This window comes from Phyllopteryx taeniolatus, chromosome 9, assembly GCF_024500385.1.
Source record: "Phyllopteryx taeniolatus isolate TA_2022b chromosome 9, UOR_Ptae_1.2, whole genome shotgun sequence".
Lineage (NCBI taxonomy): Eukaryota > Metazoa > Chordata > Actinopteri > Syngnathiformes > Syngnathidae > Phyllopteryx > Phyllopteryx taeniolatus.
In genome coordinates, this window is record NC_084510.1 from 5,339,243 (window position 1) to 5,459,493 (window position 120,251).

A 120,251-nucleotide genomic window follows, 5' to 3' on the forward strand; every position below is an offset into this window, starting at 1 on the left:
GGACCATGTTCCGCGCCTCCATTGCTGAGGCGGTCGACCGGAGCTGTGGCCGTAAGCTGGTTGATGCCTGTCGTGGCGGCAATCCCCGAACCCGTTGGTGGACACCAATGGTGAGGGATGCCGTCAAGCTGAAGAAGGAGTCCTATCGGGCCTTTTTGGCCTGTGGGACTCCTGAGGCAGCTGATGGGTACCGGCTGGCCAAGCGGAATGCAGCTTTGGTGGTCAGTGAAGCAAAAACTCGGGCATGGGAGGAGTTCGGTGAGGCCATGGAGAAAGACTTCCGGACGGCTTCGAGGAAATTCTGGTCCACCATCCGGCGTCTCAGGAGGGGGAAGCAGTGCACCACCAACACTGTGTATAGTGGGGATGGGGCTCTGCTGACCTCGACTCGGGACGTTGTGAGCCGGTGGGGAGAATACATCGAAGACCTCCTCAATTCCACCGACACGCCTTCCCATGAGGGAGCAGAGTCTGGGTTCTCTGAGGCAGGCTCTCCTATCTCTGGGGTTGAGGTCACCGAGGTGGTTAAAAAGCTCCTCGGTGGCAAGGCCCCGGGGGTGGATGAGATTCGCCCGGAGTTCCTCAAGGCTCTGGATGTTGTAGGACTGTTCTGGTTGACACGCCTCTGCAACATCGCGTGGACATCGGGGACAGTGCCTCTGGATTGGCAGACTGGGGTGGTGGTCCCCCTTTTTAAGAAAGGGGACCGGAGGGTGTGTTCCAACTACAGGGGCATCACACTCCTCAGCCTCCCTGGTAAGGTCTATTCAGGGGTGCTGGAGAGGAGGGTCCGTCGGGAAGTCGAATCTCAGATTCAGGAGGAGCAGTGTGGTTTTCGTCCTGGCCGTGGAACAGTGGACCAGCTCTACACCCTTGGCAGGGTCCTCGAGGGTGCATGGGAGTTCGCCCAACCAGTCTACATGTGTTTTGTGGACTTGGAGAAGGCGTTCGACCATGTCCCTCGGGGGGTCCTGTGGGGGGTGCTTCAGAATCAGAATCAGAATCCTCTTTATTTGCTAAGTATGGTAGAAAATGGATGGATGGATGGATGGATGGGCCACATAAAATGATGACCCCAGACTTTGAGTTTGACACCTATTGCTTTATTCAATGGGATGAACTGAAATTCAAAAACTAAATATTAAATAACACATCACAAAGTTGAATAGTGGATCCGTTGTGTCTTTCTGGGTGTAGAGTTTGCATGTTCTCCCCTTGCTCAAATAGATTTTCTCTGGGTTTCCTTCCATATTCCAAAAACAGGCTTATTCGGTTAAATGGAAACGGGGGGCATGAACGTGAGCGTTGAATGGTTGTTTGGCTATATGTGCCCTTCCAATTTCATGGTTACTTTGTGTTTTGGGGAGATGTGTGGGAATGAGTTTGTGATACCCTGAGTGACCCCGTGTGGTTTATTGATAGTGCTTCTATATTAATACTACTAATACTAATAATAAGAATAATAATATAAAGTTAAAAAATGGATAGTAGATTTATTGAAGACTCTAAATTATCCTTAGGAGCATGTGAGTGGGAATGGTTGTAAACGGTGTATATGTGCCCTGCCATCGGCTGAGATAGGACCAGTGGCGAGGCCAGCCCTATTTTCCCTTATAAATTTGTCCTCAAATTAATTTGAAATAATTTTTGTATTTTTCTTTTTTTTTTAATAAATGTTTTCTGGTGATAACACATGCTTTTTAGTTGACAAAAAAAGTAAACCTTGTGAAAATCGGTTGAAAATGAGCAAGTTATGACTTAATTTCAATGTCCATGCATTGCCTTTGAAGGGAACATCGACCTTCCCATCATGGCTGCCACATAGGGACGTCGGTTAGCTGGGCTGCTACAGCCCGCTGGTCTATAATAGTCTTCATATCTATAGTCAGAACCACGACACACATTTTCAGCTGTGTTAACGCTAATGACCTGGTAATGCTTGATTTACAACACTGACACAATCTATGAAATGACAGTTGAGCGCACGGCGATGTTTCAACACCTCCTCTTGAATTGCTGTATGTCGGCAGCGGCTTGTAATGGTGCCTACGGCGTAGCTGTTAGCTAATAAGCTAATTAGGTACTTGGAGCTATCGCTAGCTAATTGACTAGCAAAGAGTTTTTGCCAGTGTATGTGATACGATATGAATTGTCTCTGTGAAGTATCTTATGCCAAGATAGGGTTTTTTCATACATGTTTTTTTTGGTTTTTTTTAAGAGTATGGGTCAGAAAAAGTGGACATACTCTGCAAAAACTCAAAATCTTACCAAGAATATTTTATTTCTAGTCAAAACTAATTAAAATTAGGCACATTTTAATGTATAGTTTATATTGAAAACCAATGTGTTATAGTAACGGTGTAAATACAAAACAGGATAAAATATAACATGGTCATTGTTTGAGCGAAAATGACCCAAGATATTTTTATATATCTCAAATTTGTCGTTACAGTTCACTTCCATTTAATTATTCCTTCTTCCAAACGGTCTTGTTTCTTTTCATCACTTTAGTGGCTCAGAAGTGCATTATTTAGCTCACACTGCTATCTATTGGGTGAGGCATGCAAAAGCAAAGTAGTAACACACAGGTCACACAGACCAAATCGTGAGTATATTCAGAATCAGAATCATCTTTATTCGCCAAGTATGTCAAAAACACAAGGCATTTGTCTCCAGTAGTTGGAGCCGCTCTAGTACGACAACAGACAGTCAATTGACAGAGAATACTTTTGAGGCATAAAGACATTGAGTAAAAAAAAAACAACAACAGTCACTGAGCAATAAAAGGTTACTAGTAATCTGGTAATGCCGGTACAATGTTTTATTTATTTATTTATTTTTGACAATTGTGCAAAATGATGCAGAGTCCTCTAGAGCAGTTTGAAATGACTAATAGAACAATAGCCCGGTGCAATGACCATTTTGCAAAGGCCGCCGAGACTGGCGAAACTACTACAGTGAGTGCACGAGTATGTATAATTGGCCCGACAGAAATGTGACAACAAACTCAAGACAAAAAATTAAGGGAAGGAGCTGGAAGAGCTGGTGACCAGGATGTGGAGGGTCCAAAAGGATTTTGCATGTTCTTGCCTGAGTTCAGGCAGCGTGCAAGTCCTCAAGTGTGGGTAGGGGGTTACCGACAATCTTTTCAGCAGTTTTGATTGTCCGTTGCAGTCGGAGTTTGTCCTTTTTTTGTAGCAGCACCAAACCAGACTGTGATGGAAGAACACAGAACTGATTCGATGACCGCTGTGTAGAACTGCCTCAACAGCTCCTGTGGCAGGCCGTGCTTCCTCAGAAGCCGCAGGAAGTACATCCTCTGCTGGGCCTTTTTGAGGATGGAGTTGATGTTGGTCTCCCACTTCAGGTCCTGAGAGACAGTAATTCCCAGGAACTTGAAGGTCTCGACACAGGGCAGCTGGACAGCGTCAGGGGCAGCTGTGGCGAAGGATGCCTCCTGAAGTCCACGATCACCTCTACAGTCTTGTTGTTGTGTCGGCCGCACCAAAGCTCCAGCCGCTCCACTTCCTGTCAATACGCCGACTCGTCACCATTTTTGATGAGGCCGATGACTGTGGTGTTGTCTGCAAACTTATTTATTCTTTAAGAGAGATAGAGACGAGCCAAATGTTTTTATGTTTCTTTCCTCTGAGATGAAATACTCATGTTTTATTCATACTGTATCAAAAGGTGTGAGTTTTTCTGACAATAAATTAGATTTGTATAATGTATTGAATAAATAGATATAATAATAATAATTCTTATTATTAGTAGTAGTAGTATGTAATTATGATTATTATTATATAATAATTAGTATTATTATTATTGCACGGTGGACGACTGCTTAGCACATCTGCCTCACGGTTCTGAGGACCCGGGTTCAAGTCCGTCCTCGTCTGTGTGGAGTTTGCATTTCTCTGCGTGGGTTTCTCTCTGTTTCCTCCCACATCCGAAAAACATGCATGGTAGGTTAATTGAAGACTCTAAATTGCCCGTAGGTGGGAATGGGAATGGGAATGCGAATGTTTGTTTGTCCATGTGTGCCCTGCGATTGGCTGGCGACCAGTTCCGGGTTTCCCCCAGCGCTCGCCCAGATTGATTGATGGATGCAAAGTGGCCTTGCTAGGATTCAGGACGAGCCTATTCGAACGCAGCCAATGTTGTCCTGGAGCTGCGCAACACAAGCGGAAGTTGCGTCCGGTAACATGGCGGAAGAAAAAGTTGATCGTCCTTCTGCCACTGATTCTCCAGCAACATCCAATTCAAAGCAGTCATCAGAAGATAAAAACTCCAAGTCCGAGAGTCCTGCACTTGAATACAACCCAGACCTTCGAAGCGTCCTTGTTACCAGCGTTTTAAACGTGGAGAAGCTCGATGAAGACCTGTACAGGTAGCTTGGCTGTGGGCTAGTAATACGTCATATGTCAAAGTAATTTTTTATGAAAGTGTAAATACAAGCATGTTAATGTGTCGTTGGCTCCAGTTTAAGTAATCTCGTTTTAATAGGTGCGCGGATTTAGATTTATTTAAAATATCACAAATGGTCAAATACATAGTGTTGTAATTATGGCAAGGCTGATATTAACAGCAGACTCGATATGGAGGTATGTGACTAAAAATTTCAAACCACCATTGTAATAGAGGATATTATTGGACACAGCTTTGAAATGAATAAAATGAGCCATAGTTTGTAAGAATCAGATAAGGATTAAGCATTTTACAACCCCAATTCCAATGAAGTTGGGACGTTGTGTTAAACATAAATAAAAACAGAATACAATGATTTGCAAATCATGTTCAACCTATCTTTAATTGAATACACTACAAAGATATTTCATGTTCAAACTGGTAAACTTTATTGTTTTTAGCAAATAATCATGAACTTAGAATGTTATGGCTGCAACACGTTCCAAAAAAGCTGGGACAGGTGGCAAAAAAGACTGAGAAAGTTGAGGAATGCTCATCAAACACCTGTTTGGAACATCCCACAGGTGAACAGGCAAATTGGGAACAGGTGGGTGCCATGATAGGGTATAAAAGGAGCTTCCCTGAATTGCTCAGTCATTCACAAGAAAAGATGGGGTGAGGTTCACCTCTTTGTGAACAAATGCGTGAGAAAATAGTCGAGCAGTTTAGGGACAATGTTCCTCAACGTACAATTGCAAGGAATTTAGGGATTTCATCATCTACGGTCCATAATGTCATCAAAAGGTTCAGAGAATCTGGAGAAATCACTCCATGTAAGCGGCAAGGCTATTGAATGCCCGTGACCTTCGATCCCTCAGGCGGCACTGCATCAAAAACCGAGATCAATGTGTGAAGGATATCACCAGATGGGCTCAGGAACACTGCAGAAAACCACTGTCAGTAAACACAGTTCAGCGCTACATCTGTAAGTGCAATTTGAAACTCTACTACGCAAAGCACAAGCCATTTATCAACAGCACCTAGAAACGCCGGCGCTTTCTCTGGGCCCGAGCTCATCTAAGATGGATTGATGCAAAGTGGAAAAGTGTTCTGTGGTTCCACAAGTCCACATTTCAAATTGTTTTTGGAAATTGTGGACCTCGTGTCCTCCGGGCCAAAGAGGAAAAGAAACCATCTGGACTGTTATGGACGCAAAGTTCAAAAGCCAGCATCTGTGATGGTATGGGGCTGTGTTAGTGCCAATGGCATGGGTAACTTACACATCTGTGAAGGCACCATTAATGCTGAAAGGTACATACAGATTTTGGAGAAACATATGCTGCCATCCAAGCAACGTCTTTTTTGTGGACGCCCCTGCTTATTTCAGCAAGACAATGCCAAACCACATTCTGCACGTGTTACAACAGCGTGGCTTCGTAGCAAAAGAGTGCGGGGTACAAGACTGGCATGCCTGCAGTCCAGACCTGTCTCCCATTCAAAATGTGTGGCGCATTATGAAGCGTAAAATACGACAACGAAGACCCCGGACTGTTGAACAGCTGAAGCTGTACATCAAGCAGGAATGGGAAAGAATTCCACCTACAAAGCTTCAACAATTAGTGTCCTCAGTCCCCAAACGTTTATTGAATGTTGTTAAAAGAAAAGGTGATGTAACACAGTGGGAAACATGACCCTGTCCCAGCTTTTTTGGAACGTGTTGCAGCCATAAAATTCTAAGTTCATGATTATTTGCTAAAAACAATCAAGTTTATCAGTTTGCACATTAAATATCTTGTCTTTGTAGTGTATCCAATTAAATATAGGTTGAACATGATTTGCAAATCATTGTATTCTGTTTTTATTTATGTTTAACACAACGTCCCAACTTCATTGGAATAGGGGTTGTACAATATTTTTGTGTTATCCAATGCTCTTGCAGTCGCTCAATATGATATAATACTGTATGTGTTTAGGCGATCGATATATATTCCCCCCCAATGACAAACGCTAGTGTGGTTGATGTTTTTTATGCCACTGATATTATGATATTAAAGCATAATAATACAAGTACATCCTTTTTAAGGACAATTCACTTTTAATTATAAGAATAATGAACATTGACATTGTAATGTAGAACTATAAATAAAATATCTTTGATTAAAAAAAACAAATAAATAAAGCAGACTCAGACTCTGTTCACAAAAATTGCGCTTAAACCAATATTAAACATTTGGCACAGAGAGATAAGCAGTCATTAATGCGTTAAAGGGCAATATACAGAAAATCAAGTTTCCAGTTGGTTAGGAAAAAATACCAGGTAGCAGCATAAATAACAACATAATTATATCAAAGCAACCTGTTTTGATTCAAGATTTGTACTACTTTTCAAAAGTCTGCAGCCTTTGTCAACATGTTCAATGGCTACATCTCTTACAGTAGTAAGTAAAATAGTAAAAATTGGCTAATAATGATGATGCGTTCAATGAACTGCTTTCTACATTGATTCATAGGGTTCGATGTCTTGTGTTCACATATTTAAGTGGGTGTCATCACATCATCTCGAATCAAAGCGGGTTCTTTCATTTCTTTTAAAAGCGGCACAAATGGTCTTGCATATGGTGACATCGTATAAGCGGAAGAGGTCTCCGCGAAACTAGATCATTGAACATTAATTAAGTACAGAATGAGCTGGTGAAAAATCACTGGATACATAAATGTGTCCGCTGATCAATATTGATGAAGATGTTCATAAAAATGCATTCAATTAATTGATAACACAATGGTTAAGAGGTTTGGATGCCCACTGTTGGAATAAATCTGTCATCCACCACACATGTCCGAGGACCTTGCGTGTCTGTTTGTCTGCATGTACACCGCCAAGCGCATCTCCAAGGGTACATCCTCGCTGCGCTGACGTACTGCCGAGCTTGGCACAGACGGGTCTGCCAACGTGCAGCAAGTCTTGTGCTTGCATGAAAATTAAGATGCATTACTAAAAATAGAGCCCTCAGTCACCAAAACGTTATATGCTGTGGATGGAAGCCAAAGGACACACCCTCGCTGCGACGACAGCACCCATCTTAGCGCTGACCGGTCTGCCAAAAAGGCAAACACGCACATCGAGCCTTGTCCTAGCATGAATATCAAGATTTGCACCATCATGTGCTGCGGTGCACTTTGAGGACTCTACGAATATTCGCACCATCATGTGCTGCGGTGCACATTGAGGAGTCTATGAATATAGAGCCCTATGTATTTACGTGCCGACTGGAAGTTAACATGCTGCTTTACGCTGAATGCGGAAGTGCTGCATGCATAGGATGTGTTCAAAAATTCAATCTGACGCTCTCACTGCACCCTGAGAGTGCAATCTTTAGAGAGGCAGAGCGCGCTCCATTTTCTATGAATTAAAGTGTGTTGGGCTTTAGCAGGGATACATCAGTGCGTGCGCCATATTGAATGTGTCAGTTCTGCCTGTAAACATCTCTTCCTGCCTGACAGCGGTGGCAGTGCGCTTCGGCACTCCCACAGTTTTGCAGTCTGAATAATCGAACGGCACACTCCAACAATGCTCTGAGTTCCCGAACGTTCTGGAGTGTATAGAGCCTGCTTGGACTGAATTTCTGAATGTACCCATAGATTCCATTCAGTGCACTTTTAGGATGTTGAATAAATGCTCAAACAACTTCCCATACAGCATGTGAAATGGCTTTACAGTATTTAATTCATGATCCATTTTTCTCCTCAGGGGGACACATCACTGGGTACCCCGCACTCAGCGCTTATTTGGGGGACAAATCATTGGTCAAGCTCTTGTTGCTGCTGCCAAATCAGTCAGTGATGATCTTTATGCTCACTCTCTACACTGCTACTTTGTAAGAGCAGGTAAGATGTAGCCTGATATTAATGTGCAAAAGTATATTGTAACTGACGTTTTGGTTCTCCGACAAAAGCATGTGAATGACAAGACATAAAAGCAAATCATAGTAGCTCCCATTTACCCCGTAGATATGGTTCTAAGTAGTGATAGATCCGGCAACAACAACGAGTCGACTGATGTAACGAGCTCTTAGGATGAAACCCCTTAAGAAAGTCACGTGACCAATACAGCCGCTCGTGTCTGCCACCAGAGGTGGGAAGAGTAGCCAAATATTGTACTGAAGAAAGAGTACTTTTACTTTAGAATGCTCTATTAGATGTGACGGACAGGATGAAGGCCCTTGTCAATGTTGGAATCCAACACACACCACGTCAAGATCTTCCTCCTATCCCCCCTCGCCTGAAACCAATGTGCACTAAGATGCGAAGAGCCCCTCCTCCACCCATGTAGAATCTTATTTCCAGATCTGACTGATATGTGCGGGGTTGCAGCTGCAAATCAGATACAAACAACACTCTTCTTCAGAATAAGTCAGACCCCTATGGATGGAGATCAGGCGTCTTTCATCCCCGTAATTACAAGTGACAGAAAGTTGGTCAAAGAAATATGGCACAAAGAAAGTAGAGCTACAAGCTTAGTGAGGATACAATGTGAACCTATCAAACCATTGTCTCCAGTTATCTCTGCGAGACTCGCTCTATTCAATATTAGATGACTGTTTAATAAATCAGTGCTGATTAATATCATTACAACCTATGATCTCGACTTTTTACTACTAAATGAAACAAAGTTAACAGAAACTAGCTGTAATACCATTTTAAAAGAGGCGACACCAGCAAATTTTAATTTTATGAACAAGTGTCGTATTGGGAAAAAAAGGGCGCTGTTTACACCAATCTAGCGCTAGTGACGTTTAAGTCTAGTTCACCAATCAAATGACAAAAGAAAGTCACATGACCTCTTACAAACGACAAAAGAAAGTCACATGACCTCTTATTGGGCTTCCCGGGCATAGCTATTAACACTAGATAAACCAGCCCGGCTGATCGTCGTGCCTAAATGGCCACCATTTTGGGAAGGTCGTCGTTACCATGAAGTCAACGGCGCGCTACTCATTTTTAAATTTAGACGAACAAAAGCAACAGCTTTCATGTATTGTAGTAGAGTAATTATTTCACTGTGTACGTTTACCTCATACTCAAGTATTTTTTTGGAGGACTACTTTTTACTTGAGTCACACTATTGTGGAGTAACAGTACTCTTACTTGAGTACAATATTTGGCTACTCTACCCACCTCTGGAGCGGACATCCTCTATTACTACTCTTACGTTTAAGCAACATTTTTTGCTCGTCAGATCATCCAGTGTTGTATTTGTTGCACTGGTCTTTTGTATTTTCGCGTTGAGGCGCTGCGGGTCTTGGCCCTGGTTGTGGTCCCAGCGGAACCCCCAAGCACACATAACATTGGCGACAAGAGCTGATCCGCTAGTACATCTTGTATTCATTAGGAAACGCACCTACAATTATCTAAGTAGTTTACGGATGTTAATGTGAAATGTATTAAGCGACGGAGCGATGTTAGGGATTATGTCACAACACAGAATGAACTAACTTCAAATTCAGAAATGGCCAATAAAAACAGAAAAATATTGTACTTAATATTTTCCTGGAGGATGCATTTGAGATTAGCCTTTGAAGTTGGTAATAGTGAAAAAGGAAGTGAAACAGACAATGATTTTAGTCAATTCTTTTCCAGAATGAGAGTGCTTAAAGAGGAGGATGCTATTCATGTGGCACAGTTTGAAGCAGGCATCAGGTGCAGGTGGAGATGGGCCTGGCTCAAGTTGGGGGCCAAAACAAAAAAAGCAAAGAAATGAGGCAAATTTAAATTTGTACATCACTGTACTTGTACTTGAGCGGTGAAAAGAAAATAATTGTTTTGGATTTTGCCTTATTATACTCTTCAGAGTCTTCTAGATTGCTTAATTTATGTTAAAATCAAAAACATTATCTGCGGAGTCCTGGGGGATCTCCCCAGACCCCCCTACAATGTTTTTTTTTTGGCACCTTTTTCATGCCTTTGGTGTTTGCATGTCTGATTTCAGTGTAAATCAACTATACTGGCTGGATTTAGCTCTTTTGAATATATCTGTTTTTTTAGTAAAAGGTGATCCAAAGGTTATGTGTATAGTTTTAATGATTTGTTTTATTTCTGAAGGTTTGTTGCATTTGTGCAACTGACCGTCAAAAGTAAATTCAAGCACATCCCCGCACAATGCAATCGAGGCATGGAAAAGAAGTCACAAATACAATTAGAATAAACACAAGTGTCTAGAGATTTTACATCTTCCTTGTGGCCACTTTATTAATGATAAATATTTTTCAAAATTAGGCTATTTTTTATTTTAACCTCAAGTTTCCAGGAAACCTGCGTTGGACCAAGTAGAGCTCAATCGCATTATGAGCCATCATGTTTTGGAAGGTTTGTGTAAAAAATTTTTAGTTTATAAATTGAATTAATATTTTATGTAAATATATATAGAAACCTCTTTTGGCAGTCTCTCCAGTTTTTAGGCACACAAGCCCCATCAGTGCTTCGTGTGGGAGAGTTCTCCAAAGCTCAAGAATTTACTTAAAAAAAAAAAAAAGGAATCACCTGAATGCCAAAACACTAGAATTTCTTTTTAATAAACATACAGTATGTGAAAAAAGATTTGCCGCCCAATATCAATACAATACAGTTTGCCCAATGTGCCGTAACACTTCACGAGGCCTCATCTACCCATCACTAGTTATAACGGTCAAATGAGGATGATAGGGATGACATCATACTTAATAAGTGCTATGACTTTGCGGCAATGCCATGGCATCGATGCCTATCCGTATTAGTTTGACTTTGATCTTCTTTTGGCTCAATATTTCCATCCATCCATCCATTCTCTACCGCTTATCCGGGTCGGGTCGCGGGGGCAGTAGCTTCAGCAGGGACGCCCAGACTTCCCTCTCCCCAGCCACTTCATCCAGCTCTTCCGGGGGGATCCCGAGGCGTTCCCAGGCCAGCCGAAGGATGTAGTCTCTCCAGCGTGTCCTGGGTCGTCCCCGGGGTCTCCTCCCGGTGGGACATGCCCGGAACACCTCACCAGGGAGGCGTCCGGGAGGCATCCGAATCAGATGCCCCAGCCACCTCATCTGGCTCCTCTCAATGCGGAGGAGCAGCGGCTCTACTCTGAGATCCTCCCGGATGACCGAGCTTCTCACCCTATCTCTAAGGGAGAGCCCGGACACCCTGCGGAGGAAACTCATTTCGGCCGCTTGTATCCGGGATCTTGTTCTTTCAGTCACGACCCACAGCTCATGACCATAGGTGAGGGTAGGAACGAAGATCGACCGGTAAATTGAGAGCTTCGCCTTTCGGCTTAGCTCTTTCTTTACCACAACGGACCGATACAAAGTCCGCATCACTGCAGACGCTGCACCGATCCGCCTGTCGATCTCCCGTTCCATTCTTCCCTCACTCGTGAACAAGACCCCAAGATACTTGAATTCCTCCACTTGGGGCAGGATCTCATCCCCGACCTGGAAATGGCATTCCACCCTTTTCCGACTGAGGACCATGGTCTCAGATTTGGAGGTGCTGATTCTCATCCCAGCCGCTTCACACTCGGCTGCGAACTGCTCCAATGAGAGTTGGAGGTCACGGCTTGATGAAGCCAACAGAACCACATCAGCTGCAAAAAGCAGAGATGCAATACTGAGGCCACCAAAGCGGACCCCCTCTACGCCTCGGCTGCGCCTAGAAATTCTGTCCATAAAAGTTATGAACAGAATCGGCGACAAAGGGCAGCCTTGGCGGAGTCCAACCCTCACCGGGAACGAGTCCGACTTACTGCCGGATATGCGGACAGAACTCTGACTCCGGTCGTACAGGGACCGAACAGCCCGTATCAGGGGGTTCGGTACCCCATACTCCCGAAGTACTCTCCACAGGACTCCCCGAGGGACACGGTCGAACGCCTTCTCCAAGTCCACAAAACACATGTAGACTGGTTGGGCGAACTCCCACGCACCCTCGAGGACCCTGCCGAGGGTGTAGAGCTGTTCCACGGCCAGGACGAAAACCACACTGCTCCTCCTGAATCTGAGATTCGACTTCCCGACGGACCATCCTCTCCAGCACCCCTGAATAGACCTTACCAGGGAGGCTGAGCAGTGTGATCCCCCTGTAGTTGGAACACACCCTCCGGTCCCCCTTCTTAAAAAGGGGGACCACCACCCCAGTCTGCCAATCCAGAGGCACTGTCTCCGATGTCCACGCGATGTTGCAGAGGCGTCTCAACCAGGACAGCCCCACAACATCCAGAGCCTTTAGGAACTCCGGGCGAATCTCATCCACCCCCGGGGCCCTGCCACCGAGGAGCTTTTTAACTACCTCGGTGACCTCAAACCCAGAGATAGGAGAGCCCGCCTCAGAGAACCCACACTCTGCTTCCCCATGGGAAGGCGTGTCGGTGGAATTGAGGAGGTCTTCGAAGTATTCTCCCCACCGACTCACAACGTCCCGAGTCGAGGTCAGCAGCGCCCCATCCCCACTATACACAGTGTTGGTGGTGCACTGCTTTCCTCTCCTGAGACGTCGGATGGTGGACCAGAATTTCCTCGAAGCCGTCCGGAAGTCTTTCTCCATGGCCTCACCGAACTCCTCCCATGCCCGGGTTTTTGCTTCAGCGACCACCAGAGCTGCATTCCGCTTGGCCAGCCGGTACCCATCAGCTGCCTCAGGAGTCCCACAGGCCAAAAAGGCCCGATAGGACTCCTTCTTCAGCTTGACGGCATCCCTCAGCGTTGGTGTCCACCAACGGGTTCGGGGATTGCCGCCACGACAGGCACCGACCATCTTACGGCCACAGCTCCGGTCGGCCGCCTCAGCAATGGAGGCGCGGAACATGGTCCACTCGGACTCGATGTCCCCCGCCTCCCCCGGAACATGAGCAAAGTTCTGTCGGAGTTGGGAGTTGAAACTCCTTCTGACAGGGGATTCTGCCAGACGTTCCCAGCAGACCCTCACAATACGTTTGGCCTGCCACGTCGGACCGGCATCTTCCCCCACCACCGGAGCCAACTCACCACCAGGTGGTGATCAGTTGACAGCTCCGCCCCTCTCTTCACCCGAGTGTCCAAGACATGCGGCCGCAAGTCCGATGACACGACCACAAAGTCAATATTTCAGAATTGACTAATGTTTGAGTTAACAAAAATAATGGCAAACAAGCTGTATATTTAGTTCTTTGAGTTTAATTGCAAATTGGTCACGCCATTAAAAGGTTGGACATTAAGCCTTTCCTGTTTAGCATAACATTTGGTAAGCTGTGGATGAAACCATGACTGTATTTTTGGGCTGTATTCAATTCAGTCACTTAGTTTGTTCCCAGTTGACATGATCCTGTGTTTTATTTAAGGAGATCCTAAGGTTCCAGTGTTGTACCAGGTAGACCGCACAAGAGATGGTCGCAGTTTTACAGTGCGCTCCGTGAAAGCCCTCCAGCACGGACAGCCTATACTGATCTGCCAAGCGTCCTTCCAAATGTTACAGCCAAGCAGGTTGCAACACCAGTTCACCATGCCAGTGGTCCCTAAGCCTGAAGAGCTCCTTACTGCAGAGGCACTTATCCACCTTTATCTCAGGTAGAAAATGTAATTATTAAATTCTACATTTAAAAAAGGGATTTCATGAAGGTCTTGTGCAAAATATGTCCAAAACATATGTGGCGAATAAAAAGCTACAAGGCAAGTACAATGGAAAAGGTGGAGGTGACTGTTATTGTACTTTTACAAACTCTTTTGCAAGCATCAGTTTCCATTAAACAACATTTCTTTTTGGAAATATGTATACTGTACACTCAAAATAGACATGAATGTTAAGGCAATATTTTAAGTAGAATGATTGAAGTACATGTATACATGAAAACAGGTTTGGTTTATTGTTTGATTTGGCCAATTTACTTTTGCAGTAAACCTGGCCTGGCTGAAACTTTAAAACAAGCTCTTAACAAACTGCTGGCAATTGAAGTCCCAATTGAGATCAAGCCAGTCAACCCTCCACAGTTTCACAGGCTTGCTGGAGCAGAGCCAAAGAAACTGTTTTGGGTGCGAGCTAAAGGATACATTGGTAAAGTTGTCTAATCCGTTTGATGATGATCGAAGGAGTTTCAGTGTTCAGTGAATTTAAAGGGAACACTTTATTTGCGTTTTTGTTTGTACACAGGTGAAGGCAACATGAAGTTGCATTGCTGCGTGGCTGCCTATGTATCAGATTTTGCCTTTCTGGCTACTGCAATGCTGCCCTACCCCACCTACAGGGTCAAGTTCTCAGCCTCCCTGGACCACGCCATGTGGTTCCACAACACTTTCCGCAGTGATGAATGGATGTTGTACGAGTGTGAGAGCCCATGGGCAGGTCAGCATTTTCATCGCTTACCATTATTTGTGACTCTGGTGGGAACACTAAATGTATGCATGCATTAATAATAATTCTGGTGAACAATGAGACTTTGTGTTACTGCTTTCCAATTAACGAATCACCACACGTACAGGAGATTCCACAACTGCATCCTATTTTAGTCATAAATGTTGCCACAAATGCTATCTCAAATGCTTTATGTAATGGAGTTGTGATTTTCCTCTTTAGTTTCAAGGACACGATACCAATGTTTTGGACTTTTGGTCTCACAGGGGGCAGTAGGGGACTGGTTCAAGGCAGACTGTGGAGAAGAGATGGTGTGCTGGCTGCCTCGTGTGCACAGGAAGGGGTCCTGAGAGTCAAAGTAGTTCCTGAGCCCAGCAAACTATAGGCACCTTTCTCACATGGTTTTAGGTATTTGTTGATTTACATCAAAGCAGTTTGATTGTTTTTCCCCATTTGTTTCCAACATTTTGTGCACCTACTTTAATTCCAGACAAATATTTTTGCAAAGTATTTATTTTGTCACGTTTAGTATAACATAAAAGCATTAGCTTGGGAAGTTTTCAGTTATAGAAACAAGTTTTAGACAAACACTGTAACTGCTGTAAAATATTTCATCAATGGCTCCCAGATTCTAAGATTTGTCAATGGTAATGGCATTGCATTTATCTTTATACCACCTTTGAACAGACTTGTGAATACTGTGAATACCATTTTTCTTGTCAACCACAATTTAACACTACACAATGCAAACAACAGGATTTGTAATGCAATACTCCTGATTAAGGGGATGTTTGGCTCTTGTAAGGTAACTATAAATTCAGAATGGCAGAAATGAAATGGTGTAGATCAAATAAGTAGGTTCAAAGGTTCCTGGGCAAGTGTAGGTATTTGGTTGATTAAAAGACAATCATGCATGGTGAGTTTTCCTTCTAATAGGTTGTGCTAGGAAATTTAAAAAAATAAAATAAAAAGAGAAACATTTAAAATGACAGTCATTTTAATGGTTCTGCACAAAAGGTCCTGATGATGCCATTGTGTTAATGTAGTGAAATTCTGAATGTTACTGAGCAAAAAAAAAAATACAAAAACAAAAGTACACAAAACACGTTTACGTTCAAACTTGCAGAGCTAAACTGAGGCCTCATCTATGATTTTGTTTCCTTAATGTATAAAGTTAATATCTTCATCCATAGTTCAAAATCAGTAATCTGATTTAAGAGAACTGTCACAGATAACCATTTATATTACCCGCAGAGTGATCACTTATTAAATCTATAAAATAAAGAGATGACATGCAATATCTTATAAGAATTCATGCTTAAAATTAAGATTTTGAAGTACCAATTATTTTGACCCTATCACAGTCCCACCTGTTTTGGATTATACCATGTACAGGTAATGTCAACTTCTTGTTTTATGAGAAGTTTTGACACTTAAAATCTTTTGAAAATCCATAGTGCTGAACACGAATATGCACTTACCAATCAGTTCAGATTTGCTGAGTGACGAAAACAGACACTACCATGACTACACAAATGTGAGGCGGCAGTGTTAGGACCTCAAAAAGGGCCAGTGTGTCATATTTTAAGACGTTTCACAGTTTAAGTTGAGCAAATAGATTTATTACCACTTGTTTAAAAACATTTCCCCCCCCCCCCAATTGTAAGTATATATATATGAAGAGTTGATCGGGTCAGGGAGAAACTTCAGACCTCGAATGTGGCCCAGATTGCAGTTTTGGGCTCCACAGCTCTAGGGTGCTCAACTCCATGAAGGGTTTTGGGCTGTTGCCGTCCGGTTTAATCACAGACACATCCAAAGACATTCGAGAGACTGCGAGGTCACTGTATGACTGTTCCAAATGAGCTTTCTTTTGCATGGGGATGTAGGGAGTGGACGAGTTGACCTGTAATGGCAATAATGGGTGACAATTTTCAGTCTCTTGGGTGTTCAAGTCATTGACCTGAGACAAAGATCTTGGAGCAGTTGACATGCTGAGAGAAGGCTGGATCAATGGTTTGACATCAGATCCGTCAACGAAACAATCAGACGAAACTCTTGATCTTGACAGTTGGTCCAGCGACAAAGTAGATGGAAAACTCTGCTCCCCAAAGAACTTCCTATCAAGTTCCGATGGTGACAAACAGTCAAAACTGCTCATATCTAAAAGAAAATTTAAAAAAGTTACATATCTAATTAGACTACTGAGCTCCACTATTGAACAAAGATTCTAACCTTACCTTTAAGAAGAACCACTTTTTCCATGTTGGTAAGCAGTGAGTGAGTGCGACATAGGCTCCAGATGGCTCTTAAACTGTTAAGGATACTCGCTAATTGACCCAGCTGGATGCAGAGCAAGTCATCAAGAGGGGGCGGAGAAGAGAACCCTACCCTTAACCAATACTGTACATGGGTCATTCCAGAATTGAAGGGCAATATAGGCACTGACATTTTTGGGGGAAAAAAAAGAGACAATTAATTTTATTTTATTTTTTGTTGTTGTAAAAAAACGGGTAATAGACCATCAAATGATTTAGTTTGCCCAGTTCAACAATCAACCATAAACATGTTATGAGATTTTTTAAATGTGTTATATCACATTTTTGCTGTTACATCTGAAATATATAAATATTTTCTGATTGAACAAACTTACATTTTATTTCAATGCTCCAATACTTAATTTTAGTATTACTTTAATTAACGTAATAGGCCTGCAAGTAACAGGGTTGCAAATCAATGCTGAAGTTTGCTCCACAGACATGAAGTGACGACTAGACACGCCAGCACGCTATAGCGGCCTGACTAAATGACGTGCCTACATGGCGGCCATGTTGGCAGAGGCGACGTTCCAATCAAAGGCAATGCAGGGACATTGAAGTTAAGTCGTAACTTGCTCTTTTCGTAACCGATTTTCACGAGGTTTACTATTTTTTTGTCAATGGCAAACCGTGAGCTATCAATACAGAACATTTAAAATTATTTTTTAACTGTGAAAGATTATTATGTCTTGACAATAGGGTCACGTTTTCCATGCTAGAACTAAATATGTTAATTACAAGATGTATCAACAAAAGCCGAATTAAATCTTATTTTATAAAGTTGGTCATCAAGAGGAAGGGTTAAAAGAAAAATAGCAATTTCGGTAGTGCTTGCAATATAATATCTAGGAATCACTTTTACTTGAGCGACAGTTAATTTTTTTCTCAGACCAACAAGCGCATGTTTCTGTATTTTCTGCATTAATTATTTGGAACTTAATGGGGGTTAGAGTACAAAAAAAACAAATGTCCTCCAATTCTGGAACCTATGTATGACATCGATGGCAGACAGTGAATTTGTTCTTTGTGGACTTAAAAGTAGCTCAAATACTTGAAAAAAATGGCTTCGACGGTTTTACAGACGTTTGTGCATGATATGTATTTAATAGTGTAACACTGCTCACGTTTCATGCCAGTATTGTACTTTTTTAATGGTTGCTATGACGCCATCATCGTGCAGCTCATCGACGTCCACTTGGCGATATTAAGAGTTGTAGTTGTGGGAGACGGTTGTGTGTCTGGCTATTCTTGTTCTTCTCATGTAATAGTTTTACGACGACTTTAATATGATTTTCTAGAGAGATTGTGATTATCGCCATTTTTAATAATTATTATTATTTTGTTTTATTATTGCGTTAGTGGGTTTTACGTTTTATTTCTAGTGGAAACTTGAACGGATGTGGATTGTGGAAACCCGGGGGAGGAGACGAAGAAGAAGCGGTAGCGTACATGGTAACCGATTTCTCCAACAGTTAACTAGAAACAGTGAACTCCTTTGGATACATATATACTTACCGATGAAAGCGTGTTAGCGTAAATGAAACTGTATAGTCGCCGTGTTGATGATTTAGGTAGAATTAAGCAGATACGTCGGTGAGGAGCATAGGAAGCGAACGCATGGTAACATATTACCTACACAGCTAATCATGATTTACACTTGGATTTAGCACGGCTCCTTTTTTTTTTTTTTTTTGCTAAACTGTAGCTTTTGCTCCTCGTGGAATGTTCACAAAAACAATCGAAAGAAAGCTAACATTTAACCAACCCTTCGCTGGCGGACAAACGTGCTAACTTGATACAGGCTAGCGTTGTATAATAATAATAAGCAGTTAAGGTAGAGTCGGGCTTGTCGAGACTCAATTGTGGGTAAATAGATTCGTACAAGAGCGAATGTTTAGTGGTCGAACCTTGTTATTATCATGGAGAAGGAACAGCACAATACGGTTGTCTTCAACGCGTCAAAAAGAGAGTGCTTTACCACAAACAGTGGATACAAATCCATGCAGAAGCACATTAGGACTCAATGGAAAATTCAAAGGTAAGGGGGTCAGACTTTTTGTGTTGTGTGTAGAACTACTGGCTTGAGTTAATCTGTTTTCTGTGGGAAATGTTTCTTCCAGTATGAAGGAAGAGCTGTCATCAGACAAACTAAAAGGTGTCAAGTTGTGGATAACTGCAGGGCCAAGGGAGAAGTTTACAGCATCAGAGGTGAGATGTCAAAAGAAAACTGGTAATTGATTACACAGTAAACATTGTTTTGCTGTGGGGGGATAGTGGAAATGGTAGGGTAGCCCGCACCAAATTATACTTGCTGCTTGACCTGCATAGGCAGGATGTCACAACTGCTGTCTCATTTTCTTTTAGCTGGAAGTTCTGAAACACTACTTGGATGATGGAGGAACTGTCCTGGTCATGCTTGGGGAAGGAGGAGAAAAGAAATTTGACACAAACATCAACTTTCTCCTGGAAGAGTTTGGAATTATGGTTAACAATGGTGCAAATGAATACAATATTCCTCATTACTGTTGGAATTGTCAGTTGATGTTATTGTTAAATACCGGTATGTGTGTGTTTTTGTTTATTTGCCATATGACAGATGCTGTTTTTCGGACCAGGTACTACAAGTACTATCATCCTAAGGAAGCTCTTGTGTCTGATGGCGTGTTGAACAGGTTAGTTGCTGTTTGATCATACAAATGTATATTGTCTATATCATCCCTATTTATTTGAATGTTATAGTGATAGATGACTTCTCTTGTGATACACAATGATCTGCATTGTTCTTGTTTAGGGAGATCAGCCGGGCTTCTGGCAAATCAATGTCAGGAACAAGTGAAGATGACAATGTTGGAAATAATACACAGTAAATTGTTTATTTTCATATGATTCTTCTCAGTTGAATGCTACATTTTACTCTTTATTATTATTATTTTTTATATATAACCCTGAGCCTTTCTGTATTCATGCAGGGCTCTCTCATTTGTGTACCCATATGGTGCCACCCTGAATGTGATAAAGCCAGCTGTGGCTGTTCTTTCAACTGGCTCTATCTGCTTCCCCCTCCACCGGCCCGTCGTGGCCTTCTATCAAGGAAAAGTCAGCATTCTAAATAGCTATTTCGTACTCAATTCAGTAAATACTCATGTTTTACTTGAGGGGTGACATTAAAACAATGTCTCATGTCTTATTTAGGAGACGGGCAAATTGGTTGTAGTTGGTTCCTGCCACATGTTCAGTGATCAGTTCATCGACAAAGAGGAGAATAGTAAAATCCTGGTGAGTACGGCTGTCTATATACTTTACCATGTATCCTCAAAGAGTGGCCTCTACTCTTGGTAGCACCTCACCTTCAGGTCGAGGAAAAAGGTTACAGGCAGTACCACAAGGTTGCTGTAATTACTTTAACTACGGCATCTTATACGTTACACCCGCAAGTCATTGAAGCATACACTCCCTGCACAGCACGCGTCATCTGTACAGCTGAAGTTTACAGTGGAATTTAGGCAGCACAGCGATTTCCAGAGGAAACCTGCCAAGCATTCTAACATTGGGCCTCATTCACTAATAAATGCGTAGAAATGTTGTCACTCTGCGCACAAGTTGAACATATACGCAAAGTCACCATCAAATTCAGGACACTTGTGTAGCGGTCCGTTGTCTTTGCACCGCCGTGCATGTTGGTAAATCAGAATTAATTCTAAAGACAAGGTTGTTTCTGCAATCTGCGTAAACCGCTTCTCTCCCTATAAAAGGACACATCTAAGCCAATGTATGGAGGTTTATAGGGACAAGAGATATGAGGCCCCAGAACTTTAAGAACTTACCTAACCTTTATCCTATTTAAAAAAGATTGGTATCATTGGAAAGCTTGCGCTAAAAACAGAAACCGACAATATATAATAATCATTTTTAATTCATTCCAAAGTAAAATTAGAGCGTGTGGCACAAAACATACATATACAAAACATACATATACATAAAACAATTAAATTTTTTAAAATATATATATATATATATATATATAAACCTCTACATTGTCACTGCAGGGTGTTGTGCTCCAGTGGCTCATGACTGATACTATTCAGCTGAATCAGATTGATGCAGAAGACCCAGAGGTGAGGCTGTGCAATTCAGTGGAAAAGGGCACTGACAAGCAAGTAGTGCCTTTAAAACAGCTGTTCTTTATACTATCTAGATCACAGATTACACCATGTTGCCACACATTGGGTGTTTGTCAGAACAACTCACGCAGTACTTCCAAGAGGGTGACGAAAACCCCAGGGACTTCACTTCTCTTCTGGATGTTTCTTTTTTCAGTCTGTCAACAGACACTTTACCCCAAGTCCTCAGGTAAAATGGTAATTCATTGGGGAGCATTACAGTGTTAACAGTGTTACAGACTTCCTTTTGTCTTTGTTTTCCTTAAGGATGTCCTGTTTTCCACAGTGTGTATAAGCATCTTAATGTCAAAGATGAGCCACTTCAGCTGATCGCACCACAGTTTGAGACCCCCCTGCCTCAGTTGCAACCTGCTGTAAGTATCTGTTCTACCTTCCTCTATATTATTTCACAATAAATAAAAACAAATAAAAAGCCATGGCTTAATCTCACATAAGTTTTATTTCATGAATAATGATTCAATGTACTGTACACTTGAAAAATAGACAGCATAGCCCTATTTTCAGGTATTGGGAAAATCCTACCTCCCAGTATGCTTTTGCAGTGGTTCTCAAACTTGTTACACCAAGTAACACTCCAAAAAAATGATTGGCTCTCCAAGCACCACTATAATGACCAACATTAAAATATAGGAGCATAGTTGGCCCAAAATATTTATCAAAAAGGTTTTATTCCTAAAGTTTTAATATTAGAAGATAAAAAAAAATTCCAAGAATAAAGTCCAAATTTAATGTGGAAAAACCTAAAATTACGCATAGTCCTAACATTATGAGAAAAAAACAAAGTATGACAAAAATGTGATATTATGGGGGAAAACAACACCACAAGGTTTATAGAAATAAAGTGAAATTATTGTGAAAAAAATAAAAAACAAATATGAAGATGGGATACTATAAGAAATATATATTTTTTAAATTACAATAGAAAAAAATTAAACAACAAGAAAGTCATATTACATGAAAACCATTTGTAATTTATGAGCAATGACCTGTGTTTACAGACGTGTGCATGTATATAGCTACTCTTAGGGCACAGCACCATATCAAATTAGCACATGGGGAACATCAACAACAGTCTAACGACGTGTTTGTGTCCCTATGTACTGTCTGCCTTCCTCCCACACACACAGATGTGAAATAAGTAAGTAAATTTGCTGGTTAAACCTTATCACCCCTAGGTGATACAAGGACAATTACTTCAGACAGAAACTACAACTTGCGCGCTTTGAATTTGATTAACTATGATCCTGAACCTCACTAACTGCTCAGTTTATCTGGCATTTCCCTGGGATTATTTATAAAGTGTGTGTCTGTCTATCAATCGGTTGGTCGGTGGGAATAAAGTATTGCGGTAGCGCTACCTCTCTAATCTGGTGTTTTGTTGGTTCTCCCCTTGGCCTCCAACTATGCAACTGAACACCAAAGAAATATCAGGCTGCAATGGTGCTGATCATGTTCAAGTGTAACCACAAGCCACTTTTTAGGAAGACTTTTCATGAATTAAAATTGATTTTATGTAGTTTCCTATGTTTGCTATTTTTTTACACTGTTGTATTATGCACTTTAATCATGTCATCGTTCATTAAGTGCCCGACTCAATAGTAGTGAAGAATCTTTCTTATTCTATATAACTAATAATTGAAAGTTTTTTTTTTTTAATTGAATTGTGTCATAAAATTTTGATCAAGTCAACAGTTTTAAACTACAGTTTTACTTTCCAGGTCTTTCCTCCAATCTTGAGTGATTTGTCCCCACCAATGCTGGACCTGTTTGATTTAGATGAAGCTTTCTCTTCAGAGAAAGTGCGCCTAGCACAGCTCACCAATAAATGTAAGTTCAGTCTTTGAAATAAAAGGAGTGGACGGTTTATGTTTAAAGGGATAATCTTGACATTTTTGCCTGGCTGTTCTTACAGGTACAGATGATGACCTTGAGTTTTACATCAGGAAATGTGGTGAAATTCTGGGCGTGACTCCCAAGTTGGACAAAGATCAGAGGGATGCAAAACACATATTGGAACACGTTTTCTTCCAACTTGCAGAGTTCAAGAAACTGAATCAAGTGAGAACTCTTAAAAATATAGATTTACTCTACATTAATGTATTCAACTAAATCTAAATTATTTTCTTCCAGGAGCATGATGTCAACACTGAGGCACGGTTCATCCCATCTTGACTTGCATTAAATATTACTTTTAATATTCCAGACTTTTTGATAAACACTACCATTACTGTCCTGATGTTGGCATATTTGTTGTCAACTGCAACAAGCACGATAATAATGTTTTTGGATGAGCTCAATATTTTATATATATTAAAATGCTCACAATGTTGTAAATATATTAAGGCATTGGTACATTCCATAAATCCTGAAGAACATTTTGTGTTGAACTCCTTTCTCATATTTAGCTTTTGATGTCAAACACAAATGTTTAGTCTACAGCAGAAATAATGGAATAGTCACTGTTCCAATTGTTTTGAAGAAAAATGGGTACTGTAATAACACTGATTGTGGTCAAGTCTGTGTTTACACTTGGTACCAGATAGTCTGCATTAAGAACACAGGCACAGCACTCACAATTCTATGGAAAACCATTTGAGCATTTATTCAATATCTGAAGCTACCATGTACTTGTATGCTCTTTGTCCTAAAAAAAAAATAAAAGCACAACACTAAAAAAACGACGATGGCGCTCTAGATATTAGAATGTCTTCCTTACTAGTAATATTTTATCCAATACTACTGCCACTTTTGGCCTACTAGCATGGAACTAAACCTTTTTAGTAGACTACTGTGCTGTACTAGTAATATTACTAGGCCCATCTAACGCCTCGTGCGCTAATAGCCTCCTTATCGAGGTTATTGAATTATAAAAAAAGTAATAAAAAATATATTGCGCATTTATTATGAGATGGCCTTGATATTATGGACTAGTATGCTCTTTGTCCTCACTAGTTGGAAAACTTTGGCATATTAGTAGGACACCTGTTACTAGTGAGGCAAAACTGCACTAGTTGACAAATGTGTGCTACCAGTACTACGAGTGCCATTACGAAATTCTGATAGGAAACATCTTGCTGTTCTTTTCTTTTTGGCTTGTCCCATTCGGGGTCTCCACAGCGCGTCATCCTTTTCCCAAGCCTATCTCCGGCATCATTCTCTCTAACACCAACTGCCCTCATTTCTTCCCACACTACATCTATCAACCGTCTCTTTGGTCTTCCTCTAGCTCTCTTGCCTGGCAGCTACATCCTTATTATCCTTCTACCAATATACTCACTATCTTTCTTCTAGATGTGTCCAGACCATCAAGGTCTGCTCTCTCAAACTTCGTCTCCAAAACATCTTACCTTGGCTGTTCCACTGATGAGCTCGGTTCAAAAGGGTTTGGAGGAAGACTGGTGAAGAACAGAACCCAAGCTGCTTTGAGCTCCAGTGTGAGCTATCCACAGTCAGTCATGATTTGGGGTGCAATGTCCAGTGCAGGTGTTGGTAAACTCTGCTTTCTTAAATCCAACGTCACCGCAACAGTCTACCAGAATGGTTTAGAGGACTTCATGATTCCTTCTGCTGAGGATCTATATGGAGATGCAGATTTCATCCTCCAGCAGCAAAATCTGGTTTGATGCCCATGCCATCACAGTGCTTGACTGGCCAGCCAACTCACTGGATCCAAACTCCAGTGAGAATCTATGGGGTATTATCAAGAGGAAAATGAGGGGCACCAGACCCACAAACAAAGAAGAACTGACAGCAAGCATCAAGGAAATCTGGGCTTCCATAACTCCCAGGCAATGCCACAAGTTGATTCCCTCAATGCCACGGCACATCGAGGCAGTGATTAAAGCAAATGGATTCCCAACCAAGTATTGAAGATCAACATATTGTTTTGAAAGTACCATATTTTGATTGATTTAATGTGACCCTAATTTATTTTTTTTTTCTCCAAAAACTGAAGTAAATGGTGATTTCTTCACAGTATTAAAATTTTTTAAATTCCTGATTTTGTGGGTTTTATGAGCTGGAAGCCCAAATTATGTAAAAATAAACAGATTTTGAGGGCCCTGAGTCTATAGTATAATCTATGAAAGTTTCACTTTTTGAATGGAACTATGGCAATAAACAAACTTTTCCATGATATTAAATTTTTTTGGGAAAGGTTCTGTATATTCTGTCTGGCTATTCTTTATTCCTCTCCTTTCCAGTGCATGCCTCCACCTTTCTAACTGTTCCTCCACCTGCTCCCTGCTATCTCTGCAGATCACAATGTCATCTGCAAACATCATGGTCCATGAGGATTCCAGTCCCACCTCATCTCTCAGCCTATCCACAACTGCAAACAGGAAGGGGCTCAGGGCTAATCCCTGTGGGAGTCCCATCTCCACCTTCAACTCCTCTGTCACACCTACAACTGTTGTGCTGCCCTCTGTCAAAGGCTTTCGCTAGCTCAACAAAGACACAATGTAGCTCCTTCTGGCCTTCTCTCTTCTTCTCCATTAACACCCTCAAGGCAAATCATGCATCTGTGGTACTCTTTCTAGGCATGAAACCATACTGTTGCTTGCAAATACTTCTGTCCTAAGTCTAGCCTCCACTTCTCTTTCCTATTTTCTATTGGCTTTAATTGCTTGTGCTGGGACCACTAATAATAACATAGGTTATATTAAGATATCAACTCACAGGTTCTTACAGGTGTTTAGACACTATAAAAGCATCCCACTGCCCCACTCATGAGTAGCACTGCCTTTCTCATTTCCCACATCCTGTCCTCTACTCCTTTTTTCTGTCTTTTCCCATCTTGTTCTATTGGTTAGTTGTTGCATCCCCCCCTCACCACCATCCACAAATATGAACACGATTTGACTGTTGACCACGTTACTTGTGGTCAAATATCTAGACTGTCTAACTATTGTTCTGCTGTGGTTCGTACCCCTATTGCCCTTGGCCATTCTATCCCTCTCTCTGTCCCTTAAAACCTTTTTCTGTCCACCTGCATTTTCAATAAACAGAATAATTAAAAATTAAAAAAATAAGCAGAGGGAGTATTTCAAAATCTCCTGCTGCACAGCATAAATGTTCCAGCACAAAACCATACAGAGCCACCATTCTGCATGGCAGTGCAGCTGAACAGGACAGGTTAAAAAAAAAAAAATATATATATATATATATATATATATTAGCTATCGGATATGAATAAACGCTCAGATGACTTTATAGAAAGCCGTTTGAGCATTCATTAAGGAGGCTACTTGTGTGTTAGTGCTAGTTGGGCAAGTGCTGCTTTACTTGTCATGTTTAATTGTGCACTGTCTGTAGCACTACCACAGTACTAGCATTCCAAAAGTAGCACTAGTAATAGGAAAAACATTTTACTATTAGTAGATAGTAGTAGTAGGAGATAGACCTTCAACTGGGTACACTGATACGGAATAAATGCTCAAACTGCAATTCTTTCAATTCTGCTGTTTGCCCAATATGTAAAGCGCTCAGTATTCAGTCCCCTCGCACCTCGATGCTCACACCTCGCTAGCTCGAAGCTAGATTAGCTATCTCTAACCCTAACTTCAATATTTCTACAGTTATTTCGCTGTTCGATAGTAAGATATAGTGGGCCAGATGTACTTTTATTTTGAAAACAATGATGGCATCCGGTAGCAGCCTCGCGCTTCCGGTATGACTATCGCGGTGAGCGGTACGGCGAGGGAACGCCATGGTGTCGACGCGCATATGTACTGCGCAAAGACGTCACTTCGCGAACGACGACGAGGGAAAGGCGCGAGATAGAAATCCAGGAGCGCGGACAGAGACAGGCGGGCGGAGGTACAGCTGGCTCGTTGCTAAAGGCATTAGCAAAACAGCACCAACCCTAAATCACAACAACATCCGACCGCTTCATCAAGGCAGTGCATTCCAAAACAACCGGGACATTTACGCACATGACGTGCAAGGGCAGCACAACAAGCCATCTGGTCCTAAACAACAGAAAAACGGGGAGCAATGTCCTGGTGGCCGCGCGGGTAAGATGCTGCTCGTTGTTATTTACATTAACCGCAGAAACGACATTATTTGACCTCACCTAATTGTGTCGACGTTACAAGATTTACGACATCTGACTGACTAACGTAAAGTTTTGGTTTCTGTTGGAGAATATTGGACTTCATTGACTGTTGTGTATGCCGCCTTTTCCGGCCGGACCAGCAAGTATAACAGGCTCTCGTGTTGTACATTTCCGCGGTGATTCTTCTGTGGGTTCAGAGAATTGTAAACCTTTGAACCTGTTTCTTCTTTGAAGGTGTTTGATTCAGTTGATCCCCCCCCCCCCTTTAATGTTTTTAGAAAAAGTAGTTAGCCAGATCAAGCAGCAGATTCTCCTTTTGACTCTGTCCCTCCTCTCATTTTTTATTTTTTAAAGGAGATTTTCCCTAGTACAGTGGAATCGGTTTTGGCTATTGAAGCAGTCTGTCATCTGGTGTTGTTCCCCAAAGTTTTTAACGTGCTATGGTGCAACCCCTGCTCAAGAAACCTGGCCTTGATTGTAGCGTGCTATCAAATTTTACACGCATCTCAAAGTTACCTCTCATGTCAAAAATCCTGGAAAAAGTCGCACACACTCACTTGAAGACATTACTGGATGAACTTTATGTCCTGAAGGTCTTCCAGTATGGGTGGTTTTAAAATGCTTCATACCACAGAGTCAGCTTTATTCAGAGTTTTCAATGACATTGTCCTTCCAAATAACTGAGGCCTATGTGTGTCTTAGTATCAGAATTTTTTGGGTGAAAACACTGTACGATCACACTGTGATAATATAGAATTTGTTTTTTTGCGATATTAGAATAGATAATTTATTTTGTTAATATAGTCAGCCAGAGCTGCGAGGAATGCAAAGTTATCAATGTCGTTTCACCGTCATTCCCGTCATATTGTGTTGCCTGTTTTTGTTTTCATTTCTCATTTAAAAAAAAAACAAAAACACTATTCAAACAAGTTTTTCCTCATGTTTTTCAGATTGTAAGGTGAAAGCTGCAGCTGGCTACTAGTGTGGACTGAATGGGTGGCAACATATTGGGGGGGGGGAAATGACGTTTTTGGACCGGTGAACTTAGTATGAATTGAACTAGTTCATTTTTGGAACAATGAACTGAAATTTGAACTATTTTGTGTACATGAACATGAACTTTTCCAACACTGATCCTGTATTATTTCACATCGCAATATATATCGAAGGTTTAAAAAATACTCTTTCCAATATCGTACAGCCCGAATCCATATGCGCCTGTCGTGTGCCTCTGACCAGCTGCTCAAGGAGGATCCAAAGTCTAAGCGAAAGATTAGAAGGGATAGAGCCTTTTCCATTGCTGGTCATAAACTGTCATAAACTGTGGAATGACCTCCCAGTGCACATCAGAGAAGCGCCCGCACTGCCCATTTTTTTTACTGTTCCTAAATTATTTGATGATGAATTGTCTCATGTTCGATTTATATTTATGTACAACACTTTATTTCAGCTACATTTGGTCATAAAGTGATGTGTGAATAAAATTTTGTTGAGTTGAGGTCTGTCTGGTCCTTTTGTTTTTTCAGTGAGGAGGGGGAAGACAATCAGCATCCTGACACTGATTCGGATGTTGCAGAGCAGAAGGATGGTGGGAAAGTGAAAGTGAGGTGGACACAAGAGGAGGTGATTTGACACACCGTTTTCATTCTCTGAATGCATTCACATCTGACTACAGAATTTAGGACTCTTTTGTGAGACTAAACATTCTTGATTCCCTACAGGATGACAAGTTGAGGACACTGGTTCAAAAACTGGGACAGAATGATTGGAGAAATGTTGCCATCCATATACCAGTGTGTTTGTCAAACATGTCTATTTAATACTTTTTTTTCTTTTTTTTTTAACACCATAGCCATTGGCCGATATTATTTAACGTGTGTAAGGTTTAGCTTGACATTTGGATCACTTTTGTCATTTCTTGTTTAGAATCGAACTGAACACCAATGTCAGCATCGTTGGCTGAAGGTTTTGGATCCAGAATTAATTAAAGGTCCTTGGACAAAAGAAGAAGATGAAAAGGTAGGTTGGTATTTGGTACACAGTTTGATGTCAGAAATAGGGATGCCTCGATCACCTTTTTTGCACCCAAGTCAGACTCTTTGATTTTAAATATCTGCCGATAGTCCCAACCCGATACATATAACTACCAAAACTCAAGTTTTAATATTAAAAAGAACAACCAAAAAATTAACTAGTAACAAGTAAAATAATATTTAAAAATAGAAAAAAACAATATATATTTAACAAATATAAAATTTGGTAATAATTTTTTACCTAAAACAGGAAATTTCTGTCTGATTTCATGTCAGTCTTTCAAAGGGTAAAAATATGCTGTTTCTGCTGTGCGCGCCTTGGTCGCTAAGGTGCAGTGTGGTGCGATGCAAGCATGGGGCTTCACGTTTGTAGTAAAAAAGACTAGAAGAAGAATGTCGCAATAAAACAGTTTAACTTGTTTTATACAGATTAGGAAGAATATATGCCTGTAAGTATTGTTATATTACCGGTCTGTATGTGTTACTACGGAGTTTGTGTATAAATATTCGTTATTTGAAGGTAAATTCCACAAGTGATCTCATGCTAATCCTAGCTAGCACGTCAATGGGGGTTTGCTTTGACTATTAGCATTAAGCTGGCGATTTCTAAAACAATGTCTGTCTTGTCTGGGGTGTCGTTAAACAGTTTAAAGCACGCTCTGGGAGGGCATAGACTGTGTTTGTGTCATGCACACATGCACCCACAGAGTCTGAATGTCACTTTCAGTCACTTATACGGTGGCCCTGAAGTGTAAAACACAACAGCAAATAACTAAACACAACAGCAAATAAAAAAAACAACAACAAATAACTAAGCGCAACAGCAAATCAAATAACCAATCACAACAACAAGTAACTTAACACAACAGCAAATGAAAAAACAAAAGGTGGTCGGGGGTAAGACTCATCGCTAATTGGACGAATCTACAGGAAGAGGTAGGTACTGCTGAGGGAGATACCTGTAAGACTTAACACTGGTTAGACAGAAGAGAGAGCTGTCTGTGCAGTGCAAATACTTATTTGAATGTCGTGATTTAGTCCTGAGCATATCTAGCCACTATCACTTCACATGTATGTGTAACGGGAGCAACCGAGGCGGTGCGGATGTACAACCCCAATTCCAATGAAGTTGGGACGTTGTGTTAAACATAAATAACAACATAATACAATGATTTGCAAATCATGTTCAACCTATATCTAATTGAATACACTACAAAGACAAGATATTTAATGTTCAAATTGATAAACTTTATTGTTTTTAGCAAATAATCATTAACTTAGAATTTCATGGCTGCAACATGTTCCAAAAAAGCTGGGACAGGTGGCAAAAAAGAGAAAGTTGAGGAATGCTCATCAAACACTTGTTTGGAACATCCAAAGATTGAATAGGCTAATTGGGAACAGGTGGGTGCCATGATTGGGTATAAAAAGAGCTTCCCTGAATTGCTCAGTCATTCACAAACAAAGAAGGGGGGCGAGTTTCACCTTTTTGTGAACAAGTGCGTGAGAAAATAGTCGAACAGTTTAAGGACAATGTTCCTCAACGTACAATTGCAAAGAATTTAGGGATTTCATCTACGGTCCATAGTATCATCAAAAGGTTCAGAGAATCTGGAGAAATCACTGCATGTAAGCGGCAAGGCCGAAAACCAAAATTGAATGCCCTTGACCTTTGATCCCTCAGGCGGCACTGCATCAAAAACCGACATCAATGTGTAAAGGATATCACCACATGGGCTCAGGAACACTTCAGAAAACCAATGTCAGTAAATACAGTTCGGCGGTACATCCGTAAGTGCAACTTGAAACTTTACTATGCAACCCAAAAGCCATTTATCAACAACACCCAGAAACGCCGCCGGCTTCTCTGGGCCCGAGCTCATCAAAGATGGACTGATGCAAAGTGGAAAAGTGTTCTGTGGTCCGACAAGTCCACATTTCAAATTGTTTTTGGAAATTCTGGACGTCGTGTCCTCCGGGCCAAAGAGGAAAAGAACCATCCGGACTGTTATAGACGCAAAGTTCAAAAGCCAGCATCTGTGATGGTATGGGGCTGTGTTAGTGCCAATGGCATGGGTAACTTACACATCTGTGAAGACATGCATGTTTTGGAGAAACCTATGCTGCCATCCAAGCAACGTCTTTTTCATGGATGCCACTGCTTATTTCAACAAGACAATGCCTAACCACATTCTGCACGTGTTACAACAGCGTGGCTTCGTAGTAAAAGAGTGCGGGTACTAGACTGGCCTGCCTGCAGTCCAGACCTGTCTCCCACTGAAAATGTGTGGCGCATAATGAAGCGTAAAATACGACAACGGAGACCCCAGACTGTTGAACAGCTGAAGCTGTACATCAAGCAAGAATGGGAAAGAATTCCACCTACAAAGCTTCAACAATTAGTGTCCTCAGTTCCCAAACATTTATTGAATGTTGTTAAAAGAAAAGGTGAAGTAACACAGTCGAAAACATGATACTGTCCCAGCTTTTTTAGAACGTGTTGCAGCGATAACATTCTAAGTTAATGATTATTTGCTAAAAACAATAACGTTTATCAGTTTGAACATTAAATATCTTGTCTTTGTCATGTATTCAATTAAATATAGGTTGAACATGATTTGGAAATCATTGTATTCTGTCCCAAACTTCATTGGAATTGGAGTTGTACGTTAAGAAACCCCATTTCCCAATCCTGAAAAGAAGGTGACGCTCGGGCACTCGTCTCCCAATAGATTATACGGTGGAAGCGTGGGTTCAAACCCCGGTGTGGTCGACTGCGCAGGAAGTGTCGCTGTAGTTATGTAATGCAGAGCCACAAAATCAAGACGTTTGAATCACCAGTAACGCTCATTTCAAAAACCACGCCAGACGTGGAATAACTTCCTGGTCAAAGCGTCCAATCAAGTCTTCCCTTTCGTCCAATCAGCGATGAGTCTTATCTCCCCCACCAGTACCTACCTCTTCCGGTAGCTGAATTTAATTTTGTTTTATTTGCAGTTGTGGGTTTTCATTTGCTGTTGCTTTTAGTTATTTGTTGTTGTAATGAGTTTTTTGTTGTTTTTTTATTTGCTGTTGTGATTATATTGTTTTTTGATGTGCTGATGTTGTTGTCAATAGTTATTTGTGGTTGTTTTTCGATTTTCTGTTGTATTTAGTTATTTGTAATTGTGACTAGTTACTTACTGTCGTATTTTTTAACTTGCCGTTGTGTTTAGTTATTTGCTGTTGTGTTTTGCACTTCAGGGCCACCGTACTTATACTGATACGAATAATACCCCGAAAAGTTACGTTGTTTAATATAAAACAAAGCTATTACTATTCCATTTCGTAAGATCTTTGTACCTTTGGATTATTTGGTCACTTAGTGACATTTAAAATGAATAAAACCGATCTCTTTCACCTGATCTCAATCAGCTGAACATCACATGATCGACCCCAATTTTTTTTATCACATGATCGGATCGGGACATCCCTAGTCGGAAAGATACTTACAGTTACAGTCCATGCATTGTTTTCCTTTAGGTCATAGAGCTTGTAAATCTCTATGGTAACAAACAATGGGCAGTGGTAGCCAAACATCTGAAGGGTAGGGTTGGGAAGCAGTGTCGAGAGCGTTGGCACAACCACCTCAACCCCTGTGTGAAGAAGTCTTCATGGACGGCTGAGGAGGACCTCATCATCTATAAGGCTCACTGTATCCTTGGAAATCGCTGGGCTGAGATAGCAAAGTTATTGCCAGGAAGGTAATTTTGCTGTGATCAACAGGGGCTGAGTTTTTGGCATTTGAGAAGGTGCTTTTACATACTCTATGGACATATTTTCAAACAGGACTGATAACGCGGTGAAGAATCACTGGAATTCAACCATTAAGCGCAAACTGGAAATGGGCTTCTATTCAAGAGAGGATTTTACACCAAGTGAGCTTGAAGAGCTGTTAGCCCATGTTAAAGATGTGCAGGTGGGGTGTCTTCCTAAATTATCCCCTGTGTTCAGTGTAATGACTACATTATTATACATTTAGTCCATACAGTATTGATATCCTCCTAATGTTAAGATTTTTATTATACAGATACCCAATTGCTCTCAAGAGCATGCTGACCTGGATTCAGAGCAGGAAACACATCCTCCAGTAAGCAGCTATTCTTACATTTTGTTTAGTATTTTAACAGCTGTCACTTGAATAAATTCTGTATTATAACTGTAATTCTACAAAATCAATCTGCACTATGTTAATCATAATCATCATCATTATCAGTATATATACAGTATAATACTGTCAGTGCTCTAAGTGTCTATACCTCCATAAGTTGCAGGAAATGCCAGACTCAATCACTGTGAATGGTGATGACGAGGCAGGTCCTTCCCGGGTTGTGGCCTCTCCGAAGGAAAGTTCAAGCCCTCTGTCAGAAGCAGACAATACGGGAGAGATTAATTCTACGAACTGGGTTGTAGACAACTCTGGCTTTCTCTCCCCCACGGGACCAGCATTGAGGGAGGTCCTGGACATGGTGGATGGGGTAGGAATACTCAATGTCCAACAAAATAGTGAAGCAGAGCAACACATTTTAACACAATGTTTAATGTATCAATCTCTGGATTATAAAGTTTGCCTTTTGTTGTTTATGAAGCATTTAATGAAATTAGTCAGAAAATATACTGCACTAGTCTTTCATTATTATTGTTTTAAAGGTCCCATTCCATCTAAAAACAAAAAAAAACAAAAATTTGTCTTTAACGTCCGTTTATCGGGTTGGCAAGAGAATTTGGGTTGAAAATGCCCTGGATTCCCTTTTTCAAGCTATTATAGTTGGTCTTTTATGGCTGGCAGTTGAAACAGACATATTTTTCATTAATAAATAATATGTAATACAATTGTATCATTGAGCTGATGGAGCCGGCATGGTGGGTGACTGGTTAGCACATCTGGCTCACAGTTCTGGGGACTGGGGTTCAAATCCCGGCCCCGCCTGTGTGGAGTTTGCATGTTTTCCCCGTGCCTGGGTGGGTTTTCTCTGGGCACTCCGGTTTCCTCCCACATTCCAAAAACATGCGTGGTAGGTTGATTGAAGACTAAATTGCCCGTAGGTGTGAATGTGAGTGCGAATGGTTGTTTGTTTCTATGTGCCCTGCGATTGGCTGGCGACCGGTTCAGGGTGTACCCCACCTCCCGCCCGAAAATAGCTGGGATAGGCTCTAGCAGCCTGCGACCCTAGTGAGGAGCAGCGGTAAAGAAGATGGATGGATGGGTGATCTGATAGACGTTACGTGTCCTTTTTGGGACTATTTCTGATTCGGTCGTCGTTGGCATCTTCTCCTCCATGCTGTCTCTGCACAACAAGATCTTCCGCGGAAGTCTCGCGGCGCAAAGAAATCTCACGGAGTAGTGAAAAGTATAGAAAATAACATTGATGATCCCCTTTTTCATATTGGGCATTAATAAAATATTGATCGAATCGAACTTCATGATCTACGCCCAGCACTCGTGTGGCACCCAATACCGATACCAGTACCGTAACGAAAAACACAGCACGGTACCAGATTTTCTTAGTTCTGGTATTTAAAAAAAAAAAAATTATTATACGACAGCACTCAATTTATACGGTGTTTTAAAGGCCAGTACCCAAAAAGCTGATAGTCAGCCAATGTCTTCAGACACGTTGTGTGCGCCCGGCTGTGTGGGAGCCGGGAAAATGAAATGGCTTCAAACTGCCAACTAACTCCCGCGGAGAAGTTAACACGTGTTAGCCACGGGGACGTAAACTCAAGAGTCGGCAGCTCACGAGGCTATCTGAGCAAAGTCAGTGTTCTATGCAGTGGATTCTCCTGTGCTGTTAGGGAAACTCTGCATTCGATCCACACGAGAGTCAGTGTTACCAGCAGGAGATCGATAGCATCAATAGCATGAGACGACTTCGCACGGGTGCGCGGAGCATGGAAACCCAGCTTTGAGGGCTCCAACCCCGATACAAGACAGACTCCTCATCGGAGACCAGGGAAATTGGGGAGTTCGAGAAGAATACATGATATATGATAATGCAGGAATTGATCTAATTTAAAAATGACAAATGTTAAGAACAGGCTGATTCCATTATTACATACGTTGTAATTTTTTGAAGATTATCGTAATGTTTTGAATGAATAAAAATAAATCCAAACGTATTTGAAGTTGTTTTGTCAATTTTTAATTGCACTGCTTTTGACGTTTTAAATTTTTGTGGTATCATTTCAATACCGGTATCGAAATGCAGGTATAGTAACCAAGTCAGAATTTTGATATTGTGACACCACTGCCCAGTGCTACTATGTTATGCATAAAACAGTAGAAAAAATACAATTTTGATGGAATGGGACCTTTAACATTTTTTTAGATCAGTCATTTTGACAAAGGAAACAGTAGAACCTGAATAGAACGGCCAAATGGGGGCAGGGGGTCATCCAATATCGCCGATTGTCCATGACATTGAAGCACTTTTTCTTATAGGCTATATGCACCCATATTACTGTAGAGTACGAAATTATTGTTTTGTAGGTCTTTTTTGTGGCCCAAAACGCCTAGTACAGTACAAAGTTATTGTCAATAAATATCAAGAAACGCTTGAATGTTTGAAAGTTTTACATTTTGTCAAAAATTACCACGCCGGTGTGCTTTGTCATGGTGACATTGCTCACATACAGTACGAGGAATTAGCGTGCTTCCTAGTTCCACATCCGTTGCCAAATGTCTTGGCAAGAAAAGTTGTTACTGTACGAAAAATAGCATATTCCAGACTCCAAAGACTTGTTTTGTAACGCCGCAGCCTTGCCACTCTCTCTCTGCCAGTGCTCAACGCACAATAGACAATAGATTGAACCATCATCACATGACTGCCACGTCAATACCACCCACATTCAACATGGCCACCACATAGGCATGGGACGCACGCTTTTAGAATTGGATATAGTCATACTGTATATTTGTGACCCGGAAATACGTCAGTCCCATTCTCTGCCTGCATTGCCCCACAGCACCAGGAAACAACAGCGACCAATTCTGGAACTAACAGACTTTGTCAACGCCATTTTAAGTGACAAATGGAAAGTATTTTTGGACACATCGTTCAGTCCCGACGGTCCGTTTTATCCTATATCCATTATATCGGGATCCGTTTTATCAAGGTTTCACTGCCGTACGACAGATTATGTAAGAAATACAAAATTTATTTCCAGGAAACTAGTGGTGTGCCACGTGGTTCAAGAAATAACCTAAGCGATTTAGGACATGATCTGAATGTGGAATGTAAATTTGTTTTCTTCATTGAAGTCACGATCCCATGAGTGGACCACTTGTGTACTCATCTGTGAACCAGAAAGCAACCTGCTAAACTAATAAAGAGATGGACAACACATGCGAGGCGCGACAATTATTTTTTTTTTTTTGAATTTTTGCATACAGTTCAGCCTTTTGATTTTACATCGTTTAGAACAATAACTTGAAATGTTTGCATAATATTGTACTGTGTTCCTAAATGTTTACAGTATATGGAAATTCTTTTTTTGTATGGTAGGACCTCGATGGCTGGTGTAACCTAGCAGCATTTGACTTGCCTGAAGAGAGCCCAAGCCCAGAACGCCACCAGTTCCGCCTTGAAGGCAGCGCCCTGCAGGAGTTGAGCAAATGCAGCAAAGGAGAACTCATACCGATCTCTCCTGGTGGGGTCACACCTTCCATACTGAATCATCGAAGTCGGAGACATTTGTCTCCTGATGGTAATAGCTTAATGACACCGAAGAGCACACCAGTAAAGATATTGCCCTTTTCACCCTCTCAAGTAAGTGTTCTCCTCTGGCAATGATTGTGGCAATGTCCATTAAGGACATCTCTTAACTTCCAAATGTTGCATCAGTTCCTGAACATGTGGACAAAGCAGGATACTCATGACCTGGAGAACCCATCGCTCACATCCACACCAGTGTGCAGCCAGAAAGCCATCGTTACCACACCTCTACAGAGAGACAAGACCCCAATCAATCTAAAGGAAAACTCAGTGTAAGTGCTCTGATCTGATGCCCTATGCTGCGGTGGTCTTTGTTATACATTTGTTAGTGTCAAGTATTCAGAGTTTGTCTTCGTGTAGATTCATTACACCCAACCACAAGTCTGAGCTTTGCACGATGCCACGCACTCCAACACCGTTCAAAAATGCCATGGAGAAATACGGCCCTCTGCAGCCTCTGGTAAGCTTAACGTCGCTGGGGTTTCTGTGACATTTTAACTGAAAACTGATTTAAAAATAAACAAATAGTTTCATTCTGACCTTTAATTTGCATGACACCATAGCATTTGGAGCAAAAAATTCCAAGATATAGGTATGTTTTAAAAATATATACAGTGTATATATTTTGACTTTCTGTGTAAAAGCTATAAACAGTAGCCTGTGGAACAGACACAGGCACGTGTGTGTTCAGTATTAGGTCTGGGCATCTCTGAATATGTTATGTTAGCAAAGTGTATTACTATGCCACTGCTACATTTAGCTGAGTGGTTCATTTTCTATATTTCCAGATGTGCCAAAAAGGCTATTCTAAAGATGGTTTAGGATAGGACCCGTGAGGACAAGCAGTTAATGGGCATGTGTATAGTGTTCCTGTATAAAAGGCTAACTACTGGCCTGGCATGCATATTGCATATTATGTTTTCTCTTCTGCTGCCTCAGCCTCAGACTCCGAACCTTGAGGAGGACATTAATGAAGTGATCCTAAGAGATGTGGGGATTGACATGGCGGCTGAACTTCCAGCTGTTCCTGAGCAAAGACGCAAAGCAATGGTAACTTTAATAGTTTTATTAAATCATATACTGTTGTTATATTTTATGTGCGTGCGTTAAAGAGCCAAATTCATAATAATGAGGGGTGCGCTACTATTGTCACGTCATATGTCTGCTTCATCATTTTCAGAGGTATATTCAGGTTCAGCTGTTTGAGCTGATGGAGTACCCTTTTCCCTTTATTCAAGACCTCTTACTTATTCATGTTTTTTTTGTGTTTTTTTTTAAACTTTGTTGATCATTTTGACTTGATTTGATTTTGTTCACAGCATCGCCCACCTATAAAGAAAGTACGGAAGTCATTGGCACTAGATGACTGCCAGGTGATGCCCAAATCCAAACGCAAATCTAAGACTGAAGCCAGAAATTTCTTCAAGGTGACTACTTAAAAAAAAAAAAATTAAAAAAAAAAAAAAGAGCTGTTATCCTGCAAGTCTTTTTGACATAAGTATACTTGATTCATGTTTCCCCCCCCCCCCCCACCCCCCCTTGCTCACAGGAAGAACCTGTGACTGTTCATATAAGCTCCTCATTTTGTCCTAAAACCCATGAAAATATTTTGGATCAGGGATTCCTTTTGGGGCCAAGTGACAGCGCTATTTTTCCTAGTGTGGTGCCCCCAATTCCGGCAAGTTACATCTTCAGATACTTTTTTTTTTTTTCTTCTTCATTGGAAAGGTATTTGCTATGGCCTCATGCTATCATTATCCTTTTCATTCTTGCTAGATGTCCAAAGAATGGGAGACCGTTGCATGTGGACAAACGAAAGATCAGCTCATTATGACAGAGAAAGCTAGGCGCTACCTGCGCTCCTTAAAATCTCGCACTCCAAACAGAGCTCTGCTGTTGTCCTGAGACTACTTGCACCTTTGTACAAAGTTGTTACACAAACACAACAGAATCTTCTGTTGTTTGCTGTTGTGTGGTTGTGAAGAAAAGTACTGTATGCGCCTTGTGAATGTTATAAACATGTTTTAACAATTTATTAGTATTCTACATGTTTACAGTATAGTTTAAATTGATAACTTCTGCAGGGACAGATTGAAATATAAGTGCTTTTAGATTTTGTCTAATTCTAAAAGCCACTTAAAGGCCTGAAACCAGTTTAATTACATTTCAATTACAATAGCAGTCAAACAACTTTGTAAAGTAATATGAACGTTCAATGAAGAAAATCATGCCTGGATACTTTTGCAATAAATGAAAATGTTTTTAAATTGCATATCCGCATGCATCTGTAATTTTTCTATTCACTTGTGCAAACTGGTATACAAAGGTTGCAGTTACCAGAAACATTTGGTTTTGTATGTGGCTTAAATGCTAATCAATCTAAAATACAAACTGGGACATGACATACTGTACATGAAACACATTGAACAAAGTTCATGCTGCAAGGAAGGACTGGCTTTTTTAAGTCATTCATAGTTTTAAAATTGATAGCAATGATTTTGTCATATTCACAAGTTGTTGTTTTTGTGTGCTTTATTCAACAGTTTTATGACAATAAGCCTGGAAGACATGGCCCACCCAGCCAGTGAAATAACCTGAATACACAATATCCCTTTTATCAGATAAAACTCATCACTGTTGTTTGAGTGTGTGCGTGTTGAGTATGGATGGGGGTCTCTGAATGACTGGACTGCAAAAAAAATAGCTATATAATCTAGATTTACAATCTTAAATCGAGCCAAAAATGTATTTTTGATCATGTTTTGAGAATAATATACTATGCAAGAGCAGAATTTGTAAGATGACTAATATTGTTTCAAGATTATTTGGCCTTTATTTCTTAGATTATAAATCCTACAAAAAGTTATTTTATACGGAAAATATGATAGATTACTGTAAAATGCCACAATTTATCTTTTCAGACCATTTAAAAACTTTCAAGACCTAGTGACAAGTGATATACTTGGACCTTGGTCCCATTATTGTAATGCATGCAAACATCCACACGTTTATTTACAAAGCTGTAGTAAAGTGTAAAATTACAGGTTATACAATACAGAAAGTAACAGCACAGATATTACATTAAGGTTATATTTCACTAAAACAAACACTGCTTTTGAAACAGTAAGATCACTGAAATGTTCAGCATTTCAATTAAGTTGCTTGCGGGGCAAGATAAGGTATTGCAATGTCACAGGCTAAAATATCTTTATTCAGTCTTAAAGTCTGGTATTCAAAATAATACAATAAACAGTCAACCATGTTATTTATTTATTTTTAATTATTGCACAAAGACAGCCATTGCCTCTTTCACATTGGTGATTATTAAATACCTGCCACTTATGTACTTGCTCCCATTGAGAATAACCCACTTTGACAACCAATTCCTTCTCATGCCAAAAATAAAAATCAGATGCTCTCTGCCCATATTTTTTTAATTTTATTTTTTACATTTAGACATTTTATTTTTTACATTTAGAAAGCTGATTATGGTTGACAAGTGCTTTACAGATGTTTTTGTAGTTCAGATTAGATGACCACTGTTTAGAAAAAGAGTGCTTTGACTCAAATCTCATGCACATATGCTTTATCAAAGAACCAAGACAGAATTTGAGCATGGAGATGCAACAGGTAATGTTGCTTAGGAATTATATTCTTCTCAGGAAAAAGTAACTTGTACTGCTTCAGATCCAGTTCAATTAAATTGAGTAAAAAATAAATAAATAAAAAGGTGTAAAAATTATCTGAACTATCAAAACCAAGTCCAAAACAAAATTATATTTAGTTTTCTCCAGAATATTTCTCATTCACTCCCTGTCCTCCATGTTAACATGGATATTTGAATTCAACACCGGTCAACGGCAGTGAATGAGGTAATACTCAGTAGAAAAGGCTTGATCTTCAACAATATTAACATTTGCCCTGAAGACTGTTTAAGTTTGTAATCATGAGATACCAAGGTATTAACACTGATTGGGCAGGGCTAAGTTGTCACATATGTCCACCGGTGACAAAGGAAAATTCAGCATGGCTGAATTGAACACATCCAACTCCATCTGTCCAAAGAGAACAAGCTGTTTTAACACCATGGGTGCACCACCCTCAAGAATGATGTGCATTATATCCTGTGGTATTTACTGAATGAAGTCAAAAGCAGGACAAATAATCAACGGGGCTTTGCATGTCAGCAATCACCTCAGGATCCAAATGGACCGCTTGTCCTCCAAACAAAGAATTACAGTAAAGAACATTTTCCTTGAAAATTGGACCATTTCATATGGTGTACTGTATTTGAAAGAATCTTGCATTTATATTAAGTGGAATTGGTAATTTCTTCCCCCCACATTCCATTGATAAGGTTCGAGTCCTTAAAGGGCAGGTTAAAGTTGTAGTTCGGGGGTTAGGGGTTCAGGTCCCCAGGTCGAGTCCGATGGTTAGGGGTTTCGGTCCCCCGGTTAGAGTCCGACAATCAGGGCTTAGGGTCCCCAACAATTTCGAAGACGTTCGAATATTGTAAAAAGGAGAAGCGCGTACGGGAAGTGAGAAGAGCAAAGAAAAATAATTACCAGTGCATACATCACCTGTTATGACGTATATGGGGGGAAAAAATCTATGGAGTGTGTTGAGAAGTGGATAACTGAATATGGTTTCCTGGTGACGGGAGGTTTCAGTGTTCAGCAGTTACAGCAACTGAGGGAAATGTTGGAGGGGAAAAGAAAATTGTTTGAGAAAGAACAAAAAACATTTTGTCAAGGATTTGGTGCTTTTAGAGAAAAATGGCAAATGTCTGGAAATGTGGTTGACTGTTAGATTTAGATTTGAACAGGGATAAAAGACAAAAACTATATGTAGGGCAAGTTACTGATAACTGTGTATCGCCTGTTGTCTAATTTGTCTGAGTTGGTCAAGGGGAGGATGTCAGGTTGTGGTCGCAAGCTGGGTTCCATAGTGGTCTCCACAAATCAATCACCTTTTGACAAAGATCTAGAAGAGTGAAATCTGGAAGAAGACCAACAACACAACCGTCTCCTGCGACCCACAGCACGTCCCTCCACATGCAGCACTTCTGCGCACACCTCCTCTCCTACCTCAAGAGCAGCTGCCTCCCTCCCACACCGCCTGGACTTGCGGAATGTACTTAACAACTAATGGACAGCAAAGCATCGCTGAACCCGATTTGAGGAGGTTGAGGCCGGATACTGGACAAGGGAGGGGACCGCAGAGGGGGTGAAGATGCTTCCATTGTGGAAAGAAGGGACATTGGATGAACATTGGATCAGAGACTGTCCGAAGAAGATAAATAAAAGGGCAAGACATATGCACTCATGGTGGCATAAGAATATTGAACTATCTGAAATGTAGAATCATTACTTGTAATCGTCTGAGGATCTATTCCCCGTGTAGATGTTTGGTCTAGGACATAAGGTGTAGCAGTTTGGAACTGCTAGAACAAATCTACAAAACCACTATTTATTTGCACTCACAGATTTGACAGTTTTGTTTGAAACAATCTTTCTTTCAACTGCTGTCAAATGATCAAAGCACATTTATTTATCTAGCACCTTTTATACATTAAAAATGTAACACCAAGTGCTTGACAGACATCAAAATGACGAGAAATGCTTTAAAGGTATTTGACAGGTCTTTGATAAGACTATCTGACTGACAAGACGTGTTCAACCTATGGATGAAAACAAGTTTGTGTGAGTAACTGTGCGTATGGGGTGCCGTTTGTAAAGCGGCTCGCTCTGGAAATAACACTTTGTCACATTTGGTCTCAGTGTTTGAAAAAACTGGTGAGAATTTTCAAGTCACTTTTCTGCACATTTAGAACTATATTTGTCAACGCTATTGTTTGCAAAAGCACGTGAGGGTCCGGGTCCGATTCCCGGTCAATGCAGCTTGGCTGTTAAATGCGCCCCTAAGGGGGGCACAAGCCAGTGCAAACAGCATTCCCAACCCAGAATAAATGCAGAGGGTTGCGTCAGGAAGGGCATCCGGCTTAAAACTTTGCCAAAAAAATATGAGTGTTCATCCAAAGAATTCCATACCGGATCGGTCGTGGCCCGGGTTAACAACGTCCGCCACTGGCGCCGTCAAACTCCATGACGCTGTTGGAAATTCAGCTACTGTGGGTCGAAGTCGAAGAAGAAGAGGTCGAAAGCGGGTTCTTCGGCAGAAAGAGAAGAGGAAAGCTCAGAGCCTAGAACTGAATGTGGGGACTATGACAGGAAAATCTCGGGAGTTGGTTGACATGATGATTAGGAGAAAGGTTGATATATTGTGTGTCCAGGAGACCAGGTGGAAAGGCAGTAAGGCCAGGAGTTTAGGAGCAGGGTTTAAATTATTTTACCATGGTGTAGATGGGAAGAGAAATGGAGTCTGGGTTATTTTAAAAGAAGAGTTGGCTAAGAATGTCTTGGAGCTGAAAAGAGTATCAGATCGAGGGATGAGGCTGAAACTTGAAATTGAGGGTGTTATGTATAATGTGATTAGTGGCTATGCCCCACAGGTAGGATGTGACCTAGAGGTGAAAGAGAAATTCTGGAAGGAGCTAGACGAAGTAGTTCTGAGCATCCCAGACAGAGAGAGAGAGTTGTGATTGGTGCAGATTGTAATAGACATGTTTGTGAAGAAAATAGGGGTGATGAAGAAGTGATGGGTAAGTACGGCATCCAGGAAAGGAACTTGGAGGGACAGATGGTGACTTTGCAAACAGGATGCAAATGGCTGTAGTGAACACTTTTTTCCAGAAGAGGCACGAACATAGGGTGACCTACAAGAGCGGAGGTAGAAGCATGCAGGTGGATTACATCTTGTGCAGACAATATAATCTGAAGGAGGTTACCGACTGTAAAGTAGTGGTAGGGGAGTGTGTGGCTAGACAGCATAGGATGGTGGTGTGTAAGATGACTCTGGCGGTGGGGAGGAAGATTAGGAAGACAAAGGGAGAGCAGAGAACCATGTGGTGGAAGCTGAAACAGGACGAGTGTTGTGCAGCTTTTCGGGAAGAAGTGAGACAGGCTCTCGGTGGACATGAGGAGCTTCCAGAAGACTGGACCACTGCAGCCAAGGTGATCAGAGAGGCAGGCAGGAGAGTACTTGGTGTATCTTCTGGCAGGAAAGGAGAGAATGAGACTTGGTGGTGGGACCTCACAGTACAGGAAATCATACAAGGGAAAAAGGTTAGCTAAGAAGAAGTGGGACACTGAGAGGACCGAGGAGAGGCGAAGGGAATACATTGAGATGCGACACGGGGCAAAGGTAGAGATGGCAAAGCCCAAACAAGAGGCATATGATGACATGTATGGCAGGTTGGACACTAAAGAAGGAGAAAAGGATCTATTCAGGCTGGTCAGACAGAGGGATAGAGATGGGAAGGATGTGCAGCAGGTTAGGGTGATTAAGGATAGAGATGGAAATATGTTGACTGGTGCCAGCAGTGTGCTAGCTAGATGGAAAGAATACTTCGAGAAGTTGATGAATGAGGAAAATGAGAGAGAAGGGAGAGTGGAAGAGGCAAGTGTGGTGGACCAGGAAGTGGCAATGATTAGTAAGGGGGAAGTTAGAAATTAAAAAGGATGAAAAATTGAAAGGCAGTTGGTCCTGATGACATTCCTGTGGAGGTATGGAGGCATCTAGTAGAGGTGGCTGTGGAGTTTTGACCAGCTTGTTCAATAGAATTCTAGTGCGTAAGAAGATGCCTGAGGAATGGAGGAAAAGTGCGCTGGCGCCCATTTTTAAGAACAAGGGTGATGTGCAGAGTTGTGGGAACTATAGAGGAATAAAGTTGATGAGCCACACAATGAAGTTATGGGAAAGAGTAGTGGAGGCTAGACTCAGGACAGAAGTGAGTATTTGTGAGCAACAGTATGGTTTCATGCCTAGAAAGAGTACCACAGATGCATTATTTGCCTTGAGGATGTTGATGGAAAAATACAGAGAAGGTCAGAAGGAGCTACATTGTGTCTTTGTAGATCTAGAGAAAGCCTATGACAGAGTACCCAGAGAGGAACTGTGGTACTGCATGCAGAAGTCTGGAGTGGCAGAGAAGTATGTTAAAATAATACAGGACATGTACGAGGGCAGCAGAACAGTGGTGAGGTGTGATGTCGTTGTGACAGACGAATTTAAGGTGGAGGTGGGACTGCATCAGGGATCAGCCCTGAGCCCCTTTCTGTTTGCAGTGGTGATGGATAGGCTGACAGATGAGGTTAGACTGGAATCCCCGTGGACCATGATGTTTGCAGATGACGTGATCTGCAGTGAAAGCAGGGAGCAGGTGGAGGAACAGTTAGAAAGATCGAGGCATGCACTGGAAAGCAGAGGAATGAATATTAGCCAAAGTAAGACAGAATATATGTGCATGAATGAGAGGGGTGGTGGGGGAAGAGTGAGGCTACAGGGAGAAGAGAAAGCAAGGGTGCAGGACTTTAGATACTTCGGGTCAACCGTCCGGAGCAATGGTGAGTGTCGTCAGGAAGTGAAGAAACGGGTCCCGGCAGGTTGGAGCGGGTGGAGGAAGGTGTGTGTTATGTGACAGAAGAGTCTCTGCTAGGATGAAGGGCAAAGTTTATAAAACAGTGGTGAGGCCAACCATGATGTACGGATTGGAGACAGTGGCACTGAAGAGACAATAGGAAGCAGAGCTGGAGGCGGAAATGAAGATGTTGAGGTTCGCTCTCGGAGTGACCAGGTTGGATAAAATTAGAAATGAGCTCATCAGAGGGACAGCCAAGGTTCGATGTTTTGGAGACAAAGTTAGAGAGAGCAGACTTTGGACACGTCCAGACGATAAATAGTGAGTATATTGATAGAAGGATGATGAGGATGCAGCTGCCAGGCAAGAGAGCTAGAGGAAGACCAAAGCGAAGGTTGATGGATGTCGTGAGGGAAGACATGAGGGTAGTTGGTGTTCGAGAGGAGGATGCAGGAGATAGGCTTACATGGAAAAGGATGACGCGCTGTGGCGATCCCTAAAGGGACAAGCAGAAAGGAAAAGAAGAAGATTGTTAAATCCAAATATTAAATGTTGCCCCGAAATTATCAATTTAAATGTTAAATATGAATTGAAATATAAATGATAAGTATAAATGTTAAATATATCTAAATCTTAAATCTAAATGTTAAATACATATCTAAATCTTAACGTTAATTCTAAATGTTAAATATATATGTAAATGATAAATGCTAAATCTAAATGTTGAATATAAATGTTAAATTTTTTAGTTAAATGTTAAATCTAAATGTGAAATATATATCTAAATGTTAACTATATCTAAAGGTGAAGAACATTTCTAAATGTAAATGTTAAATCTATATCTAAATGTTGAATGTAAATGTTTAATGTATAGCTAAATGTTTTATATATATATATATATATATATATATATACACATATATATTTATATATATATATATATATACATATATATATATATATACACACATATATATATATATATATATATATACATATATATATATATATATATATATATATATATATATACACATATATATATATATATATATATATATATATATATATACACATATTTTGATTAATACTTGGGCCTACAGTACTACACTAAGGTATTATAATGTTAGTCGTGATGGTGGTACTTGGAGGACTAGATGGAACAGTCATTAAATGGCTGAGGTCCTACCTGGAGGAAAGGAGTTATTTTGTAACCATTGGAAGTGTTCAATCTCATCGAATGGCAATGGCCTATGGGGTCCCTCAAGGATCACTTCTTGGAACCCTCCTGTTCAGCCTGTATATGCTAGCCTTGGGTCAAATTCTTCAGAACTTTAATTTTGACTATCATAGCTATGCAGATGACACAGTTATATCTAGCAGTGTCTCCAGATGACTACAGTTGAACTGAGGTGTCACTGTCTAAAACAGATAAATAACTGGATGAGCCAAAATGTTCTTCAATTCAACCACAACAAAACTAAGATAATTGTTTTTGGCAATAAAGAAAAGAGGATGGCTGTTAGTACATACTGGAGTCACTCTCTTTAAAAACCAAAGACCAATTATGAAACCTTGGTGTACTGATAGATTCCGACCTGACTTTCAACAGTCATATCAAATCAATTACTAAAACTGCCTTCTACCATCTGAAGAACATATCCAGAGTAAAGGCTTGCATGTATCAACGAAACCAGTCAAGCAGACTCATCCATCCTTTTATCTCAAGTAGACTTGACTACTGTAATGGTCTTCTGACTCGACTCCCCAAAAAGTGTATTAAACAGCTGCAGCTCATTCAGATGCTGCAGCTCGGGTTCTGACCAGAACAAAGAGGTCAGAGGCTATCACTCCAATTCTAAAGTCTTTACACTAGCTCCAGATCAGTTTTAGAATATATTTTAAAGTTCTGCTACTGGTCTATAAATCACTAAATGGTGAATACATGAAAGAAATGCTAATGGTATATAAACCAAGTTGGGCTCTGAGATCGACAGACTCGGGTCAAATAATGGAGCACAGAGTCCAAAGCAAACATGGTGAAGCACCATTTAGCTATTTTGCTGCACACAAATGGAATAAGTTGCCAACAGAAGTGACGTCAGCCCCAAGTGTGAATGTTTTTAAGTCCAGGTTAAAAACTCTTCTTTTTTTCTCATTCTTTTTTTAGCATTTCCACTTTTAGATTATATTTCTTGCACTGTATGCTGTTTTAATTGTCCTTTTATTTTTCCTCTTTGTTTTAAATGTTTAAAAGCTTTCTTTTTTAAATTATTTTAAAAATGTAAAGCATATTGAGTTCCCTTGTGGATGAAATGCGCTATACAAAATAAATTTGCTTTGGAGAGCTACAGTGTAAGGTTTTTTTTTAGGTGGTAGTTGGTGTACAAAGTATGAGAACCACTAATTTAATGCAGTTGTCTTCACTCATCAATTGAGTGTATTTATTGAAAGATAGTAATTACTATTTTTTGACTAGCCCCAACAGCAACAGATATTTAATAATTAAAATTAGCATTACACTTTGAAAAAGAAGACAAAGTAATGAGTCTTCATTTGAATTGCTTTTTGTGTGTATTACTCTCACAAAATACAGGACTCTTCTTGCACTGACAATTTACGATATAAAATGATCCATAGAAAAAAGATTTGTCAATTTTCATATTTACTGCTCTCTTTTATACAAATATTACATGGAATTTTCAACATGTGGTAACCATTGTCACTGGTTTAGGTATCCATTTTGAAATTATCACTGTATTCTCCCTCCTCTCTAAATGACCACATTCATAATCTGTTTTCATCACCACAAGTAGAAAACAAGAAGATACCTTTCTTGTTCATGAGCAAACTGCATGGAGTCCTTTGTTCTGAACTAATAAAGCTTGCATGGTAGGTGAGCAGTAAATGTTTTTTCTCGTCTACTGATTGTGCTGTGGAACACGGATTACTGACCAGTTTGTGACAGCGAATATTGGAAAATCCAGCTCTGTAACACTTTTTGATACAAATATATCACTTACAGCACCTAAGTATGGTTCAGTTGAAAAGGGACTGTCAGTTAATTGAAAAAAAAAAAAGACCACTGTGGGGTATTGTAGTTCAATACCTGGCATAATCGACTTTCTTTCCTGGATATTGATGACAAATCCAGATGCACGTCTGGTAAGATTTTCTTCTGATGCACCAGCTCCTCCCTATACCTGTACCTGCATGTTACTATTAGAGAGGAAACTGGAAAATGAAAATAAGCTAATAAAATAAAATATTTACGGATGGTGGTTTCTGACAATTTTTTTAAAATGTATTTTTCCATACATGATGTGGTATGATACGATATGATTTGATTATGCAAACCCGTGAAGCCTAAACATCGAATAATTCATCTTTGTTCGCTCTTGAAGACGTCTTGTGTGAAACGGAAGACAACGTTTTATATTCATTTGTATATTTATTTATATTGTATATTTAAAGAAACCCGGGAAACTGTTATTTGACCTATTGCTTGCGCAGAACGACTATTTCACTTGTTTATAGCCTAAATCTTCTCAAACCAAGAATAGATTTCTTAAATTTAGACAGTTAATCTTTTGCAGTATTGTGCGGCGACCAGTCCAGGGTGTTGTCTGCCCTTCGACCGGAGTCAGCTACGGAACTCTGCGACCCTGAACAGGACAAGCGGTTATAGAAAATGGATGAATATTGTCAAATAAAGAAAGTCTTGAATTGTATGAATGCTAAAAAGTTACCATTATTGTGGAAGGTAAACCGGATATTACATCTGTCTTGATAGGTTGGGCTCTGCACCGGAAGTAATCGTCGGTTTCGGTGACGCGGCATTAAGACTGCTAGACATGGAACTGTTCAGTGAGTGAATGAGTCGTTGTTTTATTATACATACCGTTATTTTTTTCTTCTTCATCTTAATGTCCATTATATTGGGTATGCAATGTGGCGTTGCATTGCACTGACTATATGAGAAAGTAGCTCACGGCGTCTGTATTAGTGTGCAGCTTTCCTACTCATGTGGTCGCTAGCTAGCTAGCTTTTGCTGTGTAGTGAACGTCTGCAATGAAAGCGCGACTCAATGGAAAACATAAATGTATCTATGAAGTCAAAACTGTAACGGTCAATACTAAGCATATCTTTAAAACGCGCTCCCGGCCAGGTACAGGGTCCACCTTTATTTCCCTCTGTTCACAGGGCTTGTCGGGTTGGTCTTCCTCAGCCTAGCTCTGACTGGAGCTCAGACGCTCTCGCCAGCTCACTATCTTTCCCTCTCTGATATTGCTCGACTTCAAAACCTCTTCAGTCAGACCTTCACAGACCTGGAATCGGCATACTATTCTGTTGTCGGTCTCACTAAACTTGGAACCACTGTTCCTGATCACAAGGTACGTAATAGCTTTATTTTATCCTCTTACATATCCATTCATTTTCTACCTCTTATCCGAGGTCGGGGTGGCGGGACCAGTAGCTTTAGCAGGGACACCCAGACTTCCCTCTCCCCAGCCACTTCATCCAGCTCTTCCGGGGGGATCCCGAGGCATTCCCAGGCCAGCCAAAGGATGTAGTCTCTCCAGCGTGTCCTGGGTCGTCCCCGGGGTCTCTTCCCGGTGGGATGTGCCCGGAACACCTCACCTAGAGCCAGCTTCTGTAGCCGGGGATCGGATCGCCAAGGTTCCCGCCTTCGGCCACCGCCCAGCTCGCACTGCACCTGACCCCTATGGCCCCTCCCACAGGTGGTGAGACCATGGGAAGGGGGACCCACGTTACCCTTTCGGGCTGTGCCCGGCCGGGCCCCATGGGTGCAGGCCCGGCCTTCGAGCCCCACCTCCAGAGGGGGGCCCCGGTTACCCGTGTCCGGGCAAGGGAAACCTGTGTCCATTTTTTGTCATCATCATATGGGGTCTTTGAGCCGTGCTTTGTCTGGTCCCTCAACGAGGACCTGTTTGCCATGGGTGACCCTGCCAGGGGCATAAAGCCCCAGACAACTTAGCTCCTTGGATCATTGGGACACACAAACCCCTCCACCACGATAAGGTGATGGCTCAAGGAGGGGCTTACATATCCAATACTGTTCTATCCTGAAAGACTGGCCAAGGCTTTAGCTATGTGGCTTCAGATTGTACACATTTGTTGTTTGACTTGGCCTTGATGTAAATCAATTAATGGTTATTTTACAGGATGTATGCCAGTTCCTGAATTCTGAGCTTGATCCCACTAATGTAGACTCAGTCTTCTTTGCTGCAGAGACAAGCCAAGCCATATCCGGATGTGAGGTATGACCACAGGGCACACAGTTTCAAATATGACGCCTTAAAGATGTCAAACACCTTATGAATTTTAAATAATATTTTTTTTAAATAAATGTTTTGTAGATTCAGTTGTTTTGGCTCTGCTCCCTAAAAAGAACTGGCTCATTTGGCTCCCAAGTGATATATTTTTTCAGTTAGTTTCTTTTTTTTAATTCACATACTCAAAAGTGCAACAAAAAAATTCACTGTCGAATACAAACACATCGCATCATAAAGGTGTAATAACTTAGTTTTGTGTATTGTTAAACTATTTATAGTGAGACATTCTCAGTCATATAGGTCTGTGAGGATTTTTGAGTTGTGGGGGGAAGCGGTATCTTGCTTTGAAGTGCATGCATTGGGACTGAAGGCATGAGTCAGGGTTTGCGCTGCCCTCACCATTGGCTAATTTAAAACCTGATGTAGCGACGCGAATATTGCCCACGTTCGCCACGATGGGGAATCAAAAGTGCCTGCGTCAAAACTCAAAATCCTTTTCTGATAAAAGTTCATGTGAGCAAGCTCATTCTGCCATGTGTGAACCGTGTTAATGTCCCCCCCCGCTTCGTAAAATGCTTCAATCTGTCGTCCAGCCGCTGCTGGCTAACCAGTTCGGGTCATGGGCTTTTCCAGCTGCAGGGATCGGTGCGTCGGGGAAGACGAGACCCAATGCTGCTTGGCGCTAAATTGAAGCATGCATATTTATTATTGCGATGTACGTTTGAAGTGTCGATGGTCAATGTGTCCTGCAATTCACATTAGTTCTCGCAGCTACTGAGCTGCCTTCTTCATCAATGCACAAACTGCTAATCCCACTTTGGTTGGCATGCCGAGCAGTGATCCTGACTCGAACTGGGGCATACCTAGCTTTTCATTTGGGGAGCCCAAGGCAAACACAGTGACGCCCCCTCCAATCTTATGCAATTTAGACCACATTGTCCTCCTTCTGAAATCTGTTAAAATGATCTCACAGCTGAAGTTAGCCTACTAATATTTACTACCAAAGAATACTGGTGGGTACTTTGATTCAGACTCCAACTGGTTATGAGATTGATCTAATAAAAACAAAATAACAAATATTGAAGCCATAATTTATTAACAATTATGATTATGACTGGTGTCGCACGGAAATTTTCTTGACAAAATTTTGAAAATATGGAAATTCAGACAAATTTGAACAAATTGTTCTGGAAGTGAATTTTTCTAGGTTGGCAGCTTTGCAGTGGTTTGAATGTGTTTGCCCCTTTCCTGATTATTATTTTTACTTTTGCATATTTGTCACACTTAAATGTTTCCCATCATCAAACAAATTGAACTATTAGCCAAAGACAACACGAGTAAATACAAAATGCAGTTTTTAGATGCCTTTTATTATTAAGGGAGGAAAAAAATCCAAACCTGCATGCGCCTGTGTGAAAAAGTGAGTGCCCCCTAAACCTAATAACTGGTTGGGCCACCCTAAGCAGCAACAACTGCAATCAGTCTCGAAACAGAACTGTGGAGTAATTTTGGCTCCCTCATCTTTGCAAAATGCAGAATTGTTGTAATTCAGCCACATTGGAGGGTTTTCATGCATGAACCGGTCATGCCACAGCGTCTCAATAGGATTCAGGTCGGGACTTTGACTAGGGCACTCCAAAGTCTTCATTTTGTTTTTCTTCAGCCATTTAGAGGTGGACTTGCTGTTGTGTTTTGGATCATTGTTCTGCTGCAGAACCCAAGTTCGTTCCAGCTTGAGGTCACAAACAGATGGCCGGACATAGTAATTTCAGGATTTTTTTGGTAGACAGCAGAATTCATTGTTCCATTTATCACAGCAATTCTTCCAGCTCTTGAAGCAGCAAAACAGTCCCGGGCCATCACACTACCACCACCATATTTTACTGTTAGTATGATATTCTTTTTCTTAAATACGGTGTTACTTTTACATCAGATTTCATGGGACACACACCTTCCAAAAAGCTCCGCTTGACTGTCTCGTCAGACTACAGAGTATTTTCCCAGAAGTCTTGGGGCTCATCATATCATTGAGACAAGCCTTAATGTTCTTTTTGCTCAGCAGTGGTTTTTGTCTTGGAACTCAGCCATGCAGGCCATTTTTGCCCAGTGAAGTCATGAATGAACACTGACCTTAACTGAGGCAAGGGAGGCCTGCAGTTCTTTAGAAGTTGTCCTGAGTTTCTTTGTGGCCTCCTGTATGAGTCGTTGCTGTTTTCTTGGGGTAATCCTTCACTCCTGGGAAAGTTAACCTCTGTTCTATATTCCCCTCCAAAAGTATTGGAACGGCAAGGTCAATTCCTTTGTTTTTGTTCTATACTGAAGACATTTTTGTTTTAGGTCAAAAGATGAATATGAGACAAAAGTTTAGAATTCCAGCTTTTATTTCATGGTATTTACATCTAGATGTGTTCAACAACTCAGGACAGATCACCTTTTGTTTGAACCCACCCACTTTTCAAGTGAGCAAAAGTATTGCAGCATGTGACTGATGGCTGATCCAAACTAATTGGGAGAAGCTTCATCATGCAACAAGACTGACCCAAAACACACTGCCAACACAACAAAGGACTTCATCTGGGGAAAAACTGGAAGGTCTTAGACTTGCCAAGTCAATCACCGGACCTTAATTGCATGCATTTTACCTCCTGAAGAGGAGACTGAGGGGAGAAACCCCAGAAACAAACAAGAACTGAAAGAGGCAGCAGTCAAGGCCTGCAAAAGCATTTAAAATGAAGAATGTAACATGTGTTGTCTGGTGAAGTCAATGGGTCGCAGGCTTGATGCAGTTACTGCAATTAAGAGTCATGCCATCAAATATTAAATGTTATTCACTCTGTTAATTTAATAATGTGTGTTCCAATACTTTTGCTCACTTTAAAAGTGGGTGGCTTCAAACGAAAGGTGCTCTGCCCTGACTTGCTTAACACATGTAGATGTAAATACCATGAAAATAAAAGCTGGAATTCTGAACTTTTGTCTCATATTAATCTTTTGATCTGAAACCCAAATGTCTTCAGTATACAACAAAAACAAAGAAGTTGACCTTGCCCTTCCAATACATTTGGAGGGGACTGTATGTTTTCGCCATTTGTGGATAACTGCTGTCACTGTGGTTCGCTGGAGTCCCCAAGCTTGAGAAATGGCTTTTATAACCTTTTCCACACTAATAGATCTCAATTACTTCCTTTCTCATTTATTCCTGAATTTCTTTACATCTCGTCATGGTGTCTAGCTTTTGAGGATTTTTTGGTCTACTTCACTTTGTCAGAGGCAGGTCCTACGATATTTAAGTGATTTCTTGATTGAGAACTAGTGTGGCAATATCAGGCCAAAGTTTGGCTCGAGAAATTGAACTCTGGTATGATAAACCACACTTAGGTATTAATGGGGGGGGGGGGTCACTTTTTCACAGAGGCCCATGTAGGTTTGGATTTTTTTTCCTCCCTTAATCAAAACCTTCATTTAAACACATTTTGTGTTTACTTGTCTTTGACTAATATTTACATTTGTTTGATGATGGGAAACATTTAAGTGTGACAAAAATGCAAAAAATAAGAAAATCAGGAAGGGGGCATATACTTTTTCACACCACTGTATAATGTAAAACTGTGGACGACCTAACCCTTTTTCGTCACTGCTTAGATCCCTGTGACCAATGAAACCAGGGATATGCTTCTGGCTGCTGTCAGTGAAGACTCCACCATGACTCAGATTCACCGTGCTGTGAGCGCGCTTAGCTCTTTGGGACTTCCTCTGACCTCTCAGGAGGTCGTTGGTGCACTAACAGCTCGCATCAACAAGGAGGACAGTGTCATGGCGTAAGTTGTGTTGGAAAAAGAATTGGTTGGATTTTGTACGTGTGTGTGTGTTTGGGACCAGATTGTTTTTGTGCTTACGATTCACTTTTTGGACAGCATTAGTTCAGCTCTGCAAACAGCCACCCGCCTGTCTCAGCAGGCAGAACTTGGAAGAATACTTGAAGAAATTGAGGTGAGGTCTTTAACCTCCACCAGGTGGTGCTGTGACACTTGTCTCTGACAACACCAACGTGCCATTTTTTTCTCTCAGGATCTGACAGCACGTTTAGATGATCTTGGGGGGATCTACCTCCATTTTGAAGAGGGACTTGAGGCCACCGCCTTTTTTGTAACTGCTGCGTATTCCCTGTCAGATCATGTGGATATGGAGCCCCCCCTCAAACAGGTAAGATCATTTGCTTTGTTGAATGTCACATCCCAAGGGTGGATAAAATGTTTGTATTTTATTTATTTAACCTTTATTTATCAAGGGAAACCTCATTGAAAGCAAAAAATCTATTTTACAAGAGTGTCCTGGTCAGGACAGACAACAAAGACATAAAATAGGTTTGATAGTACAAGGTAAAAACATTCAATCTCATAATACAACAATCAGCAGTCGGCTTATCAAAATCCAAACTCTTTAAAACCAAATGAAAGTGCAACCAAGCTCATTTTCATGTTTTGTTTTTAAATGCATTAAATATATTTGAAGACAAGTGCTGAAAAAAAATTGCAAAGACTGGGAACAATATACTGTAGTACAGACTTGTTGAGGTATGTCTTAAAACTCTTTTTCACCTTATACAGGGTTTCCCCACATCTACATTTAATTGTGGCGGGCCACAAAATGGATTTTGGCTTTTGCTGCGCGAATTTGTGCCCTGATGTGCTCCTTCTGTGTGTCTGCTGGTGATCCATACCATCCGATTGTCTTTCTAATACGATCCTGAAAATACAGCCCCTCAAATGACTGAAATATCAAAAGTATCGATGTTTAATTTTGAAAATCGATCTTCTGGTATCAGCGGCATCGACATTTGAGACAGTATTGCTCCTTCCCCACGTTTGTGACGCTGCTCCAGCCGGCGGATAATGGGGTCTCGTCACAGCACATTCTGTGCTGTTTTTGTTTGTATTTGTGTGTATTTTCGCTTGGAAATGGCACTCAATGTTGGGAAAAGCCTACGTACAGTCGTCAGGACCTTTAGGGTTTAGGATTATGCCGCGAAAAGACAATGACAGGAAGCAAACTAACGCTGCAGCGCTGAGCATGGCAAGTTCCCCCCATGCATAACCTAACTCCGTTGACTCCTTTATCCACAATTATTCATTTTCAAATTTATGTAAACAATCTTGTGAAACAAATAAGGATAGATATGCAACTGTGAACGTCAGCGTCCATCTTGTGAAACAAATAAGGATAGATATGCAACTGTGAACGTCAGCGTCCCACTTCATACTGCCACGGCACTCATTCTGTAAACCCACAAGTTAAGTTCTTCAGTAAAATAATTTTGAAAAGGGTTCCAACAAAAGTAGGTACTGTATTTTCACGACCATAAGGCACACTTAAAAGTCTTAAATTTTCTCCAAAATGGACGGGGGCGCCTTATAATGCGGCGCGCCTTATGTGTGCACTGAGTTCCAACATCTATAAATGTTGTTGTGTGATGAGCGCTCCGCTTGACTGACTGGGAGCATTTCCTGACGATGCTGCTTATACAGAGGAAAAGCGGACGATGAGGAAGGAGCTCTATATTAAAAATAATGTTTCCCCAGCTCAGTGCAGATCTTGGGTACAGTTAAAAGCATGCGGGCCTGGGCTCGAGTGCCATAACTGCCACAGTTTTTTCCGGCAGATGTACAGTGCTGTAAAAAAGTATTGGGCCACTTCTCAAATTCTTATATTTGTGCATATTTTCCCCACTTTGTTCAGTATCATCAAACAAATGTAAATATTAGATAAATATAACCCAAGTGAACTTAAAATGCTGTTTTTAAATGGTGACCCTGAAGGCAACTGCGCGCTACTCTTGTTTACATTTAGACGAACAAAAACAACAGCTTTCATGTATTGTAGTATTTGTCTGGCACTGTCTGCCCAAACGTGGATATTTCAGCTCACTTATAACTTCAGAAAACACCATGCAGTAAATTGCAGGTGGTGTTGTAGTTTTGACTGTGCATACATACACACGCATGCAAACTGCAACATCAGAATTTGCACATTCACATTTTATTTTGTAATTTAAAAAAAAAATGATGTTCATGCTGTGGTGAAAATCAAAAGTTACTATTTACCCAGTACTTGAGTAATAATTTCACTGTGTAGCTTTTACTCGTACTCAAGTAATTTTTTTGTAGGACTATTTTTACTTTTACTTGAATCACATCATTAAGTAACAGTACTCTTACTTGAGTAGAATATTTGGCTATTCTACCCACCTCTGGAGCGGACATCTTCTATTGCTACTCTTACGTTTAAGCAACATTTGTGCTCATCAGATCAGCCAGTGTAGTATTTGTTGCACTGGTCTTTTGTATTTTCGCGTTTAGGTCCTGCGGGTTGTGGTCCCAGCGGAACCGCGAAGCACACGTAACATCGGTGACTATTTGATCCGCGAGTGCATCTTGTATTAATTAGGAAACGTGGCTAAAATTATCTAATTAGTTAACGGATGTTAATATTAAATGTATTAAGTGACTGAGCGATGTTAGGGAATAACATAACTTCAAAGTCAGAAATGGACAATGAAAATGGAAAAATATTGTACTTAATATTTTCCTGGAGGATGCATTAGGGATTAGCCTTTGAAGTTCGTAACAGTGAAACAGGCAATGATTTGAGTAAATTATTTTCCAAAATGAGAGTGCTTAAAGAGGAGGATGCAATTCATGTGGCACAGCTTGAAGCAGGCATCAGGTGCAAGTGGAGAAGGGCCTGGCTCAAGTTGGAGGCCAGAACAAAAAAACAAAGAAATGAGGCAAATTTCATTTTAATCTTAAATTTGTACATCATGTACTTGAGCGGTGTAAATTAGCTTGAAGAATTATATTTTTTTTCCTTATTGTACTCTTCAGAGTCTTCCAGATTGCTTAATTTATGTTAGAATCAAGAAAATTCTCTGCGGGGCCCTGGAGGATCCCCCCAGCCCCCCTCCCCACAATGTTTTTTTTTTTTTTTTTTTTTTTTGGGACACTCTTTTCATGCCTCTGGTTGCATGTCTGTCATCAACAACTGAAATCAAGCACACTGGCGTGGTAAGTTTGAAACTTAAAATGTGAAACTAAACATTTTCAAGCTTTCTTTGTACTGACAATAACTGGGTGTTTTAGGCCATGAAAAAAACCTACAAAACAATGTTGTACTGTACAGTAATATGGGTGCATATGGCCTAAAAGAAATTGTGCTTCAATGTAACGGACAGTCGGCTATATCAAAATTTAATTTAATTAGAATTAATTACCGAATTAAAGAATGGAGCGGAGTGTATGTTGCCTGTGGGGTTTATTTTGCCCACTCCTGTTCTAGCCTGTCACTGAAATGTTTGGGTGACATTGCCTGTGGGGCTTATTTTGTTCACTCCTGTTCTAGCCTGTCACTGAAATGTTTGGGTGACTTTGTTCCTTTCACAGGATCAAGTAATTCAGCTAGTGAACTCCATTTTCAGCAAAAAGTCCTGGGATTCTCTGGCTGAGGCCTTCAGTGTGGCAAATGCTGCCGCTACCCTCTCCAACAACCGTTTCCATGTTCCAGTAGTCGTCAACACTCATGGGCCGCCCACCGTGTCACACAGCCAGCCAACCCTGCAGGTATAAATGCAGGATGTCACCTCAGTATTTATGTGGATGCCATATGGAATTATTTCAGTCATTCTGGTTTTCTTTCTGATTCTCAGATCCTAGTTACTGACGTCATGTCTCAGCCTCTGGCCTCAGCTAATGTGCAGCTGGATTCTGCATATGCAGTAGCCACGAAGAGTATCATTCTTGGCCAAGCACCATTCACTCTCAATGAGTATGCGTCATAAAGAAGTAGCTTACAGTACCATGAAAAGTATTTGCCCCCTTCTTTTTGCATAGTTTCCCACTTTAAGGTCATCAAAGAAATATAAATATCAGACAAATATAACCCAAGTGAACTTGAAATGCTGTTTTTAAATGGTGATTTCATTTTTGTTGCTAATCACAATTTTTGGTAAATTTTCACCGATCAGACCCAAGCCTGATTACCTCCAGACCAGAATCTGTCTCGACCAAATCAAGTCTGACATAAAAGCTTTAAAAAAAAAAAAAGCTGCAACATAATTACTCGATCCAAAGAAATTCCTTAACAGTTGAAAAATAAAGAAATTGACATCTATCAGTCTGGAAAGGGTTACAAAAACCTTTTCTAAAGCTTTATGATTCCACCGAACCATAGGGAGAGCCATTATCCTCACATGGAGAAAACATGGAACAGTGGTGAATCTTCCCTGGAGTGGGTTGCCTACAAAGATTACCCTGACAGAACAACAATAACTCATCCAGGAGGCCACAAAGGAACTCAGGACAACTTCTATATATAAAGAATATATAATTTGAGAAGGGGGACAATACTTTTTCACAGCACTGTAGCTTTATTAGTGATGCACCAAAATAATGTCTCATGCATAACATGTAACGTTGATCACTGACGACTGGCACAAGAGTCCGTAGACAAGAGTAAAGAATCATTTACTATTAACAACCAATGCCCTGGACAGCATGGTGGAATATCCAGTTGAAATGACTGGAAGGTCACTTTATTACACACAGCCTACACTCAGGGTTCGATCATGACATAGTGCCAGAAATCAACCATAAATGTGAACTAAGCATAAATGTTAAATAACACATTCAACAAACTACTAGTAACATATACACATTTTAATAACTTTATTACTTTAATCAAATTTGCATGTCGCGATAAATTATGGGAACCGCGTGGGTTTTCCGTCATTATGCTAGTGGCTATTAGCCCAAACGAAGCGCCCCTATTGTCGCCCAACCTTGCTGGTTTCTGCTGTTCGGGTAAGGGGAACACTAGTTGAATGCTATTTTGAGGGAGCCATCCTCAGCTACAGTGGTGTGAAAAATTGTTTGCCCCCCTGCCTAATTTAAGATTTTTTTGTGTGTTAGTCACACTTCAATGTTTCCAATCATCAAAAGAATTTAAATATTAGTCAAAGAGAACATTAAAACAAAGTGCAGTTTTTAAATGTTTTTCTTTTTATTAAGGGAGGGAAAGAAAACCTACATGGCCCTGTGTAGAAAAACTGATTGCCCCCCTCCTTAAAACCTAACTTAACTGTTGTTTATCATACCCGAGTTTAATTTCTTTAACCAAACCTAGGCCTGCCACACCTGTTCTCAGTGAAGAAATCACTTGAATAGCACCTGCCTGATGAAGTGAAGTTGACCAAAAGATCCTCAAAAGCTACACATCATGCCGAGATGTAAAGAAAATCAGGAACAAATGAGAACGGAAGTAATTGAGTTCTGTCAGTGTGGGAAAGGTTATAAAGCCATTTCTAAAGCTTTGGGACTCCAGCGAACCACAGTGAGAACCATTATCGACAAATGGCGAAAGCATAGAACAGTGGTGAACCTTCCCAGGAGTGGCCGACCGGCCAAAATTACCCCAAGAGCACAGCGTCGACTCATTCAAGAGGTCACAAAAGACCCCACAACAACATCCAAACTGCAGGCCTCACTTGCCTCAGTTAAGGGCAGTGTTCACAGCTACACCATAAGAAAGAGACTGGGCAACAATGGCCTACATGGCAGAGTTCCAAGATGAAAACTACTGCTGAGCAAAAATAACATTAAGGCTTGCCTCAATTTTGCCATAAGACATCTTGATGATCCCCAAGATTCGTGAGAAAATACTCTATGGTGTGATGAGACAAAAACAGATTTTTTTGGAAGGTGTAATTCCCATTACATATGATGTATGCATTTCAGGTAAAAGCTCATACCCACAGTAAAATACGGTGGTGGTAGTTTGATGGTATGGGGCTGTTTTGCTCCTTTAAGACCTGGAAGACATGCTTTGATAAATGTAACCATAAATTCTGCTGTCTACCAAAAACTCCTGAAGGAGAATGTCCGGCCATCTGTTCGTGACCTCAAGCTGAAACGAACTTGGGTTCTGCAGCAGGACAATGATCCAAAACACACCAAGTCCACCTCTGAATGGCTGAAGAAAAACAAAATGAAGACTTTGGTGTGCCCTGACTCCTACTGAGATGCTGTCGCATGACCTTAAAAAGGCGTTTGATGCTTGAAAACCCTCCAATATGGCTGAATTGCAACAATTCTGCAAATGGGCCAAAATTCCTTCACAGAACTACAAGTTATCGCAAACGCTTTATTGGAGTTGTTGCTGCTAAGGTTGGCCCAACCATTTACTAGGTTTAGGGGGCCACACAGGGCCATGAAGGTTTGGATTTTTTTCTCCCTTAATAATAATAACCTGCATTTAAAAACTCCACTTTGTGATGACTTTTTTTCTCTGACTAGTATTTAAATTTGTGTGATGATGGGAAACATTTAAGTGTGACAAACATGCAGAAAAAATAAATCAGGAAGGGGGCAAACACGTTTTGACACCTGTACCTATGAGCTACAGCTAATGGGCCTAAATATGATACTAAGTGCGGAGGCGAACTTGCGCATTGCGTCCGTTGTCAATGCAGCATAAGTCACTAATCATCGCCTCCATGACAGCGAATAAACGACACTTTTAGACAAGTATGGTAATAATGAAGGACAGGTGGAGAATAAGACAAGAGAAAGGCGGGAACACCATGCAAATCGCTCAGCTATCACATGAAGTCTCAAAACACCAAAATATGTGATTGTCTGGTTCACTGCATTAGTCTAGCTGAAAACTCGTTATACTGGAGATCAGTCAACTTTGAAGAGCAAAATAGCAGACAAATATGACGCCTTTATAGAGGAAAATACTGTAATATACGATAACACGAGAGGGCTACATAAAGAGGGACCGGAAACAAATTAGTACGTCACCGCTGTTATGTTGCGTGAGAAAAGGAACCTATAATTTAAATGTACATTACTATAATACATCTTTATAATATAACTTTTATCAGTCCCACAATGGGGAAATGTGCATCATTTCAGCAGCAATAGTGGATATAGGAAATGCAGATGGATGGATGGATGGACTTTAATCACTGTCCCATGATAATGCTCTTGACATAATTTGAAAAATATGGACATTCAGACAAATTGTTCTGAAAGTGAATTTCTATAGGTTCTCAACACTGCAGTCGAAGCCATAAATGCAGTTTCACTATTAATTGGCATAGTTTAATCATTAATAATTGGCAGGAATGATTTTTTAAAATATATTTTAATTAATCCAAAGTGTTTTCTTTTGCATTTTTTTCTATGAAAAGAGCTTACAAATCAAGTTTGATTGATTTATAATTTCTTCCGGTCTCATAGGTTTTCAGCCTGGGAAGTTTTCAGTTTTGTTCAAGAATTTTCATTTCGGTGCATCACTAATCCATATGTCACCAAACCTAAATCTACAGTTTGTCTTTGTCTTTTACATTCATGCTTTGGATGGATTTATTTTCAATTCATTTTAGTGTTAATTATGGTAGGGTCTGTTGGTAAGTAATCAACTTTTGACTGTGAACATATTACATAAGATTCATATTTCTTGCGTTTCAGTGGTGTCTTTGAACTGAACTTCATGTCCCAGCAGCCAACCAGTGGCTATTACCAGTTAACTGTTTCTGTGACTGGTGATAGCCGATTGATTGCTAATCATGTTGAGGTGAGTTTCTATTTAAACATTTTATTTTTTATTTTTATTTTTTAAATCTTACTATCCTTCAGGCTCACTTGAAGTTACCTGCCTTTTCAAAAATCTAAGTCTTTTATTGCCACTCCACCATTTAAACCTGTAGCAGTTGAAATAGTTGATGCTGATATGTATGACAATGGAAGCGTTTTGCAAATGAAAGGAAAGTTTTATTGTCTCTAAAGATGGCTTTTACAACCACCTTAGTTTAAAGAGTGTGGAGCGGCTATCTTGCAGTTCACTATATCTTTAAACGTTTTGCAACTTTTGACTCTCACAAAATTGATATGGTAAGTTTGGGTATGACACAAATATTCCATATTGCTTCAGTTAAAATGTTATAATGCGAACGGAAACTGTCCTCAGTAGTTCTCTCAAATTTTTGTAAAAGGTAGTCCTTTCTACTTAAGTTTTAATGCTCAGTGTTTAGATTTACAGTATTGTATACTCCCTTGATTTATAATTAATTAATAATGTCCCCTTTAAATCTCAACAATCATTTGTGTATGGTCCTAATACTACTTTCAATCACTTTGAAGTCTACATTTGGTGCATCGACGGCTGTAAACTCGACTTCCTTTGCTATTTTGCTTTGATGCCGGTCCACCTGTAGCTCAAAGTGAAAGTGTCGACTGAGGTGGCGGTTACCAATATGGACCTCTCTGTGGTGGATAAGGACCAGAGCATTGGCACAAAGACCACCAGGTTTGAAATCAAGACCGTTACACCTTTTGTCGTTGACTGGTAGTGAACGACTAAATGTTCTTTTCAAATGATCCAGGGTCGACTATCCATCCAAGGCCAAGAGCTCATTCACCGCTGATAGCCACCAGAACTTTGCCATGGCCTTCCAGCTGGTTGATGTCAATACCGGCGTTGAACTTACCCCCCACCAGGTATGAAACCAATACAGGATGTGAACATTTCAGCTTCCTAAGCCCATGAAGCTCTGATTTGTATTCTCTTTTACAGACTTTTGTCCGGCTGCACAATCAGAAAACTGGCCAAGAGGTTGTTTTTGTTGCCGAGCCCGATACCAAGGGTCTGTACAAGTTTGAGTTGGACGCAGCAGAGCGTAAAACAGAATTTGCCCTCATCTCTGGTACCTATTTGCTGTATCTCATGGTTGGGGATGCCACACTGGAGAACCCCATCTTGTGGAATGTGGTTAGTGTCAGCATCGTGCGGAAATTCTTCTTCCAAATGATGCCTGACATTAATATTTGCCATTCATCTTTTCTCAGGCTGATGTTGTGCTCAGGTTTGTTGATGAAGATGCCCCAGCAACAATTCAACCCAAGACTCTTTACGTACCCAAACCAGAGATCCAAGTAAATCTTTGTTGCATCTTCTGCTCGACAAGGTGAAATCAGACATTTTACAGTAGATTGAAATGTTATCCTGCCTCTGCAGCACTTATTCAGGGAACCAGAGAAGAAGCCTCTGACAGTTGTTTCCAACACGTTCACTGCACTCGTCCTGTCTCCCCTCCTGCTTTTGCTTATTCTGGTAACAATGCACTCTATCTTATTTTCGTATTTATCAAGTAAACATGGAAAACTCTGTTATGGACCTGAGTTATTGCTGAATGCCCTATTGTCCCGTTTTTTCCCCCCTACAAAATCAGCTCAACAGTTTTTTTTTGACTCGTTAATAAATTGAAGGTTAAATATAATACTTACTAAATTCAAATCTCAATCTTTTCCCCAGAATATGTAGTTTTCAGTAGTCGTTAATTGTTACAGTCTGGGCATTGTGTGTCAGGTGTTAAACATATTTTCCAATCCCTTGTTTACATCTTTTCAATACAAGAAGAATGACATGCTCTTTCTATTCTCTCTTTGCAGTGGATTAAGCTTGGAGCAAACATTTCCAACTTTAGCTTTTCTCCCAGCACCATTCTCTTCCATGTTGGACATGCAGGTTGGTCTCCATCTGTACAATGTTAACCATAGATCGTTGTTCAGTCCCTCTTTTTTGTATGTGGCTGTCATAAATCAGTGACGATACTATGCCTAATTTAATCAAGCTTCTATTGAAATCTTAGTATGGGCCAAACCCAAAAGTGTTGTCTCCTTTTTTCTTTATTTTTTTCTTTAAATGTATGCCATTTACTGTCATTTGTGTATTGAACACCCACGTATATATACTTGAAAAAAGGAAGATTCGGCTTTCCAGTGACATTTCAGGATGAACTTTTATTAACTTTTCAATGTACGTATCGAACTGTTCAATGTTTCATTACTTTTTGCACAACCTCTGCATCCTGTTGATGATACTCTTGACACTCTCGGCTCAGGTGGGAGAAAAGATTAACCCTTTAAGTTTCTTCAATTTCTGCCTAAATCATTCATAAAATGTAATCTGATCTTCATCTAAATCACAGGAATAAACAGGAGTGCTCTTAAAACTAATACCACAGAAACAATTATGTTTTCATATTTTTACAGAGCATAATGTAGAAATTCAGCTACTGTGGGTCAAAGTCGAAGAAGAAGAAGAGGTGGAAAGCGGGTTCTTCAGCAGAAAGAGAGGAGGAAAGCACAGAGCCTAGAACTGAATGTGGGGACTTTGAATGTTGGGACTATGACAGGAAAATCTCGGGAGTTGGTTGACATGATGATTAGGAGAAAGGTTGATGTATTGTGTGTCCAGGAGACCAGGTGGAAAGGCAGTAAGGCTAGAAGTTTAGGGGCAGGGTTTAAATTATTTTACCATGGTGTAGATGGGAAGAGAAATGGAGTCGGGGTTATTTTAAAAGAAGAGTTGACTAAGAATGTCTTGGAGTTTAAAAGAGTATCAGATCGAGTGATGAGGCGGAAACTTGAACTTGAGGGTGTTATGTATAATGTGGTTAGTGGCTATGCCCCACAGGTAGGATGTGACCTAGAGGTGAAAGAGAAATTCTGGAAGGAGCTAGACAAAGTAGTTCTGAGCATCCCAGACAGAGAGAGAGTCGGGTTAGGTGCAGATTGTAACGGACATGTTGGTGAAGGAAACAGGGGTGATGAGGAAGTGATGGGTAAGTACGGCATCCAGGAAAGAACTTGGAGGGACAGATGGTGGTAGACTTTGCAAAAAGGATGCAAATGGCTGTAGTGAACACTTTTTTCCAGACGAGCCACGAACATAGGGTGACCTACAAGAGCGGAGGTAGAAGCACGCAGGTGGATTACATCTTGTGCAGACGATGTAATCTGAAGGAGGTTACCGACTGTAAGGTAGTGGTAGGGGAGAGTGTGGTTAGACAGCATATGATGGTGGTGTGTAAAATGACTCTGGTGGTGGGGAGGAAGATTAGGAAGACAAAGGCAGAGCAGAGAACCATGTGGTGGAAGCTGAGACAGGACGCGTGTTGTGCGGCTTTTCGGAAAGAGGTGAGACAGGCTCTCGGTGGACAGGAGGAGCTTCCAGAAGACTGGACCACTGCAGCCAAGGTGATCAGAGAGGCAGGCAGGAGAGTACTTGGTGTATCTTCTGGCAGGAAAGGAGAGAAGGAGACTTGGTGGTGGAACCTCACAGTACAGGAAATCATACAAGGAAAAAGGTTAGCTAAGAAGAAGTGGGACACTGAGAGGACCGAGGAGAGGCGAAAGGAATACATTGAGATGCGACACAGGGCAAACGTAGAGGTGGAAAAGGCCAAACAAGAGACATATGATGACATGTATGGCAGGTTGGACACTAAAGAAGGAGAAAAGGATCTATACAGGCTGGCCAGACAGAGGGATAGAGATGGGAAGGATGTGCAGCAGGTTAGGGTGATTAAGGATAGAGATGGAAATATGTTGACTGGTGCCAGCAGTGTGCTAGGTAGATGGAAAGAATACTTCGAGGAGTTGATGAATGAGGAAAATGAGAGAGAAGGGAGAGTAGAAGAGGCAAGTGTGGTGGACCAGGAACTGGCAATGATTAGTAAGGGGGAAGTTAGAAAGGCCATTAAAGAGGATGAAAAATGGAAAGGCAGTTCGTCCGGATGACATTCCTGTGGAGGTATGTATGCATCTAGGAGAGGTGGCTGTGGAGTTTTTGACCAGCTTGTTCAATAGAATTTTAGCGGGTGAGAAGATGCCTGAGGAATGGAGGAAAAGTGTGCTGGTGCCCATTTTTAAGAACAAGGGTGATGTGCAGAGCTGTGGGAACTATAGAGGAATAAAGTTGATGAGCCACACAATGAAGTTATGGGAAAGAGTAGTGGAGGCTAGACTCAGGACAGAAGTGAGTATTTGTGAGCAACAGTATGGTTTCATGCCTAGAAAGAGTACCACAGATGCATTATTTGCCTTGAGGATGTTGATGGAAAAGTACAGAGAAGGTCAGAAGGAGCTACATTGTGTCTTTGTAGATCTAGAGAAAGCCTATGACAGAGTACCCAGAGAGGAACTGTGGTACTGAATGCGGAAGTCTGGAGTGGCAGATAAGTATGTTAGAATAATACAGGACATGTACGAGGCCAGCAGAACAGCGGTGAGGTGTGCTGTAGGTGTGACAGACGAATTTAAGGTGGTGGTGGGACTGGCCCTTCCTGTATGCAGTGGTGATGGATAGGCTGACAGATGAGGTTAGACTGCAATCCCCGTGGACCATGATGTTTGCAGATGACATTGTGAATCTGCAGTGAAAGCAGGGAGCAGGTAGAGGAACAGTTAGAAAGATGGAGGCATGCACTGGAAAGCAGAGGAATGAAGATGAGCCGAAGTAAAACAGAATATATGTGCATGAATGAGAGAGGTGGTGGAGGAAGAGTGAGGCTACAGGGAGAAGAGAAAGCAAGGGTGGAAGACTTTAGATACTTTGACTGGGCCACTCCAGAACATACATTTTCTTCTGAAGCCATTCTGTTGTTGATTTGCTTCTGTGTTTTGGGTCATTGTCCTGTTGCAACACCATCCTCGTTTTAGCTTAAACTTTTGGACAGATGTCCTCAAGTTCTTCTGCAAAATATCTTGTGAATTCAGTTTTCCATTGATGATCGCAAGCTGTCCAGGCCCTGAGAAAGCAGAGCACACACATACCAGGATGCTCTCTCATACCATGCTTCACAGTTGGGATAAGGTTTTGATATTGATGTGCTATGCCATTTTTCCTCCACACACGGCATTTGTGTGTTCCTCCCCAAACATTTCAACTTTGTTTTAATCTTTCCACACATTTTGCCAGTAGTGTTGTGGAACATCTAAGTGCTCCTTAGCAAACCTGTAACATTCTGCAATGTTTTTTAGACAGCAATGGCTTCCTCCTCGGTGTCCTCCCGCATGTGCCAGTGGTATCTTCCAAGTCTTGCGCTGACACGCTAGGGTTCTTTTCCCCCTCATTGAGCATTCTGCGCTGTGCGCTTGCAGTCATCTTTACAGGACAGCCACTCCAGAAACAGTGCTGAACTTTCTCCATTTATTAGGGAATATGTCTAGCCGTGGACTGAACAAGACTTTTAGAGATCGTTTTGTAACCTTTTCTAGCTTTATACAACTCATCAATTCCAAGGCATGGCATACACATCAGACAATGCTTCTTGACAAGACACAATTCTAAACCCATGTTTCTAATGCCATTTTAAGCCACACCTCAAATTTAAGCCAGTTTAAGCCATACATCCAATTTTGTCTCATTGATTAAATTTGGCTCACACCTGACTCTGATTAGCTCTTGGAGAATGTGTAGCCGAGAGGTTCACATACTTTTCCCTGCCTGTCCTTTTCTTTAAAAATATGAGAATATAATTGTTTGTGTGGTATTAGTTTAAGCAAACTGTCATTTTTTTTGCTTTTATATGAAGGTTAGACCACATTTTATGACCAATGTTTGCGTACATTTAAAGCATGCATGCAAATAAGTGGCCTTTTGGCGAAATTCGCCGTTTTGAACTCAAAATAGGCCATTTATGTAAATCGTATAGAGTCGATGAGTTTTTGCTGGAGGGGGGGGCTCGCCGCCGTCTTTGTCATTGTCATCATAGGCTGGTGGGTTGGCTTGGTGTTTGCATGTCTGTTAAAGAACTTCCAAAGGGTTCACATACTTTTTGGCCACTTTCCTCTGAGAACACCCTGTGTAAAGCTCCACAATTGCAAGGTACGGTTGATAAATTTTTTGCCGTTGTCTTTGTCTTAAGATGTAAAAATGTAAATGACATGATGAAGAGGGGTGTTGAAATACCAGAAAATATTTTGGTCCATTCATGGATAAAAAAACCTGTTGTGGATTTTCCCCATTCAGCTCCTTATTCCAGAACAGACAGTTGTGCAAAAACTACTGAAACATTGAACAGTTCAACAGTCGTAATGGGAAAACAACAGACTAGCATATTTTTAGCAATGGTACAAGAACCTCATAGCAATAAATCTGTTTGAATGATGTAACATACTCGTTTTCATTTGATATTCATGCTCAAACATTCTGGTAATCAGCTTTGCTGGGCCTGATGTACGTCTACTGGACCCACTTGAACATGTTCCAGACTCTTAAGTACCTGGCGATTATCGGTGGTGTAACATTCCTGGCTGGGAACCGCATGCTGGCACATAAAGCAGTGAAGAGGTAAGTGTGTCGATTGCACCTGGCACAAAAGATTTCTTCGAGACTTCTTAGTCCTTAAGAGGGAGAGAGAGCAATCATAGTCCTTCAGATGTTAAGTACATTGGTGGTCTAAGGCCTCTTGATAGTTCTTTGGTCCAAAAGAGAGGGAAAAGTGCTCTGCTTGTGGATTCGCCCGCAAGCCTATCGGTGCCAGGATCTGCTTTAGGGAAGACGCCTGACTGCAAGAGAGATGGTGTGAGTGGGCAATTTCTTGTAGAGCCCTTAAAGTATCAAAGTGAGCAATTTGTCACTTGTATCACTGCTTGAACATGTTTTCCTTCACATTTACCTCTTGTTCCCCTTTCTAATCCTTTTTACTCAAGTAGCCAACAAATGAGGACTCACTGAGGACATCCTAATTTCAGCAGATTTGTGCCGTCGTCTTTGTCTCCTTCATCCACATGCCGCTGTCTCTTTACTCCTCTTTCAGGATTGCCGCTGAGCAAAGTAGTAGGTTGGCAAAGTATAGGAGCCTCCGATAAAGCGTCCATTTGTAACAAAAGAGCTGGTTGTGGTCCCAGGCTAAAGTAAGGGCATCCCCGTAGATGGTATCTCTAGTGCATCTGTATAATGGTTGGCAGCATGCATAGCTCTGTGGTGCTCACTCATCCTAACTGAGCCCACTCATGTACTCGCCAACTTGCTGGTTCGTCTTGTACTTAACACTCCATATACATAGACTACTGTTTAGCCATGTGCATCGGCCTGTCACGATAATTACAATCTCAACTTTTCGTTTGATAAATAAAATGGACATGATAAACTTTTCCGGAAACAATAAATTCTCATTGTTGTGGTGATGCGAGCCAACAGCAAGTTCGCCAGCTCCACTGCGAAGTGGCCGGCTATTAGCGGCAAGGCTAGTACGGATTAGTCGCTAGTGTGCGCGTGGAGTGCCGGCGGCCCAACGTTGCTCCATCCTATACTCCACAGCCTTGCTCGATCCACCGCATGCAGATCCACACAGCAGAGACACTTAAAGGAAATATTATGTTCGCTAGTCCGCGAACTAAGGAGCTAGCGAGCTCAGGAGATACAGTGCCGTGAAAGGTATTTGCCCCCTTCTCAAATTATTATATTTTTAGCACAGTTTCCCCACTTTAAGATCATCAAACAAATGTAAATATCATAGATATAACCCAAGTGAACTTAAAATGCTTTTTTAAAATTGTGATTTCATTTATTAAGGGAAGGAAAAGAAAATTCAGTTACCTGGCCCTGTGTGAAAAAGTAATCGCCCCCTAAACCTAATAACTGGTTGGGCCATCCTCAGCAGGAGCAACTGAAATCAAGTGTTTTCTATAACTGGCAATGAGTCTTTCACATCTCTGTTGGAGATATTTTGGCCCACTCTTCCTTGCAGAATTGTTTGAATTCAGCAAAAATGGAGGGTTTTCGAGCATGAACGGCCTTTTTAAGGTCATGCCACTGCATTTCAGTGGAATTCAAGTCTGAACTTCGACTATGCCACTGTAAAACCTTCGTTGTTTTTTTAAGCCATTCAGAAGTTGACTTGCTGGTGTGTTTTGGATCATTATCCTGCTGCAGAAACCAAGTGCACTTCAGCTTGAGGTCACAAACTCATGGCTGAAGATTCTCCTTCAGGGTTTTCTGTTAAAGAGCAGACTTTAATCACAACAAGTTGTCCAGGTCCTGAAGGAGCAATGCAGCCCAAGAACATCACGCTACCACCACCACGTTTAATTGTTGGTATGTTCTTTTTCTGAAATGCTGTGCTGCATTTACACCAGATGTAAGGAGACACACACCCTCCAAAAAGATCAACTTTTAATCTCGTCAGTCCATATAATATTCTCCCAAAGGTCTTGGGAATCATTCAAATGTTTTTGTTTTTTGTTTTTCCCCCAAAGTAAGATGAGCGTTTGTTCTTTTTGGTCAGGAGTGGTTTTCGCCTTGGAACTCTGCCATGGATGCCATTTTTGCCGAGTCTCTTTCTTATTTTTGTGTCATGAACACTGACCTTAACTGAGGCAAGGGAGGCCTGCATTTCTTTAGAAGTTGTTCTGAGTTCCTTTGTCTTGCTGTTCTCTTGGGGTAATCTTTTTAGGCCAGTCACTCATGGGAAGGTTCACCACTTTGTTTTCTCCATGTGAGGATAATGGCTCTCCCTATGGTTCGCTGGATTCCTAAAGCTTTAGAAATGGATTTTGTAACGCTTTCCAGACTGATAGATGTCAATTATTTTATTTCTCGACTGTTCTGGAATTTCTTCTCATTTTGTTGCAGCTTTTTTAGATCTTTTGTCTGACTTGATTTTGTCAGGACTGATTCTGTTTAAGTGACTTCTTGATTGAACAGGTCTGGAGAGAATCAGGCTTGGGTGTGATCAGTTAATTTGTGATTTAACAAGTGGGGTAATTTTTCATTTTTGAATAGTTTTTTTTCCCCTTAATAAATTAAATCACAATTTAAACAACATTTTAAGTTCACTTGGGTTATATTTGTCTATTTACAATTGTTTGATCTTAAACATTCAAGTGGGGAAAGGGCAAACATATAAGAAATTAAGAAGGGGGCCAATGCTTTCTCACAGCACGGTAAACCGCTTGCTCAACTGTGGGGAGGTCAGTAAAAAAAACGTTAGTGCTCGTTAGTGCTTATTCCCCACATTACGCACACACACTAGAAAGTTAACTGTTTATTAACCATAACCACATTGGCACACGTTATTCAGCCAGTAGTTGGCGACAGCAAACATATTTGATTGACAGGTGAAGGGCTTGACTCCAGCGCAGAGAGTTTTTCATGATTTCAGAGCCTTGTTTTACATACATGGGGATTTTTTTGCTGCTTCTTCATTCAAATTTGGCAGGCTTTTTAAAAACAGTTTCCTCTGTGGTGTGTCAAATTTACAAGACATTTTTTGACCTCCTTAGTAAGTCAATGACACATACCTCTGTGCCAAATGTCATTTTTTGTGCAGTTTTTGTGAACAGAGCTGTTTTTTTTTTGTTTTTTTTAATTCATCCAAGATACTTCATTTATTGTTTTACATTTCAACGTCAATGTTTAGTATTTTTTGGAGCTAAAAGTTAAAAAGCGTACTTGAATTATTATACTCTAATACCATTTATATTTATTAGTGGCATCAAAAACGATACTATGGTTTATTATGATAGTTTTGGGGAAAGTGTATCGTCCTAAAAACTTTGCCAGTGTGACAGGCCTACATGTGCACTAATCCCTCCTTTTTTATTTGATTTATTTATTTACATTTGTATACATCTAAATCAAAAGATTGCTGTGTTGTGAACCAAACTCATCAGCATTGTTTGCATCCTAAATATAAGTTGTTTTTTTGTTGTTGGTATATTTAAATGCATGTTCAGCCTCTTCACATTGTTTCTGATTTTTACAAAACAATAGTGTTTTGCTCCTGAAGAGAATGCATAATATCAATATTATCCCCTTTTTCGCACCACAGAATTGAGAAAAAATAGACGCAAGACATTGAACAAAGACACTGAAGGAGCACACGTTTCCCCCCCTTGGATTCGATCACCAATACATCCCATCTCACTTTGGAACATCATAACATTTGAAGAATTTGTATGTTGCCGAATGGAAGGAAATTCAGGAACTATCAAACGTCTTTGAGATCAGACAAGTTCTATCCGACTGCTCCACTGTGTTGCAGCGCGACCGATCATTGCACTTCATCTTCCTGTGAGATTATTTTACTTGTTGTACAACATTGTTAGTGCTGTCTCCGTGTGCCTGATTATTATTATTATTTTTTTTTTTGGGGTATGGTTTCTTAATGGAATTAAGGTTTTTGTTTAGTTTTTTTGTACATTACCCTTTGTCTCACCTGCTTATAAGCATGCCAGCAGATCTGACATGCTGATCCTTACTCACTGCTGTACTTTTACAGTACTTCAAACTGTACCAACTGTTTGAGTGTGTGTCAAGGCAGAGCTTGTTTCCAGTGTGATACAAATTTGCATCCCCAAGATAAATTGTTCGTAACGTGTGGGAATTTGAGAATGTTTCTTAAGAAATAAAGAAGTGGTCAATTGGTGTTCTCTTTTGTATGTATCAAAGGTTGTACAGTATGTGTACAGGTATATGCCAAAATAGAATATCGAGGGAAAGTCAATTTATTTAAATTTGTTTCAAAAAGTGAAACTTTTTCTATTAACTACACACAAAGTGAAATATTTCAAGTCTATTTGGTTCAATTTTGATGATTATGGCAGAAAGACAAAAATAAAATAAAAATCCAGTATTTGACAAAATTAGAATATTTCACATGATCAACAACAGATATTAAACAGAAATGTTTGCGTTCTTGAAACTGTATTAAAATATGCCTTCAGTACTTTGTCGGGCCTCCTTTTGCATTAATTACAGAACTAATGCAGTGTGGCATGGAGGTGATCAGCCTTTGGCGCCGATCAGGTGTTGTTGTAGCCCAAGTTGCTTTGATATTTGCCTTCAGGTCATCTGCATTTCGGGGTTTCCATTCCCTCATCTTCCTCTTGAAAATACCACATACATTTTAAATGGGGTTCAAGTTAGGTGCATTTTATGGCCAATCAAGTCCTGTTATTCCATGCCTATTAAACCAGGTATTGGTAGTTTTGGCTTTGTGGGCAGGTGCTAAATCCTGCTGGAAAATAAAATCGCTATCTCCAAAAAGCTCATCGATCAGCGGGAAGCATGAAGTGCTCTAAAATGTCCTGGTAGACAGCTGCGTTGACTGGGAGCTTGATAAAAGACAATGGACCCACATCAGCAAATGACATTGCTCCTCAAACCATTATTGACTGTGGAAACGTCACACTGGACTTTAAGCACCTTGACTTTTGTGCTTCGGTTTTCCTCCAGATTTTAGGACCTTGATTTCCAAATGAAATGTACTTTCATCTGAAAAGAGGACTTTGTACCACTGGGCAACAGACCAGTACTTTTTCTCCTTAGTCCAGCACAGATGCTTCTGATGTTTTTGGTTCAGGAGTGGCTTGACACATGCAATTGTACAGGTGTAGCCCATGTTATGCAGACATCTGTATGTGGTGGTTCTTGGTCTACTGACACCAGCCTCAGTCCACTTCTTATGAAGCACCCCCAGATTTCTGAATCGCCTTTGCTTGACAGTCCTCTCAAGGCTGTGGTCATCCCTCTCACTTGTGCAACTTTTCCGGCCACATTTTCCTCTTAATCTTAACACACTGTTAATGTACTTTGATACACTTATGGAGGGTGTCAATGATGGTTTTCTGCACAACCGTCAAGTCAGCAGTCTTCAAAATTGTTGGTACCCCTCTGTTAATGTAAGAAAAATCCACAGTGCTCATAGAAATAACTTGAATCTGACAAAAGTAATACATAAAAAAATTATAAACAAAAAGACGTTGCTTTTGAATTGTAGTTGAACAGAATTATTTCAAATGATGGTACCCATAGAAAAGATTGAAAATATGTTAAAAAGCTCATTCAAGGACATCTTGGGAATTATCACATTCCCCAAATTTTCACAATAAATTTACCAAACTAAGCGATACATGACATATTTACTCCTGTTTCTTGACTTATTCAGATCATTCCAACTTTAAGTCTCATTCCACATTTCAACAATTCAATTAATTCCAGTGCATTGCAGTTCAGCTTCAACATTCACATGCAATTTCTGCAGAAATTCTCTAGTTTTTCATGCTAGTGTGTTTCTTTAACATGCCCTTTCATCTGTATCTGCAACGAGGAGGCAACGAACTTTCAGACTTAATATTGTTTCATTTTTGTTTAAGTTTAATTGAATTTCTCCTTGTGAGGGATTATCATTATAATCCCTAATAATCCTATATAATAATAATCATATAATAATGAATAATCAGTTTGACTGTCGTGTGTGGGAGGGGTATATTAAGGATTGAACTACAACCCCAATTTCAATGAAGTTGGGACTTTGTGTTAAATAAAAACAATACAGTGATTTGCAAATCATGTTCAACCTATATTTAATTGAATAAACTAAAAAGACAAGATCTTTAATGTTCAAACTGATAAACTTTATTGTTTTTAGCAAATAATCATTAACTTAGAATTTTAGGGCTGCAACATGTTCCAAAAGAGCTGGGACAGGTGGCAAAAAAAGAAAGTTGAGGAATGCTCATCAAACACCTGCTTGGAACATCCCACAGGTGAACAGGCTAATTGGGAACAGGTGGGTGCCATGATTGGGTATAAAAGGAGCTTCACTAAATTGCTCAGTCATTCACAAGCAAAGATGGGGCGAGGTTCACCTCTTTGTGAACAAGTGCGTTTTGATGCAGTGTCGCCTGAGGGATCAAAGGTCACGGGCATTCAATGTTGGTTTTCGTCTTCGCCACTTACATGCAGTGATTTCTCCAGATTATCTGAACCTTTTGATGATGATATGGACCGTAGATGATTAAATCCCTAAATTCCTTGAGGAACATCGTCCTTAAACTGTTCAACTATATTCTCACGCACACAAAGAGGTGACCCTCGCCCCATCTTTGCTTGTGAATGACTGAGGAATTCAGGGTAGCTCATTTTATACCCAATCATGGAACCCACCTGTTCCCAATTAGCCTGTTCACCCATGGGATGTTCCAAACAGGTGTTTGATGAGCGTTCCTCAACTTTCTCAGTCTTTTTTGCCACCTGTCCCAGCTTTTTGGGAACTTGTTGCAGCCATAAAATTCTAAGTTAATGATAATTTGCTAAAAACAATTAAGTTTACCAGTTTGAACATTAAATATCTTGTCTTTGTAGTGTATTCAATTAAATGGAGGTTGAACATGATTTGCAAATCATTGCATTCTGTTTGTATTTATGTTTAACACAACATCCCAACTTCATTGGAATTGGGGTTGTATATAGCCAATGTTTTTTTTAATCGATTATTACATATTTTCTATCATTTTATGCTTGCAAATGTTTATTGAGTTCAAATACAATATATGTTTAAAAAGTGTGTTTCAATTAGTTTAAATGTCTTTTAACTGTGTGGGAAGGGTGTTTTTGGGCTTATATTATTCCCCCCCCAAAATCACATATCATGGTTGGTCTGGAACATAACTCCCGCATTGAACGGGGATCAAAATTTACGGTATTTAATCACTGTGAATTATGGGTGTGTTTAGTTGAACGTATTCAACTAAACGGCCATTATTCTGTGGTTTGAATGCCAAGAAGTGGATCCACAGCACACCTGATGATCTCTCATGGCACACTAATGTGCCACACTGCAGAGTGGTTGGAAATCACTGGTCTAGATGTTATAGTGTAAATGTACAAACCCCAATTCCAATGAGGTTGCGGCGTTGTGTAAAATGTAAATAAAAACAGAATACAATGATTTGTAAATAATTTTCAACCCATTTACAACTGAATACACTACAAATCCAAGATATTTAATGTTCAAACTGATGAACGCTATTGTTTTTGGGTTTTTTTTGCAAATATTCTCTAATTTTGAATTTGATGCATGCAACATGTTCCAAATAAGCTGGGACAGGGGCAACAAAAGACTGGGAAAGTTGAGGAATGCAAAAAAAAAACAACATCTGTTTGGAACATTTGGAACAGCTTCAATGAGAATGAAAAAAGCACATCATATTGTCTGTGAAGATAGAGGTACAATAAAACAAGCCGTGATGGTTTTGAGAATGAGCTGCTTTTCAATCTGTGTCCTTTCCGCTCTGCAGTCTGTAGGGAACAAAGAGTTGGGTTAGAGCAAGTCTGACATGCCGTTCTCTGCTTTCTGTGGAGTATCACGACCATTTACCTGCGCCTCATGGCATTCCACGAAGTCCTCTGTATCTCTGATTGCTCTGGATGGACGTCAGATCTTCTTTATAGGTTCCTTCGTAGAGATCTGACTGGCGTTTCATATAGCTCTCACTTTCGTCTCTGTGGATAAATAATGATGATTCACTGTGTCACAGTCACCCCATGGCCACAATGAGATCTTCTGTGGTGCTTTCAGCTAGATTTGCACACAGTTCAAAGGATTTTAATTTCCCCAGTGAAACCTACCCGAGACGCTTGCCCATGATGGTTTGAAGGAACTTCCTGGCAGAGATTTGGCCCAACACTTTCCTATAACTGTTTGTAAAGATGGCATCAGCATGGCGGCCAAAGCTGAAATTAGACCAGGGATACAAAAAAATGAATGATTTATGTTCTATACATACTCTATACTGTAAATCAGTGGTCAATTTTTTCTTTTCTTTTTTTGAACAGAGCAAAGATTTTAAAGGGGAGTGACAGAAAAAAAACAAAGGGAGAGTGAAAAGGCAACTAAATAATATAGGAAAAGAAGACAACAAAAGACAAAGCACTAGCTGTAAACAAAATGAGGAAAGCAAAGCATTATATAACTAGTACAATGACACATTGGATTTGAGTGTTGAATGGGTTGGTAGTGAGGGAAGGACAGGACAATATAGGACAGGACTAGCCAGGACCGGAGGGGAAGCATGCTGGACAACTGAAGTGTGGTGGCAGTGGCTATGTAAATTATATACATCTGTAGGACCAGTGTAAGTGAGGGGATACCCAAGAAATTCGCATAGTTATAAATTATTTGTCGCAATGAGTGAGTGGCCCCGCACCCAGCGAATAAGTCCCAGGGGTGTGTGTCTGCAAGTGAATGTACACCATTTCGCATGCACAATGACCGTCAGAAGTGCCCTTTAATTCCTGTGCCTGCACCGCGGGGGCTGAGGACCCCACCCCACCCAATCGAGAGGCGGGGTCAGGCCAAGTAGTCCAACCGAGAGCGGCCTGGTGGACGGGACAACTCCCACACCAAGGAATCCAGGGTGGTCCACTGGCGCCACCGAGGTCTCTCGAAAACCGGCCACCCAACGCCAGTTCCCAGCCAACTGAAATCGGCCCCCCAAAAGAACGAGACGCCCCCCCACCAACCCACTGTACGTACAATGTAACCAGTCCCACACTTGGGGGTGGGTAGTGGGTGCTGGCAGGAATGGGGGGTCCCGGGTTCGTTGCTGTGGGTCTGGGTGGGGCAGCCCTCTTCGTTGGTGGTTGTCCGGCCTGATGGGCCCAACCTGCAGGAGCCATGCCTCTTAATCACTCACTCACCACACGCTCACACCACTCACTGTATACATTTTCCTCACTAATCTCATCTGGACACATACATATCAAAGGGTTCCTGGGGGATTGGTATGGGGTCGGGAGGGTGTGGGTGTCGGACCGGGTTTCAGCATGTCTGAGCTGTTTCCCAGTCTGTGCGCCCTGCCCCGCGGCCCTGCCTGCCCCCCTTGATTTTAAATGCATCACACACACTCATCCCCACGTTTTAATGCACCACATACACCCATCTCTGGGGGACGGTGGGTCAGTTGTCGGGGCACTTCGGTGGGGTTGGCGGACCGCCCTGGGTCCCTCGGTGTGGGACGTGTCCCGTCCACCGGGCTGCTGTTGGGTGGACCCCTGGGCCCGATCCCGCCCCTCGATTGATTGGGTGGGGTCCTCGGCCTCCGTGGTGTCGAGACAGCAATTACAGGACACTTCTGTCAGTCTTTGTGCATGTAAAACCGTGTCAATTCACTTGCATGTGTCCGCACTCTTTCACTGGGTGTGGGGCCACTCACTTACTGTGACAAATAACTCATGAATATGCAAATTGCTTGTGTATCCCCTCACTCATACTCTCGACCTGTGGACTTTTAGAATTTACATAGTCAATCCCACCACACTTCAGTTGTACAGCCGGGTTCCCGACCCTTGTCCTGCATGCTTCTTCTCCTGTCCTTGTCCTGTTCTGTCTTGTCCTGTTCTATCTTGTCCTGTCCTTCCCTCACAGGGTGCACTACAGCCCCATGCAACAGTCATATTTAATGTTTCATTGTTGTAGATAATGTAATGACTTACTTTTCTCATCCTGTTTACAATTAGTGCTTTGTCTTTTGTCTTCGTTTCTCTCTCCCCTCTCGAAACTTTGTTCTGTTCGACTGATTCTCAATAAACTTCAATATAATACTAAGACACCACAGCGGATGCTTAAAAACTCCACTGTGACAGTAAAACTGTTCCGGCATAAAAGGGATACAGACCTTCCATTCCGCTTGACCTAACAGCCGAACAGGACAAAAAAAAAAAAAAAAAAAGAATGAAAAGTAGGTGACAGTTGCTTAAACCCCACCCCTTTCCCTTTTGTGCGTGTGTTTAGGAAACATTGGGCCAGTAGCTGCATAATGTTTTCAGCGGTGCAATAATGTTTTGTGTTCCTATTCACTTTATAAGTCTATCTATTCTGTTCTAATACTTTTGTTCACCAATACATTTGGTGTTCCTTTACAAATAATGTTATCTTCCAAGTTATGTTTCATATCCATATGTGAATACCTTGAAGTAAAAGCGTAACTGCTGCTCTATCGTCTCATAATCATCAAACCCAAATGTTTTTTGGTCTACAGCAAAAATAGAGGAATCGACCTCACTGTTCCAATACATTCGGAGGGGAGTGTGGAATTACACTGACCGTAGGTCAGTTCTGTCTTGGGCAGAACTTGCGTCATCCACCTGCTCTGGATTCTTTAGAGAAGATGTCATCAGGATCGATGTGTCCCTTTGGCCAAATCTGAAGAATACCAATAAACTAATAGTAATTAATTTACTGCATTCAATTGTAAAACAATTTCCCAACATTCTATTGTATGGTATAGGTCTTCATTCACAGAATCACAGAAGAAATTACTGCAGTCATTAGCAAATGTTTTTTTATGATGTAGATAAATTTTAGACTAAGAATATTTCACAAAAATAATCTTGCACTTTAAAAGGATTAGACATGTTTCCACTAATTGCAAGATTAAAGTGCAATTACAGTCTGACCCTATTAGCATAACAATTGCAAAGGGTGCAGTTGTGACATGCAATGGGGTAAAAAAAAAAAAAAATAATCCTTTGCTACAATAGCTTGGCAAATGCTGCTTCTTTGTACTTCTTACATCTTAACAACTAGGACAAGATGGTCTACTTGTTCATCTCAGCAATTTTTAAATTAAAATGCACATGTATGAATTGAAATGACAAACAAGCCATTAACTGGCATGAAAGGAATTTTAAATCACTTCCACAATGACACTTTATATCATTAGGGAGATGAATAGACAGTAGTTATAGTAAAGCTTACCTGATGGAAGGGTATAGTGGGGAGCCTGATGTAGATATGAACAGGCAATAAAACAGCAGCAATGTAGCTTTGTTCATCATAAAGGTTGTCCTGCAGAAGAATGGACTGCTAAAGGAAATGACAGCGGTAGAAATTAAATTGGAGAAAAATGCTGAAACCCCAGTTTTCCTCCATGAGCCACAACTTCTCTGGAAAAAATAAATAAAATAACAAAAATAGGAAGAAAAAAAAACTCGGCATGTTCAACATTATCAAAGCAGACATTACATATTCATTGTATTCTTATATAGGTTTATGCTCACTTACCTCAATATTGTATGTGATTTCGGAGAGTCCTTGCAGTTCCTCTTTATGATTTGCTACCCACTTTCATTAGCTCTCATTACCACAAACTACTGGAACACAAGTGATGGTTCGCCCTGCATCCATGGTCAGTTTATACTCAACCTCCCAGTCACTCCCACATCACAAATGATCACTCCCCCTTCTTGACTTTGCATGCTCACTCTCTCAGGCTCTCATTGTCACACTACCTTTTAAAATAAGTCGGTCTGTCTGTCTGTCGATCTATCTACACTATCTAAACGTTTGGTTTAATGTGTTCCTGTTATGATCAATGCAAAAGGCATTGGAAAAAGGTTAATAATTAAAATTTGAAAAAGTGCACATTAGGGCGTACACTGCATTGGTGTACCTTGTCAAATAAAAGCTACAATGAAAAGAAACTGTATAAGTGTATAATTGGGGTTATCAAAATGATGCCTCGATATATGTTGAAATAGACACCCCCTATTTATATTTTCCCCAGTGGATCTGCATAGGTTTACTGCTAGCATTTGATTAAGTTGGTGATGTCACTTTACATATATATATATGGGTGATTCTCCAACTATCAAATAATTTGTGTCCCAGGCAGAAATAAGAAAAAAAAAAACACGTTTGTCATTTTTTTATTCATGCTGCACTTACTAGACACAAAGACGAACTTAGAAAACATTTACGACAGATAAATTACCATTTTTATAATATAAAATATGGTTTTATATTGAGTGCTTTTGCTATATGTCCTTTGTGTTGGCCAGGTTTTGGACTCTCAGTTCCTCCTAAGACTGAAATTAAATTTGATTCAACAGTAACTTTATTGACAAATGGCACAGAAATTCCTTATTTTAATGAAAAATATCATGTGCTTGAAAGATATATTAGTATTTTATTTATTTTTCATAAAAAGAACACCTGTCCCGAGGGATCACTGTCATTTCCACCACCCACCACAAAATGTAACTTTTAACTTTTTGTTTTTTTAACCTTTGTCTATTTGCAACCACATCAATTGTCATGTGACAGGAGAGCTCATGGCAGGATAGCAGTGGAAGGAAAGGAAACAAGAAAAAAATCAAGGTAAAGTTTTCCAAAACCAAGAACTGCGGTCAAGCCAGCCTCCACTCGTAAAGTAGCAGTCAAGCCAGCCGCCCCTAATTTTGTTCATACTAGGCATTACGGTAATAGGTCGCCAACTCGCGGCGAAAGCCACCTTCAAAATAAAGGCTTCCCAATAATACGAACGTAAGTGCTCTTCGGTTAAGGGATGCAACCAGCAAAGTTAATTTGAATCTTGAGATACATTACATACATACATACATTTAAAAAATTACTTTATTTGATATCTTAGGAAAAATAAATGGCAATGGACTGCACTTATATAGCGCTTTATCTCCATCATCACAGTGGCCAAAGCGCTTTACAAAGACTCATATTCACACACACATTCATAAACCAATGGGCGACTGCTGCCATGCAAGGCGCTGCCACGCCCACTGGGAGCAAATTAGGGTTCAGTGTCTTGCCCAAGGAAACTTCGACATGCGGACAGTCGGAGCAGGGATTCGAACCTGTTCTACCTACTGAGCCAAAGCCACCCCAACATAATCCCATTGGTATCGCAAGACAAGTCCAGATCTGTGTGACAGACCACCAAGGACTCCGCGAAAAGAGGTTTGATGAAGATCTGATATTGTATTTCAAAATAAAAATCTCTGAAAACTGCATATGTTGCTTTCATTATCCCTGACTGAAAAAATCTGTTAAATCTTTTTAATGAGATATCGCAACACCGGTCCAGTTCTGGGGGACACTACACCACCCCAGGTCTCCAACAAAAGAGGTCCCATCAAAATCTGATGTGGCATTTCAAAATAAAAGTCCACTGAAATTGGTGTATTTCACTGCCATGATCACGGATTTCAAAAATTCTTTTAAAAAAACCTCCTAGTTATCACAACACCCGACCAGTTCTGGGGGACACTACACCACCCCAGGCCTGCAACAAAAGAGGTCCCATCAAAATCTGATGTGGCATTTCAAAATAAAAGTCCACTGAAATTGGTATATTTCAATGTCATGATCACGGATTTTGAAAATTCATAAAAAAAAAAATTCCTAGTTATCACAACACCAGATCAGTTCTGGGGGACACTACACCACCCCAGGTCTCCAACAAAAGAGGTCCCATCAAAATCTGATGTGGCATTTCAAAATGAAAGACTCTTGAAATTGGTGTATTTCACTGCCATGATCACAGATTTCAAAAATTCTTTAAAAAAAACCTCCTAGTTATCAAAACACCAGTCCAGTTCTGGGGGACACTACACCACCCCAGGTATCCAACAAAAGTGGTCCCACCCAAATCTGATTTCCATCCATCCATTTTCTACCGCTTATCCCGAGGTCGGGTCGCGGAGGCAGTAGCTTTATCAGGGACGCCCAGACTTCCCTCTCCCCAGCAACTTCATCCAGCTCTTCCGGGGGTATCCCGATGCGTTCCCAGGCCAGCCGAGAGACGTAGTCTCTCCACCGTGTCCTGGGACGTCCCCGGGGTCTCCTTCTGGTGGGACGTTCCCGGAACACCTCACCAGGGAGGCGTCCGGGAGGCATCCGAATCAGATGCCCCAGCCACCTCATCTGGCTCCTCTCAATGCGGAGGAGCATCAGCTCTACTTTGAGCTCTTCCCGGATTACCAAGCTTCTCACACTATCTCTAAGGGAGAGCCAGAATACCCTGCGGAGGAAACTCATTTCGGCCGCTTGCATCCAGGATCTCCTTCTTCCGGTCACGACCCACAGCTCGTGACCATAGTTGAGGGGAGGAACGTAGATCGACCGGTAAATCGAGAGCTTCGCCTTTCGGTTTAGCTCCTTCTTTACCACAACGGACCGATACAAAATGCGCATCACTGCAGACGCTGCACCGATCCGCCTGTTGATTTCCAGTTCCATTCTTCCCACACTCTTGAACAAGACCCCAAGGTACTTGAACTCCTCCCCTTGGGGCAGGATCTCATCCCCGACCCGGAGAGGGCACGCCACCCTTTTCCGACTGAGGACCATGTTCTCAGATTTGGAGGTGCTGATTCTCATCCTAACAGCTTCACACTCGGTTGCGAACTGCTCCAGTGAGAGTTGGAGATCACGGCTTGATGAAGCCAACAGAACCACATGCTCTGCAAAAAGCAGAGCTGCAATACTGAGGCCACCAAAACAGACCCCCACTACGCCTCGGCTGAGCCTAGAAATACTCTCCATGACAGTTATGAACAGAATCGATTGCAACAAAGAGCAGCCTTATTGGAGTCCAACCCCCACCGGAAATGAGTCTGACTTACTGCCGCCAATGCGGAACAAACTCTGACTCCGATCGTACAGGGACCGAACTGCCCATATCAGGGGGTTCGGTACCCCATACTCCCGAAGCACCCCCCACAGGACCCCCCGAGGGACACGGTCGAACGCCTTCTCCAAGTCCACAAAACACATGTAGACTGGTACTCCCATGCACCCTCGAGGACCCTGCCAAGGGTGTAGAGCTGGTCCACTGTTCCACGGCCAGGGCGACAACCACACTGCTCCTCCTGAATCTGGGATTCAACTTCACGATGAACCCTCCTCTCCAGCACCCCCGAATAGACCTTACTAGGGAGGCTGAGGAATGTGATCCCCCTGTAGTTGGAACACATCCTCTGGTCCCCCTTCTTAAAAAGGGGGACCACTACCCCAGTCTGCCAATACAGAGGCACTGTCCCTGATGTCCACGCGATGTTGCAGAGGTGTGTCAACCAGGACAGCCCCACAACATCCAGAGCCTTTAGGAACTCCGGGCGAATCTCATCCACCTCTGGGGCCTTGCCACCGATGAGCTTTTTCACCACCTCGGTAGGAGATAGGAGAGCTCGCCTCAGAGAACCCAGACTCTGCTTCCTCATGGGAAGGCGTGCGAGGAGGTCTTCGAAGTGTTCTCCCCACCGACTCACAACGTCCCGAGTTGAGGTCAGCAGCGACCCATCCCCACTATACACAGTGTTGATGGTGTGCTGCTTCCCCCTCCTGAGACGGCGGATGGTGGAACAGAATTTCCTCGAAGCCGTCCGGAAGTCTTTCTCCATGGCCTCACCGAACTCCTCCCATGTCAGAGTTTTTGCTTCAGTGACCACCAAAGCTTCATTCCGCTTGGCCAGCCAGTAGCCATCAGCTGCCTCAGGAGTCCCACAGGCCAAAAAGACCCGATAGGACTCCTTCTTCAGCTTGACGGCATCCCTCACCGTTGGTGTCCACCAACGAGTTCGGGGATTGCCGTCACGACAGGCAACGACCACCTTACAGCCACAGCTCCGATCGGTCGCCTCAGCAATGGAGGCGCGGAACATGGTCCACTCGGCCTCGATTTCCCCCACCTCCCCGGAACATGAGCAAAGTTCTGTCGGAGGTGGGAGTTGAAACTCCTTCTGGCAGGGGATTCTGCCAGACGTTCCCAGCAGACCCTCACAATACGTTTGGGCCTGCCACGTCGGACCGGCATCTTCCCCCACCATCGGAGCCAATATCCCCACCAGGTGGTGATCAGTTGACAGCTCTGCCCCTCTCTTCACCAGAGTGTCCAAGACATGCAGCCGCAAGTCCGATGACACGACCCCAAGGTCGATCATCGAACTGCGACCTAGGGTGTCCTGGTGCCAAGTGCATGTGTAGGCACCCTTGTACTTGAACATGGTGTTCGTTATGGACAATCCGTGATGAGCACAGAAGTCTAATAACAGAACACCGCTCAGGTTCTGATTGAGGGGGCCATTCCTCCCAATCACGCCCTTCCAGGTCTCAGTGTCATTGCCCACATGAGCATTGAAGTCCCCCAGCAGAACGAAGGAGTCCCCAGCAGGAGCGCTCTCCAGCACCCCCTCCAAGGACTCCAAAAAGGGTGGGTACTCTGAACTGCTGTTTGGTGCATAGGCACAAACAACACCCGAAGGCGGAGTGAGGCTACCCTCTTGTCCGCAGAGGTGAACCCCAACGTACAGGCGCCCAGCCAGGGGGCAATAAGTATACCCACACCTGCTCGGCACCTCTCACCGTTGGTAACTCCAGAGTGGAAGAGAGTCCAACCCCTCTCGAGAGGACTGGTACCAGAGCTCAAGCCATGTGTGGAGGCGAGCCCGACTATATCTCGTCAGAACTTCTCGACCTCGCACACCAGCTTGGGCTCTTTCCATGCCAGAGATGATGACATTCCTCACCTAGGACCTGTTTGCATAAAGCCCCAGACAAATTAGCTCCTAGGATCATTGGGACACACAAACCGCTCCACCACGATAAGGGGACAGTTCAAGGAGGGGCCAAATCTGATGTGGCATTTCAAAATAAAAGTCTCCTGAAATATTCATATTTCACTGTCACTGCCACTGATTTAAAACATCCATCCATCCATTTTCTGAGCTGCTTCTCCTCACTTGGGTCGCGGGCGTGCTGGAGCCTATCCCAGCTTTCATCGGGCAGGAGGCGGGGTACACCCTGAACTGGTTGCGAGCCAATCGCAGGGCACATACAAACAAACAACCATCCGCACTCACATTCACACCTACGGGCAATTTAGAGTTGTCAATTAACCTAGCATGGATGTTTTTGGGATGTGGGAGGAAACCGGAGTGCCCGAAGAAAAACCACCCAGGCACGGGTGAGAACATGCAAACGCCACACAGGCGGGGCCGGGGATTGAACCCTGCTCCTCAGAACTGTGAGGCAGACGCTCCAACCAGTCGTACACCGTGCCGCCTGATTTAAAACATTCATTAAAAAAAATCTATGTCAATACAACTTCTTTTAAGAAATAATTAGAAATAATCCTGTTCGTATCGCAACACCTTTTACCCTTCATACATGGAGGAGACAATTACAGGATGCTACTACATTACTGCCATCACCATTTGATGTAATATATCTGCAATCTGTAAAAAACCCAGATTGTTTTATCATTAAATGTGATTTTTTTGGGTATCAACATTAACGCTTTAACCACTAAAGTCATTTCTCATGCCAGTCTGACACTGGAAGGAAGACATGCATGGATCCATCCATTTCAACAGCACTTATCCTGCTGAGTTGCGGGGTCAGCCTACCCCTACTGAGTGTGGGCAAAAGACAGAAAAAACCCTGAGCTGGTCGGCAGTCAGTCGCAGGGCACATACACTGTAGAGACCATCACTGAGTGTGAACCAAACCCAGGCTGGCTGCATTGAAGTCAGGCAAATGAACCACGACACCATCAGTAACTGGAAGGAAAACAGTGTATTTTAAATAGTTACAAGAAAGACGGTTTTCTATTTTTTTTTTAAATCCCCTCCTTGAGCCGTTACCTTATCGTGGTGGAGGGGTTTGTGTGTCCCAATGATCCTAGGAGCTAAGTTGTCTTAGGCTTTATGCCCCTGGCAGGGTTACCCATGGCAAACAGGTCCTAGGTGAGAGACCAGACAAAGCAGGGCTCCAAAAACCCCTATGACGAGTACAATTAATGGATTCAGGTTTCCCTTGTCCGGACGCGGGTCACTGGGGCCCCCCTCTGGAGCCAGGCCTGGAGGTGGGGCTTGAAGGCGAGCGCCTGCACCCATGGGGCCCGGCCGGGCACAGCCTGAAAGGGTAACGTGGGTCCCCCTTCCCATGGGCTCACCACCTGTGGGAGGGGCCATGGGGGTCGGGTGCAGTGCGAGCTGTGCGGTGGCCGAAGACGGGGACCTTGGCGATCCGATCCCCGGCTAAAGAAGCTGGCTCTAGGGACGTGGAATGTCACCTTTCTGGCAGGGAAGGAGCCCGAGCTGGTGTGTGAGGTCGAGAAGTTCCGACTAGATATAGTCACCTCCACGCACAGCTTGGGATCTGGTACCAGTCCTCTCGAGAGGGGTTGGACTCTCTTCCACTCTGGAGTTGCCCACGGTGAGAGGCGCCGAGCAGGTGTGGGTATACTTATTGCTCCCCGGCTCGGCGCCTGTACGTTGGGGTTCACCCCGGTGGACGAGAGGGTAGCCTCCCTCCGCCTTCGGGTGGGGGGACGGGTCCTGACTGTTGTTTGTGCCTATGCACCAAACAGCAGTTCAGAGTACCCACCCTTTTTGGAGTCCTTGGAGGGGGTGCTGGAGAGCACTCCCGCTGGGAACTCCATTGTTCTGCTGGGGGACATAAATGCTCACGTGGGCAATGACAATGATTGGGGGGAACGGCCCCCCCAATCAAAACCCGAGCGGTGTTCTGTTATTGGACTTCTGTGCTCGTCACGGATAGTCCATAACGAACACCATCTTCAAGCATAAGGGTGTCCGCACGTGCACTTGGCACCAGGACACCCTAGGTCGCAGTTCGATGATCGACTTTGTGGTCGTGTCATCGGACTTGCGGCCGCATGTCTTGGACACTCGGGTAAAGAGAGGGGCGGAGCTGTCAACTGATCATTGGCTCCGATGGTGGGGGAAGATGCCAGTCCGACGTGGCAAGCCCAAACGTTTTGTGAGGGTCTGCTGGGAACGTCTGGCGGAATCCCCTGTCAGAAGGAGTTTCAACACGCACCTCCGACAGAACTTTGCTCATGTTCCGAGGGAGGCGGGGGACATCGAGTCCAAGTGGACCATGTTCCGCGCCTCCATTGCTGAGGCGGCCGACAGGAGCTGTGGCAGTAAGGTGGTTGGTGCCTGTCGTGGCGGCAATCCCCGAACCCGTTGGTGGATACCAACGGTGAGGGATGCAGTCAAGCTGAAGAAGGAGTCCTATCGGGCCTTTTTGGCCTGTGGGACTCCTGAGGCAGCTGATGGGTACCGGCTGGCCAAGCGGCTTTGGTGGTCTATGAAGCAAAAATTCGGGCATGGAAGGAGTTCGGTGAGGCCATGGAGAAAGACTTCCGGACGGCTTCGAGGAAATTCTGGTCCACCATCCGGCGTCTCAAGAGGGGGAAGCAGTGCACCACCAACACTGTGTATAGTGGGGATGGGGCTCTGCTGACCTCGACTCGGGATGTTGTGAGCCGGTGGGGAGAATACTTCCAAGACCTCCTCAATTCCACCGACACCCCTTCCCATGAGGGAGCAGAGTCTGGGTTCTCTGAGGCGGGCTCTCCTATCTCTGGGGTTGAGGTCACCGAGGTGGTTAAAACGCTCCTCGGTGGCAAGGCCCTGGGGGTGGATGAGATTCGCCCGGAGTTCCTCAAGGCTCTGGATGTTGTAGGACTGTCCTGGTTGACACGCCTCTGCAACGTCGCGTGGACATCGGGGACAGTGCCTCTGGATTGGCAGACTGGGGTGGTGGTCCCCATTTTTAAGAAAGGGGACCGGAGGGTGTGTTCCAACTACAGGGGGTTCACACTCCTCAGCCTCCCTGGTAAGGTCTATTCGGGGGTGCTGGAGAGGAGGGTTCATCGTGAAGTTGAATCCCAGATTCAGGAGGAGCAGTGTGGTTTTCGTCCTGGCCGTGGAACAGTGGACCAGCTCTACACCCTTGGCAGGGTCCTCGAGGGTGCATGGGAGTTCGCCCAACCAGTCTACATGTGTTTTGTGGACTTGGAGAAGGCGTTCGACCGTGTCCCTCGGGGGGTCCTGTGGGGGGTGCTTCGGGAGTATGGGGTACCGAACCCCCTGATATGGGCTGTTCGGTCCCTGTACGATCGGAGTCAGAGTTTGGTCCGCATATCCGGCAGTAAGTCGGACTCGTTTCCGGTGAGGGTTGGACTCCGCCAAGGCTGCCCTTTGTCACCGATTCTGTTCATAACTTTTCTGGACAGAATTTCTAGGCGCAGCCGAGGCGCAGAGGGGGTCCGGTTTGGTGGCCTCCGTATTGCATCTCTGCTTTTTGCAGATGATGTGGTTCTGTTGGCTTCATCAAGCCGTGACTTCCAACTCTCACTGGAGCAGTTCGCAGCCGAGTGTGAAGCGGCTGGGATGATAATCAGCTCCTCCAAATCTGAGACCATGGTCCTCAGTCGGAAAAGGGTGGCGTACCCTCTTCAGGTTGGGGATGAGATCCTCCCCCAAGTGGAGGAGTTCAAGTATCTTGGGGTCTTGTTCACAAGTGAGGGAAAAATGGAATGGGAGCTCAACAGGCGGATCGGTGCAGCGTCTGACGCAGACTTTGTATCGATCCTTTGTGGTGAAGAAGGAGCTCAGCCGAAAGGCGAAGCTCTCGCTTTACCGGTCGATCTACGTTCCTACCCTCACCTGTGGTCACGAGCTGTGGGTCGTGACTGAAAGAACGAGATCCAAGCGGCCGAAATGAGTTTCATCTGCAGGATGTCTGGGCTCTCCCTTAGAGATAGGGTGAGAAGCTCGGTCATCCGAGAGGATCTCAGTGTAGAGCCGCTGCTCCTTCACATCGAGAGGAGCCAGATGACGTGGCTGGGGCATCTGATTCGGATGCCTCCCGGACGCCTCCCTGGTGAGGTGTTCCGGGCATGTCCCAACGGGAGGAGACCACGGGGACGACCCAGGACATGCTGGAGAGACTACATCCTTCGGCTGGCCTGGGAACGCATCGGGATCCCCCCAGGAAGAGCTGGATGAAGTTGCTGGGGAGAGGGAAGTCTGGGCGTCCCTGCTAAAGCTAATGCCCCCGTGACCCGACCTCGGATAAGCGCTAGAAAATGGATGGATGGATGGACATCAGATTTGGGTGGGACCACTTTTGTTGGATACCTGGGCTGGTGTAGTGTCCCCCAGAACTGGTCTGGTGTTGTGATAACTAAGATATTTTTTTTTAAGAATTTTTGAAATCCGTGATCATGATAGTGAAATATACCAATTTCAGTGGACTTTTATTTTGAAATGCCACATCAGATTTTGATGGGACCTGTTTTGTTGCAGACCTGGGGTGGTGTAGTGTCCCCCAGAACTGGTCTGGTGTTGTGATAACTAGGAGTTTTTTTTTTAAGAATTTTTGAAATCCGTGATCATGGCAATGAAATACACCAATTTCAGTGGACTTTTATTTTGAAATGCCACATCAGATTTTGATGGGACCTCTTTTGTTGGAGACCTGGGGTAGTGTAGTGTCCCCCAGGACTGATCTGGTGTTGTGATAACTCGTAAAAAATGTTTTATGAATTTTTGAAATCCGTGATAATGACAGTGAAATATACCAATTTCAGTGGACTTTTATTTTGAAATGCCACATCAGATTTTGATGGGACCTCTTTTGTTGCAGACCTGGGGTGGTGTAGTGTCCCTCAGAACTGGTCTGGTGTTGTGATAACTAGGAGTTTTTTTTTAAAGAATTTTTGAAATCCGTGATCATGGCAATGAAATACACCAATTTCAGTGGACTTTTATTTTGAAATGCTGCATCAGATTTGGATGGGACCTGTTTTGTTGCAGACCTGGGGTGGTGTAGTGTCCCCCAGAACTGGTCTGGTGTTGTGATAACTAGGAGTTTTTTTTTAAAGAATTTTTGAAATCCGTGATCATGGCAATGAAATACACCAATTTCAGTGGACTTTTATTTTGAAATGCCACATCAGATTTTGATGGGACCTCTTTTGTTGGAGACCTGGGGTAGTGTAGTGTCCCCCAGAACTGATCTGGTGTTGTGATAACTAGGGAAATTTTTTTTATGAATTTTTGAAATCCGTGATCATGACAGTGAAATATACCAATTTCAGTGGACTTTTATTTTGAAATGCCACATCAGATTTTGATGGGACCTCTTTTGTTGCAGTCCTGGGGTGGTGTAGTGTCCCCCAGAACTGGTCTGGTGTTGTGATAACTAGGAGTTTTCTTTTAAATAATTTTTGAAATCCGTGATCATGACAGTGAAATATACCAATTTCAATGGACTTTTATTTTGAAATGTCCCATCAAAATCTGATGTGGCATTTCAAAATAAAAGTCCTCTTTTGTTGGAGACCTGGGGTGGTGTAGTGTCCCCCAGAACTGGACCGGTGTTGCGATATCTCATTAAAAAGATTTAACAGATTTTTTCAGTCAGGGGTAATGAAAGCAACATATGCAGATACAATATCAGATCTTCATCAAACCTCTTTTCGTGGAGTCCTTGGTGGTCTGTCACACAGATCTGGACTTGTCTTGCGATACCAATGGGGTGGCTTTGGCTCAGTAGGTAGAACAGGTTCGAATGCCTGGTCCGACTGTTCGCATGTCGAAGTGTCCTTGGGCAAGACACTGAACCCTAATTTGCTCCCAGTGGACCTGGCAGTGCCTCGCATGGCAGCAGTCGCCCATTGGTTTATGAATGTGTGTGTGAATGTGAGGCTTTGTAAAGCGCTTTGGGCACTGTGATGATGTAGATAAAGCGCTATATAAGTGGAGCCCATTACCATTTATTTGTCCTAAGATATCAAATAAAGTACATTTTTTAATGTATGTATGTAATGTATTTCAAGATTCAAATTAACTTTGTTGCATTCCTAAACCGAAGAGCACTGACGTCCGTATTATTGGTAAGCTTTTATTTTGAAGGTGGCTTCGCCGCGAGTTGGCGACCTATTACCGTAATGCCTAGTATGAACAAAATTAGGGGCGGCTGGCTTGACTGCTACTTTTCGAGTGGAGGCTGTCTTGACCGCAGTAACCAAGAGTAGGTTTATTGGCCGTCATTTCCAAACACCTCATATTTCCTTTGAATGTACAAATAATGAGGAAAAATAAAAAAAATTGTGTATTTTGAGTATATTTTATGCTAACTCGAAAAACAGAGATTAGCATGCTAATATGTCATGAGATTTTCAAAGAAATGCTAAACATTGTCATTTCCATCACTTTATTTATTGTGATGGAAAAGACGTGTTGTAATGGAAATGACAATGTTAGTGTTATAAATACATTTATTTGACTTATATTACTTAAAATACTGTGTATTCAATTATGCAAAAGACTTTATACACGATTTCATACTTTGTGAAGTTTGGCAGTTTGTTTCAAAGATTAAATGACGAATTACAGAGAGATTAATGAATGTTTTTTTTTTTTTTTTGCTTCCAACAGCCAGCCCTAGTTTTGCAACTTGTTTGTAGGTTTCAGCACAAAAAGAGAAGTAGCAATGTTCTACCATCTGATTCATGTGCATTATTTTTTTTACGTTTAAACAACATACAATTTTAAAAATGATGTCACTTGATGTCAAGGACAATAAAAGTTACCGATGTTCAGCAATGCTCTGTGTCACACGTCATTTCCAACATGTGCTGTCTTTTCCACCACACAATGTCATGTCCATCACAACACATATTTTTACACAAAAGTAATAATAATAAGACAGATACACAAATAATCTTTAGGAGTTTTGAAAATTATGCAGTTATGGTTACAATTCATGTCTGGGATTGGAAAACTCATGATTCTGTCATGTAAAAACTTGATTGAAAGACTTCAGTAAGACAGTAAAAAGGTGTTTGTCATCGAGATGACGAGAAAATATTATCCTTTAAATGCTTAAAATAAGTACAGTTATACATTTGGGTACATCTATGTGTGAAATTTCATTATGCTAGTAATTTTGTTTGAAAAACACCTTTTTTTGTGGTGTGATGGAAATGATGCTTTCCTCTGAATGCTAGACTAAAATGGCAAAAAATATATATATTTATGTAATTTAATTACAACCACTATCAGTTAATGTTTCTACACATTGTGATGAAGTAGAACATATCAAAATATTTCTAAAAATATGTGTTGGATTTTCTTAAAAACACCCATATAAGGCTAGGGTTAGACAAAACTGATGTGAAAATACATTTTGTAAATGTAACGTTTCTATAACTGACATCTTATCAGATGTATGTAAAGACAATTATCAATAAGGACTGACAGTCTTAACACATACATTACAGCGCTCACGCACGTCTAACGTGCTAATTACGTCGAACTCGTGACCATCTGAGATTTGGCAAATGCAAAATAGCAAGCCATTTAAACGCCGCAGTTTTGCTTGAGGATGGGACGTTGATGATTGGGATAAATGTCTAGCATTCTTTAAATCCCACTCATCACAGGTCTCTTGGAATAAGGTTTGACAAATTACCAAAACGTACTTTGGGAAAATAAAACTTGCATTGACTTGACTCGACGGACCGTATTTGTAGACGGACTGCAGAGGGAAACCTTTTTCTGACGGACTGCGCGACTGCAAGAGCGTTCCCAAATGTGTATTTCCGTATTCGTTTCACGTTGAAATTTCCAGACAACAAGAAATAATGACAGCATACGATTATTCAAAACATTACATTTGTATTTGTATTTTGTTGAAAATTAAAAAAAAACAGCTGTAAGTTAAAAAAAGAAGACTTGCCTTTGGATGTGACATTTTTGACAGCTCAGTTAAATCTGGATATTTGGATATTTACGATGCGTTTAAAATAGTGGATTGTCCTCTTGATGTGTGGACCACCGGTACTTGGTTTAGGTGACATTTGCCGGCTCATGGTTGACGCTTATGTATTAACTTGAATGTTTCCTATTTACACGAGTGCAACTAATAAGGCAGCCCACTCAACATGAAACAACGTGTGTTGTTTTCCGCTCCCAAACTGTGGCCGCCTGTCAGGTGTTTACAAGGCAGGTTGTGCTGTAATTCAAGCAGCAGTGTAGTTAGTGCCAGGGAAAAGCGGCTAGTATCGGATCATTTCAAGACTCTGATATCTTCTGGTCCAACTTTTCATGATTTCATCCAAGGACTCACCGCTAATAAAACATGTACTCCAGACATACAAGTAGAAGACAAACACGATTGTTTTTCTACTGACTTGGAGATGGGAAATTTTCGAAAGGGTAAAGTTCAATCTTCACGTTACTTTGGACGATTTGAGAGAGATGTAAACCAACCTTGCGTCTGGTTGCAGTCTATTTTGAAACGTATGGCTGTCAAATGAATGTCCGTGACACGGATATTGCCTGGTCCGTATTGCAGAGGAGTGGATACCAACGCACGACACATTTACGCGAGGTATGTGACTTGGTTGTGTTTCTTCACTATTTCACTAACACCACTTAATCTATTAATAACAAAAATGTTCAGTTTGTATCGTCTTTATCTGCAGGCAGATGTGGTCCTTCTTGTAACATGCTCCATCAGGTAGTCTTGACAAAATCGCAATTCTTAGAAATGTTTGTTACTGATGCTTATTTGTAGCTTTTTCATTTTATTCTACTTCATTTTTTTTTGTAACAGAGAAAAAGCTGAACAAAAAATTTGGAACAGACTTCGGCAGCTGACAGCCATGAAGAATAAGCGCCTTAAGAATCGGACACCAATGAAAATTGGCATTTTAGGTATGGTTGTAATTTTTTGTATTCACTCCACTACATTATGTTTGACCGTTCAAACCATGTGTGTTTGTGATTTAGAAAGTTACTAATTATTCACGTACCTGCCCACTTTGTGGTTGGTACCCCCCCACTCATCTCAGGAAAAATGGCTGCATGACAATGCAGCTGTTTCTTCTGGAAAACTTTGCATCACCTGCCAAAATCAAAGGAGTTAAGGAATAAATGGCTTCCATTTCTTTTTGGAGAAATTCCTAAGCATTTCAGAACCAGAATTACAGTGTATTTAATTAAAACCAGCAGACATTCCAACAGCTTCTTCCCTCTTGCCACAAACATGTTAAAGTTAACTTACAATATCATTTCAACATATTGCCAAGTTTGCACATCTCTGTCGGGACATTTCTACATTATTCAAACACTCACTGTTTTATGACGCGGCACTGTTTGCATTTTGTTGTTGTTGATTAAATTCTCTGCAACATTTGCACAAGCCTCACTGTATCAAAACATTGCCCTAGTAGTAACTTTAAATTGCTCGAGGACTCTGCATCATTTGCACAATTGCCATGCTATGAGCATCACCACACTAGTGGTACACTTTCATTGCTCAATGACTCTCCACACGTGTTCTCTATGTCCATCCATCCATTTTCTGAGCCGCTTCTCCTCACTAGGGTCGCGGGCGTGCTGGAGCCTATCCCAGCTATCATCGGGCAGGAGGCGGGGTACACCCCGAACTGGTTGCCAGCCAATCGCAGGGCACATACAAACAAACAACATTCGCACTCACATTCACACCTACGGGCAATTTAGAGTCCCCAATTAATGCATGTTTTTGGAATGTGGGAGGAAACCGGAGTGCCCGGAGAAAACCCACGCAGGCATGGGGAGAACATACAAACTCCACACAGGCGGGACCGGGGATTGAACCCCGCTCCTCAGAACTGTGAGGCTGACGCTCTAACCAGTCGTCCACCGTGCCGCCTGTTCTCTATGTCCTAAATCTATATCTCGTCATAGTGGCCGTTAGCTGTGATACTAGAGTGTCTCCAACTACTGGAGAATAAATTCCTTGTGTGTTTTGTTATATACTTGTCCAATGAAGCTGATTCTGATGATGAATTCTGCTGATTCTGATAATATTTATATATTCCATCCATTATCTTTACCGCTTATCCTCACTAGGGTTGCGGGCCGCTGGAGCCTATCCCAGCTATCTTTGGGTGGGAGGCGGGGTACAGCCTGAAGCGGTCGGCAGCCAATCGCAGGGCACATAGAAACAAACAACCATTCGCACTCACATTCACACCTACGGGCAATTTTGAGTCTTCAATCAACCTCAATTAATTAAATAATTTTCATGCGCGAGCTGTGAGCGGGGTTTTCGTTTCAAACATGCTATATGACAGCTTGGGAGTTTGTCTGAAAGTGCCCCACAAGTGCAGTCATCTTAATGGCGCTTTGGAATATTTTGTTCAGACTTGATCTCATCGTCGGTCGTGAAATCCGTTTTAAGTGACACACCGGCGTCTGTGGTGCCGTTATGGTTTGCTGGGCAAAGCTGGTCAACAGCTGGCCACTCGCTTTATTGATGGCCTTCCAAACATGGATTAAATTACATATACCGTATAGTACAGTATTTATTTAATAGAGTAGGTATATAGAGAGAATACAAAAACATATGCTCATTTAAAGTAGCCTGTTCGATAAGGAGTGCCCACGTCTCACTGGAAGGATGCCATCTTCCGTATAACAGCACCGCGGTTAATTCCACAAATAAAGTGTGACATATTTCCCAAATGAATTTCAGTGGCATTCACATGTCTCAGGAAAACTCCACATTACGGGAATTCTACATACATGCAGACTTCAATGAGTCACACGTCTCAAGCCGTTACTGGCCGGGTACACGTTGTGGGTGTGTCAGACGTTATTACGGGAGAATCGGTGTATCTTGAAAACACGCAAGCCAGGCGCGTAAAATACCGACTTCCGCACCAACGGGAGAATATGGCCTATTGTGCATATAGCAGTAAACAAATTTTTTTTTTGTATCAAAACATTTCTGGTGTGGCAAATTCAAACACAAATAAAAATGAATAAACACAAATATGAATAGCTTTCAGTTTAGACTTGGCATTTCTTGTATCAAAAACATAAGGCATTCATTAAAAAAGAGGAGCAGAGGTTTGTCATTTTTATAAAGGCACAATTTTATCCAACTGTGGTATCTCAGTCAGGACACTAGGGGGCATTACATAAAAATACTGTGTTGCATCAAAAAGAGACGAAGAAGAAAAGGACCCTAAGAAGAATGTAGCTTCCTGTCGAATAGATTCTAGCTGAGTGCTAATTGGTAAATAAAGTGAATAAAAAAAGAAATACAAGACGAATTCTTGAGAACAGTAGACTGTTAAAGGAAAATAAGCCTTAGAAACCTTCAGTGTTAACATTGTGGGACATATAATTTAAATTTAATGTTAAATTAGAGACTACTGATTATGTTTTGAAATTAATTAACAGTATGCAGAAGTTTTGTATCCTATTGCATAATATATTGCAATAACTGTCCCGTGGTACTATTCTTGACATAATTTTAAAAATATGGAAATTCAGACAAATTGTTCTGGAAGTGAATTTCTATAGGTTGGCAGCTCTGCAGTCATAGATGCAATAATGCAGTAGATAAATGCAATTTTACTAACAATTGTCATAGGTTTATAATTAATAATTGGCGAGTTTGATTTATTTCTATATTTTAATTAATGTAGCGCGTTTTGTGATGCATTGTCTTGTATGAAAAGCGCTTACAAATAAAATTTGATTGATTCATTGATAATTTCTGCCGGTCTTTCGGATTTCGCTCCGGCGCTCCCCACTTTCGGTTTTCGGTTTCAGTCAAAAATGTTAATTTCCGTGCATCACTAATACTTAACTATATTTATAATTCATAATGTAACTGTGGATGAAATAGCGACGCTTTTGCAGTCATCACCAAAATATGTAGATGCAAAGAGTGTTTGTGCCCCGCGCAATAGTGCACAGTGAGCCGAGCTGGAGATTCTTGTTTTTCTGCCCAAGTCGTCTGTAGGAATTCGCTCCTTCTTTTATTGCTACTCTATCTTTCCATCTTGATGGTTTCATACAGTGGTTCTCAAGCATTTTACACCAAGGACAACCTAAAAAAATAATTGGTGCTCGAAGTACCACCGTAGTGACTAACATTAAAATACAGTAATGTAGTAGGCCCAAGTATTCAAGAGTGAGGCAGAGATTTTATTGCTAAAAGATATATTCAATATTATTGTAAGCCACTGTAAGATTTTGGACAGTTTGAACGTTAACGCTGCGCTTAAATATAAGAAAATGAAAACAAAATAATTCAATGAAAATGTTTAGAAAATCCATCCATCCATGCATTTTCTGTACCACTTATCCTCATATAAAAAGTTAAATAAAAATCGAACCTAAATGAATGTTTGAAATCAGACCAGACCATTCCAAATGATGAATAGCAAATGTATTGTACTTAAGTTAAATTAGACTTTACACCGATTTGATCGGCCTGATCGGTATTGGCAGATATTTAGCATATTATGCTGATTGGCTTTAATGTCATCATTTGCCGAGCCAATCAGTGACATCATTGATCGGCTATGCAAAAGACATTTACTCTGTGTCGCCATCGTGTACAGTATATTTGAATCCAAAAGCGAGTTTATTTTTAGCCTTGTTGCGTGTCTTTTGGCGTAGTACTGTAAATATCTGACCACCAATAAAGTTATTTAAAAAAAACAAAATATGTCGGCGGTGTGGGACAGACAACATGTCTGAGACAGACATGTAATGTGTGGATCAGACAAGAAGACAAATTTGGTTTTTCACGATTGCACTATGTCAGACTACTGCAATAAAATCGTGTATTCCGATACCACTGCATCCCGTTTCTTACAATCATTGGGCTTTATCTTGTCGACTCATAAACGCGACCGGATACACTCTTTACCATCGCGACGACAACAAGAGCGGATCGCGTCAACGGTATAATAAGAACAAAATCGGGAAAAATGTGTGTTGGTGGTCACCGGTACTCGGGAGAGGAAGTTCGTCTAAGGCTTGCTCGAGGTATGTTCACGTACTTTTAATAAGATACGGCTCGCAAGCAGGCAACAAAACGTTATGTAGCCTAGCAAGCTACTGCTAGCACTAACGGTTGTACCGCCGTTCTGTTGAATCATGCTCTCATGTTTCTGTGTGGGTGAAGTAATTTAATTACACTAAACAAATTTAATTACAGTAAGTTAGCAACCATTATTTCTGTCATGTTGTAATGTTGGTTTGACCTGACTGATTAGAATACATTACCTGACCAGAGCAGTGATTTCCAACCTTTAATGAGCCAAGGAACATATTTTACAAGTGAAAAATCTCACAGTACACCAACAAACAAAAATATCGTCCAGGCTCAGAGAACGGTAAACCTGACTCCTTATCTTGGATTTTTGACACTGATAATTTGAACCATGACCCCAAATTCATATTACCGGATTCATGTTTTGTTTCGGTCCTTACCTGGGGACGAGAGGACAATGTGACAGCTGCCATGAAAGGGACTGAGGTTCTAGAGGGTTGTCCTGACAACCACTTGTTTGTGGTACTGGATCTATGGGGGGAAGGGATCCATTGGGCACACACAAATAAAATGGGTTTAAGTCTCTTCATGTTATTCAACAGCGTTTCTAGTGGGAGAATAGGGATGTCACTGAATATATTAACGCTTGTCATGTGTGTGCTATGCATAAAAGTTCCAACCGACTGCCTTTACCAGTGCCCAAGGGTCCATGGTCCCACATCGCTCTAGACCAATGATTTCCAACCTTTATGGAGCCAAGGCACATATTTTACAATTGAAAAATCTCACAGCACATCAACAAACAAAAATATCACAAAAAAGCGGAGACATTAATTAATGTATGTACTTCCAGCCATCAAATAGAAGACCATTCTTTTTTTCTGTGTGTCACTATGCCTCACTGGCATATATAGATGAACAAAGACACATTATTTATTGTAAATATAATGTTTTGAGCAATTAAGTAAACAAGTATATACAGTAAATGAACAGGTCATTTAAATAGACACATTGCTCCATCTTGTGATCGGATCGGTGATTGGTTATTGTTTTTTTAAACTCGCTGATCAGTGATGGTTATCGTTTTTTTAAACTCTGTGATCGACCCCAAAAATCCTGATCGTGTAAAGCCTAAGTTAAATACAACTGAACCTAATAAATGTATTGGATTAAAAATATCCATCCATCCATCCATTTTCGTACCGCTTATCCTCACTAGTGTCGAGCCAATGTATTATATTTTGCAGTTTGCACATTTAATTCAAGGATTTTTTTCGCTTATCACCAGAGGGAGCCTGCGTACCACTAGTGGTACTTGTACCACGCTTTGAGAACCACCGGTTTTATAAAAGTGATGAAGTACAATATACTGTATATGTGCAGCCTTCACAGGATTGTCGGTCAAAAGTGGCATGTGACTACACTATGAACGCTTGACAACTGAGATGCCGCAAAGGACCAATCAGACCAATGCTGTTTTCCATATTTAAAGTAGAAATGTCAGTGATGCAATCAAAGCAGAGCTTATTTATATATCAAATATTAATGAGAAATCTGGCTGTCTCAAATGTCAGGCGGAAAAAAACAACTAAAATAGCTTAAAAGGGCATCCTCGGCGTTTTCAACCCAAATTATCAGGCAAACACAATAAAAGGACATCAAAGATTGTTAAAAAATAAAAATAGATGGTATGGGACCTTTTACTGAACTGTTGATGCGTGGGCGCTTTGGCAAAGGATAGAAGAAAGGACTTTTAGTTACAATCTAGTTCTTTTTAATTTTTAAAAGTTTATATTTGTGATCCCATCTATGAACATCCAAATTACTTTTTTTAATGGTTTGTGCTCTGGAAAGTGATATTCTAGTTGTATGTTAGTTTTTAGTGGATGTATTATATAAAATGTTTGTAATGTATTCTTTTAACTTCGAAAGATGGACAGATGGAGCGATATGCTAAATGAATAAACATGCACACAGGCTACAGAGCGCTTTTCAACATGTTTTGTGCGTGTCCATCTAGGTTGCATGGCAGAGAGACTGAAGACGGAGCTTTTGGAACGAGAGAAACTTGTCGATGTCCTCGCCGGGCCAGACGCCTACCGGGATCTCCCCCGTCTATTGACTGTGGCTGAGGGAGGTCAACAGGCAAGCAATGTGCTGCTTTCATTAGAGGAGACCTACGCTGACATCATGCCTGTCCACCACTCTTCTCAGGGACACAGTGCTTTTGTGTACGTTTTGTCAAGAGGACATTTTTCTGGTGGTTTTATTCACCCACATTACACACTCAATTGATGTCTTGCAGGTCCATCATGCGGGGCTGTGACAATATGTGCAGTTACTGCATTGTTCCCTTCACTCGAGGCCGCGAAAGGAGTCGACCTGCCAGCTCTATTCTCGAGGAAGTCCGTATCCTTTCCGATCAGGTAAGTTAGAAATAGTTCAAATTGAACTGAATGGGAAGTGGAAATATTTATTCAGTTAATCAGTATCAAGTCTTATATGTGGTGTACATGCTTTCAGGGAGTGAAGGAAGTGACATTGCTTGGTCAGAATGTGAACAGCTACAGAGACACATCTGAAGAACAGTTCTGTGGTGCGGTTCCGACAAAGCTGAGCCGCGGCTTCAAGACTGTGTACCGGCCTAAACTGGGAGGTCTACGTTTCTCAGACCTGCTGGACAGAGTGTCACAGGTTGATCCTGATATGAGGATCAGATTCACATCACCCCATCCTAAAGACTTTCCTGATGAGGTTCATGAATGAGCGTTTGTTTCAATCACACATATTCAGATATAAAAGATTGGCCAGTTGACTGGTGATTGATCAGCTCTCTCATCCCTCTCTCTCTCTCTCTCTCCCTCTCTCTCTCTCTCTCTCTCTCTCTCTCTCTCTCTCCCTCTCTCCCTCTCTGCATTTGTGCATAGGTTTTGCATCTAATTGCGGAGAGAGAAAACATTTGTAAGCAGATCCATCTTCCAGCTCAAAGTGGGAGCAGTCAGGTCTTGAAAGCTATGCGCCGTGGGTAAGAAAATATATATTGTTGCAAAAAACTATACGGAAGCCCTTTGGAATTACCTGGTATCTGCATCTTCATAAAATGTGATCTGGTCTTCATCTGAGTCACAACAACAGAAAAAGACAGTTTTCTTAAACTAATACCACAAACAATTGTGTTTTTACTGAATGCAGCATGTATACCTTTGGATTTATCAACTGGTTGAGCCTCCTTTGACAACAACCTCAACCAAACCATGTGTGTCCTGTAGTTGCAGATCATACATGCCCAATGGTCAGAAGGAGGGCTGCACGATTATGGCCAAAATGATAATCAGGATTATTTTGATCAATATTGTAATCACAAATATTAATGACGATTATTCTTAATGTTAGGGAAATATTTTTTACTGCACTACTTTTCAACAAACAATATGGAAACAATTTCAGTGCAAATTGAAATTTTAAATAAGAATAATTAAATGCTAATAAAAACAAACAAACAACAATTTCAAATTTACCAAGGGCTAACGGAATCAAATATGCTATTACAGAGTGCAATCATGAAGTGCAACTCGTATATGTAGTGAGGGAAGACACGAGGGCAGTTGATGTTAGAGAGGAGGATGCAAGAGATAGGCTTACATGGAAAAATATTGTGCGCTGTGACGACCCCTAACGGGACAAGCCGAAAGGAAAAGATGATGATGTTACCATATGCCAGTCTTTATCTTTCTTCACCTCATTAAGATGGCTAGTCCTACGGAGAGTAACATTAGTGCTGAGCTTTCACCATTTATAAACAATCCGTTCTACCATGGACTGATGAACATTAAGGCTTTTAGAAATACTTTTGCAACCCTTTCCAGCTTCATGCTAATTAACAGTTCTTTTTGTTGGTAATCCGGTATTCTGCTCTGTGAATGTTTTGGTGTGTCCTATAAAAACATATAATTGTGTGAGTGGAGGGTAGCACGGTGTACGACTGGTTAGCACACCTGCCTCACAGTTCTGAGGACCTGGGTTCAAATCCCAGCCTCGCCTGTGTGGAGTTTGCATGTTCTCCCCGTCCCTGTGTGGCTTTTCTCCGGGCACTACGGTTTCCTCCCACATCCCAAAAACATGCACGGTAGGTTGATTGAAGACTCTAAATTGCCCATACGTAGGTGTGAATGTGAGTGCGAATGGTTGTTTGTTTGTATGTGCCCTGCGATTGGCCGGCAACCAGTTCAGGGTGTACCCTGCCTCTAGCCCAAAGATACCTGGGATAGGCTCCGGCCTTGTGAGGATAAAGCGGTACAGAAAATGGATGGGTGGATGTGTGAGTGGGCGAGGACTAGTTTAATCAGACAGTTTGTCTTTTGTTGTGACTTAGATGATCATCGGATCACATTTTAAATCAAATGCAGTTTCAGGGTTCACATACGAGTTCTTGCAACTGATGTTTAAAACACAAATTGCAGGTATACAAGAGAGACATACCTTGAATTGGTACAGAACATCAGGAATATTATTCAAGGTAGGCTACGCTTATGAGTGACTGAATGCGTGTACGAATGGTCTAGTCTCGGGTTTTCCATGTCATGTGGGATAGTCTAACCTGTTGAAGGTCACACTGTTATACACTGTAAATGTTCCTTTCTAAAGACATTAATAAAGTTATGTATTAGTTATTGTTATTGTGGTTTAGAACTAAGATGTATCATACTGTACAGTGTTTTCAAAATGTACCCCCTCATGTACTGTAGCTTCATAAAGGTAATATCGTATATTAGAAACATGATTGTATGATGCATTGCAGTTTATATCACTACAAAATTACAATGGCAATAATAAATATTTCTTGATCCATTATTGCCTGTCTAATAGAGTTACTCCAAACTGAGCATTTAATTTCTTTATAAAGTAAGAACTTTTAAAATACTGTGTCTGTAACCGTACTGGAGACTCTGATTACGGCAACAATTCAATATACCAGTGCCGAGAAAAAGTAGTGACCCCCTTCTCAAATTCCTATGTCTTTGCATAGTTTCCCCACTTTAATGTTTAAGATCATCAAACAAATGTAAATATCAAACAAATATAATGCAAGTGAATTTAAAAGGCTGTTTTAAAATGGTGATTTCATTTATTAAGAAAAAAAACACTTCAAAGTTACCTGGCCCTGTGTGTAAAAGTAATGGCCCCCTAAACCTAATAAGTGGTTGGGCCATCCTCAGCAGCAACAACTGCAATCAAGCGTTTTCTATAACTGGCAATGAGTCTTTCACATCTCTGTGGAGATATTTTGGTCCACTCTTCTTTGCAGAAATGTTTGAATTTAGCAAAAAAAGGTTTCAAGTGTGAATTGCCTTTTTAAGGTCATGACGCTGCATTTCAATCTGATTCAAGTCTGGACTTTGACTAGGCCACTGTAAAACCTTCATTTTTTTTTAAAATGTTTTATTTTTTTCCAAGCCATTCAGAAGTTAACTTGCTGGTATGTTTTGGATCGTTATCCTTCTGCAGAACCCAAGTGCGCTTCAACTTGAGGTCACAAACTGATGGCTGAACATTTTCCTTCAGGATTTTCTGTTAAAGAGCAGAATTCATGGTTCTATCAGTCACAGCAAGTTGTCAAGGTCATGTGAGGAACAACCAGCCCGAGACCATCACTCAACCACCACCATGTTTGACTGTTGGTATGATGTTCTTTTTCTGAAATGCTGTGCTACATTTACGCCAGATATAACGAGACAGACCTTCCAAAAAGCTCAACTTTCATCTTATCAGTCCATATAATATTCTCCCAAAAGGGTATCATTCAATGTTTTTTTGTTCTTTTCGGTCAGCAGTGGTTTTCGCCTTGGAAGCCTGGCATGGATGCCATTTTTGCCCAGTCTCTTCCTTATTGTTCTGTCATGAACACTGACCTTACCTAAGGCAAGGGAGGCCTGCAGTTCTTTAGAAGTTGTCCTGATTTCCTTTGTGGCCTCCTGGATGAGTCATTGCTCTTCTTTTGGGGTAATCCTTGTAGGCCGGCCACTCCCGGGAAGGTTCTCCAGTGTTCTATGTTTTCTCCATGTGAGGGTAATGGCTCTCCCTATGGTTCGCTGGAATCCTAAAGCTTTAGAAATGGCTTTTGTAACCCTTTCGAGACTGATAGATGTCAATTACTTAATTTCTCGACTGTTCTGGAGTTTCTTAGAATCGTGTCATTTTGTTGCAGCTTTTTTAGATCTTTTGCCTGACTTGATTTTGTCGGGACAGATTCTGATTAAGTGATTTCTTGATTGAACAGGCCTGGAGGTAATCAGGCTTGGGTGTGATCAGTGAAAAATAACCAAAAATTGTGATTAGCCACAATTAATTAATGATTTAACAAGGGGGGTAATTACTTTTTCACACATGGTCAGGTAACTGAATATTTGTTTTTCCTTAATCAATGAAATTATAATTTAAAAACAATATTTTAAGTTCACTTGGGTTATATTGGTCTGATATTTACATTTGTTTGATGATTTTAAACATTAAAGTGGGGAAACTGCAAAAATATAATAATTTGAGAAGGCGGCCAATATTTTTTTCACGGCACTGTATTTTTGCATGTTCTGTTTTTTAACTTGAGATTATTAGTTTGTTATAATGTATGTTTGTGTGCGTCTGTGTGTCAGAGGTAAGTCTCAGCAGTGACTTCATCTCAGGCTTTTGTGGCGAGACAGAAGAAGATCACCAGCAGACCTTGTCTCTCATTAGAGAAGTGGGCTACAACATCGGGTTCCTTTTTGCCTATAGCATGAGAAAGGCGAGTAATTCACGAAAATGCTGGCACCATTACTCAATGGCCACATAGTAATTTCTTTGAATTTTCTCTTTTTGTTGTCCAACCTAGAAAACCCCTGCATTCCATAACCTTAAAGATGATGTGCCAGTGGATGTGAAGCAGCGTAGGTTGGAAGAGTGTATCACTGTGTTCAGACAGGAAGCTGCAAGGGTCAACGCTGCTCTTATTGATAGCACACAACTTGTCCTGGTGGAGGGGGTCAGTACTGTACTCGTTGCATTTACATAAGGCCTGCGCTTTATTTTCCCGTGTCACACCCATGTCCTTGCAGTCTCCTTTTCATGGGCACTATCCTTCCTCTCGTACGGCTCTGATATTACCTTTGAAGGCTAATTATAGGTGGGAAGACTTCATGCCCCAAGTCCATGTCAATGCTGTCAGTGCTTGTGAGAACAGCGACACGAAAAAAAGGGGGGTGGGGGGGGGAATACCTGCTTTAACAGGCAGTGCGAAAGGGGTTTGTGTGGGGACTACAGAGGAGTGTTCTGGGATGCTGGTTGACTTCTGATTTGTTTGGGTTTCAAAAAAATTTTTTTTCCCATGGTAAAAAATGGAAATTGATTCCGTTCCAGTGTCTGTTCAAAATGTAGTAAGTAATAAGTAACATTTTTCGTGCAAAAATAAGTTAACAGAAATATTGATAGACGTAAACAATAAACCACGTTAAACACTCTTAAAAATGAGGAGGGCGTTATGTCTTTAACTCTCACACAAGTGTAAAAATAAGTTAACCACTAACCAGTATTATAAAAGGTTAAGATGATCAAACACTCAACAACCTTGATACTTTAAGAGTTTGTCTTTGTTCTTGAGCAAAAACCGATTCACTTTTGAATCATCACTCATTTCATCTAGTAAAACGCGGCAGAAATACCAGTCAGCATGTTTTGACAATCTTTTTTAACTCAGCTTTCATCAATTATTCTTCTATGTAACAATAAGAATCAAAGAGTTTGGAGCATATCCTACTCAAGCTGTAGTAAAGTACAGGATACTTTTTCAGGACTCTGCCAAGGAAAAGTGTGGGCTTCCTTGGATATGTAGTCATCATTTTGTGTAATAAATCTGTTATAATAACAATGTTATTTGTTCTAGTCACAAATTTCAAGAATATTGTCTGATTACTTATCAGTAGTTGCTTTGTGTAGACTACAGTCATTGCAAGTTTTTCATTTATTCACATGCAGTGATGCTGCGTTAGAATCTTATTAGCATCCTGAAAAAAAAACTGTTTTTATTTTTTTTTTATTTGCAAAGCTAGCAGATGTTTATAGAAATAGATAAATTGATTTGTAATGTGTAACAAAGCTCATTCACACATGCTGTACTGGGTTAGTGTAACCTTAGCAAGCAACAATACTCATGATGCCATTCTGTTATCTACAGGAGAGTAAGAGATCTGCCGAGGAGCTGTGTGGGAGAACAGATGGCAATATGAGGGTGATCTTCCCCAAAGAGGATGTTGCTGTTCATTCTGCAGAGTCCAACACAGCTGTAATCAACACTGGAGACTATGTGCTAGTGAAGGTGGGATTTGCATTAGTGCACTTTGTCAGTTTTAAAGGGAACCTTCAGTGTTTAGACACATTTTCCTAATATAATAGAAGAGACCAACATATTTATTAATGATGTATATTAAAGGTCAAAGGTGCAAGGATTTTATGGCGGTCGGTCACAAGTCATATTTGCATTGTTAATGTTTTGTAATTCATACAGGTTATTTTCCAGCAAGTTGTCAACCATAAATTGGCTAAAGAATAGGTATTATTGAACACTCCCGAATGTTCCTGATCTTGAGACGTCCATGGCTTAAAGTACTCCAGCGTATGTTTTTTTTTTTTTTTCCTTTTCTTTTAAATAACACTTGCCCTATGTATGTGAATTGTTTAAAAAAAAAAAGAAATAATAATAAAAAATAAAAAAAAACGTGACATGCGAGGGAGCATGGCAGATAGAGATGTACATGCGCAGTTAAAACGTCTACCATACGGTTTGTAGTTATCTTACATTTCCCTCTTGCCACTGTTAAGGGGTAGTTCACTTAAGTTTTTCCTCCGAGGGGGGAGGTGACGCCGCTTACTGCGGGCTTAATTAGCCACTGGCGAGGTGCTGAACGGGCAACGCGAACCCTGCTCTGTTGGGCCTTTTTGAGGATGGAGTTGATGTTGGTCTCCCACTTCAGGTCCTGAGAGACTGGAATTCCCAGGAACTTGAAGGTCTCGACGGTTGACACAGGGCAGTTGGACAGTGTGAGGAGCAGCTGTGGCGAAGGATGTTTCCTGAAATTCACGATCCTCTCTTCCGTCTTGAGCGTCTTCAGCTCCAGATTGTGTTGGCCGCACCAAAGCTCCAGCCGCTCCACTTCTTGTCGATACGCAGTCTCGTCACAGTCTTTGATGAGGCCGATGACTGTGGTGTCGTCTGCAAAGTTCAGGAGTGTGACAGCCGGGTGCGTTGAGTAGAAGTCGTAAGTTCGTGTAGAGAAGAGCAGTGGACAGAGGACGCACAATACAAGAAGGGTGAGGATTTACAGTATATAAACAGGTCAACTTGTGGTCAAACCTTACATGTTTGAGCCGATCAGGATGTCGGAGCCTGTCTTATTACGGCTGCTAGCGGCGACTTTTAACAGCTGCACGATAGACGTTGAAAGGTGCTCACATGGGTCAATGTGGTGGAGAAGAGGACACAATATTGCGCAGAGTGGATTGCAAATACAAATATTTGCTCCAGCAGGTTCTCATACTAAAAACGTTAACCGTATTAAACAGCGTGCCAATTTGGTTTAAACTGTAACTGCAAATGGTTTTAATACATTTCTAATGCTCAGTGCTTAATCACCACCAATAGTATAGTTGTAGTACAGGCAAAGAAGTCCTTACCTGCGTCCTGTAGGTCTCCGCTTTTCTCATTACCATGGCAGCCAGTGTCTGATTTGAAGATGCGATTGTCGAAGGTAACGTTGTTGGCATCGCAGCTGGTTTTAGCCTGACTCTAACTATGCCCGTGTATCCAATACTTTCAGCTTAATGTTTTTCACAAACACTGCGGTTCCAAAGTTGTACTTGCTTTAATATGGTTTCATCGGACCGTAACTCATTTCCCCACGTTTGGGATATTTATGTGTGTGTTTGTGTGGTCCGATGAAACTAAGGTTGAACTTTTAGGCCATAATTCCAAAAGGTAGGTTTGGAACAAAGATAAGATTGAACAGCGAAGCATGGTCGTGGCGGCATCACATGCTTTGAGGCTGTTTTCTTCAGCTGAAACTGGGGCCCAAGACATGGTGGAAGAATTATGACCAGTTCCAAGTACCAGTCAGTGTTAAAACATAACCTTCAGTCTTCTGCTAAAAAGTGAAAAAATGGCAGGAAAAGCTAAATGAACAGCTGAACTTGATGCGAGGGGTTAATCAGAGGCACTGTAAATGGTGACAGGTATGTGCTGACTGTCACTGTTGTACCATTTTATCCACTTGATGATGACCGTTATCACCGTCTTCCATTGCTTATTTATTTATTTATTCATTCATTCATTTTCCGTACCGCTTATCCTCACTAGGGTCGCGGGCCGACTGGGCGAGGGGTCCCCTGTATCACAGTTATTTGTGTGAGACACTGAGAGATTTGAATGGCTCTATCTTCAACAAGGTGTTTCATGATATTATCAATAAATAATGGCTGTCCTTTCTCTTATGTAGATATTGTCAGCCAGCTCGCAGAGTTTGAGAGGTCAAGCCTTGTGTCACAGACGTCCCATGATGCAGTCAGCACTTCTGCCCAGCAATTAATATGATAAACATTTGCCTCTACCCATCCACGATTGCCATATGACCTTGATCGACACTCAGGAAACAAACTACAGTATGTCAAACTGTCATCTTGTCAAAAAGACATTTCAACCATCTGTGTCACTTTGGACCCCTGTGTTTGTGTTGATCTAATGTGATCCTTGAACTTTGTGTTGTTACAAAAACACATCTGTTAGTATGTGCAAGTTGTTAAGAACGCTATTATGGTTGAAAGTGTTTAAACTGTCGAGTTCATCAATTTAAGGAAAACATATTTGGTTTGTTATTTAAGTTTCAGGATTTTGGTAAATGGCGATACAGTCGGTCTTCTGAGAGCTCTTTGGAGCAGGCATGCACCACATCAGGCAGTGCTTCTCTACAAGAGACAATTCTAAACTGGTGTGTGTTTTCTAGTGGTTAAAGAAGCTTTAAGCCACATCGCCAATCTGCTTTCATTGATTGGACTCCAGGTTGGCTCACACCAGACTAATTAGCTCTTGGAGAATCAGTAGCCTGGAGATTGACTTACTTTTTCCATCGCTGTCCTATGAATGTTTACGTTATTTCCAATTTAAAAAAAAAAATAATAATTTTGTGGTTTTAGTTTAAGCAGACAGTTTGTTTATTCTTGTGATTTAGATGATCAGAATAGATTTTCTGACCAATTTATGCAGAAATGTAAGAATTTCCAAAGGGTTCACATATTTTCCTCCCACTGCAGAAAGTCTTGGAGCAGCACATCTTGTTACATTTTATTCACCATTTATTTAGCATGCTATTGAAATGGAACAAAGACAATTCGCAGGTCAGAAGCAAATAGTGTCCTGCGCAGTTTGGATGACACAACACTGTGTGCTGAAGAAAAAACAAACAAAAACCCACTTCCCTCATTGACATTTAATTTGCCAGGAAAAGAAAACATACAATAATTGATTTAACAAAGAGAAAATATAAATGTTGAGTAATAATATTGTTTTGAAATGAAGGCTGGAGATGTGTAGTATCTTATAGATATTTCATTGTTTGGGTTTTACTCCCATCACGCTGTAAACTGAACATCTGTCCCAACCACCATGTAGTCCTACAGGAGAAGAAGATCGATATTTCAAATATGAAAGACTATGATTTAGCCTTTATTTTTTACTGAAAAGTCACTCTTTCTAACCTTAAGGATCTGAAGGTCAGTGTTGACAAGGTTCATCTTTCCAATGGATGGGAGAGGATATCCTTTTCCAAGTTGAACTACAGAGCAATCCACGCATTTGGATTAGTTGACAAGACAATAGAGATCTAAATACAGAACACCGTCTAAACATGTCAAAGATATTGCAGTTTGATCTGTATGAAATGTCAAATATTCATTATATAATATTAATATGAAGACCCTAGTTTGTCAAAATTCCATATGACACGGTGCACAATTGTATATTGAAAAAGGCACCATGGAGGAACACAGGCTCATGTGGTAAGAACTTACCATTCAGTATGGGTAAAACAACCACTTTCAGGACAATGTTCAGGATGTTGTCAAGAGATCTGACCTGTAAATTAAGCACAGGTTAGTTCCTCTCATCGCTATGGACTATAAAAGCTGTAATTTGTCTCTGAATCCAGCTCTTACCCGAAAGTCTCCCACATAACTTGTCCCCAGGGTCAGATCCATTCTGTGCAAATCAAGCAAAATTAGACTGCGACGTTCATCCACACAAGGAACTTTTGCCCCCACCGTCTCTTCTTAGAACAAAGAGTCATTTATTTTTCTGAACTCACTTGTTCAGAGTGACAGCTCCAGCTAGCCTCATGCCATTGACAAACACTCGGGCACTCACGCTGGTCGTCTGTAAGGGCACAATGAATACAAGTGAAGACATTTTTTTTTTACAAAAAAGAGGAAGAATGCAATATTTCAAAAAGAATATAATCATGAAAATATGTAACATGCCGAGTTAATGATAAATAGCGGAGAGAGTGTGCCGTTGGGCTGGATTGCGTAGGCCGTCACTGTGCTGGTGGCTTGAATAGTCACGTTGTTGGGCTCAAAAGTGGTGATGGGATTTTTCACCGTCTTTACCAGCAGTTTCATCAATAAACCCGGGAAAGATTTGGCAATCTGAAAGTTCACGGCAATATTTATTGATAAATCACTTCCCTCTTCATCCCCTGAAGTTAATAGTTTGATGAGGTTTAGGTCCTGTCACCTGGGGGATGAAAACTCCAAATGTTCTGGTGTTGAGCCTGATTGGAGAGCTTTGAGGGATCTGTGGCGACGAAGCGAGAATAGTTACAGGTCAGCGTAAAAGTAGACACAGTTGAAAAGAGAATATTGCGGCCCACCATATCGTCAGTAATGTACAAGCTCAGGGCTCCGGCTGTGTTGTAGACAAAAGCTGCAGAGTTCGCGGTGAAGGCAGACAGACCAAGGTACAACATTTTGTTGTTCTGAGGTGGCAGAGAAAAGACCATAGCGGGGAACGGAGGCTCCCGATGCATCCCGATGTTGTAGAATTCCCCCTAAACACCAGAGAGGGACGATCGATATATGTAACTCAGTCTTTTAAATTTAGATGTAGATGTCTTTTAAACCTTTAGATGGGATTTTACCTTCAAACTCAAACCTATAAAAGAGTTCGAGATTTCAGGATCAGAGACCATGGAATATTCAATCTCTGCATACTTGTCCACTTGGGCTAAGACTGCAGGACAAAAGAATATTACTTGTATTATCCCAAAAAATTAAGGCCGTGAGGCCTTTTCAGTCAGAGCACATTATGATTACAAGTGGCTATGGCTTTGTAATACTGTTTGCTGTTCATTCTGTAATTCAAGTATTCACTGTAATATTTGTAATCCCAAAAAGTCTTGTTTCCTCATAAATTCATAGATTTTAACTGCGAACTACCTGCAAGCAAAACTTCGAACCAGTGAAATGAAGTGTTTACACAGTACAGACAGACTGAAGGCCACGACTGTGCGTTTGCGTCATTGCGAGCACGACTTTTACACTCTTGCTGACTGTCCAAAAAAAATAAAAAAATCAAGCCCTCTGAGGCCTGGAATCACTTTTTGCAAAAAACAGTACTTGCAACAGAGCAAGATGTCTCCCTTATAATTCATGCCTGGAGCTTTACTGAAAACTGTGAGGAGGAGACATGCGCACATGCACTTCTCACAAAAAGTTGAGGGTTTTTGGCTTTCGGGTTAAAATTTCAAGAACCTAAAAGGCACCCCCTCTAAAATGAATGCAGGACCCCAGAAATTAGGGGTAATATTTATGATTCTAATCCCGACTATAACCTTTACAAGTGAATGTAATTAGACCTCTAAAGTTTTGAATGCGCGGCACGGTGAAAGGGTGGTTATCACACCTGCCTCACAGTTCTGAGGACCGGGGTTCAAATCCCGGCCCCGCCTGTGTGGAGTTTGCATGTTCTCCCCCGTGCCTGCGTGGGTTTTCTCCAGCCACTCGTTGAATTATGTTGAATAATCTCTGTGATTTGTGAACAATTGGAACTCAATATGTACTCATTAAGTCTTGCCAACTGTTATTATTAGATCATAAGCTGCACTGAACAGGTTCTGACATCCACATATGACAAAAAGAGGGATGTTTACCATTGAGTGTTTTCAAATGAGGGTTCAAATCAGACACGGCGTCATCCACCAGGGGGCAGATCTGAAATTGTAAATCAGATTATTATTCATTAGATTTGTTTTGTGGTAATGGTGTGAATCTGTTTTAAGATTTTTGAAATGATGCAGAGTTTGAGTGCCGCCCGTATAAAATACATAGATATCTACATTATTTTCTGCCTTGTTTTGTAAATTTTTTACTACCAACTACAACTACCAAGCCATCAAAGGCACATAAATCAGTCAGCATTCCTGTAAATACAGTAAGTCAGTTTTTTTTTTAAATTCTCCATCTCGACCATTTATTTGTCCTCACTATATACAATTTATGTAACTCAATACATTTTATCAAGCCTACCTAAGTGCAATTGAAGTATGAATTCCAAGTGCACATTATGTAGTAATATGCTAGGGTAAACACTATGGTGCAATGCTGTTTGGTATACAGTACTATGACGATAAGTCTTATTCAGTCTCAATCATCTAATATTTCAGTTACTGTGGTGAGCTACTCAGTAGACGTATACTGTAAATAATAAAATAAAATAAGTTCAGTGTTTTTGTTTTTTGTTTTTACAATCTGGGGGAGTTCAAAGTGAAACAGTTGGCTCCTCGTTCAATGGAAATTCCATCATATTACTATAGTAAAGTATTGTTTGAATAAGGTAAGTCAAAATAAATCAACAATTACACAAAAGGGGAAGAAACATTAGATTGACGAAGGAGACATGGTGAAAGGTGATATTTTACGTGCGTGCGTGTGTGTGTGTTTTGCAACAACAGGTTTCTTTTTCAAATGCCATCATTTAAACATGCAGAAATTGTCAAGCATTTTGCAACACTATCAAGTTTGGTTAGATTGGTACTTTGTGCGCTTTGTCAGCGTACAAAACTAGAATCCTTTTTTTTACGTTACGTTTTATACTGATTACATAGGTGCACTCGCTACTGTTAAATAAGATTCCTACTGGTAGAATTTGATTCATGGTTAAACCAGCATGCAAGGGTCATGGTCAAGAGTGCTTAATAAGTGCTCACCTTTTTCTGCAGCGCATTCCGCAATGCCTTACTGATGAAATTTCTGAAAAGATTGTACAGCCAGCTGAAATAAAAGACACCGCAATGAATGAGGAAAGGCTTTCAGCCGTTTCTTCTGGAGAGCAGTGGATCGCGGTACTTATTTCACCTGGCTCCACCGTGGAATTTGATGGTCACGCTGCCAACGGTAGCCACACAGTTGACATTACTGACTTGAGGTCGCCCTGTCTCATCACTTTTGACAGCGATGCCTGTGCTGATGGACAGTCTATTCACACTCAAATCAAAGGAACCGCTGTCCTTCCTGTTAAGAGACATCAGAACCTGAATCGGATTTATTGCCATTGTCAATGAAAGGTACGTTCGCAACTAGGATTTTTTTTTTTTTTCTTGGTCCAATGCTGCAACATACAATTTACATGGCAATAATAAAAATAAAAATTCCAGTAAAACCAGACTAAGAAGAAGAAGGAAGGTATTTTGTGTATGGAACATCTTGCCTCACTCACAGTAATCTGCGGTACTTGACCCTCCAATTTCCCTTCATACTGATGAATGCGTTACTAATAGACAGTCTGACACTGGTCCCAGGCACCAGATCCACAGCAGAGGAAGGTAATCCCACAGCCACTGTTTGAATACTAGAGGAAATAACATGCTAATGATGGTACTTGGAGAACAAAGCAAAATAGAGCATATACTGTAGATCAGATCAGGTCAATACATTGTCTTACTTTGACAAGCTGTACTTGACCTTGCCAATGACGGACACTCTCTGAGATCCAGACATATCTGGGATTCTTATGCTGTTGAGTTTCTTCTGGATTGAAGCCATCCCGAGCTGCCTGCCTATAGGAGAGGAACATCGGATAATGAAACTTGGTGCTTTTTCAGCCTATGTTTCAACTACAATCCTTACCATATTCAACGCCATTATGCGTCAGTTGGACTTTTACTCCAGGATTGGCGCTTGAGGTCACATGACTGAAGGCAACCAACACCAGGCAACACCACAGGGCCATGTTACCTTTTGAATAAAAAAAAAAAACAAAACATGAAAACCTTCTTACTGGGAATTTCAGTGGCCCTTAAGTTCCTCATCAAAATGAATCATTTATGTTTGCATTAGATGATTTACAATCACCGGACCCTTCAGTAGGAACACCAACACAATCTAACAAAATCCAAAACAGGAATCAAACTCCATGAGGGTGTAGTCTACAGAAGTACTACTTTAAGAATGGAATTTCCTATATCAGTTATAAAGTCACCATTCATTGTGAATGACTGATTGAAACCACATGATGCCAGTTAAGTCAGCAGCCTAGCACTTAATTAAGCTCAGATTCAAGGGCACATCCACTGTCCATTTTGATATGAACAAAATAAGTACAGGTCATGCATAAATAACAAACAGTTCCAATATTCTTTTGATGATTCTCGCAATTTAACAGTATCATGCTTTTTCAGATGGGATAAAGTGAAAAATATAAGGCATATAAAATGTTCCACCTGAGGTATTTGTCCATACTGTCACTACCATAACTTTCAAGGTCATTTAAGAGGTCTGTATACATCCAACAATATCAGGTCACCGATAATACATTGTGAGAGTCCACGCTTACCTGAAATAGCCACACAGTTTGTCCTGCTGTGTCGACTTCCTACAAGAAGACTGAAAGTGGAAGGACGGCACATGCCTCTAATCCTCTTACTCAATAAGGAAGTGGACATGAAAAGGGGAATTTTCCAGAGGAACTAAACCATGAGAAATATTGTAGTTTACACAGCTGTGAAATGTTCGACACAAAGAAGTGCACGTTTGCAGAAAATCAAACAGTCCTTCTTGGCTAATAATGACTCTTCAGTGTGATGACCTCTGGGGAAAAAAATAAAATATTATTTTAGGTTTTGAACATTAAATCAGACAGATGATATGTTTGACCTTCAGGAAGTATTGATAAAATGCAAACACCTAAATAATTTGAATTAGGGCTGGATTTTCAATCAATGAATCCATCAATTTGACTTTGAAAGCACTTTTCATCCATCCATCCATTTTCCGAGCCACTTATCCTCACAAGGGTCGCGGGAGCGCTGGAGCCTATCCCAGCTGTCATCGGGCAGGAGGCGGGGTACACCCTGAACTGGTTGCCAGCCAATCGCAGGGCACACATAAACAAACAACCATTAGCACTCACCTTCACACCTACGGGCAATTTAGAGTCGTCAATAAACCTATCATGCATGTTTTTGGGATGTGGGAGGAAACCGGAGCGCCTGGAGAAAACCCACACAGGTACGGGGAAGATAAAATATTATACATATCATTATATGTATTATTGTATTATATATTTCCATAGTTAAAATCAATCACCTCGCCCTTTATGGTTTATGATCTTAGCTGATTGTGAGTGTTTCCCCTGTTAGGGACAAAGGTATTGCAAAGTGTCACTATTGTTTATATTCAAAACAAGCTTTACTTTCACTTTATGTGTCCCTTATTCATCTTGTGATTTATTATTATTATTTTAATAACAATGAAGTAAGAATTATAGAGAACAAACAAACGACCATGTTTGTACACAGTTTACCCACAAACATAAATAACATTTGTACAAAAAAAAAAAAAACAATGCTTTTTATCCTTTCCAATTCTGCAAATTAGTTTTGAAAACATGCAAGACATTTTATATAGTTGTTAAGTTATTAAAAAAAAAAAAGGAGTTCAACAGTGTGGAAAGGATCCCAACAGGCTGGAATTCTCAATCTTACCGCAGTAAATTTCAACAATAATTTGTTTCATGCTGCACTTAGTGCTCTTAGCCATTTCTTAACAAATACGTAAAATGTTTGATTTTGTCTAATATGCTACAAACCATATATCAAAAAAATCAATAAAAAGATCAATAACTGTGTAAATGCTTATCAGCTGATGGTTCAAATGCATTTGGGGCAAGTGCAGTGTGACTCAGTTTTCAGATTAAAAGACTCAGTTGCCAAATAAATGCCCTTACTGATTAAAATTCTAAATTGTTACTCTATATATTGTACATTAGAGTAAATTACATCGATATGGATTTTTCCACTCATCCCTCCATGCCCACTTATTTCAAGCACTGACTCACTTGCTCATTGCAGATTGTTTCCATAAAAGATTCTCCAAGTATTGCTCTTCCATTGCTGACCCTGTCTGCCCCTTGACCTTCCTGCCGTGTCGTTCTTCTGCCGCCGATCTTGAGTTCTGCCGTACGTTTGCATATACCCGTGGCTGTTCGGCATTTTGCTACAACGACAATTACGTGTTCATGTTAAGAAGACTATGAACTATGATACAATGTTTTCATAATAGGCATTATTTATTTATTGATTTTGTAAAATGTGAAAACATTTTCCAGGGAATGAAAAAAGGCACCAATAGCAAGGGATGGCCCCAAAAAAAAAGTCCAGAGAGGAAATGCGCAGAGGTTTAGTCAATTTTCTTAAGGGTACGTCAAGTTTGGAGAAGTGGATTCTATGATACAACATCAGTTGAGAGGAGAATTGAGTGGGATTTTACAAAGCATTGTATTTAGTTTGTTTAAAAAAAAAATAAAAAAAAGATTTCAGGGCTTTAAAATTTGTTTAGGATTGATTTAAAAAAAAAAAAAAAAAAAAAAAAAACAGAATGTCTTAACTGCTTCCTCTTGTGTCTCATGTGTCATACTGTCCTTGCTTGTGGTTCCATTTGTGGAAAGTAGCTCATTTCGACACACAGAAGTTATACAATGTCAAAATAACCAACTGTGGCACTCAACAAAGCAAAGACGAACCAAAGCCAAACCAGCAAATTACATGCATATTTGTATACAGTATGTGTTACACGGCTAAATAGCTTAAAGTTATTTTAGAGATCTGTAGTCATGAGGTACAGAGGCTGCAATTACATTTCTGTATTTAACCCACAATCCCACTGTATTAAACGGCTATTCAGTGTGACACTGATTATCCCCCACTGATGTCTTCTGACACTCCGGCCTGCTCTCTGGCCCGCTGTGCCTTTCCCCCGCGGATTTTTAACACACCGCATACACATCCTTTGGGGAGCTGGTTGGCCTGGGTGGGGGTGACGGTTGCAGGTGACCGTCTCGCTTCACCTCCACCAGTCTTCCCATTTTGAATGCACCCTCCCACCACACACAATCACGGCACAGGAATACCGGTTGCCAGTCGGGGACCTGGTAACCAGAGTAATAGGGTGGGTGGTGGGTATTCACATTTCTCTTGGCTTGATTCCTGGAGCCTGCCCCCCCTTCGGTTGTCAGGTCGCAGGAAGATGTAGGTCACCCCTTCCCTCCTATCCCCCCTCTTGGGTCCCCGCATTCCTCTTCTGGCGCCCTCGACCGTCATTGCTCGCGGTGGGCACTTAACATGGGCTTGCTTTTGGCCAGCTGTGACCTTTTTTGGGTGGCAGCTGGCTCCTGCGTTGGGCCCTGTTGGTGGCCGCCCCCCCCCGTCCACAAATAAGAACACAATTTGACTTTTGTAACATTACTCGTGGTCAAATATCTACACTCTAACTATTGTTCTGCTGTGGTTTGCATCCCTAGTCCCCTTGTCCATTCTGTCCCTCTGTCCCCTAAAACCTTTTTCTGTCCGGATGCATTTTAAATAAACATCACTAAGCGGAACGGAAGATGAATGAATGAATGAGTACACAAAAAATAAAAAAATAAGCAGAGGGAGTACTTCAAACTTCCCTGTTGCACAGCAAAACTGTTCCAGCACAAAAGGCATACAGAGCCACCATTCTGCATGGCCATGCAGCTGAAAAGGACAGGTTAAAAAAATAAAAAAAATATCTCTAACTTGCTGTATGTGTTATTCTTTAAACTATATGTAAACTTCTCGTTGCTCCTGTATATTGATGACGGGCATTTATACTTGAGGTCAAAGTGAAACAAATATATGGTAAACCACTCACGCTCAGTGGGAATGTGGGCGTGCAATTTAATTTTTCACTTATTATAATACAACCACAATTCCAATGAAATTGGGAGGTTGTGTTAATTAAAAACAGAATACAATGATTTGCAAATCATGTTCAACCTACTGCGATTGGCTGGCAACCAGTTCAGGGTGTACCCCGCCTCCTGCCCGATGATAGCTGGGATAGGCTCCAGCATGCCCGCGACCCTAGTGAGGAGAAGCGGCTCAAAAAATGGATGGATGTTCAACCTATATTAAATTGAATACACTACAAAGACAAGATATTTAATGTTCAAACTGGTAAAATTTAATGTTTTTAGCAAACAATCATTAACTTAGAATTTTAGGGATGCAACACGTTCCAAAAAAGCTGGGACAGGTGGCAAAAAAGATAGGCAAAAGTTGAGGAATGTTCATCAAACACCTGTTTGGAACATCCCACTGGTGAACAGGCTAATTGGGAACAGGTGGGTGCCATGATTGGGGATAAAAGGAGCTTCCCTGAATTGGTCAGTCATTCACAAGCAAAGATGGGGCGAGGTTCACCTCTTTGTGAACAAGTGCGTGAGAAAATAGTCCAACAGTTTAATGACAATGTTCCTCAATGTACAATTGCAAGAAATTTAGGGATTTCATCATCTACGGTCCATAATGTCATCAAAAGGTTCAGAGAATCTGGAGAAATCACGGCATGTAAGTGGCAAGGCCGAAAACCAACATTGAATGCCCGTGACCGTCGATCCCTCAGGCGGCACTGCATCAAAAACTGGCATCAATGTGTAAAGGATATCACCACATGGGCTCAGGAGCACTTCAGAAAACCAATGTCAATAAATACAGTTCGGTGCTACAGATGTAAGTGCAACTTGAAACTCTACTATGCAAAGCAAAAGCCATTTATCAACAACACCCAGAAACGCCGCCGGCTTCTCTGGGCCCGAGCTCATCATTGTTTTTGGAAATTGGGGACATCGTGTCCTCTGGGTCAAAGAGGGGAAAAAAACATCCGAACTGTTATGAACGCAAAGTTGAAAAGCCTG

At 41.4% G+C, this 120,251-nt stretch overlaps 7 protein-coding genes and 1 long non-coding RNA gene across 17 annotated transcripts; 5 read left to right on the plus strand and 3 right to left on the minus strand.

Moving 5' to 3' along the window:
* Positions 1–4,095: 4,095 nt before the first annotated feature.
* Positions 4,096–15,665, plus strand: acot8 (acyl-CoA thioesterase 8). The gene is made up of 6 exons (XM_061785362.1): positions 4,096–4,390; positions 8,156–8,292; positions 13,745–13,970; positions 14,297–14,454; positions 14,551–14,742; positions 15,018–15,665. Exons 1-6 carry the CDS (start codon positions 4,107–4,109, stop codon positions 15,134–15,136), a joined length of 1,116 nt encoding a protein of 371 aa, XP_061641346.1. The 5' UTR covers positions 4,096–4,106; the 3' UTR covers positions 15,137–15,665.
* A 686-nt stretch (positions 15,666–16,351) lies between these two features.
* LOC133483737 (uncharacterized) lies at positions 16,352–17,138 on the minus strand. Its single transcript, XR_009790186.1, has 2 exons — positions 16,992–17,138; positions 16,352–16,914 (listed from the first exon to the last, which is right to left on the minus strand). It is a non-coding gene; the product is annotated as an uncharacterized LOC133483737 (long non-coding RNA).
* Positions 17,139–18,259: 1,121 nt separating this feature from the next.
* Positions 18,260–23,625, plus strand: ift52 (intraflagellar transport 52 homolog (Chlamydomonas)). Its single transcript, XM_061785361.1, has 13 exons — positions 18,260–19,107; positions 19,190–19,277; positions 19,434–19,563; positions 19,666–19,741; positions 19,861–19,932; positions 20,039–20,165; positions 20,262–20,345; positions 21,116–21,184; positions 21,265–21,419; positions 21,516–21,603; positions 22,969–23,077; positions 23,163–23,308; positions 23,381–23,625. The coding sequence occupies exons 1-13, from the start codon at positions 18,989–18,991 to the stop codon at positions 23,420–23,422; spliced, it is 1,305 nt and encodes a 434-aa protein (XP_061641345.1). The 5' UTR covers positions 18,260–18,988; the 3' UTR covers positions 23,423–23,625.
* A 3,279-nt stretch (positions 23,626–26,904) lies between these two features.
* Positions 26,905–39,364, plus strand: mybl2b (v-myb avian myeloblastosis viral oncogene homolog-like 2b). 2 transcript variants are annotated; one of them, XM_061786144.1, is made up of 15 exons: positions 26,905–27,264; positions 28,832–28,928; positions 29,027–29,098; positions 29,232–29,324; positions 32,861–33,081; positions 33,167–33,296; positions 33,408–33,467; positions 33,646–33,855; positions 36,883–37,146; positions 37,222–37,364; positions 37,453–37,552; positions 38,032–38,142; positions 38,412–38,519; positions 38,642–38,770; positions 38,869–39,364. In XM_061786144.1, the coding sequence occupies exons 1-15, from the start codon at positions 27,245–27,247 to the stop codon at positions 38,995–38,997; spliced, it is 1,887 nt and encodes a 628-aa protein (XP_061642128.1). In that variant the 5' UTR covers positions 26,905–27,244; the 3' UTR covers positions 38,998–39,364. The 2 variants fall into 2 exon arrangements, with proteins under 2 accessions (XP_061642128.1, XP_061642129.1); XM_061786145.1 differs by lacking the exon at positions 29,027–29,098 and having other exon boundaries at positions 27,073–27,264.
* A 9,994-nt stretch (positions 39,365–49,358) lies between these two features.
* On the plus strand, positions 49,359–73,141 carry rpn2 (ribophorin II). 3 transcript variants are annotated; one of them, XM_061785182.1, is made up of 18 exons: positions 49,359–49,438; positions 49,775–49,965; positions 50,758–50,853; positions 54,511–54,686; positions 54,783–54,858; positions 54,937–55,071; positions 58,305–58,481; positions 58,568–58,686; positions 62,394–62,499; positions 63,140–63,231; positions 63,308–63,422; positions 63,499–63,693; positions 63,771–63,857; positions 63,940–64,035; positions 64,374–64,449; positions 68,931–69,060; positions 69,530–69,626; positions 72,545–73,141. In XM_061785182.1, the coding sequence occupies exons 1-17, from the start codon at positions 49,426–49,428 to the stop codon at positions 69,579–69,581; spliced, it is 1,932 nt and encodes a 643-aa protein (XP_061641166.1). In that variant the 5' UTR covers positions 49,359–49,425; the 3' UTR covers positions 69,582–69,626; positions 72,545–73,141. The 3 variants fall into 3 exon arrangements, with proteins under 3 accessions (XP_061641166.1, XP_061641164.1, XP_061641165.1); XM_061785180.1 differs by lacking the exon at positions 49,359–49,438 and adding an exon at positions 49,483–49,513; XM_061785181.1 differs by lacking the exons at positions 49,359–49,438; positions 69,530–69,626 and adding an exon at positions 49,483–49,513.
* A 3,122-nt stretch (positions 73,142–76,263) lies between these two features.
* Positions 76,264–95,351, minus strand: ghrh (growth hormone releasing hormone). 4 transcript variants are annotated; one of them, XM_061785309.1, is made up of 6 exons: positions 94,935–95,351; positions 80,258–80,365; positions 79,604–79,702; positions 77,128–77,232; positions 76,877–77,001; positions 76,264–76,797 (listed from the first exon to the last, which is right to left on the minus strand). In XM_061785309.1, exons 2-5 carry the CDS (start codon positions 80,335–80,337, stop codon positions 76,884–76,886), a joined length of 402 nt encoding a protein of 133 aa, XP_061641293.1. In that variant the 5' UTR covers positions 80,338–80,365; positions 94,935–95,351; the 3' UTR covers positions 76,264–76,797; positions 76,877–76,883. The 4 variants fall into 4 exon arrangements, with proteins under 4 accessions (XP_061641293.1, XP_061641294.1, XP_061641296.1 ...); XM_061785310.1 differs by lacking the exon at positions 94,935–95,351 and adding an exon at positions 80,564–80,681; XM_061785312.1 differs by lacking the exon at positions 94,935–95,351 and adding an exon at positions 80,564–80,650 and having other exon boundaries at positions 80,258–80,362.
* On the plus strand, positions 93,658–110,184 carry cdk5rap1 (CDK5 regulatory subunit associated protein 1). Of its 4 annotated transcripts, XM_061785305.1 has the most exons (15): positions 93,658–94,335; positions 94,407–94,510; positions 94,605–94,639; positions 94,736–94,836; positions 100,986–101,196; positions 101,271–101,391; positions 101,489–101,719; positions 101,893–101,990; positions 103,426–103,481; positions 105,616–105,746; positions 105,834–105,983; positions 107,172–107,312; positions 107,502–107,609; positions 107,968–108,304; positions 109,486–110,184. In XM_061785305.1, exons 1-13 carry the CDS (start codon positions 94,062–94,064, stop codon positions 107,544–107,546), a joined length of 1,698 nt encoding a protein of 565 aa, XP_061641289.1. In that variant the 5' UTR covers positions 93,658–94,061; the 3' UTR covers positions 107,547–107,609; positions 107,968–108,304; positions 109,486–110,184. The 4 variants fall into 4 exon arrangements, with proteins under 4 accessions (XP_061641289.1, XP_061641288.1, XP_061641287.1 ...); XM_061785304.1 differs by lacking the exon at positions 107,502–107,609; XM_061785303.1 differs by lacking the exons at positions 107,502–107,609; positions 107,968–108,304 and having other exon boundaries at positions 93,661–94,335.
* A 273-nt stretch (positions 110,185–110,457) lies between these two features.
* Positions 110,458–116,032, minus strand: LOC133483717 (bactericidal permeability-increasing protein-like). The gene is made up of 16 exons (XM_061785307.1): positions 115,869–116,032; positions 115,163–115,270; positions 114,978–115,092; positions 114,753–114,884; positions 114,392–114,547; positions 114,244–114,307; positions 113,188–113,248; positions 112,177–112,268; positions 111,910–112,086; positions 111,774–111,833; positions 111,518–111,685; positions 111,346–111,413; positions 111,197–111,239; positions 111,053–111,116; positions 110,741–110,817; positions 110,458–110,656 (listed from the first exon to the last, which is right to left on the minus strand). Exons 1-16 carry the CDS (start codon positions 115,975–115,977, stop codon positions 110,615–110,617), a joined length of 1,536 nt encoding a protein of 511 aa, XP_061641291.1. The 5' UTR covers positions 115,978–116,032; the 3' UTR covers positions 110,458–110,614.
* Positions 116,033–120,251: the final 4,219 nt, after the last annotated feature.

Bases quoted from the DNA above. Each gene is read 5' to 3' on its own strand.
- mybl2b (XM_061786144.1), top strand. From the start codon at position 27,245: ATGTCCTGGTGGCCGCGCGG. The intron at 33,297-33,407 runs GTGGGGTGTCTT...TTTATTATACAG, and splicing joins CCCATGTTAAAGATGTGCAG to ATACCCAATTGCTCTCAAGA. The intron at 37,147-37,221 runs GTAAGTGTTCTC...ATGTTGCATCAG, and splicing joins TGCCCTTTTCACCCTCTCAA to TTCCTGAACATGTGGACAAA.
- ghrh (XM_061785309.1), bottom strand. From the start codon at position 80,337: ATGATGAACAAAGCTACATTGCTGCTGTTTTATTGCCTGTTCATATCT. The intron at 79,703-80,257 runs GTAAGCTTTACT...GGTATTCTTCAG, and splicing joins CCACTATACCCTTCCATCAG to ATTTGGCCAAAGGGACACAT. The intron at 77,233-79,603 runs GTCAGTGTAATT...GTCTAATTTCAG, and splicing joins CAAGACAGAACTGACCTACG to CTTTGGCCGCCATGCTGATG.
- rpn2 (XM_061785180.1), top strand. The intron at 63,694-63,770 runs GTTAGTGTCAGC...ATCTTTTCTCAG, and splicing joins ACCCCATCTTGTGGAATGTG to GCTGATGTTGTGCTCAGGTT. The intron at 69,061-69,529 runs GTAAGTGTGTCG...CTCCTCTTTCAG, and splicing joins GCACATAAAGCAGTGAAGAG to GATTGCCGCTGAGCAAAGTA.
- LOC133483717 (XM_061785307.1), bottom strand. From the start codon at position 115,977: ATGTCCACTTCCTTATTGAGTAAGAGGATTAGAGGCATGTGCCGTCCT. The intron at 114,885-114,977 runs GTAAGACAATGT...TATTTCCTCTAG, and splicing joins GTCAAGTACAGCTTGTCAAA to TATTCAAACAGTGGCTGTGG. The intron at 112,269-113,187 runs GTAAACATCCCT...TTTGTCCTGCAG, and splicing joins TCATTTGAAAACACTCAATG to TCTTAGCCCAAGTGGACAAG.
- cdk5rap1 (XM_061785303.1), top strand. From the start codon at position 94,062: ATGAAACAACGTGTGTTGTTTTCCGCTCCCAAACTGTGGCCGCCTGTC. The intron at 94,511-94,604 runs GTATGTGACTTG...CTTTATCTGCAG, and splicing joins GCACGACACATTTACGCGAG to GCAGATGTGGTCCTTCTTGT. The intron at 103,482-105,615 runs GTAGGCTACGCT...TCTGTGTGTCAG, and splicing joins CATCAGGAATATTATTCAAG to AGGTAAGTCTCAGCAGTGAC.
- ift52 (XM_061785361.1), top strand. From the start codon at position 18,989: ATGGAGAAGGAACAGCACAATACGGTTGTCTTCAACGCGTCAAAAAGA. The intron at 20,166-20,261 runs GTCAGCATTCTA...TGTCTTATTTAG, and splicing joins TGGCCTTCTATCAAGGAAAA to GAGACGGGCAAATTGGTTGT. The intron at 21,185-21,264 runs GTGAGGCTGTGC...TATACTATCTAG, and splicing joins TTGATGCAGAAGACCCAGAG to ATCACAGATTACACCATGTT.
- acot8 (XM_061785362.1), top strand. From the start codon at position 4,107: ATGCAAAGTGGCCTTGCTAGGATTCAGGACGAGCCTATTCGAACGCAG. The intron at 13,971-14,296 runs GTAGAAAATGTA...TTACTTTTGCAG, and splicing joins CTTATCCACCTTTATCTCAG to TAAACCTGGCCTGGCTGAAA. The intron at 14,455-14,550 runs GTAAAGTTGTCT...GTTTGTACACAG, and splicing joins GCGAGCTAAAGGATACATTG to GTGAAGGCAACATGAAGTTG.